This window comes from Megascapheus bottae, chromosome 11, assembly GCF_031878675.1.
Source record: "Megascapheus bottae isolate mThoBot1 chromosome 11, mThoBot2.hap1, whole genome shotgun sequence".
In the NCBI taxonomy this organism is placed as follows: domain Eukaryota; kingdom Metazoa; phylum Chordata; class Mammalia; order Rodentia; family Geomyidae; genus Megascapheus; species Megascapheus bottae.
In genome coordinates, this window is record NC_143519.1 from 48424743 (window position 1) to 48568921 (window position 144179).

General features: G+C 40.6%; 1 protein-coding gene across 1 annotated transcript; it reads left to right on the forward strand.

Annotated features, from left to right (window-relative positions):
* Window positions 1-3253: 3253 nt before the first annotated feature.
* Window positions 3254-118625, forward strand: B3glct (beta 3-glucosyltransferase). Its single transcript, XM_090341799.1, has 15 exons — window positions 3254-3713; window positions 23970-24019; window positions 31948-31993; window positions 39137-39246; window positions 56205-56281; window positions 57202-57313; window positions 63074-63210; window positions 71643-71706; window positions 76283-76402; window positions 78380-78449; window positions 88310-88423; window positions 90735-90834; window positions 95704-95823; window positions 107671-107815; window positions 117587-118625. Exons 1-15 carry the CDS (start codon window positions 3254-3256, stop codon window positions 117752-117754), a joined length of 1893 nt encoding a protein of 630 aa, XP_090197925.1. The 3' UTR covers window positions 117755-118625.
* Window positions 118626-144179: the final 25554 nt, after the last annotated feature.

Genomic DNA, 144179 nt, shown 5'->3' on the forward strand with positions numbered 1-144179 from the left:
GGGACAGGCCTTTTGATAGTCTGCCCTGGGGTTGAAACTAATCAAGAGGTCCCAGAGAGGGCAGGACCTTTTCTGCAACAGGAACAGGAGTCCCAGTAGGTCCTTTTGGAGTCAAGGGGAGAGAGGTGGCAGCAAGGAATCTGTGCTACCTTACTGGGACTTTGTGTGAACCTGTTATGTGTGCACTGGCTTCACATGAAATTGCATCCCCCCATCTTTTCAGCTCAGAAACCCACCTCACCCAAGTCACTTCTTCCTTCTCTCTGTCTTTCTTTGCTTTTGTCTGTGTTTTATGCTGGAACGCAGGACCTGGGTACTATCTCTTAGCTTTCTCATTCGTGGCTGGACCTCTACCACTTGAGCCACAGATCCACTTCCATATTTTTGGTGGTTAATTGGAGGTAAGAATCTCAAGGCTTTCCCATTCAGGCTGGCTGTGCACCACAATTCTCAGATCTCAGGTTTTTGAGTAGCTATGATTACATATATGAGCCACTGCACCTGGCTACCTTTACTTTTCTAATCAATCTAAAGACTTCATACATTTATTTCTGGGAGTTCCAAAGTGTTTCCATCTACCTGTCTTTAGCATCTACTACATAGTAGTAAAAGCAGCTATGACCACTTTTTTTTTTTGGTGTTCAAGGCTAGCACTCTACGACTTAAGGCACAGCGCTAATTCTGTTTTTTTTTTTTTCTTTCTTTCTTCCTTCTCTTTTTGTTTTGGTAGTTTATTGGCAAGAAGAGTGTCACAGACTTTTCTGCCTGGGCTGGTTTCAAACCCTGATCCTCCGATCTAAGCCTCCTGAGTTGCTAGTATCATAGGCGAGAGCCCCCTGTGCCTGGCAGCTATGAGCATTTTCTCTGCCCCAAACAGACTGTGAGTTCCTGAGCTCAGTGCCATCTTATATGCATCTTTGCATTTACTTCCTCAGTCAGAAGTTTGCTATCAGATGCATAGTTAATTGGGATTCGTGTCATTTAGGCCTAGAGTCAACTAATACGGTTCTTGTCAATTAGATTATTGGATTACCAATGTTCTCATGAATGCTTTTAGGTTCTCCTTTTGTATTCTGTTCAAATCACATTGGGGTGGGGGGGTCCCCTAGAAGATGTAGACCCTTCCTTCTCATTCTTATCCTGCAACCAAGCAAGTGTCATACCCCCAAGATCCAGAATGTTGGTGGCAGCTGGAATTGCTGTGGCCTGCCCTTCTTTATGTACCAGTGTTAGGTTTATTTTTCCCTGTTGGTTGATGTCACAGGTCAAACACACCTTGTCATGCATAGGCTAATGTCTTCAGGAGCACATCTGCTTCAGGAAACTCTCCCAACTTGTGAGTGGGAGAGAACTCCCAGTAAGTCCATCTAAGACTCTTAAGTCACTGAAGGCTAATCCTTTTTCTCATACATAAGCACTGGCGCTCTGTCACAGACTGTTTATCAATGTCTGCTGTGGAAGAGCACCAGGATAAGTTTAAAGAGTGGGTTGTGTTATCCCAACGTCCTGGAAGTGGTAATCCTCTATCGTGATGAATTAGGGTGAACAGCTATTACCTACCAAACATGAAGCAGGCACTTGAGGTTACTTAACTATTAGAATCCCCTGTTGATTTAAACACACCTTACTTAAAAATTCAATGTCTGACATATAAAAGGAAGAAAACTAAAGTTTATTTTTGTGCTAGTACTCAGGCTTGAACTCAGGGCCTAGGTGCCATCCCTTAGCTTTCTGCTCAAGCCTGGAGCTTTACCACTTGAGCCAAAGCTCCATTTATAGTTTTTTTGGTGGTTAATGTAAGAGTCTTATGGACTTTGCTTGCTGGGCTGGCTTTGAATCATGAATCTCAGTCTCAAGTAACAAGGATTATAGATATGAGTCACTAGTACCCAGCAAAAACTTTGAAAATTAAAAGCAATCTAGTATTCTTAAGTAGATAGATAACTTTCAGAATTTTCCTAAGATAAAAGGAACCCAAACAGTCCATTCCACACTAGAAAAGCTTTAGTAACACATGTAATATGAGGAACATTTGTTTTCTCTCCCATCAAAAGATATTCATGGTTGGTTGGGTGGACCAAAAAGTAACTATTTCTCAGTTTTCATTGGTTAAACTTTTTAAAGGTTAAGAAAACCTGTTGTTTCCAGACTTCCTTTTTATAAAGTTAGGCATAATACATGCCTGCAGACCTAGCACTTCAGAAACTCATAGATGGAGTACTTAAATCCAGGAATTTAAGACCAGCTGGGGGTCACATTCGGAGACTCAGAGAAACAAAACAAAAATGACAGCATCTGTTGAGTAGACAAATGACAATACTGTCCAGATGTATTCCAGGCTAATCTCCCCAATACCACTCCAATTTGTGGGATCCAGTTAACATTTGTTCAGAACCTGCTTCTCTCTCCCTGGAGCCTAGCAGTGGGCCTCATTAAATGTGTATGGTGAGGATGTTAAGTGCAGAGAAAAGGACATCAGGCAAATAGAATTAGAAGCTCAGAGCAGGCATCCAAAAACACACCCAGGCACAAATGAAAACGTGGATATGCCAACCTCAGGCTTGGAATGCACACTTGGCTCTGTCTGCTATTTCGGGTATACACTGGACAAGGCTTGGGAGAAGGCACAAGTGTGTGCGGGACTTCGAGCATTAACCTTGTAATTGCCACTTCCTGTCTAGCACATAACTAGGTCAGTTCCCTATTAGAGCTACCCCTCTTATCAACCGGGCAGAATCTTTTTGCCAGCTCTGGGGACAAAAGGGACTCTTCAAATAAGGCTTTCCCACATGTCTCCTACTGCTCTGCTTCCCAACTGAATTAATTTTCATCAGATGTTTTGAATAAATTATACCCTCCCTCCTACATTAAGAACACCTACAATTACATTTACAGATAATTGCATATACAGAAATATCTATTTAAAGCGGAATTCCAGGTCCTACGTTGTTGGTCTAGTTCCATTAAAAACAAAATATTGCCGGGTACTGATGCCTCTTGCCTGAAAACCTGGCAGGAGGTTGAGATGGGAGAATCAAGGTCTGAAGCCAGCCCGGGCAAGGTAGACGAGATTCTTATCTCCAAGGGTTCAAGCACCAGGACAAGCACCAAAAAAGACAAACACATTAAGTAAATTGGTTGAGCCGATCTTTAAAGAAGTCTTCATGGAAGTGGAACACGGGTGCCAACGATGTCAGGAGTTGAATGACTGACCTTTTAAGAGCAAGTGTTGTCTTAAGGAGGGGAGTGAGGCATGACCTCTCCTTCGCCGAGGGCGGCGGAGGACTGGGGACCGGGAAAGGCAGGGGGACAGGGCGCGGGTGGGGTGTCTGTGGGGAGGAAGGACCAGGGGGACAAGGGGGCGGGCCTCGGCCCCGCTCCATCTCGCAACCCCAACCCGAGTCCGCCCGCCAGCGCTGTCAGCGCGCTCCGGGGCGCTCCCGCTCCCGGCCGCCAGAGGGCGCGGCGGTGGCGGGCGTGGAGGAGCCGGCGACTGGGAGGAGGAGGAGGAGGGGAGCCGGCGGAGAGGGGTCAGCCGCGGCGGAGGGCGGCGGCGGCGGCAGCGCCAGCCGCGCAGCTCGGCTCCCGCGAAGTCTCCGCTCCCCGAGTCCGGCCGGGGCGCGTGGCGTCCTCCGCCGGGATGCAGCTTCCCGCCCGGCGCGGCCGCAGCCCGGCGCTCCCGGCTCTGCTGGCGCTCCTCACCTGCTCCGCGGGTAAGTGGTGGGGCGGCCCCGGGAGCTCGCGGGGCTGGGATCGGGGTGTCACCGTCCGGCGCTCGAGTCGCCGCGGGGAGGGAGGTGGCGGGCGGCCCGGGTCCTGCCCCGCCGGCGGGCGCCCGCCACTCGCCCGTCCAGTCCCCACCGCACCGCGCTGCCGCCGGCGCCCTCTCGCGGCGTCCAGGTGGGAACCCGGGACGCGCCCGCCCGGCTCCGCGGCCCCTCGGGGTCCCCCATTCCCCGGTCCCCACGGCCGTCCGGGGCCCCGGCCCAGACTTGGCGCGCGTCCCCGCCTCCTTCCGCCCGGAGCGGGGCTGGCGGGCCGGCGGGTGCGCGGGGCGCCGCGCCCACCCCCACAGGAAGCGGAGGAACTGCAACTGCGAGAAACTTTGCAGGAGGACGCGCGGCGCCGCCCCCCGCCTTCCGCCCGGCCCGCGCCCCGCGCCCGCGCGTGCCCCGTGGGGGGAGCGGCGGCCCGGGGCCCCCGAGGCTGCGCGCCCCGCGTCCGGGCGCCCGGCCGCACTCGCCCCGGCTCGCGATGACGACCCACGGCCCGTCCGCTCTTTGGGCCATCGCGACCGGGAGTTGTGTGTGTGTGTGTGGGGGGGGTACGGGGTACCCGGGCACGCCTGGGCGAGCGGGGTTCGTGGCGCGGGACTGCGTGGGGAGCTTCTGTCAGATCTTTGCAGGGAAACCCGGAGAAGTGTCTGCAAACGGCGCCGGCGGGGTCTCCGGCAGCGGCGATGCCTGCTTCCCCCCCCCCCCCCACCTCCTCTTCTTCCTCCTCCCCCAAGGGCATTTACTCACTTCTTATAAAAAAAATGTGATGAAAGTTCTTTTCCTTTTAAAAAGTCATTGCAATAGCCTTTTAGGATGAAATGTGAGCTTGAAAGCTTGTGCAAAATAATATATATATATATATATATATATATATATATATATATATATATATTAACTCCTTTTGCAGACTGGTAGAATGCTAATGTCCTTTCACCTAGACTTGCCTGTGTGTCCAGTACATGAAAGGTTGAGATTTGTAGGAATGGCAGAATTGTTCTGGGTAGGGCTTTATTTCTATGCTGCCTTTGTTAGCCAACTGGAGACTTGACAGCCTGCTTTTATTTTACACACACACACACACACACACACACACACACACACACACATGCACAAAACCCCAAAACAAAACAAAACAAACAAAAAACCCGTAGTAATGCTGGTGCCTGGGCCTTGTCCCTTTGCTTTAACCACTTAGAGGAAAGTCCTCCACCACTTGAACCACAGATCCACTGCGGGCTGTTTTGATGGTTAATTGGAGATAAGAATCTGTCTGGGTTGGCTTTGAACCACGATCCTCAAATCTCAGTCCCCTGAGTAGTGAGGATTACAGGTGTGGGCCAAGGGCACCCAGCTCTCATTTTTATTTTGATGGAAGCTTTTCCAATTGACATCTCTTTTGCTTTGTGTTCCCCGGGGCCTTTGTATAGGGTGTTTGGTAAGTGTGGGAAAATTGAGGGAGATTAGTGGGTAATTAATTGTTCACATGCATGATTAATCTGGCAACAATATAATTAAAAATGTTAGGGCACCTTGGATGCTGAAGCTGTAATTGATCATGTAGAGTCTGAATTTGGCTGGAGGTCCATGGTTGAAGAAAGCTTTGCTGGGTGGAAGCCCTTAGAGCAGTGGTGGTTTGGGGAATTGTCTAGGTGAGATGACTGTTGGCTTCATCTGTTGGCGCAGTGCCTAGACCTTTTTGTTTGCAACTTACCAAATGGGTGGGTGGTAGCTGAATTTAGCAGTGTATTTATAACATTGCACTTAATAATGCTGCATTGGGGATATTTATATTTAGGTTTAATATATGCAGCATATAGACATTTGTATCTCTGTGTACTTTTTTTATTGCCCATGAGGGACTATTTGCACTGTCCATGTTTGATAATTCACTGAAGGACACTGAGAATGAACTATAATGTCAACATATTTTTAGAGATGTCTATTAGCCTTGTGAAGTTGTCAGCAAAGCACAATAAATAAGACATAAAACCCATTGAAGGGTCCCTGTGAGACACTGGGCTTTGTAAACTGGCTGTCATGGGTAGTATGGACGGGAGGGGGTATTCTCCTAGGCATGGGTTTATACAGATGTGTTCCTATTCAGAGAGAGAACACGTGACAGGAATCCTTACATGCATATACAATCTCATAAACAGCTTACATGTTCCTTTATAAGATGAATCTTTTCCCCACACACTATAACATAGTTATTTTTTAATTAAGATTTTAAAATTTTATTTGCCTTTTGCCAGTACTGGAGCTTGTACTAAGGGCTTATCCCTTAGCTTTTCCCCTCAAGGCAAATGCTCTACCACTTGAGCCAAAGCTCCATCCCCAGCTTTTTAGTGACAAATTGGATGTTAGAGACTCATGGACTTTTCGTCCCCAGGCTGGCTTCAAACCTCAGTCCTCAGATTTTAGCCTCCTAGGTAGCTAGGATTACAGGCAAGCACCATCAGTGCCTGGCTTAATTTCATTTATATTATTTGAGAAGACCCAATATAGGAAGTTTAGCTGGGTACTGGTGTCTTACCACTGTTATCTTAGCTATGTAGGAGGCTGAGATTCTGAAGATCGAGGTTTGAAGCTAGTCCTACAAGACAAATCTGAGAATCTCTCATCTCCACTTACCCACCATAAAACTGGAAGTAGAGGTGTGGCTCATGTGGCAGAGCTCCAGCCTTGAGGAATAAAAGCTAAGGAAGAACACAAGGCCCTGAGTTCCAACCCCAGGATTGGCACAAGGGAAAAGGAGAAATTTTATTTTTAAACTCTTGTTCATCTACAGACAGAATTCACAGCAACTGCAGTTCTAAAGTCTGGCATCAGTTCCAGAATCAAATAGAAGGCTTTTGGGGCTTCATTTATTACTGTGTTAGTGGCATTTAGTGGTTTTGAGCCTCAGTCTTCTCCTATAAAACTGGAGACAGACTAGACAGAGCCCTGGAACCTTGTTCTGTACCCTACAATTTCAACCTAAGAATTCAATTGTAGCAGAGACTCCTCTGCTCCCCCACAGACCTTTGTCTCTTCTTTTTTGAATTCATTGGGGTTAATATGGGGGTTGAAGTCTTAGGTGAGGAATGGTGGTAATATGAAGCATTTTTCTCAGTGGTCCTGGCAAATTGAGGGTGGCAGAGAGACCTCTGAAGAGATCCTGGCTCCTGAGAAGACTCATTACAAATTGCAGATGCTGCTGGAATTATAGGCCTTTTGTCTTAGTTCAGCCTCTTTCTCATTGTGTACTATGTGAATGTGGTAACTGGCAGAATGGAGGCTCTAACTGTGGCCACGAGGTGACCTTGAGGATGGAAGTCAGGAGTAGTAAGAACAATAGTAAGAATAATAGAGAAGGAAGATAGAAGGAGCCAGGTGTGCGAGGAGCCATCCTGCCTGCCCTGTCTATCATGTGTTTCCAGCCCTGCATCCCATGAGATGATAGGAAGCCCTGCCTCATCCTAATTGATGTCTCTAGGAAGAAGCTGATTTGAGTCAGTGATAAAATGATAGGTCTTAGCATTTATCTTTCACATCCCTGTCTGCTCTCTGTATGAGCCAAGATTGTATTTCTAAACACCTGCCAAAATTAGGGATGAGTTTTGTTCTGAGCCAAATCTTGCTCAGATCCTTCACGTTTCAGTGAGTCAAAAGATGTAAGACAGCAAGAATCAGACCTGATTCTAGGCTGATTTTGATGTTTAAACACCCTGTGGGCCGGGAGCATATCCCAGTGGTAAGAGTGCTTGGCTATCATGCAGAAGTAGAACTGTGGCTCAAGTGGTAGAGTGCCACGCAAGAGCCTAAGACCCTGAGTTCAAGCTCCAATATTGGTACACACACACACACACACACACACACACACACACACAATCAGAATAAGTGAAATATGTTTAAGTTCCCATAGCAAATCTCTCTTTCCTGTGATTAAGGTACCTAATAGTAAACCTAATTAAGGTACCTAATCTAGTAGTGATTTTGAATCTCCCCCTTACTTATTATGGTTTCAGTGTTCTATTCACTAAGCCATTCAGTGTACAGACATGTGTGCATTGCCAGACATGTTGGTTAAAAAAAGAGTATTGAAAAGAGCACCTGCCTAGCAAATGTCAGATTCTGAGTGCTCTAGTACTCCAGTACCATAGAGGGAAAAGAAAGAAAAAAATTACCCAAAGTTTCTTTCATTCAGAACTAATTATTGAGGACCTACTATGTGTTGAGCATTAGAATATGGCAAGAACAAGAGCTGTCTGGCTCCACTCCCGTGGAGGAGATGACACCAGAAACTATTTACTATTTGTGTGAATATGTGTGCCAGTTCTGGGATCTAAACTGGGCAGTGTTCCTTAGCTTTTTCTCTCAAGACTGGTGCACTACCAGTTGAGCCACACTTTTACTGCTGACTTTTTTTTTTCCAGTTCTGGCTTTGAACTCAGGGCTTGAGCACTGTCCTTAGGTTTTCTCAAGGCCAGGGCTCTGCCACTTGAGCCACAGTACCACTTACGGCCTTTTCTGTGTATGCGATACTAAAAAATCGAACCCAGGTCTCCGGCATGCTAGGCAAGCACTCTACCATTAGGCCAAATTCTCAGACCCTACTTCTGACTTTTTGGTGGCAAGTAAGAGTCTCTCAGAGTCTTGCCTGCTTCAACTGGCTTTGAACTGCGATCCTCAGATCTCAGCCTCCTGAGTAGCTAGGACCACCCAGCTTAATTATAGTTCAATGAAAGAAGAGTTAAGGATGCTTTAAGAAAATACTACAGGAAGGTACTTGGCTTTTGTCTCACCTGTGCCATGGCTCTCAGTGGAATGGCTGTGCACCCCAGGAAAACAGCTGTCCATCAATGTCTGCAGATACTTTGTTACTGGGTGTTGTGGTCAGGGTCCTGCTGGCATCTATGGCTTGACACTGGAGCCTCCAGGAAGTGCTCTAAGAGGCTTCCTGGAGGAAGTGGTGTTGTGGCTTAGAGATAAAGCAGAGGCAGCCGCCAAGTAAGTGGAGGGAGAAAGAGAGCATTGCTGTAAGGGACAGAACCTGGAGGCCTTGCAAGTCAAGAGGAAGAAGGAGAGAGGACTAGTGAGTTGCAGGGAGGAGCTAGTGAGATAGGTTAGGGGCCAGAGGTGAGGCAGGACCATGCAGGCCATAGAGAAGAATTGGGTCATTTCTTTTAAAAAATGTATTTTTTAATTGTTATTCTAAAGGTGATGTAGAGGGGTTATAGTTAGGTTAGTCAGATGACATTTTGGACCATGTCACTCTTCCCTCAGTCTCTCCCAGGGATTTGGGCTATTTTGAGGGCTGTCTTGGGGCCATACATGCCTTGACTTCTGGGTTTTGAAGCTCATTCTGGCTGTTCTCTGCAACGGGGATTGGGGGGCGCTGGGGTTGTGGGGAACCATGAGGCAAAGCTTTCAGCCTCTAAGACTTTTGATTGATGGGCTCAGTGGGCTGAGCCCAGGGTGGGTGGGGCAAGGATGAGTCACCATTCTTCAGGAGCTGATGGGTAGAGTAAGCTGTTTCTCCCTTACGGAGAGAACCAGATTAAAAAAATTACTATGGTTAAGTTTGTATAACTTAACTACTCTGGAGGCTTGAAGATCATGGTTTGAAGGTAGTCCCAGCAGGAAAGTCTGTGAGATTCTTATCTCAAATGAACCACTAAAAAGCCAGAAGTAGAAGTGTTTCTCAAGAGGTAGAAGCTAAGGACAGTGCCCAGGCCTTTAGTTCAAGCCTCAGTACTGGCATGCATGTATGTGTATGTATGTATGTACACACACACATACACAACTAAAATTTATGATGCATAATAGTTGTTAGGTGTACAGTTCCATAACACTAAAATATCCAGTCATTTCTTGTTTTCTTTTCTTTTTTTTCTATTGTCGGGGTAATGTATAGGAGGGTTACAGTGAGGGAGTGGGTGCATTACTTCTTGAGAGAGCTTGTGTGGTGGTTCTAGCAGGGGAGAGCAGCTGTTCGTATACCCTTGGCCGAGGACTGGTCCTCTTCTGTTGGAGATGGTTGTCCTCTTCCATCAAGCGTGCAGCTTTGGGGGGGATGCACATGGAGAGGTAAGAGAGGAAGGGGACACCTGCCTAACCAGCCAGATCAGCCGAATCAACCCTTGGCGATCAATGGGGTGATGGATGTTGCAGCCAGATGGCCCTCACATCCAATAGGGTATTACTTCTCACACATTGATGCCCCTTCTCATGTTTTTGTCACCTTTTCTCTTCCTCCACCCTCTCCCAATCCTCTTGTTTCCCCCCTTCCTTTTCCTATTTCAAATAAACAAATAAGGGTATATACAATATACCAAGTAATAAAGTTAGATATAGTAACCACCTGAGATTAACCATTAGGGGAAAAAAAGAGAAAAGAAATTATATAACATTAAGAACAACAATCACACAAGATAAACCTCTTGTTTCCATATCCTAGAGTTCATTTCATTTAGTCCCATCCTATATGATGTTATGTACCTAGATTTTGAGCTATTGTAATCCTCCGGTAGAAGAGTCCTAGATGTGTACTAATTATTACAAATGAGGGAAACTATTGAGCCTATGTTGTTTTGGGTCTGGCTTATTTCACTTAATATGATTTTTTTCCAAGTCTTTCCATGTAGTTACGAATGGGGTGATGTCATTCTTTCTGATGGTAGCATAGTTCTGTTGTGTATACGTACCACATCTTCTGGATCCAATCATCTACTGAGGGGCATCTGGGTTGGTTCCATATCTTAGCTATAATGCTGCAGTGATCATCATTGTGCTAATAAACTTGTATGCCCCTGTTTCTGGACATTTGGGTAAATTCCAAGAAGTGGGATCGCTGGGTCATAGTCTTGTTTTCTTCTTGTCCTTTTCCTCTTCCTTCTCCTTTTCCTTCTCCTTCTCTTTCCTCCTCTTCCTCCTCTTCCTCTTCCTCCTCCTCCTCCTCCTCCTCCTCCTCCTCCTCCTCCTCCTTCTCCTCTTCTTCCTCTCCTCCTCCTCTTCTTCCTCCTCCTCTTCCTCCTCCTGCTTTTCCTCCTCCTCCTGTTGTTGTTGTCCTTCTTTTTCTTCCTCCTCCTTCTCCTCCTCCTCCTTCTTCTTCTCCTCCTCCTCCTCCTCTTCTTCTTGCCATTAGTAGGGCTTAAAATCAGAACCTTGTGCTCTAGCTTAGCTCTTTTTGCTTAAGGCTGGTACTCTACTACATGAGCCTTACCTATTTCTGTTTTTTTTTTTTTGCTGGTTAACTGAATATAAGAGTTTCTCAGCTTTCTCTGCCTGTCTTGATTTTGTGCTAGGAACTTCAGATCTCAATAGTTAGGATTATGGGTGTGAGCCATTGCTCCTGGTCCTTTAGTCATTTTTTCTGAATTCTTCTTTAATTTTAGGAGAAAGTGAAGCTGATAAGCTCTAGACAAGTTGGATTGGTCATGTGTGAGATGTTAGGTGCCTGCAAGTTCTGCAGCTTGGGGGAGAGGTCCAGAGAGGAAGGAATCTGGGGAATCCTTGCAATCAGTGGGAATTTGACTAGTTTATTTTTTTTTTAAAGGAATAGAGCCTTACATGACAATAACTTTCTTTCAACTTCTATTGAAAATTATGTGTCATAGCGATTTGTTAAGAGTTGGAGAAAGTGGTCTTTATCTGTATGACATGAAAGCTGCAGGTTTCGTTTTTTTTCTTTTTAGAAAAAGTAAATTCTCATGAAATAATATTTGCACATATCTCAAGTATGGCAGTGCTATTTTCTCCTAGTGATATGACTTATCATCACTCCTAATAAAGTATGTTATGAAACTGAAAAGGTGATGTATTTTATCCTATGTTTATTGCTTCCTGTAAGAAGCTCAAGGCTTTTTATGCATTGTGTTGAATTTATCTTCTCCAAATCCTTGAGGGTGGTGGTATACATTTTTTTGTGAGATGAAGTGAAAGAAGTAAAATTAACAGAGCTTGTGATACCAGCCTCATCCATTCCCCCTCCAGTTCCTGTGTAGCTCTCAATTTCATGTGTGTCAGATGGTAGCAGGCTTGTTAAAAGGTAGATTGCTGGTGTGTTTATTGGTATGTGTACTATAGTAAAATATCTGAGGCTGGGTTGAAGAAAAGCGGGTTTGGAGGCTAAGAAAGTTCAAGTAATCCAGAATTGTCTTTTGCTGTTGTTCTAGGTGGACAGAGACCACTTGTGTCCTATTTTTCTGGCTCTGCAGTTGCCAGTGACCTTTAGGGTTGTAGCCCTCTGTAGCAGGTAACCAGTGTTACAGCTCAGCAGCAGACAACACCTGCCAGTGTTGGAACTCTACTGCTAGATGCTGCCTCTGTAGTCTTCTTGAGTTCTTGTCTCAGGAGTTCAATGAATGAAGCCCAGGACAATAGAGGATGCATGCAAAGAACTTTATTTTTTTAAATATTTTTTTATTGTATTTAATAAAAGGGTTACATGATATTTGCCAGATAGAAGGTGCATTAATTCATATACATTGATACCCTTTCACATGTCTTAGTCCCCATTACCCTCCTCCCCACCCACCTCTTGGTTTTCCCCCCTTCCCTGTCCAATTTCAAGTAACCAAATACAAATGTATCCAATATATCAGATAACAAAGTGAGATATTGTGACAATATGAGATAACAAAGGAACAGCAAAAGAGATGAGAGATAACATAGCACCTTAAGGACAGCATTCATTCATTGTATGGCTTTTGTTTCAATAACCTAGAGGTCCATTCAATTAGCTTCATACTATATGGCCTTATGTATCAAGTTTTTGCTCTATTGCAAATCTTTGCTATTAGAGCCCAAGGTTTCTACTGGTTATGATAAATGAGGGAAACCATTGAGCCTAAGTTCCTTTGAGTCTGGCTTACTTCGCCTAATATGATTTTTTCTAAGTCTTTCCATTTCCTAACAAATGGGGCGATGTCATTTTTTCTGACAGCAGCATAGAATTCCATTGTGTACAAATACCACATCTTGTGGATCCATTCATCAACTGAGGGACATCTAGGCTGGTTCCATATCTTTGCTATAGTGAATAATGCTGCAATGAGCATTGATGTGCTAGTGGATTTAGTATGCCCTAGTTTCTGGATGGTTGGGTAAATGCCAAATAGTGGAATTGCTGGGTCATAGGGGAGTTCTATGTTTAGCCTTTTGAGGCACTACCACACTGCTTTCCATAGTGGTTGAATGAGTTTGCACTCCCACCAACAGTGTAGTAGTGATCCCTCCTGGTCACATCCCCTCCAGCATCTGTTACTATTCGTTTTCCTGATCCTGGCCATTCTAACTGGAGTGAGGTGGAATCTTAGAGTTGTTTTGATTTGCATTTCTTTTATGACCAGAGATGTTGAGCATTTCTTCATGTGTCTATAGGCCATTTTTGTTTCTTCAGAGAAGACTCTCTTTAGGTCTTTGGCCCATTTTTTAATGGGATGGTTGTTACTTTGGAGATTAGTTTTGGAGTGATTTAATTTTTTGAGCTGTTGCTATATTTTAGATATTAGGCCTTTGTCCGTTGTATGGTTGGTGAAGATCTTCTCCCACTGTGTAGGCTTCCTAACTAATTTACTAGCTATGTCCTTTGCCATACAAAAGCTCTGCCGTTTAATGCAGTCCAACTTATCCAGCCTTTCTCTGATTTGTTGTGATTCTTGGTCCTTATTAAGAAAGTTTCGACCTGTGCCAAGGAGGCCTAGTGTATCTCCTACTCCTTCTTGTAAAGTTTTCAGTGTGTCAGCTTTTACCTCCAGGTCTTTGATCCATTTGGAATTAATTCTAGTGCAGGGTGACCAAGAAGGATCCAACTTTAGTTTTCTGCAGATGCTTAACCAGTTCTGCCAGCACAACTTGTTGAAGAGGCTGTCTTTCTTCCGTTCTATTTTTTTGGCTCCCTTGTTAAAGATTAGGTGGCCATAGGTCTGTGGTTTAATATCTGGGTCCTCGGTTCTATTCCATTGGTCTTCAGGCCTGTTCTTGTGCCAGTACCAAGCTGTTTTGATAATTATTGTTCTGTAATAGAGTCTAAAGTTTGGAATTGAAATTCCTCCAGCGCTGTTCTTTCTGCTAAGAAGTGTTTTTGCTATATGGGGTCTTTTATTATTCCATATGAAATTTTGGATTGCCTCTTCTATTTCTTTAAAGAATGCCATTGGGATATTGATGGGTATTGCGTTGAATTTGTAGATATCCCACAGCTAGTATTATACTTAATGGTGAAAAGCTAAAGCCATTCCCTCTAAAATCAGGAACGAGACAAAGATGCCCACTCTCTCCACTATTCTTTAACATAGTATTAGAATTCCTAGCCAGTGCAATAAGGCAAGAAGCAAGCATAAAGGGGATCCAAATAGGGAAAGAGGAAGTAAAACTATCCCTCTTTGCAGATGACATGATTCTGTATTTAAAGAATCCTATAGACTCTACTCCTAAGCTCCTTGAGCTGATTCAAAACTTTGGAAGGGTAGCAGGCTATAAAATTAACCCTCAAAAATCAACTGCCTTCCTCTACGCCAACAGTGAGAGGACCGAGACAACAATCAGGAAAGCAACTCCTTTTGCAATAGCCTCAAAGAAAATAAAGTACCTAGGAATTAGCTTAACTAAGAATGTAAAGGACCTTTTTGATGAAAACTTTAAAACCCTGAAAAAGGAAATTAAAGCAGAACTAAAGAAATGGAAAAACTTCTCATACTCCTGGATTGGAAGAATCAACATTGTGAAAATGACAATCTTGCCAAGGGCAAAGAACTTTATTTAGAGTAGTATTACAGTCAAGGCCTTTGCTGCTCAGCTCCTCTCCCAGTCCATTGTATGATCTTTCTCTGGTTGGCTTTCCCACTGGCCCTAGGGACTTTTATACGCTAGACTTTGCTCCGATTTGGTTGCCCCTATTGCACATGAAGTAAGGGACAGCTGGCCAATCAGTCAACACCTGCTAGGTCACTTGGAGGCTGCAGATCTGAAACTATAGTTCCCAATTATTTCTGTCACTTGGACTGGCTACTGGCTACTGTTTCCTGCCACTGTTGCCCCTTACCTGCCTCTATCTCCTGCAATCCCCGCGGCCCCCCCCCCCCAACATCAAGAAACTATAAGGATGACTTGTGGTTGCATGAAGTAAGGACTTGTTTTGGAGAGAGCAAAACATGAGAATGTACCCCATGCTCACCTGTCAGATGTGTTGTCTACTCAGGGAAGGAACTGGCGTTCCAAAATTCAGACTAAAGTCTTTCTCTGGTTCTAACATCATTTGCAGATTTCCATATCCTACTAAACTGTCCCTATTTCTGAGCATGAGTTTAAGTAATTAAAGCAGCAGATAGCTTCAAACAGTTGTTTGACCACGTATCAGGACATTGATAAAGGCTGTGAATGTCTTAGATTGTGACTGTGTATGTTGACACACCTGTTATCCGAGCCCTCAGGAGGCAGAGGCAGGACTGGAAGTCTGATGCCATTTTATACTAAATAGTTCCTGGCTAGCCTGGGCTATAAGACCCTGTCTTAATAAGCCTAGTCCCAAACACCTAAACACGACCAAACAGCACCAACAAACAAATGTGATATATTGTGTTTAGTGATTCTATAGTATGATGGTGGTGGACTTTTAAAAAGAGCCACGTTTGGCCAATAGTCTGTGCACGTTGTAATTTTTTGTGTGTGTGTGTGTGTGAACTCTGGGCCTGGGCTCTTGAGCTGGGTCCCTGAGCTCTTCAGCTTAAGGTTACTGCCCCACCCCTGGGCCTGGGCATTGTCCCTGAGCTTTTCAGCTCAAGGCTACAGCCCTACTCCTTGAGCCACAGTCCCATTCCCCCTTTTCTAGTGATTAATTGGAGATAAGACTCTCTTGGACTTTAGTGGCCAGACTGGCTTTGAACCGTGATCCTCACATCTGAGTAAGCTTATAGGCATGAGCCACTGTGCCCAGCTTGCACATTGCATTTCTAAGAAGCAAGCCTGGCAGTTAACATTTAGTAGTCTGATTGCAGTTTAAAGGAATTGAACCCAGAGCTAATTTCCTTGTGTTTGAATGTTTGCTCAGTTCTCTTGTTAAGTGTTTTGAGTAGTAGACTACAACTGAGATTTTTCTCACTGTAAAATCAGGCATGGGATATATTGAACATAGGATATATTGAACAAAGAACAAAGTTCTTTGTCTCCTCTCTCTCCACCCTGATTGAGTTGGAATTTTCTGATTTATATATCCTGAGTAATTTGTTTCAATGTGGTATGACTCAAAAAAGCAAATAATCTTTTTCTTTCTAGATATGTATGGTTAATTTGCATTTTATGTCTCAATTACTTTTCTTATATGTACCCATTGTCCCATAGAATGTACTGACCATGACCAATATAGGCTCTGTGCTTTAATCTTTTATGATGATTGTCATAGTCAAGTATGCTGTGGCTTAGTTCATATCCATCTTTCTCCTGTACTGTGCAGCATTAAGGATAAAAGCTCCTTGAGAAAACTCCTTAAACAAGTACATTCTTTCCCTCCCAGGCCTTTCCATTTTGTTTCCTATTCCTTAGCCCCATGTGACCTGGATATAGAGGTCAAGTCTTTCTTTTATATTTATTTTTTATTGTTATTGTAAGGTGATGTACAGAGCGGAACAGCTACATAAGTCAGGTAATGAGTCCATTTCTTTTTTTTTTGTTGTTTCACTTTTTAAAAAATTGTGATTAATAGAAGGGTTACATTATATTCACCAGATAGAAGGTGCATAACTTCACAAACATTGATAACCTTTCTCATGACATGGTCCCATTTCCCTCCCCCACCCCCTGCTTATCTTGATTTCTCCCCTTCCCTCTCCTATTTCAAATAACCAATTAAGAACATATAAAATATGTCAGATAACAAGGTGAAATATTGTAACAATATGAGATAACCAAGGGACAGCAAAAGAGATGAGAGATAACATAGTACATTAAGGACAACAATCATGAGTCCATTTCTTTTAGAACAGTGTCACCCCTTCCCTCGCTTTCTCTTAGTTTTTCCCTCCTGAGCCCCTACCTCCAACAAGTGGTATAGTTTATTTTCAACCTAGTATCTAGTGAGTATCACTGCTGCATTTGTTCACCTTTTGTTCTACCATTTCTGTGCTCCCCCCTTGCTCTCCCCCAAACAGATAAGCTTACATACAAGATAAAAGGTATGGAAAACAAAATCAGCGACAAAAGAGAAAAACAAAACAACAAGCTAAAGTCTTTTTTTTTTTGGCCCCCTTCTCTTTCTGGCCCTGCTCGCTCCGGCCCTGCTCGTTCCGGCCCGGCTAGGCTCCCCCTCCAGCTCAGGCCCTGCTCGCTCCGGGCCCGCTCGCTCCGGCCACCACTCGGTTGGGCTCTGTTCACTTCAGCTCAGCTCGCTTCTTTCGCTCTCTGTTGCCGTCGCAGTCTTGTCTCTGCCACTTTTCCGGTTTGGTTGTGTCTCGTCTCTGCCACTTCCGGCTTGGTTGTGTATGTGGGATACCGAGGAATCGAACCCGGGTCTTTGTGCATGCTAGTCAAGCACTTTAACCGCTAGGCCAAACTCCCGGGCCCAAGCTAAAGTCTTATAATATTAGTCTTCTTGCTCTGAGATATCAGCATTGGGATCTCATTTATTAAAATACATTTTTATTATCTTTCAGTAATTGTACAAAGGAATTGCCATTTAACAAAGCAGGATATGAATATAATACATCTTGATCTTTAAACATTTTCTCCATCTCATTTTGTGTGTGTGTGTGTGTGTGTGTGTGTGTGTGTGTGTGTGTGTGTATGTGTGTGTGTTGTTACTGGGCTTGAACTCAGGGCCTTATATTCTTTTTTTTTTCATATATTTTTTATTGTAATTAATAGAAGGGTTACATTATATTCACCAGATAGAAGGTGCATTATTTCACGAACATTGATACCCTTTCTCATATCAGGGTCCCCACTTCCCTCCCCCCACCCCCGCTCATCTTGATTTCCCCCTTCCCTATACAATTTCAAATAACCAATTAAGCATATATTAAATATATCATACAAGGTGAAATATTATAACAATATGAGATAACCAAGGGACAGCAAAAGAGATGAGAGATAACATAGTACCTTAAGGAAAACACTCATTATATAGCTTTTGTTTCTATATCCTGGAGGTCCTTACATTTAGCGTCATACTACATGGCCTTATGTATCTAGGTTTTGTTCTATTGTAAATCTCTGCTAGGAGAGCCCAAGGTTTCTACTGATTTTGACAAATGAGGGAAACCATTGAGCCTAAGTTCCTTTGAGTCTGGCTTAATTCACTTATTATGATTTTTTTTCTAAGTCTTTCCATTTCCTAACAAATGGGGCGATGTCATTCTTTCTGACAGCAGCATAGAATTCCATTGTGTACAAATACCACATCTTGTTGATCCACTCATCAACTGAGGGACTTCTGGGTTGGTTCCATATCTGCTATAGTAAATAATGCTGCAATGAACATGGTTGTGCTAGTGGATTTAGTGTGTCCTTGTTTCTGGAAGATTGGGTAAATGCCAAGTAGTGGAATTGCTGGGTCATAAGGCAGCTCCATGTTTAGTCTTTTGAGGAACTAGGGCCTTATATTCTTGCTTGTGCTTTTCCCCCTCCCCTCAAGGCTGGCATAGTTATCACTTGAGCCACACCTCCACATCCTGGTTTTTCCTGACCTCGCTGACTTTTTCTTCTCAGGCTAGCTTGAAGCCGTGCTCTTCAGATCCGAGCCTCCTGAGTGGCTACGATTACAGGTGTGAGCCACTGGATTTAGCATTTGAAGCCTCTTTATACTCTGTTATTTGCTCTATTCCTCCATCTTTGGAATGCAGCTATTATAGGAGGTTTCCATGTGAAGTTCCTGGCCCTTACTTTGTAGCCTATCCATGGCTGCCTAGCCAAGCAAACTCTGTGAAAGCTGGAATCACCTCCAGCCTTCTCCCTCACCGCTCCTCTAATCCCTTTCCTCCTACCCACCTGTACCCTCTGCCTGCAAGTCTGTACCTTCTAACCCCTCATCCTCTTAGCCTACTGCTCTGGCTGCTATTACACCTCAGCTCAGACCCAGGTCTACTTTTGCCTCTTGCCAGCATCCTCCTAGCTGCCATGTTTGTGTCATTTTGTCTGCTTCTCCCTCTTCCTACACATTCCTCATCTTCTCCAGAAATCTATCAGTATGGCAATCTCTCCCTCCATGGAATTGTACTCACCTATTAGGAAGACGGATATTGTCATTTGCAGGGAAATGGATGGACTCCAGAAAATTTATGTTAAGTGAAGTAACTCAGGCTTAGAGAGGCACGCAGTACATTTCTGTCATTGGTGAAGTTAGATCTAAATTATAAACATATATGAAAATATATAAACATATATGAAAATATATGCCTATATACACAAACAACTTGGCTAAAGTATGGGCTATTCAGGGGAAGATTTCAATGGTAACTCCTAACAAAATGAATACCAGAAAGCTGAAGCATATTTTGTCAGGGAAAGCTTAAGAGGAGGAGAGGGCAGATGAATGGAGAGATAAAGGGCAGGTAAATACAGTCATTATATATTTAATGTACAGAGGTTAAAATTGAACTCAGTAACAGGGATATAGATGGGGGTGGGAAAGATGGAGGAGAACCATTGAAAGGGTGACATTTATAATTCATTGTCCTTATAAACCACCTTGACTTGTTGAATTGAAACCTAGTAATACACCTATTCTTTTTTTTTGTTGTTGTTTTTGTTTTTTTTTTGGTGCCAGTCCTGTAGCTTGAACTTAGGGTGTGGGCACTGTTCCTGAGCTTTTTTGCTCAAAGCTAGCACTTTACCTCCCGAGCCACTGCTTCATTTCAGGGTTTTTTGGTGCTCAATTGGAATTTCACAGACTTTCTTACCCAGGGTTGGCTTTGAACTAGGATCCTTAGATCTCAGCCTCTTGAGTAGCAAGGATTATAGGCAGGAGTGATTAGCATCTGGCACAAGAGTCAGCGTAACGTTAACCTGTGGTTCACAGCAGAGTGACTCCTGTATGTTGAACAAATAAAAATAGGATGTATAATGACTAACTGTTGATACACACAGCACTTAGCACACACTACTACACCCTGTCTAAACATGATGCTTGCTAGTTAGCCATTGTGGGCTGCTTCTGTGTTGGTCCTAGTGTGAGTGACAGGACCTTCCATCTTTTGCCTTGGCAGTAATGCCCCATGATGGTGGGTAGAGTTGCTCCTCAGCAAGTGTGCAGCTTCAGGGACCGGTAGACTTGTCCTCAGAGCAGGAAGGAAAGGCAGCTGTGTCTCCATCTCCTGCTGCTCGGCTGCATGTGTTACATCCACAGCCGCTGTGGATTACCGTCAAAGTCTGTAATCAGAAGCAAACAAACTAGCCTTGGGCTGTGCATCCTGGAGCTTAAGGCCCCCATCCTGAGGACCTGGAATGAAACCTGGAAAGCTCCAGGGAGGGGCAGCCTTTGGAGGCCACAGCTGTGCTGGGAAAGTGAAGCATGTTTTGTAAGTAGGTCATAGGAAAGAAAATGAGGCCCCAAGATTTTTTTCCTACCTAGTGTGAGAACAAAAGGTCTTCCAAGCATCCTGGTGAGCCGGAGCTCTAAAATGTGGTCATGGGAACTTTGACCTGATTAGCAGAGCCACTGTGCCAGGTTTGATCTCACCCTCCTGACTTTTATGCTGGTATTGACAGATACAGTCATCATTGTCACTGATGAGCGTGGCCAGCTGAGCTAGGGGCCCAAGGTTTGGGCACCATTTCATTCCTTTCCATAGTGTCCCTGTGAATAGGGGTCTTGGTGATCTTTTAGATTTTGTTTGGTGTCTGTAATAGGAGTTACACAGATTTTGGGAGGACAAGTCAGGAGAACAGGAATGAAAATTGAGTCACAAATCCCAAAGCACACTTGTTCCCTGCATGGTGACCAGGGTCCTTTGCCACCTCCCAGGAACCAGAAAAGGCAGTTGATTAGTGTTGCTTAAATGCAGTGCAATTAACTCTTCAAGTTTTCATGTGCCCTGGGGTCTAAGCTAGCCCATAAATCCCAGTCCCAGGTTAGTTGTAAAATCTTGCTTTATCTTTCCATCTAGATATGTTAACACATTCGCTGGCTTGAATTATTTAAAGTTATGGAACAGGTCTGATTTCTGTTGCCTGTTCTGATTTGCACTTTAAATAGCACTCTCTGTCCCAAGTCACCAGAGTTCATGTTGGAAAAAAAGAAAAGAGAGACTTACTTTCAAATAAAAGTTTGGCACACAAAAATCATGATTTACCTTGCACATTTTCTCCAACTGTACATGAAGATTCAAAGTCCAGATTTTCAAGAATATCTTTTCCTGCTGAATCTGGAGATTAGCATGAAACCAAACAGTAAACCTTGAGCCCTGGAGTGTTCTCTTCTTTTTTGCAAGCTTTGCCATCTCTTCCTCTCCCTCATTTGCTAGCCTATTACTGTCATTTTGTACACAATCCAGAGCTATGCACAAAAGCAAGCTTGTATGCTTGCCTTTCTTTTAATATCCTAGAAAAATTAAGCCTGTCATTTATGTGCATAAAAATATAGGCCATTTCATGCAGACATGGAATTACCAATTTTGTAGGAACTTTGAGAATGAAAATCACATCTGAGTACATATATATATATATATACATATATATTCCTTAAGTTTGTTCTGCTTAAGCAATTTAAAAAAGAGCAATGACACATCTCCTTTCATTGTATGAAAATCAAAACCAAAGTAAGAAGAAATAAAAAATATGAAGGCTTACATCACTTTGGTAGTGATGATCAAACGGAAGCACTACAAAATGCATCTGCTTATGGAACTGTTGAAGGTGGCCTCCATTTCTTACTTGCTTGCTCATTTTTTTTTCCACTTTGCTCATCTATTCATACTCCTTTAATTCCATGAAGCTGAGAGTTTGTTGGTAGGAATCCTGAAAATGATGCGCTAGTTTAAGATTATGAGTGATACAACACTCTTTGTCTTCAGAATACTTTTGGGGAACTGGAGGAATGGCTCAAGTGATAGAGCACCAGCCATGAGCAAAAAAGCTGAGGAAAATGAGTATGAGGTTTTGAGTTCAAACGCCAGTACTGGTACAACCACAACAAACCAAAAGAACAATTAAAACTAAAACAAACAAGAACTGCCACAACAACTAAAAACAAAACAAACCACCCCCCCCTCAAAAAAATGGAAATGCAAAGCTCAAACCAGCAGGAATTTAAGAAAAATTCTTGCATTGAGGGCAGTCTTACTATATGATTTGCCCTTGTGATAGAAAACAGTTGCTTCACTCTTCAAATGATAATTTCTCACATAGAAAGCTAGGCACTAGTGGTAGCTCATATCAGCCTGTCAGGAGACTGAGATTTAGAAGATCACAATTTGAAGCCAGCTGAAACAGAAAAGTCTGTGTGAGAGATTCCATCTCCAAAATAACCAGCAAAAAGCTGAACTAGAGGCATGGTTCAAGTAGTAGAGCACCAGCTGTGAACAAGCCACCTGACTTTAATCCCCAGAACCAGGAACAGCAAAATAAAATGCCTCACTAGTAAAATGGCAAGGAGTAATGGCAACCTTGAAAAAACTTGTAAAACTCAAAATCTGTGTATTTTTGGATGGAGCGTGAATACGGTAGTGTGTCTTGATTTCAACAAGCAGAATTTGTGGGCTTTACTTGTAATTCCTACTTTAAATAGTCATACTGGAAAATAGCATTGACTGCTTACTTATGACAAGCAATAATGCCTTGGTACCTTTCAGGACCAGCTGAGGGGAGACACCTTTTCTGAACTTGACCTTCAGTATTATTAAACTCATTCTGTGTACTTTGTTCTTGGGGCCAGCAGTCAGTAAAGCTATATTTCTTCTCTTGTGTAGCTTACAGTTACTAATGTGTAAGTAATAGACAAATAACCATAGTATGTCAGGTGGTGATGGAGGCTCTGAGGGAAAGCAAAGCATCTTGAGAGGGATAAGCCACACTGTAGAGTTGGGAATTGGTTTTTTTAGATGAGATGGTCTCTCAGATGGCTCATCTACCATCTAAATTCCACCCAGACTTCCTATGACTTGCATTTCAATTTTGTCCTGCCATTTGAAATGTCATTTTGGAAATGGAAACAATTAAACCATGTTAGTCATTTGCTTTTCAGTGTGAATATGTTTTAGATTACTTCCTTTGAGCAGATGTTAATGGAGAATTTGAGGCAATGGGTAAATGGAGGTATCTGGGGTGGGCTGGGGAGGGGGTTAGGAAGAAAGAATCTAAACGGGCGGAATTGTTTCTGTCTCTGAGGACCCCTGCTAAGATCCTCCTTGTGGTCCAGTATCTCCTCTCTAGCCCTCTGTGTATTTGTGCTGCAGGGCTTAGCCCTTTCCTCCCAGGCATGCTAATTGGAGGAGGCCAATCCTTTGCAATGCTTTCCTCTGTAAGCATTTCTTTAGGGGAAGTGTGCTTAACATATTGTTTTGTTTGTTAACCTTCCTGACTGTTTGGCTTATCATTTTGCTTTATGTTTTCCAAGTGTTGTTATTCTCATACTGCTACTGTTATTATTTTTTAATGGCTAGGCTAAATGTATCTCCAGGGAGATCCTTATTTGAGGTTCTGACTCAAAACCTTAAATCACTGGAAATGGGGAATGATTTTTTTTGACTTCTCCTGGCTCTCTTGCCTAGACTGTTTAGTAGGGTTCTGTAAATTCTCTCCTCGGGATCCACGGCATTGGCATCACATGTTAGACTCCACAGTTCCTAAGAGCAAGCTGCCTCCAAATGTAGTTCTGTTGGCCTCTAGGCTTTGGTAGTGATGGCAATGGTGGGAATTTGTGCTTTCTTCTGGATTCTCAGGAATTCAAATCAAGGATTCAGTGAAATACTTTGCATTTGTCTTTGCTTTGTGGATTATTTCTGCTCCAGGCACAAATGGTATACACAGATTTTTTTTCTCCCTTGGTGTAGTATTGTTTTTGGTTGGGAGCCCAGGCTTGGTGGCTTTGCATTACTGAATAATCTGAATAAGTCTTAGATGAAGAAAAGCAGCAATACTAGTTTGTAGCAATGCAGTTATTTTAAAGGGAACAAATGTGTTCTGTACATTTTTTTCTCATTATAAGCAAAATTATCAAATGTGAGAATGGGCCTAAATTGTTAATGTTAAAATGTTCTTTTTTTTCCCCCTCCCCCTTTCCAGCTTTTGCTTTGGTATCGGAAGATATAAAGAAAGAAATCCAGCGGTCTCAGGTACTAATTCTAATGTTCTATCCTCCCTTTGAATTCCTTTATTTTTTTATTTTTGAATTCCTTCCTTTGTTTTTTCTTTCCTTTTCTTTTCTTTCTTTCTTTCTTTCTTTCTTTCTTTCTTTCTTTCTTTCTTTCTTTCTTTCTTTCTTTCTTTTTTTTTTTGCCAGTCCTAGGCTTGAGCTCAGGGCCTGAGCACTGTCCTTGGACTTTCTCAAGGCTAGAGCTCTACCACTTGAGCCTTAGCAACACTTCTGGCTTTTTTCTATGTATGTGGTACGGAGGAATCGAACCTGGGTCTTCGTGCATGCTAGGCAAGTACTCTACCACTAGGCCAAACTCCTGGCCCCGAATTCCTTTATTTATTTATTTAATTAATTTATTTTTTGCCAGTCCTGGGCTTGAGCTCAGAGCCTGAGTTTGTCCTTGGACTTTCTCAAGGCTAGTACTCTACCACTTGAGCCTCAGCACCACTTCTGGCTTTTTGCTATGTATGCGGGGTACGGAGGAATCGAACCCGGGTCTTCTTGCATGCTAGGCAAGCACTCTACCACTAGGCCAAACTCCCGGCCCCGAATTCCTTTATTTTTGAGAGACTCTTGAGGGTTTCATATTTCAGTAGTTAATGTGGGGGTGGGTAGGTGCTAGTGGTTGATGATTATAATCTTAGCTGCGATTGAGAATGATGTCTGAGGATTGTGGCTCAAAGCCAGCCCAAGCAGGAGAATCTGTGAGAGTCTTATCTCCACTTAATCACCAAAAAGACAGAAGTAGGTTGTGGTTCAAGTCCTAGAGCACCAGACTTGAGCATATAAGCTCAGGGACAGCACCCAGGCCCTGAGTTCAAGCCCTAGTACCTGAACAGCAACAAAACAATAGTTAATGTGGATATGGTTGTTTATATAAGTTAACATCATATTGTTCAACTCCGATTTTGAAGTTCTCTCAGAAACCTATATAGCTATGCTTAAAAATTTCTTTACTAGTTAAAGTAGATCCATGGGGGATATCAGTCATTTTTAGATAAAAAGTATTTTGATATGGAGGTAGACATTTAAAAAATATTTCTTGATGTGCTAGTCAGTTTTTTTTTTTTGTCACTGTTACAAAGTATTTGACCTAAACAACTTAAGGGAGAAAAATTTATTTTGAGTTACAGTTTCTGATGTTTCAGTCCATCATATGACTGGGAATGTGTTGGCCCAGCAGAGCTGTTCATATCAGGGTGGTCAGGAAACAGTGGGAGAGAAAGGGGGAGAGAGAGAGAGGGAGGGAGGGAGGGAGGGAGGGAGGGAGGGAGAGAGAGAGAGAGAGAGAGAGAAAGAGGAGAGGAGAGGAAAAAAGGGAGGGAGAGGAAGTGGAACAGAGAGTAAGGAAACAGAGAGAGAGGGAGAGGGGAAGAGGGAGGGGAAGAAGAGAAAGAGAAGATGAAGCAGAGAGAAGAGGGAAAGGGAGAGAGAGAAAAGGAGATGAGAGCAGAAGGGGGTGGGGACAGGGACAGCGGGGGGGGGGGGGGGGGGGGGGGAAGGGGAGGAAAGAAAGAAATAGAAATAGGGACAGAGCCAGGTGCTTGTGGCTCACGCCTGTAATCTTAGCTACACAGTAGGCTGAGATCTGAGAATCACAGTTCAAAGCCAGCCCAAAACTCTGTGTTTTTTTTTTTTTTTTTTTTTGGCCCCCTTCTCTCTCTCTTTCTGGCCCCGCTTGCTCCGGCCCGCTCTCTCCGGCCGCTGGCTCCGGCCACCACTCGGTTGGGCTCCGCTTGCTCGCCTCCGCTCTCTGTCGCTTGTTGCAGTCTCGTCTCAGTCACTTCCGGCTTGGTTGTGTCTCGTCTCTGCCACTTCCGGCTTGGTTGTGCATGTGGGATACCGAGGAATCGAACCCGGGTCCTTGTGCTTGCTAGGCAAGCACTTTAACCGCTAGGCCAAACTCCCGGGCCCTCTGTGAGACTCTTATCTCCAGTAACCACCAGAAAACCAGAAGTGGCACAGTGGCTCAAGGGGTAGAGTGCTAGCCTTGAGCTGCGGAGCTCAGGGACAATTCCCAGGCCCAGAGTTCAAGCCCTGTGACCGACACACCAAGAAAAAAAAAAGAAAGAAAGAAAGAAAGAAAAGAAAAAAAGAAATAGGGACAGAGAGAGAGGATTGTGGGAGAAGGAAGAGAGAGGATCATGGAAGAGGGAGAAAAAGAAAGAGAGAAGGACAAGGACAGGCAGAGGAACAGAGAGGGAAATAAAAAGAGAGACGGAATGGGAAAGAGAGAGAGGCCTGCACTCTCAGGCTTTCCCCTTGTCTCCTCCCCCTGGCCTGGCCTCGCCTGGCCTGGCCTGTGGGGGACAGTCCACATGGATGGCAGGTCTTCCTCTAGTCAGTTGTCTGTGTGGAAGCACCCTTCTCCCCAGTTGGGCTGTACCATTCTCCTTGGTACTTCTCAGTCCAAACAAGTTGACAAGCAAGACTAGCCACCACAGGCAGGGGCCACAGTTTTCTCTAGTCTTACCCGATGTAGCTCTCAGTTTGGATTTCCTAACCTGTGAAAGGATTTTCTAGGTCAGAGAAGTCTCAAGAGCCTTGTTCTTGTGACCTTGTAGGTGGCGCCATGTGAAGGGCATGCCGGGCACCGGGTGGGACACTCTAGCATTGGCCAATCTGCCAGATTCCTTGTTGGCTCAAGCCAGAAGCCAGGCCTGGGAGGCAGCTTTGTTTCCACCTCTCAGAGTTTATCATTATTACGTCCATGAACTAAACGTGCCTTTTTAAAAAAAAATTTATTTGGACTTTGCAAGGGACCAGTATAACATGGGAGGAAGAGAAAAAGTGTTTCAAAATATGACTTGCTCTTGTCATATTCACTGACTCCATTGAGTTCTCTAATTAGTTCCGCACTGTTCCCTTTAAAAAAAAAATTTTTTTTTCCCCAGGCCGGGGGCGTAGCCTAGTGGTAGAGTGCTCGCCTAGCATGCTCAAAGCCCTGGTTTGATTCCTCAGTACCACATACTCGAAAAAGGAAGAAGTGGCACTGTGGCTCAAAAGGCAAAAGTGTCCAAAGACAGTGCCCAGGCTTTGAGTTCAAGCCCAGGACTGGCAAAGGATATTCCATTAGCATCAATTAATTGTGTTAAGGGGGGTTTCATTTTGACGCGTCTGTACATGCATACATAGAATCTTGATCAGGACCCACCCACTCTGTCACTCTTCCTCTCCTCCCTTCCCAAATCAGTCTCAGTAGGTGCCGTGGTTCCATTTCCACACATGGACATAAAAGGATTTTGATGACATTCTCTCCCTTTTATATGCTCCATTTGACCTATCCCTTCTCAGTTGTACCTCTCATTCCACAGAAGGCCATTATTTTCTTTTTCTTTTTTTTTTCAGTACTGGATTCGAACTCAGGGCATAATGCTTGCTTGGCAGGTACTCTACCACTAGAATCATATCTCTATCCCCTTTTTGTTCCTTTCTTTTCAAGAGAGGGTTATGTAAACTTTTCTGTCCATGTTGACCTCAAACCTCAGTCCTTCAACTCTCACCCTTGAGTAGCTAGGAATATGGGTATGGAAACTGATGCTGGCAAGACTCATTTATTAATAGAAAGTTTCTTCTACAGTGTGATCTGCTCTGACTCTGTTATGGAATCTCTCCACAGAGGAAATGATAATAATAATTTCTTGTGATTCTAATACTCTTTATGGTTAATAAAGCATTTTCATGGACCTCATTTAATTTCATCTTCTCAGTGTTGCTAAGCAAAGTGGATATTCCCAGTTATGACAGAGAAAACTTAGCCTTGGAAATGTTAAGTGATTTTTACCAAATTCACAGGATTACTGAAAGATACATTTTCTGATTTCTTACACATTCACCTTGAACTGTTTTATTATTGCATCATTGGATGTGTTTGGCAAGGCTGAGGATTACTGATGATGAATTTAAGATGCTGCTTATGGATTAGGAACAGAATGAAAATTTTGCTTAATGAATTTAGAAATTACAGTGCTCAGCTTTGTTCTCTCTCTATTCTATTTATTTATTTATTTATTTATTTATTTATTTATTTATTTGTTTATTTTTTGTTCATGGGGCTCGAACTCAGACCCTGGGCTCTGTCCCCAAGCTTCTTTTTGCTCAAGGCACTAGCCTTTTTTGAGTAGTTTATTGGAGATCAGAGTCTTATAGACTTTTCCCAGGCTGGCTTCAGATCTCAGCCTCCTGAGTAGCTAGGATTATAGGCACATGAGCAACCAGTCCCTGGTTCTATACTCTCATTGTATGGAAGAGAAATGGAGGCCTGAGCTAATAAGTACCAGGGACGGAATAAGAATATAGCACTAGGTTACAGCTGAGTGTACAGATGAAAATACACCTGGATTAGTGTATTTTGAATTCAGAAGGTGGTAGTAGTAACAGGGATAGAAGATGGAATTTTGCTTCTTTCCTTGTCTGAGATTTCACGTCAAATTTTTCTGAGGAGGCTGAGACCTGAAGACTGAGGTTCGAAGCCAGCCTGGGAGCCAGTGTGTAAGACTCATCTCCAAATACCAGCCAAAAACTGAGAGTAGAAGTGTGGCTTGAGCAGAGAACTCCAGCCTTGAGTTTAAAAGCCAACTGAGAGTGATTGGCCTTGAGTTCAAGCCCCAGTACTGGCACAAAAACAAACTAACAAGAACCATGTGCTGAGTGACTTGGCTGTGTCTTTTCCTGTGGGAAAAACTGTCTGTGAGGTGGCTGTGTTCACAGCAGATCTCTTTTCCTACCTGCATAGAAATTCAGTTGATTTAAACAACCTTACCAGCAAGCATTTTGATAAACATTGATAGTCCCATGGCTGCAGAGACAATAGAACAGACCATGTGTTTCTCTGTTATTAGAAAGAGCCAAGCCTAGTCACTGGGGAAGACATGCTTTGAAATGTTCTGTCCATTCCTTCATTTAGTCTTATTTTCTTTCTCAAAGATGAAATTACTCAAGACGTTTTGGTTCCATATCAATTCACCTAATTCATCTGCTCCTTGGATGTTTTATTCATTTATTTTATTTTTACAAACGGAGTCGTTTTAAATAGCCAGTGTTTTCTTTTCCTGGCTGCTGTGTTAGCCAGTCTGAGCTTTAGTGGTTGGTTGGTTTGCTTTGATTTCCATGGAGTCATGGGGAGTTCCTGGAAGTTTTTCACCTCTTAGCTTGTTGAGGGATATGTTCTTGCTGCATCAGATGTTACTTTCACTGGATTGTAAGTTCACCTGTGAGAAATGCCCCTGGGAAAGCTAGGTGGACATGAGTCTATATTATCAGGAAGGAACAAAACCCGTGGAGGATCTGAGTGTTTTATGGCTAGTGACTGATGGGTTGTGGGAAATCATTTTAATTTCAGGAGATTACTTTTTTGTGAAAGGAAGTGTTGGGTTTAGTGCAGTTTATTTTTTCCTCTTCTGAAAAAAAAAACAAAACTTGGCTGTATTAGGATTTGAAGTCAGAGCTTTGTACTTTGTCACTTGAGCCATATCCTTCCTCTTTTTTTTTTTTTTTTTTTTTTTTTTGCTTAGCTATTTTTTGAATGAGGTCTCACATTCATGCCCCAAACCAGGCTAACTCATGCTTCTACTAGCTTTGCTTCCCACATAGCTGGGATGACAGGCATGTACCCTTGTGCTCAGCTTTTATTGGTGGAGGTGGTATCTTATGTGTGTGCACTGGCCTTGACTTGAGGTTCTCCTGATCTCTGTCTCCAGAATAGCGAGGATTACAGGTGTGAGCCACTTCTCCTGGCCCCTAGTGTAGTTTTTTTGTTGTTGTTGGTTGTTTGTTGGTTGTGGGGCTTGTACTCTGGGCCTGGGTGTTATCCCTGAGCTCTTTAGCTCAAGGATACTGCCCTACCCCTTGAGCCACAGCACCACTTTCAGTTTGATTAATTGGAGATAAGAGTCTCTTGGACTTTTTAGTGCCTGGGCTGGCTTTGAACCGAGATCCTCAGATCTAAGCCTCCTGAGTAGGTAGGATTACAGGTGTGAGCCACCTCGCCCAGTTCCTAGTGTAGTTTTTCTTTGATACATGTTCTGTTTTTCTTTGGACCTTGATTGACAGCTGAATCTGTGGCCTCCTGTGAAGAAGAAAGCAGTTTGGCTAAGAGGCAGGAAGTAGGTAAATGTGCCAGTCAGGTCCTGAGACCAGGACAAGAGCATCAGGTAATGCATAGATGATTTAGTCCACTCATGCCATCTTATGGTGATAACTTATTTGGGCTCAGTACATTCAGAGAAGTATCTAGTCATTTTTAGTGCTTGTTTTTTTTTTTTTTTTAAATGAACTGTCATTTGGCCCTTAGCTGTAATAAGTCAGCATCTGTCTATGGGTTCTCCACTACTAAGTGGCATGTCTTTTCCTTTATTTATTTATTTTTTTATTTTCTGTTGCCAGTATTGGGGCTTGAACTGGGGCTTCAACCCCAGCACCTTTTTTTGTTTTTTGTTTTTTTGCTTGAGTAGTGCTCTACTACTTGAGTCATATGTCAACTTCTGGTTAATTGGAGGTAAGAGTCTTACTGACTTTGCTGCGTGGGCTGTCTTTGAACCATAATCCTCAGTACTGCTGGTATGAGTCTAGCTCAGTGGCACTTCTAACAATGAGACAAAGTCATTTTATAACATGCTACCCAAGGTAGCCACTTTCATGTGTTTAGCTCTTTTCTCCCTGTTTGTTGTCATGTTCCTGTCCCTTTTGTCATTCCGACAGGGCACATCTCTTTGTGGCTATGTCTTGACTTTCAAGCTGCTCCCAATTTTGTTGGTAAAGCCTTTCAACTGCATTTCTGTTATAGTCTGTGAAGGAATTTGAAGTATATTTGACTCCATCCAATTGACATAATTGTAGCATGTGGCTGTTGAAATGGAAGAAGGAAATTAGACAACTCTGTCCTAATGGGGGATGATCTTGAACATGGTAGGGTTAGTTGCTGAGGTCTTGAACTTTGCCAGATCATCTTTTAGAGTTCATACTAGAGTTATGCAGGACCAGAACCAGATATTTCTGTATCCACGTCCAGATTTCTATGACTAGAGCTAGGCAGCTGTCAGGAGCTCTTCTTTGCTTATGAGTTCTAGTGACCAAGTGTGTTACTATAATAGAATTACGGAGACTGAATGATTTATAAGGAACTGAAAGTTCTTCATTTTCCTTCCAAATTTCCTTCCCTCCATCAATCCCTCCTTCCCTCCCTTCCTTTCTTCCTCTCTCTCTCTCTCTGTGCCATTCTCATGCCTTGCTGAACTTCATTTTAGAGCAAATTCATTCTCTTGATTATGAACCTACTCCCTCTATAACAACACGAGTACAAGTCATGACAGCAGAGCACTCATATCTAAGGTTTTACCTTGCCATACTGTAGCATTGGGGTAAAGTTTTCAACACACACGCTGTTCAGGGCATGCATTCAGACCATAGTAGCCACCGTCAGCTGGACTCCATGTCCCTGTGCAGGCCCCCAGGGATGCCTCCTAGGAAGGGGAGATCATGGTGCTAAATTCTAGGTGATGAAAGATAACTTGAGTTACTGAGACTGAATGATTTATACTTAGTTGCTGCAGCACACAATAACTCAGGGAGCACCTCCGTATGAGTAAAACCTTCCATTGCAATGTTTTGCAGTTGGCAGGGTTTTCAGAACCCGAGAGCATCATTTTACATAGGAGGAATGAGCTTCAGCTCTGTAAAAATCTGGTAAGAAAGATGCAGCCCCACCTTTGAGTTTCTGGTACAATGTACAAGTATATCATTGCTTTCTCACCCCTTCCATTTAGAGTCTCATTCCTTTAGGGAAGTATTTCCAAGTTTCCATTTTCAAATCTCTTCAACTGCGAATACATAGCATATATACTTAGCGGTATTGCTGACTCTGTTATGTGATGAGACTTACCTTTATCTTTTTCATTTCAAATATAGGATTTGGAGAAAAGTAGTAATGAAATGAAAAGGAAAAATGACATAGGTAAGTATTGGTTTCTTCTTATTTATGTTCAATCTGGGGATTGAATTTAGAACCGTACACTTGTCTAGCTGGTGCTCTACTACTGAATCATGTCTCCATTTTTTTTTGTTGCAGGCATGGAGCTTGAACTCAGAGCCTGGACTCTGTTTTTTAGTTGTTTATGAAGGCTAACGCTATGTCACTTGAGCCACAGCTCCACTTGTGGCTTTTTGGTAATTAATTGGAAATAAATCTCACAGACTTTCTCGCCTGGCTTGAAGTGCGATTCTTAGATCTTAGCCTCCTGATTAGCTAAGGATTGATTACAGGCGTGAGCTACCAGTGCTCGGATTTATGTTTTCTTTTTTGAGCTGGAGACTTACAGTCTTTTTCTCCTGGTCTGGCTTCAAATTGTGATCCTCTGGATCTTGCCTTCCTGAATAATTAGGATTATAGATATAAGCCAAAGTGCCTGGCTCATTTATTTATTCATTTTTAAACCTAAATGTATATATTCTTGTATATATACTGTAAATTATATTTAGTGAGGTGGAATTTTCTTTCTGATTTCATTTCCCAGGTCAGGTTTGTTGTCTAAATAGTCTGCCCTTAGGCCAACCCCATATTTGCCATTATCAAGTTCTGGAAAGAGCCCTTTTTGGATTGGAATGTTAGAATGTGAAATGTATTAGAAGTAGCAGTTGATTTGTTGAGTTTAATTCCTATAGTGATCATCTATTGAGCTTTCAGTAAGGGTAATGCACCATGCCAGGCAGATACTTGGCATGCAGAGATGGTTATGATACCATCCTTGTTATTGGGGCTCTGTAAGTCAACTTTTCTGTTACTGTGACAAAAATACTTGAGGCTGGGTATTTATAAAGAAAACTTTATTTAGATCACAGTTCTTGGGGGCTGAAAGTTAAAGAACAAGAGGCCTTATCTGTTTGATGACTCTGGTGAAGCCCTTCTTGACTGTGTCATATCATGGCAGATAGTGCCGTGATGGGAAAATGTGTGTGTGTGTGTGTGTGTGTGTGTGTGTGTGTGTGTGTGTGTGTGTGTGTGTGTGTGTATGTGTGAAAGAGAGAGAGAGGGACAGACAGAGACAATATATGAGAGAGAGAGAATCACAAGGTAAGACAAGAAGTCAGAGAGCTTGAGCATGGAGAACTCACTGTTGCAGGAATGCACTGTGTTCTCATGAGAACTACATTAATCTCTTTTGAGGACAATGACCCCCCTCAGTAACCTAACTTACTAGACTCCACTCTTACAATTCCACCATGACTCATCATTGCCATACTGGGGACCTAGCGTCTAATGCAAGAGTCTTTGGGGGAACTCACTTTAACCACAGACCCACATTTAGTTGGATAGAAGTATAACATGGTTGTGTTTGCTCAAGCCATGTTGTGCCTGAAACTGGGTTCCATGCTATTTGCCTTCCTCTCAGGAGTGAGCTCAACAGTCCTTGCGATCCTATTAATCTGGAAACCCTGGCATGGATGCCACACTTCTGAGTAAGGGTGTGTCTCTCCCCCACAGATGTGAGCTTTGCCAGCATGGGCTTTGGATGAGAGTGAGAGGCTGACATTCAAGAGAGACCCCTTAACCCACCCTGGGAATGGGAGATGGCCTGTGCTGGGCGGTGGGTCCCCCGGGGGCTTGTTGGCTCTCAAAGCAGCTACATGCCGGCACCACATCTGTTCATTTCTTCTTCCTATTTCAACATCCCATATAGTTCTGCTTCTTCTTGTGCTTTGTGGTTTGGGGAATTTGTTTGTGTGTTAATTTTATGGGCTCAGATGGGTCTTCTTGTAGCACATGGTTATTAACTGAACTAATGATTAGAGTCTGGATTGTGAGCTTGAATCTACCCAGAGGAAAAGGAAATTCATGTTCTTAGAATCACACATATAAGTCTTGGTGCTACCTAATTTAGTATCAGTTCATTTGGAAAAGAAGCCAGGTGATTTCTTTGTCCCAGATCTTCATATGGCCCTGCAAGGACCAGGAGGCTACTAAAGAGCTGTGACAAAGTCACAGTCATCATGTCACTAGCAGAATTACTGGATCTGTGAGCTCACAGGGCTCAGGATTTGGTCACAGCCTCCATGGGACAGTCTCTTTTTTTTTCTCCTTGAGCTCATTGCTTAATTGTTGGACTCACTAATGTACAATTACTCTTGGCAAGGTAGACAAAGTGGGAGCGCTCTTCCTGTATGTGTCTGTACATCAGGATGCTTTAGCTTCAGTTCAGAGGGCAGCTTAACCTTACCCTTTATCAGAAGGGTAAGCTGATTTCTTCTCAGCTGCACACACTGGAATCCCTTCTAGGGTATTTATGGTCAGGATTAGCATTACAGGAGGGGGTGGCCTATAGCTACTCAGCTACCAAAGAGACAGGGGATTGTTTTGTTTTGATTTTTTGGTTCGTTTCTTTGTCCTTTTTAAAATTTGTGGTACTCAGGGCCTAGGCATTGTCTCTTTTTCACTCAAGGCTCATGCTATATTACTTGTGTTACATCTCTACTTTTGGAGTTACACTGGATATTTAGTGATAAGAGTCTTATGGACTTTCCTACCTGGGATGCCTCTGAGGCTTGGATCTCAGCTTCCTGAGTAGCTCAGGTTAGAGGCATGAGTTACTGGTATGCCTGGCTGGCTTTGTTTCTTATCATTAAGGATGAATAGTTTCTCTTTCTGGGCATCCTTTTCTAACTTTCTCCTCAATTCTGTTGCCTTCCACTGATGACTGTAGGCCCACACGAGTGCTTTCTGTCTTTCCCTCTTGGGTTGTCTCAGTGAGTGTTTGGTGTCAGGTACTTAGTGTGTGACTCATTCCCAGAGTAGAAATCACTACTGTCCTGAGTTGTGACAGAATTTGGTGAAGGCAAATTGCAGTGAATTTAGACTAATGTAGAGGGACAGACTGGCGTTGTGTTACTTCTCTCTGTCCACTGCAGGCTGTAGGAAGGAGCATGGGGGTCAGGTGGCTGGGTGGCATTCTTTAGAGACCATGACAGCTGAGAGATCTGGATATGGACTCAGCTGGAATATGATTCATCTGAAGGATGCCTTTGACTATGGTGCCAGAAAGTTTTCTTGGTGCTAAAATATAGAAAGCAGGAGTTGAAACATGCAGGCTGCTTCCAGCACCAAACTATAGTAACCTGGTTCTTTTCAAGGCCGGATTGGCTTGAAGAACATATAAGTAATCTATGATTTTTTAAAACAATTTTTTAATTTTAATTTTTTTATTTGTCGGTCGTGGGGCTTGAACTCTGGCTCTGGGCACTATACCTGAGCTCGTCAGCTCAAGACTACCTCCATACCCCTTGAGCCGCAGTATCACTTGCCACTTCCAGTTTTCTAGTAGTTAATTGGAGATTAGAGTCTCAGACTGGTGCCCAGGCTGGCTTTGAACCTCAGTCCTCAGGTCTCAGCCTCCTGAGTAGCTAGGATTATAGGCATGAGCCACCATACCAGTCTTATTTTATGTATGTATGTATGTATGTATGTATGTATGTATGTATGTTTGTATGTTTGTATGTATGTATTTTTACCAGTCCTTGGGCTTGAACTCAGAGCCTGGACACTGTCCTGGGACACTGTTTGCTCAAGATTAGTACTCTGCCACTTGAACTGTACCTTCACTTCTGGATTAGTGGAGATAAGAGACCTCCTAAGTCTCCTAAGAGTTTCAGGTAAATCTCAGTTAACATTTATTGCAAACCTCCTAAGTCTCCTAAGAGTTTCAGGTAAATCTCAATTAACATTTATTGCAAACAATAAACACACACACACACACACACACACACACACACACACACACACACACACACACACACACACACACACACACACGCGCGCGCGCGCATGTATATGCCAGTCCGGGGGCTTGAACTCAGGGCCTGAGCACTGTCCTTGGGTTGGGCTTTCTCTAGGCTAGCACTCTACCACTTGAGCCACAGCATCACTTACGGATTTTTCTGTGTGTGTGGTACTGAGGAATCAGATCCAGGTCTTGGTGCATGCCAGGCAGGTACTCTACCACTAGACCACACTCCTAGCCCTCTGTAGTTATTTTTTGCAACTCGGTTCTGGCTTAGTGTTATATCTATGGGATTTGTCAAGCGCATCTGGGTCTGTTCATGTAGTTCTAGTTAATTTTTTACCTGTAGTGGTTAATTGGCACGTGCTGGTCAATTATCATTGCTGTAGAGTGTTCTGATTCATGTTTCTGGTTAATTAATAGGAATTTAGTTTATATGTTGCTGGGAATGTGCATATTCAGTTTTGTGAAATTTCAAAAATAGAGCCCTCGAAGGTTATTTACTCTCTTCTTATAATTCCTCTTTTGATATGCCCACTTATATTAATGTTTTAGATGTTAGATGAAAGATAGCATTTCAGCTGAACCACAAGACACCTTTTTAAGATTTATCTATGGCCAATAAGCCAATTTAAAATACAGGTGGTTATACAGAGTGTTCTTATTTACATAGAGCCCTAAAAGAGAGGAATTGGGTCATATTCAGTAGATTGCTCAGCGTTTCCGTATAAATTTTTTATCATATTTTAACCAAAGAGCATTTCTGGCTATTTTTAGGCTGGAGGTGGCTCACTGTGGTACTATCTGTTGTATATGCATATTTGAATGAGTCAGTAAATGAGTAGAATTATAGAACCAAGCATAAAAACAACCAAGTATAATGAAATACAATTAAGATCGAGTGGGTATCCCTGAGCTGAAGTATTAGAAAGGCCTGTGGTAGGAGAATGATTCCTGCATCGGTTTGTAGTAAACTGGACAGGAGCGTACACTCAATGTGACACGTGCTTTCTGCACTGCTCATACTGATGTCTGGTGGATGAGGGCTATAGTCTTAGCACTTCATGTTTCTTTATTAACAGTTCAGAGCTTGGGAGGGCCTAGTGTGTTTTGCTGTTTCACCTGAAAAATTAACTAGTACTGTAGGAATGGATCCAGACAGTGTACGTGATCATATAGATATAATGCTAAGATAAAACCAGGTTGCCTCTGATGACAAGACCTCTGTTTGTTTTCCGGTAGGCAGAGGAAGAAAAATTAGGATTTCTTTCTTGCTGGCCAGTGTAAGAAGCTGGCTGTCTTAAAGTGCATTTGTGGCCTGGCAGATATTGCTAGCGTTTGTTACTGATGGCTTTTGTGAAGTGCTTCTGGCCAGTGTCTTGCTGCTATGGAATTGTTGCTCCTAGTTACCTGGAGATAATATTTAATCCTGGCTAAGTACCTCTTGAAGTAGGTAGGGCTGATTGAGTCATTTATTTGCACATTTTTATAAATTCTTGGGCCAAATGCAGTCACAGGTGTTACTATAAAGAACCATCCAGCAAGACCTAGCTGGTACAGGAGGCTGAGATCTGAGGATCGTAGTTTAAAGCAAATGTGAGCAGAAAAGTCTTATGAGACTGTTACTGCCATTTGACCAGCAAAATGCCCACAGTGGAGCAGTGGCTCAAGTGGTAGAACACTAGCCCTGAGAGAAAAAGCTAAGCAAGAGCGAGAGACCTTGAATTCAAATCCCATTACATACACATACACACATACGCATGCACATACACACACACACACACACACACACACACGCACGACTATCCCGAAGAGTTTTGAAAATCTATTTGTCTGCAAGAGCTGTTACAGTTTGGATCTGAAGTCTCCAAAAGTCCATGCTGGTGTTAAATGCTTGATTTTGTGGTACAGTTGGGAGGTAAAGGAACCTTTAAAAGATGGGGCTTAGGGGTAGGAAATTGGGTCACTGGGGACATGCCCTGGGGCTATTTGAACTCCTAGCACTTCTCTCTCTCTCTCTCTCTCTCTCTCTCTCTCTCTCTCTCTCTCTCTCTCTCTCTCTCCCTCCCTCCCTCCCTCCCTCCCTCCCTCCCTCCCTCCCTCCCTCCCTCCCTCCCTCCCTCCCTCCCTCTCTCTCTCTCTCTCTCTCTCTCTCTCTCTCTCTCTCTCTCTCTCTCTCTCTTCTGAGCCTTCATGATGTGTTGCCTTACCAGGCCTAGGGTCGAAATCTCCCAAAACTGTGAGCCAACATAGACGTTTTCTCCTTGGAAGTTGATTATTTCAGATACTTCATCACTGTAAAAGAAAACTGTCTAACACTAGTTAGCATAACAAGAGTTCCACAGATTATGCCTTGATCAACAGAAATTTATTTTCTCACTAGCTTTTACTTGATCTGATCATAGCCAAAAAACCGAGATGTTTCATAGTTCTGGAAGAGCTGTAAGTTCAAGATCAAAGTATCTTCAGGGTTCACTCTTCTGACAGCTCTGAGGGAGACCCTTCATCATCTTCCCTTGGCATGTCTTTCTGTCTCCAGTTCTTCCTTTGCTGTCTCCCCCCCCCCCCCCATGTCATGGCACTTGAACTCTGGGCCTGGGCGCTGTCCCTGAGCTCTTTAGCTCAAGGCTACCACCCTACCTTGAGCCACAGCACCACTTCTGATTTTCTAGAAGTTAATTGGAGATAAGCGTCTCACTGACTTTAGTGCCCAGGTTGGTTTTGAACCTTGATCTTCAGATCTCAGTCTCCTGGGTCTCTAGGATTACAGGAGTGAGCCACTGTGCTTGGCCAGTTCTTCCTTTTTTAAATGCACACTGGTCATCTCATTTTGTAATGGCCCAATTGCAAAGTAATATTATATCCCCCAGTACCAAGGATTCTCTAGAGCTTTAATATGTGAGTTTCTTGTGTGAGGGGTGTGGGAGACTAGAAAGGAGGCACAGTCTACTCCATAACATCACACTGTACGAGAAGTTGTAAGAGTTGTGAGAAGACAGCTGACAAGACAAGCTGGAGATTTTCCTGATACTTGGGGAGCTCAGTATTCTAGACCTTTCCCTGCTTTGGCGTGTGGCTTGCAGGATCACAGTCACTGTGTGATGCTGTGGACATGCTCTAGCATGGTGCACTTACTTCCTGCCTGACATCTTGGAAGAAGTTCCACAAATCAGAGGAGAGAGATAGATGACTATATCTCTAGCATTATGGATACGTAGATTTCTCCCCTAGAGCTCCCTTTTAATTGTTGACCGCTCCCCCACATTATGTCCAACTTTAATTCAATTGTCATTAAAAATAAGAACTTGTTTTTTTTTTGCTTTTAGATTTAAATGAGATTGTATTTGTCATCCAGAGTCAAAGTAATTCATTTCATGCAAAGAGAGCAGAGAAATTGAGAAAAAGCATCTTAAGGCAGGCTGCAAAGCTCACACAGGTATGTAGAAATGGCTTGGGGTATCTGCTCATTATGTATTTTGTGAGGCATTTCAGTTTTCTAGACCAAGTTTGTAGAAAATCAATTTTATTTAGCTGAGAATAACTTAGCAGATTGATTTTGCTCGTTTAATGTTGACTATTTATGGTTGAAAATGCTCTGGTTAATTTCTGATATTCAAAGCCTCCCTTTCTAAATTATTGTATGCATATGTATGTGCTTATATAAGAAGATTACGTACTTGTGTAGAATGGTGGTAGCTTTGTTATAATATCTGATTAAAAGAAGCAGAATAATCAAATATGTGGTGCAGGCCTGTAATCATAGCACTTGGGAGACTTAAGAGGATTTTTGATTCTGAGGTCATCTTAAGCTTCAAAAATATGTAAGTGAAAAAGTGCAGGAAGTAACTTTTTAAAGGAAAAGCTTAGAATAACAAAGGTAATTAATATTCAGAATTTTGTTAGCAAGCTCTAAGGCAATTTTTATGTTGAAATAACATTTTCATTAATCTTACTGTGCCATGCTTCCTCTATGAGGTTCTTAATCTGTTTTTTAATTGGATGTCATTAATTTAATTTAGGATTTGATTTATAAAGTAGTATCCCAGAAGGATTGTATAGAGAAAAGTCTAAGCATCCAGGTACATTTTAATGACACTTAAAATAGGGCGTGAGCTACATCTGAAGTTGGTCTGAATAATGCTTAGGCTTGAGGTGAAGGAGATTCACTTCCTTATCTCTCCTCCTCTCCCCTCACCCCTCTTCCCCAGTTCCCCTCTTTTCCTTCTCCTCTTATCCCCTACTCTTTTCTCTCCCCTCTCCCCTCATCCTTTCCTTCCCTTCTCCCTACCCCTCTTTCCTCTCTCTTCTTTTTCCTTTATTTGAGTCAGCATCTCATCGTGTAGTCTAGGCTGGCCTTAAACTCAAGATGCCCTTGCCTCAGTCTTCTGAGTTGGGAGTTAGGTGTGAACTCCCATGCCCAGGCAAGATCTACATTGTTGTTAAGCATCTTCTTTATTTTCAGGGATATGTTTTGAGATCCCCTCAGTAGATGCCAGAAACTACACAGAACACTGAATTTTATACACTGTGTTTTATCTATGCATACATACCTACGATAATGTTTAAGTTATAAACTATGAACAAAAGACTCATAACAGTGACTAGTTAGAGTCATGTTTCGCAGTAAAATTAGCTTCCCTGCCTACCACTTGTGGTGTTTTGGGGCCATTATTAGTAAGGTCAGGGTTACTTGAACACAAGCCCTGTAGGCCCCCGACGCTTGCCCCATGAAGGATGTTGGATATTGATTCAGGTTATATGATGTGACTTCGTGGTTGAGTAGCGGTGTACTGCAAGTGAAGGCTTGTTTGAGTGGTCACTCATGTCTTTGACAGGACTTGACAGGACCTAGTGAGACAGCATAGGATTTCATCATGCCATTCATGATAGTGCACATCTTGAATAAACTATTTATTTATGAAGTTTTCCATTATGTACTTTAAAATCACAGTCAGTTTTGGGTAACTGGAGACCACGGGTACCAAAGTTCTACCGCTGGGCACTTTGTTTGGCCAATGTAACAAACTTCACAAACTTCCTTCTTGAACTCTTTACTACACTGAATTCTATAGCCTTTAGGACAGACTACTTGCTTTAGGCAAATTCTTGTCTCTCAGTAATTTTAGGAGATAACTTTGTGTGTGTGTGTGTGTGTGTGTGTGTGTGTGTGTGTGTGTGTGTGTGTGTGTGCGTGTGCCCGCACGCGCGCATGTGTGCATCTGTCTGTCTGTCTGTGTCTTGGTGCTTGAACTGAGGCCCTTGGTACTGTTGCTGAGCTTTTGTGCTCAAGGCTAGAGCTCACTGCTTTGAGCCACAACTCCATGTTAGGCTTTTCTCTCTCTCTCTCTTTTTTTTTAGTAGTTAATTGCAGATAGGTGTCTCACAGGATCTCCTATGCAGACTGGCTTTGAACTGTGATTCTCATATCTCAGCCTCCATAGTAGTAGGATTACAGGTGTGAGCCACTGATACTTGGCTAGGAGAGAAGTGTGTATTTGGCAGATTTTTTTCTTTTTGCTGGGGACTGAAAAATAAAGTGTCAGCAATGTCAATGGAAATAAGCATCATTAGTGATTTTTGAGGTTAGACATTATTTATTAATTTATTTATTGATGCATGCTAGTAGTCAGGACCAGGGCTCTCTCCTTTAGCATTGTTTCTGCTCAAGACTGGTGTTATACCACTTAAGCCATAGCTCCATTTCTAGCTTTCTTGGAAATAAGAGTCTTGAGTACTTTCCTGCCCAGGCTGTCTTTGAACCATGATCTTTAGATTCCAGCCACTTGAGTAGCTAAGATTATAGGTATGACTCACTAACACCCAGCATGAGTCTTTTTTATTTCTCTTATAACACACACACACACACACCAATACCAATGTACATAGTGGATTTTTATCCTAAATTCTCTGAAGGCAGGTGCTTCTTTCTGTTTTTCCATTGTACCTTAATCATTGTGGATATTCATCATAGCACATTAGGATCCAAGACATTTAACAAAGTGAAAATTGAAGTAACTTATTTTACCAGCTTTATTTTTGTTGATCTTAAATTGCTAATAGCCAGTTCTTACCCTATTAAAGATAACAGTTATTTCCTTCTCTCAGTGAAACCACAGATTAGGGAAAAAATAGAAAAGTAATGTATGAGGATCAACACTAGGGAAATATGATCTTATGATTAAATGAATCTTTGAGAGACGGTGTGGCTTTTTTAACACAGATAACAGTAGTTCAAAGATGGTGTTGTTTTATTTCCCTTTGTTTGACATCCAATTGGTAGGTGGGCAAGGGCTAGGCAGCTCTGCTCCAGCTTCTTGTCTCTTTATATAGATGGGGTGTCTCGTCTGTGCAGTGGGAAATGACGGTACACTTTTGAATTTTAGAGTACAGAGCGCAAGAAGCTTGATTATAAGGTTGTGACCGTGAAGTTGTGTATGTCATGTCCTTTAAGTGCCTTTATCCAGAACAGAAGCATGTGGGCACATGTTATGTAATGTGTAATGGAAATATAATGTCTGCTAGGGTCGCCTCATCTAGCCAGAACTTAATAGGCTCTGATCACTAGAAGGAAAATCCAGGTTTGACCTAGGGGGAACAAACTGATGTCTCTGCTGATGTCAGAATTTTGTTTCCACACAAAGGACTGTAGAAGAATGTTTCTGGGTCTCTCATTCATTCACTCATCCATCCGTCCGTCCGTCCGTCCATCCATCCATCCATCCATCCATCCTGGACTATTTTACATACATACTATTGGTGACATTGGACATGCAAATATCAGCAAGACATAGCTCAGGGAAGGTGAGGCAATATGAAAAGGGAAAGGAGGCAGACCTGTCCAAACGCAGTTTGAAAGACAGGTGAGAATACAGTGGTGGAATGGAGCCCAAGGCTGAGCAGGGAAGAGGTGCTCCAGGAGGGGTTTCTGCATACCAGGTGCTCATTAGGTAGCTTGAGAACTGGTAGAAGGGAGATATCCGAGGAGAAGGATAGCAGGTTGTGACAGCTAGGTGTGAGAGGCAGGGGCTTGTAGGATGGCAGCCATCATGGAAAGGTAAGTGAACTCAGGTTCCAGAGGAAGTATGTCCTCTGGGGAGCCAGGGCTTTCTTGGGGCTTCTCAGAAGGCATGCCGACAATTATTGACAGCTATCTCATTGATATACCAGCTGTTTGGCATCTCTAGACTCTGGAGGTACATGCAGGTATGACCAGTCACTGTTGACAGGTAGCAGTGGCCCCTGCTTGGGATCCAGCGTTAGAGAGAGAGCTGTTGGAACTGATATTTTAGAATTAGCCCCCATTGGCTGTGGGAGGACAGCATTAAGGCCGGTGCTAGGGCCCAAGTTCTGGATAAGGCCAGGGGAGGGATGGAGGGGGTGTGGGATTAGAGTGCCATGAGACTTAGGTGAGGTGACGTGGCCCAGTAAGGCTGAGGACAGTTCACAGTATAGCTGAATTCAGGTTCTTCCAAGTCATACCTGGGTGGCCATGCTGTTCCTGAGATTGTGGGACTGTGGGATGACTGGGGCCAGGAGCCAAGGAAGCCCTCCAGGGAGCCTGGAAACTAGATGGAGAAGTGTAAAGAAAGGAGGGTGGCTTGGGATGCTCGAAACACCAGGAATAGCTTTATCCATTGTGGTCCAGTTCTGGGCGCTGTTCAGAATCCCGCGAGAGTCCCTGATGGGACTGTCATTTCTGCCCTGTACCCATCTCAACAAGCTTTCCACTGGGGATTTGGGGTAGCTGGTTTCTGTTTTCTGGGTTTTTAAAATTTGTTTATGTATTTATTTTTTAGCCAGCCCTGGGGCTTGAACCTAGAGCCTGAGTGCTGTCCTTGAGCCTTTTTTTGCTCAAGACCACTGTCATTTATTTTTTAAGTTTGAATTTTCTCATGGTTAACATGGAACTTACCATCTTAAGTCAAGGGCTAATGGCTCATGCCTATGATCCTAGCTACTCAGGAGACTGAAATCTGAGGATTGAAGTTCAAAGCCAGCCAAGGGAGGAAAGTCCATGAGACTCTTATCTCCAGTTAACCATCAAAAAACCAGAAATGGAGCTGTGACTCAAATGGTAGAGCAGTCTCATGGGAGAGCAAAAGCTAAGGGAGCGCACCCAGGCCCTAAGTTCAAGCCTCAGTACCGGCACCAAAAGAAAAATGAATTTATCTTAAGTGCACAGCTCATTAGCATTAAGCATGTCATATTGACAGCATACCTCCAGCACTTTGTCATCCTGTAAAAGAGGAAGTCTTAAACCAGTAGACGCCAGCTTTTCAGCCCCCATCCCCTGCAGCAACTGCCATTGTACATTCAGTCTTGTTAGTTTAGGGCTCCTTTTGTGACTACTTCATGTGGCTTGGTCATATCTTCAAGGCTTTCCCTTGCTGTAGCGTATGTCATAATATTCAAAATACCTTTTAAAAAAGGTTAAATATGAATCACTGCTATATGGTGAGCTTTGTCCCGTTAAGTGTATGTTCTTCCCTTCGATGCCAGAGCGAGGCAGAAATGCCTACTTCCCTTTAAATACTTCCCGCTCCCTTGCTCCTTCATGAAGGATGGCATCCACTATAAGAAACTGTATTTCCATCGATATGTTCTTCATAGCTCTTAAAGCTTAGAGAATAGTTCTATTCTTGTAAGTATTTAACTTTATTTTATATCTCTATTTAGTTTTAGTATGCCTCTACTTAATTTTTATTGTCTTTATCTTTAAATTTGCAGATTGCAGTTTAGATTTGCAGATTGCAGTTTAGATTTACAGTTTACAACTTAGACAACCTATTGAATTAAAGGACTTGAACTGCCACTAGGTGGCAGTATTGTTTTTACATTAAAAGACATAATTAGGCAGTGTCATTAAGGAGGACCCTTCCCCTTCTCCACCTCCCCCACCACAGCATTTAATTTCTGTGATGGTAAATAAAATCTAGGCTAACATGATAAGAAGCCCCCCTCCTAATTGTATGACACTATTCTTGTTATTCGTCAGCTGTGAGAACTGTAGTAGCATGGAAAACGATAGCTCTTGGAGTTAGTGTCCCGAGAAGACTCAGTTGTCTGCATGCCTTAGGTAGTCTTCAGTTAGATAAACAAGTCTCTTGCCCGTTGAAATGGTCATCAAGACTTTAATCATTTGTAACTGGCTCATTTTTCTCTTTATGTAGCTTTTTATTCCATAGATGTGATTACAATTTAGGTTATTCCATGAATATAACACTTTAGAGATCTACCAGTTGTTAGACATTGGGTCTGTAGACAGTTATTGAGGGTTGGGGCAATGATGAGACACTTTGCCTTGGAACCACATAAGTTTTGAGAATGAAGATCAGTTCTGTGAATTAAATGCTGAAATGCCCCAAGCAGTGTAGTGAGCAGTAGAGGCAGTGGTGGAGAGTGGGGAAAAGGGGAAGAAAAGGGAAGAAGGAGAGGGGAAGGAGAGGCATGGTGACCCCTTAGTTGAAATCTAATTGGAACTTGTTTCAAAAAATCGAGCTGTTCTTGGGCTCATTCCACCGTGGAAGCTTAGATGGGGAGAAGAGGCAGAAGCTGTTAGGGTTCCCCAACATGGTAGAGGACAGGTGGGTTCACCAAGGAGCAGCTCAGAGCCAGGGAGGAGCAGTGTGCACTTTTACCTCAGTGGTTGCCGTGTCTTTTGGACCCTCTCGTCACCTGAGACCTGAAGTAGGAAACCTTCAGGTTGAATTTTGGTTAGATTTTTTTCCCCATTCTGAGAATTCACAGAAGTTGCTGAGTGAGGGAGGAAACAGCAGTGACTTGTTATCATTAGAATATCTATCTAATAGCTCAAAATATCCATATCTCCCACAGTACCAGATGTCGAGAGCTGCTGTTTACTTCTTCCCCTGTCAGGTCGCACTTGACTGCAGGCACTGCCAAAAACATGAAGGTGCGAACACTGAATGGGTTCTGGGATTATGCATCTGTTTCTAGTTATTCTCCTCTTTGGCAAGTCATTATCAGAGCCTGGTTTACTTCTAGGTGCTTAAATGTGATGTTATTAAGGACACAAACATTTTTCATCATTACAATTGAAGAAAACACAGGAGCATAAACTAACTCTCTAGGTGAGATTTATTTTATTTTATATTTATTGTATTTTATTGTTGGGCTGACTTGTAGAGGGATAACAGTTATATTTGTCAGTCAGTGGGTACATTATTTCTTGCATATTGATACCCCTTTTTCCAGGTGAGATTTAATACTTGGAGTTGTTTCAGGGTAGTGGAACCGGCTTCCTTGTTTCTAGAACAATCTGGGACATTGTGAGTTGTCATTTCCAGTTTTGAGGCTTATAATGTAGTTTGTCCTCACTTGGTTGCCTCTTGATTTTTTGGTCATTCAATTAGACATTACCAAGTATTCTTCTGTATTCACAGTACGTGTCTAAGTTGCTCTGGTACAAATAGGTTAGAAAGAAATTAAGAAAGAATATCAGTTTGCTGACTTACTTATAAGGTAGATGATAACAATATTGTGTTACAAATAACTGTGTTTAGGTAGGTTTAGGTAAGTACAAGTATAGAATAAATATAGTAAAGTATCTATGGAATAAATATTAGTTGGGCATGTGTAGTTATATTAAGCACTATTTTTGATGCCAGGATTAGAGCTTGAACTCAGGGCCTTCTGCTCTTGCTTAACCATTTTTCCACTCAAGGCTTGTACTCTTACCATTTAAGCTATACCTCAACTTATGGTGTTTTGCTGGTTAATTGGACATAGGTGTCTTATGGTCTTTTTTTGCTGAGGCTGGCCTTGAACTATGATCCTCAGATCTCAGCCTCCTTAGTAGCTAGGATAAAAGCCATGAGCCCCTACCATATGGCTTATATTAGGCACTGTTGTATATATATGGGAAGCTTGAGAATTGGGATGCCCATTTCAAAAGCTATCTACTTTGTAAAAAATATGAATGTATATCTTTCTGATAGTGCCTATGACAGCAGCGCAGTGAAGGGAAGAGTATGAAGTCTGTTAGGGCAGAGAGGGAACAGTTTAGCTGGAGGATATGTTTAGAGCCTGCATATGCTGGAATGAAAAGTCATGGGTTGCAAGAAGGTCTACTTTGGGGATGCCTAGCAGAGGCAAGTCCCTAGAGGCTGCACCATGCCAGAAAGTGTGAGTTGGTAGTAAACTAGCAATCCTGTCAGATTAGAATAGAGGAAAAGAAGGGCTTTCTACATGCAAGTCTGTCAATGGAGGAATACAGAATTATTGGAAGGAGTGCCATTTTGTTTGTCTGAGGATTTTAATTTTCTTTCCTTGGGTACAGATGGAAAGGTAATGTGGAATTATAAAGAGTAACTGTTTAAAGAGGACAAAAACAAAAAGTAAAACCCAGAAAGTGACTTTGTGCTCTGTGAATACACCAGGTACTTGCATTTATTTTGTTTTTAAATGCCTGTGATGTACACAGCATCTGTCTGCCTATTATAATTTGACTTTAGATTTATTTAACTCAACTAAATTCTTTCTTGAGAAGATATTTGTGAAAGTTTGTTGTTGTTATTTATTACATGAACCGAGAGCAAACAGCTCTGCCTCTAGGGGAGTGAGTTTTGGGGGTTATCTTGAATGCATATTAGGCTAGGAAAAAATATTGTCATATCAGAATTTTTTTCTTTTCCTTCTGGACCTGGGGTCTGGGTGCCAAGGACATGTACTGCAGCTTGTGATGTATATGAACATGGGCCTAAAATTATGGTAACTTTACTGTTGGCCAAAGGAATTTCCCAATACTATAAAACTGGAAACAATGAAGGAGCGAAGATAAAATAGCATAGTTCATTTTTTAAGTAGTTTTTAGTAAGCAAGGGTCCAGGCCACTATTGGAAGACTATTAATCTGTGACATTTAACTCTAGTATGAGGCAGGGGTCTTGCTTGGCCTGGAAATCATTTTAAGTGGGGAAGGGGAGATAAGCCACTGTAGAAGGAGTGGCAGAGTAAAACTAGGACTGAGAAATGAGTAGAACCATAGCTAAGTTAGAGGATTTTTTTTTTTTTTTTGGTGCTGATGACTTGATTTTGAGTTCAGGGCCCTGCACTCTTGCTTGACTTTTTCCACTCAAGGCTGGTATTCTTGAGTCACAACTCCACTTCCAGCTATTTGGTATTTGATTGGAGAGAATTTACTGGATAATTGGAATCTCCCAGGCTGTTTTTCCCAGGTTTTGAATTGAGTCCCTCAGATCTCAGCCTCTTGATTAGCGGGGATTACTGGTGTGAGCCACTGGTACCTGGTTTAGTGTTCTGTTTATTTTAAGACAGTCAATCAATGCAGAAAAACAAACCAAAACAAAAATGGAGGGTGCTTATTTTTCAGAGGAAACAGATATTAGATGATTTCTTATACTGTAGGCAAAATGGAGCAGACCTGGATGCTCAGAATCCTCCCATCCCCCAACCTCTGAGTCTATACCCACAAAAAGAACAGACACTTCTAATTTTGTTGTCTTCTATTGTAGGGAGACTTCAAGCCTTATTTAAAACCTGGCAGGCCTTCAACCTTACAAGTAAATTACTCTTCTTGCTTATTTGCAGCAAGTTCTGGAAACCACTATTTTCAGGAGACAAGTTAGTCAGGTCTTTGCTCATTAGATTAAAACAACTCCTCATCTTCATTAAATAAGCTGGGAGAATTGGCAAAGCTGGTTGTAGATTAATGTGAAGAAGGCGCAGGACAACGTTGTGCTGTCTATTTTTAGAAATTTGTTCTGTCGGGGCTGGGAGTTTGGCCTAGTGGTAAGAGTGTTTGCCTAGCATGCATGAAGACCAGAGTTCGATTCCTCAGCACTCCACATACATAGAAAAAGCCAGAAGTGGTGCTGTGGCTCAAGTGGCAGAGTGCTAGCCTTGAGAAAGTCCAAGGACAATGCTCAGGCCCTGAGCTCAAGCCACAGGACTGGCAAAAAAAAAAAAAGAAATTTGTTCTGTTGACCAGGAGATGGTATGGGGGCACTTCATTAAAAGTTAGCTTTGAGACTTACCCGTGTGATTCATTCCCTTAGCTTTTTGATGTTATCACTAAAGGTCCCTTTTGAAATGAATGCAAATAAGATGCTTAATTATTTACTAATGGTCTTGTCTTTTGGGTAGAAATTATTAGGCATGAACTCTGTGTGTGTGTGTGTGTGTGTGTGTGTGTGTGTGTGTGTGTGTTAATTAAGCTGGAGACTTTACTACATTGATGCTGAAAAAGAAGATATTTGTACATTCATCTAAGGAATATCTATCAGATATTTACTTTGTCCAAGATCTTGAGCAAGATACCCCAGGAAAAAGTGGAATTATTGTACATATTCTTTCACTTAAATAACATGGTCTCATCTCTACATAGCTTCCTCCCCGCCCATCTCCTCCCTTCCCTTCCTTTTCCACCCCTCTCATTGTGCTAGTTCTAGCACTTGAACTCAGGACCTTATGCTCTTCCTAGGCTTTTTTGCTCAAAGCTGGTACTCTACTACTTGAGTCACATCTCTACTTCCTACAACTAGCTTCTTTAGAAAAGTCTTTCGACTTGCATCTTCGTGGATTCCACGTGAGACAGGAAATAGAACCCTGACACTAGGGTGGTGGGTAACCAGCAATAATAAATATTCATTTGTTTTTGAGACCGGCATTTGCCCCTTCCCTATGCTAGGGATACCTGCCTTGTTAGGAGTGTGGGAGGAGCTAGAGCTCTGTCACTAGGGGCAGGCCAGGTTCATTTTTTTCTGAAAGGGCATCAGAGGTTTGTGATGTTTGAGCTGGGCCTTGAAACGTTTGTAGTTGCTTCACTCTTAGGCATACAAGCTGTACATTGTGGGTTTCAGTGAACATTATGTACTGATGAAGGAAAGCAGGATTAGCCACTCCAAGCTTAGCTTGTGTTTGGAAGGATGGAGTAAGGGACTACTGGGATATCTTGAATGAGGCCAGGGCCTTGAATGAGTCAAGACAGTATTGAAAATTGGAATCATCATAGCGGGCATTTAATCAGTATAAATCATCCACATTATTTTATTCTGTACTCTTGTACACTATGTTCTGTTGTTTTCTAGCATGAGCTTATTTAACTCAAAGCTGGTTACTTCTAGTACTCTTCATTTTTGCTGAGAAGAAACTAGAGAGATGAAGTGACTTGCCCATGCTCACACCATGATGAATGGTGGAGCTGAGGTTATGTTTCAGCTCTGATGGACTCCAACACCCTTTGTCTCTGCTGAGCAGTAGAGACTGAAATCTCCTGAGCAGCAGATGAGCTGGGACAGGTGTGTGAGAGGAACTCCAGGCCCCCTAGCAAACAGTGACCGCTTCATGGCATCCTTTACCTAGCTTGATGTTGTACCAGAACTTATCCCTGAAATTCTCTTGTGTACTTATTTACTTATTACTTCCTTCATTAGAATGTGAAACACAAGAAGACAGGATCATTGCCTCGTGTGTGTGTGTGTGTGTGTGTGTGTGTGTGTGTGTGTGTGTGTGTGTGTGTGTGCGCGCGCGCGCGCGCGCGCGCGCGTGTCTGTGTGTGTGTTTGCGTGTTTGCACCACACACTTATACTGGGACTTGAACTCAGGGCTCTACACTCTTTCTTGGCTTTTGCTCAAGAGTGGTGCTTTGCCTCTTAAGCTATACCCCTACTTGCACCTTTTGATGGTTAATTGGAGATATGATTCTTAAGGACTTTTCTGTCCTAGGCTGGTTTCAAATCATGGTCTGCAGTTCTTAGCCTCCTAAGTATTAGCTAGAATTATAGGTTTGAGTTCTCAGAACCCAGCTCCATAGTTTTTATTGTGCTTCTAGATTAATGTCTGGCTCATAGTGCTGCCTCAAAAATGTTGTAGAAACACTAACAATGTGAATAGCTGTCATATGTCTGCCATATGTCTAGTTTTTGGTATATATTGTCTCCCTTGATCATTAGCGAACAAGGTAACAGGACTGCTAGGTTAGAGAACGTGTTCAAGGTCACATGTTGCAAAAGAAAATAGAGCTGGAGTTCAAGTGGCAGTGTTTTGTCTCCAGAAGTGAATCCTTAAACACAGTTCTTTACTGCTTTTGTGACTGAGTGAATGACGAACTAAAGTAGATTTATATGTACTACAAAGTGTACTTTGCAATCCATATCAAATTAAATAGTTTGTAAAGTAATATTTTTTCCTTTTTGGGAAAAGGAGAAGTAAGACAAGTAAGTATCTGGAAAAGCATACATAAAAGCATATCTACAAAAGCATATATAAAAATACACAGGCATACACATATTTAAATATTGACTCAGATTCCTGGAAAGTATATTATAATAACATCACTTATAATCTGCTGGTCTATAAATGAATAGTGGATCGTAAAGGCTAGTAAATCTGTCTCCTATATGTTCCAAACAGTATATCACACATCTCTTTTATCTTCATAAGATGTACATTCCTGTTATGGAAGAAATTATAGCAATAAACATGTTAATTTTTCCTTGTGATTTATTTATTGGTTTAAAATAAGGTCAATGCCTAAGAGCTAAGGAATAGTTGAGATTTGGAATTGCAGTTGAGTTGGAATCAGTCTTGAAGCGGAAACCAGTTATTTAGAATCTTTGCCCAGTCTTACTGGCTGTTGCTTTCTCATTTAGCACTTGATCTGAGTCACAAGACCACACACTCAGTGTGATTTTCTAGGCTTACATTTAGGTAATAGCAGGTGACAAGTACTGGGAAAGTCTACCAACAAAAGGAGAGACCAGCTAGGTGGACTTAAGCCATTAAATTCTCTTCTAACAGAGGTAAGAAAAATGGTTCAGAACGAATCTGCCGAATACTTTTTTACAATATTTTAAACATTCACTTATCTTATGTGATATTTAAATGCTAACTTTTTGCTCATGCTATTAATATTCTTAGTTTTTCCTGTATAGCAACAATCATGGAAGGGGTGACATTCATCAAGCCACATTTTACTCACAAAACAAACATGGTGGGTTGAAACTCCTTTGTAATAAAGACTCATGGGCTTTTTCTATTTGCAAAAGTTTTGAGATTATTCAGCTGCGACATTAGAATTGAACCCCCTTTTTCCAAATTGAGAATTATCAATATTGTAAGAACCTATTAATGAATTAGATTGTTGCTTTTTATATTTGTTTGCCTTCAGTAATTACTAGCTACTTTCAGTGTGCAACATGTACCTTGGAAACAAATGCATTCCATGGAATAACTGACGCTGTCTGTGGGAATTTGGGCTTTCTGTTTTCCAGCAGTAAGATACCAGTAAATGCTGATGGTGTAAATAAAAGTAGGTTGATTCAAAGAAATGAAGGATGGACATTCCTCTGCCTTTTCTGTTTTCTGTCACTCATATTTCAGCATTTGTGTTTTTAGTTTCTTTACACTTGCCTGTGTTGTGGCATTATCCCTTTGTGGACAGCCTTTCACATTGCCTTTTAGATCTGAAATAGTGCCATGGCCTGGGGATTAGGTGTCCTTTGGGTGGCAGCTGCATGAAGAAGTGCCTTTACAGGCTTTCCTTACCAGTAATTAGGTAGTGTTGTTTCATCTTTTTACTTTCCCCTTCAGTATTAATTTGAAAACTTTTTCTTTTTTGATTTTTTTATTTGAATGTATAGAGGGATTAAAGTTATATTCGCCAGATAGAGGGTGCACTACTTCTCACACATTGGTATCCCTTCTTATGTTGTTGTTCCCATTTCCCTCCCCCCACCCCCTTCCCTCATTCTTCCTCTCCTATTTCAAATGAACAGGTAAACATCTATGTAATATACCAGGTAACAAAGTGGGATACTGTAACAATATGAGATTAACCAAAGGCAACACAAGAGAAGGGAGAAAAAAACAAGAGCTTAATTATAAGTGAAAACTTTTTCTTTATGGTCTACCCAGTGACTTTTTTTTTTTTGCTATTAAGACTGATATTCAACTACTTGAGCCACAGTTCTGCTTCCAGCTTTTTGCTGAGATATGAGTCTCAAGGACTTTTCTGTCCTGGCTGGTTTTGAACCATGATTCTCAGCTCTCAGCCTCCTAAATAACTAAGATTATAGGCATGAGCCGCAGACATGAACCACAGAAGCCTAGTAGTTTTATTGTTTTTAAGCCTATCTTCTAGTCTCTGTCCAGAAAGCCCTCATAGCCATGAAAGGCATCCAGTTAACATTTGAGTTAGTATCTTAGTCTTTTTTGTTGTTGTTGTTAGTCATGGGACTTGAACTCTGAGCCTGAGCTCTGTCCTTGAGCTCTTCAGCTCAAGTCTAGTGCTCTACTACTTTAAGCCATAGCATCATTTCCAGTTTTCTTATGATTAAATGGAGATAATAAGAGTCTCAAGGACTTTCCTTCCTGGGCTGGCTTTGAACCACAATCCTCAGATCTCAGCCTCCTAAGTAGTTAAGATTACAGGCATGAGCTACACGTGCTGGGCTATCTGTTAAACTTGTTGTACATATCAGATAGCTAGGCCTGCAGTACTTGTTCACAATTACATTTTAGAGATATCTTTATTTTCCTTCAATTCTTAAAAAGTTTAAATGCATTTTAATGATGCTAGAGAATTTTAAAATCATTCAGCCATCATTCTGTCATGTGGACACCAGTATTTCCATTTTCTAGCTCCCTCAGTCCCTCTAAACTTATGAATTTGTTCTATTGTTGGTATCTTTCTGTTTTCTCACTTAACATAGAGACATTTTTATTGTTATAAGGTTTTCATTGTAATTTCAATTGCTACTTTGTGACTCATTAGTACTTATGTTTATGTAAAACTTTTAGAAGTATTTGCTATATATTTTTTGTCTAGTTCACATTAGCATTTACCCATAATTATTTCAGTTTTATATGCAGATAGTAATATCATTAGTTTCTTTACAAGTGACTGTTTGCTCTTACATAATCCTTCATGAATATATATGTGAGTATAGCTGTATATTGTAAATTTTCGTTTCTTTTTTATATATTGCAATTTTTTTTGGCCTAGTGGTTAAAGTGCTTGCCTAGCATGCACGAAGACCTGGGTTCGATTCCTTGGTACCACATACATAGACAAAAGCCAAAAATGGTGCTGAGGCTCAAGTGGTAGAGTGCTAGCCTTGAGAAAGTCCAAGGACAGGGCTCAGGCCCTGAGCTCAAGCCCAGGACTGGCAAAAAAAAAAAAAAGACAATAAAAATTACTGCACAGTTCAGAAACAACCGTAGGAAGGCCTGAATCATTTATATCCTTCAATCTTGGCTAATCGCTAATTCAGCCTTTAGGCTTGTTTTCTTTTCTAACATATCCCACTGTCTGATTTAACTTTTGGCTTCTGTGTTTACGTTTTATAATTGTACATGGAAGTTGAAATAAATACTACAAAAGAAAACATGGGGTTTGATAGTCAATACAAAGGTTTATATTAAAAACCATTCTCTTCTTAAATTATAAATATATATGAACTTAAAGACCAGTGTGGAATCCATATCAATGTCTTGACATGTCAGATCTTTAGACATTTATTTTTAAATTCTTTTGTCTGTAATGACAGTAACCTGGAATATAGTTTTATAGCTAGCATAAAAATACAGAAAATAATAAAAATTTGTTGTGGGAGTAGGTTCACATACATCAGACTTGAAACTCTTAAGTTTTGGCTTTTGTAATCAGTTGAAATATAGCAAGAAGTGCTTTACTTCAAAGCTAATCCTTTTAACTTCAAAACATTAATCTCCCTGTGCATATTTATAGAGCAATGGTTGTACCATTTATATTTAAAAACACTTAAATTTCATTATGACTCACATTATATAATCATTAAGGATTATATTTCTAGTATTTGGACTTCAATGTTATTTTTATGGTAAAGCACTATTTTTTTTTTGTCTATTGTGGGACTTGAACTCTGGGCCTGGGTATTGTCCCTGAACTCTTCAGGCCAAGGCTACCACCCTACTCTTGAGCCAAGCCCCACTTCCCATTTTCTGGAGGTTAATTGGAGATAAGAGACTTAGGTCCTTTTGTGCTGGGCTGGCTTTGAACCTTGATTCTCAGATCTCAGCCTCTTGAGTAGCTAGGATTACAGGCATGTGCCACCTTGCCCAGCTTGGTAAAGTACTTTAAAAGATATACTTAGAGCTTGGCACTGGTGTAGTTAATCAAGAAATTGAGATCACAGTTGAAGCCAGTCCAGGCAAAAGTCCATAGGACTTTTTTGTTATTGTTGTTGACCCTGGGGCTTGAACTAGGGTGAGGGTGCTGTCCCTGAGCTTTTTGTGCTCAAGGCTAGTATTCTACCACTTTGAGCCACAGCGCCACTTCCAGCTTTCTTGTGACTAATTGGAGATAAGATTCTCATGAACTTTCAAAACCCAGGTTGGCTCTGAACTATGATGCTCAAATCTCAGCTTCCTCTGAATAGCTAGGATTGTAGGTGTGAGACACCAGGTCCCAGCTTCATGTGGCTTTTATCTCTAATTAACCAATGAAAATCTAAAAGTGGAGGTATGGCTCAGATAGTAGAGCACCAGCCTTTTTTTCTTTTTCTTTTTTTTTTTTTGTGACAAAGATTGACTGAGTAGTCAGGATGGCCTCTTACTCATGACTCACCTGCCTCTGCCTTACTTCCTTAGTGCTGGGACTACAGAGCTGTGTACCATACAATTTTAGAGAATTTTCAACAAGTATTTTTTTTTGCATGAGATAGATTGAATAGTCTATCTTCTTGATTAGCCTAAGTGATTTATTTAACATGCTTTTATATACATTATATGTAGGACTGTATCTGGTTTTGAGCTTATGAGTTATTCTTTTTTTTTTTTCTTTTTGTGGGTCATGGGGCTTGTATTCTGGGCCTGGGCATTGTCCCTGAGCTCTTCAGCTCAAGGCTACTGTTCTACCCTTTAAGCCACAGTCCCACTTCCCATTTTCTTGTGGTTAATTGGAGATAAGAGTCCTCAGGTTCTTTAGTGCTCGGGCTGACCTTGAATTTTGATCCTTAGATCTCAGCCTTCTGAGTAGCTAGGAGTACAGGCATGAGCCACTATACCTGGCTGTTTATGAGTTAATCTTGACAATCTGTCTATGGCCTCTTCCCTTCCAGTTACCTTTTTAAAAAACTCTGCAATTTTCCTGTTAGCTTCTGGTATCACTGAAGACCCTTCTTGTGGATCCTGGGTTTGTAGGAGAATGTCTATATATATCTAGCTGAGATACCTCACTTTCAGTAGTTTCTGAAGCAGACAAGAGAGAGAAAGAGAGAGAGAGAGAGGAGGAAAAAATGGCATGTAGAGTAATATGGCAGGTCTCTACCTGGAGTTGGGGCTTTTATTTTATGTGTGGCTTTTTATTGTTATTCTCTTATTTTTTGGAGAGGGCAGTTGTATTCTTAATATCTCTTTGACCTTGTGTTTTCAGGAACTCCCCAGAGTCCTCCTTCTCCACCAGCTGACAGAGCAGGAGGGTGCTTGGACTATCCTTCCTTTGTTACCACAGTACGTACATTTTACTCAACATGTGCATAGAACTCACATAATCCATCTCAACACTTTTTCCTGTTAAGATAGCATATTTTCCCTCAGAAAGCAAATTTTAATTTTACTTTTTATGATTATTACATTAATCAGATTTTTTGAGATTGTTTCTTAATCATGTATTACATTTATTTTCAGTTATGTTTCTTTGTTTGTTTTTGTTTTTTGTTGGTCATGGAGCTTCTGGGCTGTCCCTGAGCTTTTTCTGCTCAAGGCTAATACTCTACCATTTGAGCCACAATACTGCCACTTCCAGTTTTCAGGTAGATCATTGGTGATAAGAGTCTCAGAACCCAGAGCAGTGGCTCACACCTATAATACTAGCTATTCAGAAGGCAGAGATCTGAGATTGTGGTTCAAAGCCAGGGAGGCACCAAAGAACCTGAGACTCTTATCTCCAATTAATCACTAGAAAATGGGAAATGGGTCTGTGGCTTGAGGGTAAGGTAGTAGCCTTGACCTAAAGAGCTAAGGGACAGCGCCCAAGCCCAGAGTGCAAGCCTCATGACCACCACCACCCCCGAAAAAAAAGAAAAGACTGGACCTGCTTTGAACTGCATTTCTCAGATCTCATCCTCCTAAGTAGCTAGGTTACAGGCATGAGCCACCAGTGCCTGGATATGTTTCTTTCTTAAAAGCTGAAAAGCTTCAAGTCGATATTTGAAATGATGACTTCCAAATAGGTGGTATTGTGAAAGGAATGATGTGAAGATCTCTAGTTGTTTAGTGGCCCACTAATACATGGCTTTCCTATAAGTGAAAATGCAATACATGGGGAAAAAAATAGAACAATCTAGCTGTCTTGTCCTTGTATTTGCATTTCATGTTTCCTGTTTGTCAGTGCTTTTCCACAGATGGTTATTGTAACTTCTGTTTTTCAGTTTTTCTGTAACATACAGCAGAAATTCATCATGGATTTTCTTCTGTGAAGAAGAGACAAGGATCCAAATTCCAAAGCTCTTAGAAATACTCAGAAAATATGACTCATCGAAGGTGAGTACATCTTCAACACCAGTATTTATACTTTGGAGACAGTACTTCAAAGGAAATTTAATTTTGATTAAGAGGTGTTTGAGTCTAATAAGAGTACTTAATTTAAAATTAAAATGAAGGGCTAGGTGAGATCTGAAGATAGCAGCTTGAAGCTGGCCTAGATAGGAAAGTCCATGGGATTCTTATTTCCATTTCCACAAAATAAGGTTGAAGTGGGGTTGTGGCTCAAGGGGTAGAGCACAAACCTTGAGAAAAAAAAGCTCAAGGACAGTACCTAGGCCCTGAGTTCAAGTCCTAGGACCAGCACACACACATATACACAAACACAGAAATTAAAATGATTGAAATAATAGTTGGGTATCAGGAAGCTAGGTTGTAAAATTCTCTTTGGGGTTTATAGCTTCCAGAGGAATGTTCCATATAAGCCATTTTACGTGAAAAAAATTTTCTCATATGTGTTATGGAGTTCAGAGAGCTAATATACTATAGTTCAGAAATTGTTTTCTCTAGAAATAAACTTAGATTAATTATTTCCATTATAAGTAAGTACTCACATTATTTAGTATAGAATTTTTGTTTGAGTACGGATGGCTTGTTGAACATTGTAGATGCCAAAGGCTAGAATGGAACAGTCAGGATCCTGACCACGTGGCTGGCATTGATGAGTGGGGGACAGCGGACTATAGAGAATCAATTATAGTTATCACCAAGACTACTTCTATAATAAGGAATGAAGTGTTCTTAGATGCCTGTAACAGGTCTATGGGTTCTACTAGAAGGAAAGGTGATGGTATTTAATCAGAGTCCTACCAGGTGAGCAGCAATTAGCCTTGCAGGAGGAGAGGAGGATGGTTAGAGGGAACACTGCGAGGAGGAATGGATGGGAGAAGGGAGGAGCTTTGCTCTAGAGGGACTTGTGAAATTCACCACCTCTTTCATTATCTTCAAGTCTTACTTTATTCCGGATCTTTGTTGGTTTCTGTATCTCTAATCTTGAGCAGAGCATGTAATGCTTAGGAGGTAGTCAATGAATAGGTGACTAACTGAAAAGCCTAAAATATGTCAGCTTTTTGCTTAGGCTGTGTTCAAAGAAAGGCTCCATAGGTGCTCAGGGCTGCGTAGGAGATTTAACTCAGAAGGAAATCAGCCCATTTCAGTCTCTTAATGAAGCCCTGGCTGTAAGCTGATCATTCATACATTTCAGATTACTTATGTGATTCATGGTCATTTATGTGATTCCTGATCACTTATGAGATCCTTTCAACTTGAGATAATCAGAGCTGGGCCCTATCTGAAACCACTAGAAACCTGCCTCATCCAGACACCCATTCCAGATATACAGGCTCCAGGAATTGCAAGGCAAGCTCCAGGCACTTGCTTTTGGTTTGTTGATGTAGCTGCAGTTGAGCAACAGTGGTTATAAGATTGGTTGCTTCAATCTTCACCAACCAAACAACGGACAAAGGCCTTATATCGAATATATATCAACAACTCAAAAAATTGAATCACTCCAAAACTAATCTCCAAAGTAACAACCATCCCATTAAAAAATGGGCCAAAGACTTAAAGAGAGTCTTCTCTGAAGAAGAAACAAAAATGGCCTATAGACACATGAAGAAATGCTCAACATCTCTGGTCATAAAAGAAATGCAAATCAAAACAACTCTAAGATTCCACCTCACTCCAGTTAGAATGGCCAGGATCAGGAAAATGAATAATAACAGATGCTGGAGGGGATGTGGCCAGGAGGGATCACTACTACACTGTTGGTGGGAGTGCAAACTCGTTCAACCACTATGGAAAGCAGTGTGGCAGTGCCTCAAAAGGCTAAACATAGAACTCCCCTATGACCCAGCAATTCCACTACTTGGCATTTACCCAACCATCCAGAAACAAGGGCATACTAAATCCACTAGCACAACAATGTTCATTGCAGCACTATTCACCATAGCAAAGATATGGAACCAACCTAGATGTCCCTCAGTTGATGAGTGGATCAACAAGTTGTGGTATTTGTACACAATGGAATTCTATGCTGCTGTCAGAAAGAATGACATCGCCGCATTTGTTAGGTAATGGAAAGACTGAGAAAAAATCATATTAAGTGAAGTAAGCCAGACTCAAAGGAACTTAGGCTCAATGGTTTCCCTCATTTGTCATAATCAGTAGAAACCTTGGGCTCTACTAGCAGAGATCTGCAATAGAGCAAAATCTTGATACATAAGGCCATATAGTATGAAGCTAATTGAAAGGACCTCCAGGATATTGAAACAAAAGCCATATAACGAATGATTGTTGTCCTTAATATACTATGTTGTCTCTCATCTCCTTTGCTGTCCCTTGGTTATCTCATATTGGCATAGTATCTCACTTTGTTATCTGATATATTGAATTTATTTGTATTTGGTTATTTGAAATTTGATAGGGAAGGGGGGAAAACCAAGACGGTTTTGATTATTTTTAAGTGCTGGAAAGACCGATTGAAATTTCTCTTTATGCTTTTGATTTCTGAGAAGCTGAAAATATAATTGGACGGGAGGTCATTAGGTGAAGAAAAATAATGTCTTCAAAAAAGAGAATTATGAGTCTGTTTCATCTTGCCTTTTCAGATGATGTCAACCAGTATCTGTGTACTTCCTTGCTATATTTTATGTAAACCATTCGTTAGGCTTTTATGTTTGCTTTTGACTTGACAAAAACTCCCAGATCTTTTGTAGGATGTAGGAGTTTCAACCTTCCTCTAGTGTTCATTTCACCTGGCTCTACTTCTATACAGGGGATTGGTGACTCACTGTGCTTTTTAATGAAAATTGGAATGATAAATGTAAAGGTTCAAAGTAAGTTCATGAAAAACAAGTTCAAAACGGAGATAAAGTGAGACATTTCCACATTTGTCTGAACTCTCTCATCAGGAAAAGGATGCTTCATGTTCTTTTGAAACTAGTAGGAAGGAATAAAGATTCTATAATGTTGAAGTAAGCTTGGACCACTGTATATTTTGTCCCTGCACTATTTGAAATTTAAGGAAGAACGCATAAAGTAAACCTGGTTTTAGTATTGACACAAATAAGCCACATTAAAACAATAATTATATAATGTGCTAGAGTATCCAGCATTTTGTTTGGATTTGATATTTTTCCTTAAGGTTAAGTTTAACTAGTTAACATATTTTAAATGTATTAATTTCATCTTTATTAAAGATATTGATGTTAAATTTAAGAAATTTTAAGTTTTTGGCTCACAGTTTTTATGGATTTTGTTAGTTTATGTTTTTGGTTCCAGGGCTTGAATTCAGTGCCTTGTGGTCTCCTCCAGGTTTGCTTTTTTTGCTGATTGCTTTGAAGGCAAAGTTTCTCAGACTTTGATAGCAGGGCTGAACTACTCTCAGCCTCTTGAATAGCTAGGATTACAGGCATGAGCTACAGGTACCCAGCTCTCTAGTATGTTTTTTATATGTGTTGACTGATTTTATGGTGTTTTTTTTTATAATATTGAGATTTGAGCTCAGTTTCTTGCTTTCTTAGGAAGGACACTGTCACACAAGTCACACTGTTAGGCCCTCCCTCCCCATTTTTTTTTGCATTAGTTATTTTTCAGGTAGAGTTTCATACTTTTGTCTGAGACTTGTCTTTGACTCAGATCCTGCTACCAGCATCTCCTGCCTAGCTAGGATTACAGCATACACTGCTGCACCCAGGTTCTTTTTTTCCTTTTACAGTGTTGGGATTGAGTGGCTCTTTCCATAGATTCTACATTAATTTCTTTCTTACAACAATTTATAATCTCCCACAAAACACTGAAAAGCAATTTTAGGTGCTACAATAGCTGGACACTGCAATTAGGAGATAAAATATAACATGTTGCTCATAACAGAATTTTTCATAGTAAGAAGATACAAACGTACACTGAGGTCTTTATTCCCTTTATATAAGTTCTTTTGGCTAGGCCAAGTGCCTTCCTACTGGTATGGTAAGTTGAGTGTTTTTCATGGTGGTTAAGGTTTACTAACTTGATAAAGTGCTATAGGATAGATTTTTTTTAAAGCAGTTGAAATTTCCATCTCAAGCTAAGGTCCTTCACTTTGGTCATTACTGGTATATTCTTCTGTCTGGTAATGACTATCTGTAGGCAGAGTATCAAGAATAGATCATCATGTGCAATTTCAATCTGCACATAAAGTCATGTCCATAGCTGTCACACATGTCCATTGTGCCCTGTTGCTGAGTTGATCAAAATTAGGACCTTGGGAAGTATTTGAGATACAATCACTAGTCCATCAAGGATCTTAAAAAATGCTTAGCTTGATTTCAGTTCTGTGCCTTTCTTGATTTTATATCTGGAAGAAGAAGAAAGATGGCATTGTTTATATAAGAAAGAAAGTATACAAAACCTGTAGAACTTAGGGTACTTGACTATTTTATGTATATTGTGAGTATATATGTGTACATGGGTCTATACTGGGGCTTACATAGGACATGAATGCTGTTCTTTAGTTTTTTGACTAAAGACTGGCACTCAGCGTTTGAGCCATTTCTCTGGCTATTTAGATATATGACTCTTATGGATTTTCTTTTCCAGGATGGCTTTGAACTGCAGTCCTCAAATCTCAGTCTCCTAAGAAGTTAGGTTTATAGACATGAGTACCGGCACCTAGCTCAGGGTACTTGATTTAAATTGCATGCTTTAGTTATTTTGGTTTTAGGGACTTGCTCCACATATTTAACAAAAAGCTATCAAGGAATGAAGGTTTGAATCAAGTGATGGAGTGCTAGTATAATCAAGCAGAAAACTGTGGTGCACCTAGCACATGATAATCCTACGGGGACACCTAATGTGAACAGAAGGTTATATCTGTGCCCTTGAGATTCTTCAGAACTGGGTGTTCCAGTTCTGGAATCCTAGCCTTGTATATCCTGTCTGCCTTCGTGGTTTTCTGATGTCTTTGCTCATTTGCTCTATGTATTTTTTTCAGCATTTGTGTTTGGAGTTTTTTGTGTAGATCTGATCCGGAGTATCCTGCTGTGGCCAGAAATAGAGTTCTAATAGGGACATAGAATCAAGTCTCTATTCTTGTTCTCTAGCACAGGAAGGCTGCCCTGGTCTGCCTCTTCCCTGTCTCTTCATAGTGTATGTGCTGACTACTCCATACTTCTTTGGTGAATGTAAGGAGTTTTGTTCCATCTCAGAGACTGTGTGTTAACTATCTCTACTTCTCCAGATTTTTGGTTCAGTTGGCTCTTTGCTGTTATAACATTCCCATGCCTTTGTCATATCACAAGAGTTTTCCCTCTCTCAGTCATTTCACACAGTCAGTTGTTGCACTGACTTACTCAATCTCTACTCCACCAGCCCACTCTAGAGCAAGCTGCCTGCAGAAGTAGATTATGAAGGAACTGGGTAGATTGAGTGAATGCATGCATAAATAAATGAACAAGAGGGAATCTTTTGTTTCTTTTAAAGCCACACTTCTACTTCCTAGTGGAAGTAGAATATTTCCATATGGAATATTATACAAAATATCAGTCTTATATACTTATGGTAAAGCCATGATTTACATCTTATTAATCCTGGTGATTTGATCCTGAGTTTCATACATATGAAAACTAACATGTTCATTTCCATTACAATATAATTATATTTTTGTTCAAACTTTGTAGAAATGTACAATCTGTGCTAATTATCACTCAAGATGATGCAGCTTTGTTTTTGATCTTAACATGAAATGGATTTTTAATGACATTTTATATTTTTAATCAACAGGAATGGTTTTTGGGGAAAGCATTATATGATGAAGAATCAACCATAATTCACCATTATGCCTTTTCTGAAAATCCTACAGTTTTTAAATATCCAGACTTTGCTGCTGGCTGGGCCCTTAGTCTTCCACTTGTAAACAAGTAAGTCTTTGTTGTTAGGCTCCCCCCGCCCCCGAGTGGAATTGGAGGATGTGGATAAACTCATTTCACTGAGTTTGGTTACTACAAATCTCAGCATCACAAATGAGTTTTTGCAGCCAGAGGGAATGTGTGGCAGAGAGGGATGAAAGAACAAGGAGTCATACTCCCCTGCCTCAGCTTTGACTCTTAGGAGTCTCCTGAATCAGGTCAACTCACTTCTCTCTGTGTCTTCTTAGTGACTTGCAAAACTAGGCAGGTAATAAGTTGTGTGACTAAAGGGCCCCAAGACCTGGGTACTTGGAAGCTGGACTGCTGCTGGGTTGGTTTTTGATTGCCAGTGAGATGAACCTGTAACATAGAGTCGATAGTTACCTGCATACCTGATGTGCGTGAATGAACATAGGCTAGGCAGCAGAGTGACTAGTAAAAGGTACTATGTGGGTTGCCACGCCCTGCTGTTTGTGGGTCTAGTTTCAAGGATGTTTCATGAACTGTGGAAAGTGAAGAGGATTATGTTTTAGTTCAGGAGAAATCAGGTTGTTGACAGCCCCTTTTTAACATGAGTATTTCAGATTGATTTTTTTTTTTTTTGCTCTTGGAGAAAACATTTGTAGACAAAGCATTTGTGACTTGTATATATTCAGTGATGCAAGTGTTTACATCATTTCTCATTAAATTTCCTGCTTGTAGGATTTGGGGTCTTGAAAAACTTCTGTAGTCCAATGAAGATCTACAGGGTAATAGATAGCTTCTCGTTCCTGACTGTTTTTGACATCTTCGCAGCTCCTGCCACATTCAGCAGTTTCATAGAGAATCATTTCCTTCCTAGTGCAGAATCTGCAACCATTATCAACACAGGTACTCCTCTGTAAAGCTGGTGGTGTAGCTTTGTGGCTGAGAGATTGCCTAACATGCTTGAAAATCTAGGTTGAACCTCCAGTAGCATATACTAAAAAGTAAAACAAATCACCAACAACAAAAAAACAGAAGCAGAAGTCCTACAACAGAAACCCATATTTAAAAATACTGACAACAATATGGACAGAGGAACCCTCATACAGTATTGACAGGAATATAAAAGTAGTACAACTACTATGATAAACCCAGTATGGACAGTCCTCAATAAACTGAATCGAGAGCTATTTAATGGTTCTTCTATGCCATTCTTGGGCAAATATCTAAAGCAATTCAAGTCAATATACAATGTAGATACCTCCACCCCCATTGTTTATTACACCACTTTTCATAACATTCAAGTTGTGGAATTATCTTAGGCACAGAGCAACTATGAATGGATAAATAAAATGTGGTATGCAGAAAAAAACCCCTATGTTTAAGAAGTTTATTTATTGTTATTTCGGTGTCATCACTAAAACTTGAACTTGGGGTCTTGCTCTTTTCTATAGCGTTTTTCACTCTACCCACTTGAGCTACACCTCTATGTCTGGCTTTTTGCTGATTAATTAAAGATAAAGGTTCTCATGGACTTTCCTGTTCAGGCTGGCTTTGAATTCTGATCTTTATATCTTGGCCTCCTGAGTAGCTCAGACTTGGGGCATGAGCTACCAAGCTGCTCAGCTTGGATTACACATATCTAGCAGTTATTTGTCATTTATGGTAGAAAATATTCAAAACCCTTCCTTCTGGCTTTTTGAAATATAGTACACAGTTTTTATCTGTAGTTACTCTAGCATGTGACAGCATAGCATAGCATAGTTGTTCCTCCCTTGCTGAAACTCAATATCCATTCTTTAACCTCAACCCATCTATATCCCTTCTCTTTCCCCTCTGCTCTGCTAACCAGCATCTGCTCTCAACTTCCATGAGATCAGCTTTGTGTGTGTGTGTGTGTGTGTGTCCTAGGGCTTTAACTCTGGGCCTGGACACTGTCCCTGAGCTCTTCAGCTCAAGGCTACCGCCCTATCCACTTCCAATTTTCTAGTGGTTATTGGAGATAAGAATCTCACGGACTTCAGTGCCCAGGCTGGCTTTGAACCATGATCCTCAGATCTCAGCCTCCTGAGTAGCTAGGATTACAGGTGTGAGCCATCGTGCCTGGCTTCCTAAAGTTTTTTTTTTTTTTTTTTGCTTAAGGTTAATACTTGAGCCGTAGCTCAAGTATTTGGCAGTTAATTGGAGGTAAGAGTCTGATGGATTTTCCTGTCCATGAGACATGTGGCTTTGAAGCCGTTTCTTCTGACCTCAGTTTCCTGAGTCACATTGTTGCAGGCATGCAGGCAATGCAGGCATGCTGAGTAGGATTGCAGGCATGAGCCATGGGTGCCTAGTGAAATCAACTGTTTTATAATCTACACATGAGTAAGACTGCATGGTGTTTTTCTTTCTCTGCCTACCTTATTTCACTTACCTTATTTCACTTCATCTGTGTTGTCCCAAATGACAGAATTTAATTCATTTTTATAGCTAAACACTATCCCACGGTGTAAATGTACCATGTTTCCTTGATCTACTCATCAAATGAAGGTTGTTTTCCCTCCATTTCTGGGCTGTTGTAAATCACTAGTGAGTTTTTAGCTTTTGTCCATTCCATATTGTTAACTGCTGGCTTATTACATATTGACTTTTATTGTGATGAGGTATGTGTTTTCTTTCTTTTTTTTTCCTGAGGTATGTTTTTTCTGTGTCTACATTTTTCAGCATTTTTATCCTTCGTAGAAATGTTGGATTTTATCAAATGCTTCCTCCACATCTCTTCAGATGGTTTTCCTCCTGCATGCTGTTGTTACATTGTGTTTCATTTATTGATAGATTTTGTGAACTCTGAGGTATTCTGGTATCCTAACAGGAGTCCAGCTGCATCACAGCGAATAATATTGCTATTGTGCTGTTACATTCAGTTTGCTAATGTTTTGTTGAGGATTTTTTTGTACCTGGATTCATCATGGATATTGAAGTATTATTTCCTTGTTTTGTTTTCATGGCTTGGTCTAGTTTTGTATTAGAGTGACATCAGGATGAATTGAGAATAATTCCCTCCCTTTCCATTTTTTAGATTAATTTTAAGAATCATGGGTATGAGTTCTCGCTTGGTAGAACTTAGTGAAGTCATCTGATTTTTCTTTGATGAGAGATCTTTTACTGCTGACTCAAATTTATTTTGTTGGTTTGTTCAGATTTCCAATTTTTTTCTGGTCCAATTTTGGTAAGATATATATCCAAAAATTTGTTTTTTGTCCTTCTAGGTTATCTTCCTTGTGTTTTATAGCATTGCTTGTTACTTGGCAACAGTTATGTGAAGTAGATTCCATGAAGTGATTGTGCTGCCACATCGAAATTCTTTTTGGCAAGGGAGTCATGTGGGAAGAGACACAGCATGAGGACAGTTGGTTTGAGAGTGGGTGGCAGAAGCCAAGGTGGTAGATTTGTGTTATAGCAGTTCTCAAAGGGTTGCTGAGTCTCAAAGGGTTGCTCCTTAGCTGTCTAAATTTGGGGGGTGTTCTTGGATTCCAAACTAGACTCTTTTCCTTCAGGATTTTTCAGTAATACTGTAAGCCATCTTTTCCCTGAACAAATGTATAAACTAGCCAGAGTGGATTGCTTCTTCTCCAGCTAAGGCCATGAACCCAGTTCCAGGACTGTTGTGTGAGAATGCCTACATCACCCCAAACTGCCAAGAGAGTCTGCATGGTTCCCCCTTGTTCTTAGAAGGCCTACAGAGAAAGGGGAAAGGACACAAGCAAAGACAGTCACCATTCTCTGTCATCCTTTACTATTTGGTTTGGTTTTTCTCTCGATATGAAGAGGAGACAGGTGTTCTCTTTGGTCAAGTTTATTTATGCTCAAATTAAACTAGTTTAGTTTGGTGCAGTATAAAGGTAGGAGCCTGCAGGACAAACTTTTCTGGCTGAGTCTAGCAGCCTTAAGTAGAGGTCTAATTCAGTTATGTTTGTTGAAAGGTCTGGGCTTTTAGAAATAAGCATTAGCCAGTCATGGTGGCTCATGTCTGTAGTTCTAGTTACACAGTATCACAATTCAAAACTAGCCTGGAGTAAAAATTCCTGAGAGGGAAATGGATGGACCTGGAATAATTATGTTAAGTCTGTGAGGTTCAGAGAGACAAAAGTATATGTGTTTTCTTTCATGTGGAAATTATCTGAAAATTATAATCATATGAAAACATATGTAGGGTCATATGCTTATATATACAATATATAACATGTTAACTGAACAGATGTCAGTCATATAACATATTAACTATGGTATGATTTACTCAAGGGAGGATTGTAATGGTATAATTCCATTGAACAACTAACTTACAGTATAATTCCTTTGAACAACTAACTTACAGTTTTGACAAAATGACTACCAGGAAACTGCTTTTTCTTCATAGCACAGCCCAGACGGAACCTTTCTCTGGAGCCAGTGGGCCTCTTTACCCTCCATCCAGAGACCTCTTGTCTTGAGAGCAAATCTTCCTCATCGAGAAAGTTGCACCTTTTTTCTTCACAACACAGCTTGCCCATCTGTTTCCATCAGACTTCTTTCAAGACATCTTGGTGCTGAATTAAATTCAGGTTTTTGACTTAGGTATTAGAAGTAACTTTTATTTTTTTGCTTACCCTTTGACTTAGACTTCTTTGTTGTTAGTGTGGATGGATATAATCTCTGGATGGATATAATCTCAGGCATACATCTTTGACTCCTGGTATCTTATTTATTTATCTATTTATTTATTATTTTTATTGTATTTTATTGTCAAGGTAATATATAGAGGGGTTACAGTTACATTTGTCAGGTAGTGGGTGCATTATTTCTGGAACTATGATACCCCTTCTCATGTTTTTGTCCCCTTTCCCTGCCCTCATCTCCTCCTAATCATCTTGTTTTCCCCCTTCCCTTCTCTATTTCAAATAAACAAATCAACAGGAAACTTAAGTCAGATACATTAATCACATGAGATTAGCCATAAGGGGAAAAAGAAATTAACTGCACCTAGTACATTAACAACAATAATCATAAAGATAAACCTCTTGTTTCCATATCTTAGAGTTCCTGATATCCTCTTAAATAACTGTTCAGCTTAACTCTTATTGCTTGACTTGCTGGCATGAGAGTATGACCTGCCCTGTGCCCTGAGGCTTCACTGCTTCTAACATATGAAGGTGCCTAAAACCTTGTTTGCTTCCCTTGGCTCTGGCTAACAGCCTTTCTGATTATCTCATGCTCCAGTAGGACTAGCTGTCTGGGCCTATGCCATCTGGGGCTGCAAGTTGCATAGCAGGCCAGATATGAGCCTTGTTCAGGGGATTCTTTGTGTTGTGCCTTCTCTGACATTCCCAGAGGAAAGTGGGAGCAAGTCCTTCTAGAGACCAGGGGTTTCCTGCATCCCTTCTCCCATCAAGTCCAGGAGGTCCTTGAACACATCTGTTCCCCAGGGAAACAGCCAAGGGGGCTGCTTTGGTAAGGATCTCAGGTCTCTTTTACTAGTCAGGCTTAATAATATTTTCTACTGAGGCAGAAGGAAGAACTAAGGCCCTACCACTGTCTCATGGTGTGTAGTTTGTTTGGCCAGCTAGAACAAAACCTAATAAAGTAGGTGGCTTATAAATGATAGAAATATGTTTTTCAGACTTCTGGAGGCGTTGAAGGCCTAAGATGAAGGCACTTGGCCTCTCAGTGTTTAGATAACACCTTCTCTGTGTGCCCTCATATGGTAGAAATGGCCTCTTTTGTAAGGACACTGATCCCTTGGGCTCCACCCAGTCATCTTCAAAATCCAGAGTCCCACCTTCTCCTAATGTTACTTTGGAAGTTAATTTCAACATATGAATTTCAGATGATGCAAACATTTATCCATCCAGAGAGGTAGGGAAGTATGGCGGAGGGAGTTTGGGCCAAGAGACTGATCTTTTGCAAAAGTTGAGAATTCCCATCACTTCCCCCATAACTAACACCAACAGGGAGGGAAGTACTGGATAACCTTCTGCATCCATGTCTCTTGCTCTTCATAGTGCTGAACAGAGACCAAAAAGCTGTAGTTGGCTTGTGGTTAATTAGTATTCATGGTCTTCTCTCTACCTCCCTTTGTTCTTGCTTGCCAGTAAAAGCAAAGTAAAAATATAGACTTTACCCTAGTAAATGATACAACCCATCTGGATAGTACTGTTTTGTGGCCAAAATATATTTAGAAATGATATGCTATTAGGAGATTCTTATTTATTCTAGAAGAAATTAGTGTCATACTTAGAGCTAAAAGGAGACAGAAATATAATATCCATTTTGGATCTTCTTAGTTGTTTTTTTCCCTCACTGCTAAAGCTAATATGCTGATTGCATTTCCACTTGGTATTAGGAATTATGTCAATTAGAACCCTTTGAATGCAAATGAGAAGAAATGAACTGGATGATGGAAATATCAATGCTGTAATTAAAGATGAGGTCTGTGGTCGTTTGAAAGATGCAGGAGTTCAGCTATTCAGGAGGCTAAGGAGCATAGTTTAAAGCCAGCCTGTTCAGGAAAGTCTGTGAGAGTCTGGTTGTTTTGTTTTGTTTTGTACCAGCACAAACAAATTTATTTGCTAATAACGAAAGGGATGAGAATAGTTAACTCCCCAGGTAGACAAAGCTGCATGTCAGAAGTTAGTAATAAAGATAATTGATCGTGGTGATAATTAGCAATAGAAGAACAATGAGATTTACTCCTTGAGCTGAGCCATCTCATTCTCAGATGCAGGATAATAATGCCTGTCCAAAGTGACCTTAGAGGATTTTTTTGTTTATTTGTTTGTTTTTTAATCATTGTTCATGATACATTCCACCACTAATTTTCCATAAAAAGGGAATTTATTTTAAAAAAAGAAATCTTTCATGGCTCAATCAGTTACAAAAATTTTGAAATGTGTTACTCTTTCTTTAAAAAGTCACTATTATTTCTAGCCTTGTACTGGTGGTTCATGCCTGTAATCCTACTTACTCAGGAAGGTGAGATCTGAGGATGTGTTTCAAACTCAGCCCAGGCAGGAAAGTCCATGAAACTCATATCTCCAATAAACTGCTCAAAAAAAGGCTGGAAGTGGCATTGTGGTCAAAAAGTAGAAAGCTAGTTTTGAGCCAAGGAAGCTCAGGAATAGCGCCTAGACCCTGAGTTCAAGCCTCAGATCTGGCGCGCGCGCGCACACACACACACACACACACACACACACACACACACACACACACACACACACAACTATTACTTCTTTCTAGTTAAAAGATGTATTACATTTTAATTAAATCTTCTAGTCTGTAAACAAGCATGGGGCTGTATGGTGTTTAAGTCATCTACATATGTATGGAATCCTTTGTCAATCAGCTTGGAGTCAAAGTACCTGTTGCTAAGGTTCATTGCAGAAACTTGTTAGTGCCCATTCTGTTCAGATGGTTATATCAGGCAGTGCTATCAATGCAAAGGAAATGTGGCATGGAGAGATGTGTCTATGTGGCAGACATTAATATCAGTGACAGGATAAGGCTGGGCTGTTCACTCCACATGCAAACAAAGCTGCTATACAGGTGGGCGGATCTGGAAAGGTGTCCTGGAAATACTGCCCTTGGATTTGGTCTTGAAGAAGAAAATTTTACTGAGTACATGCTGGGTACAAAGTCCGTTGACAGCTGTATACCTGGAGAGAAGAGAGGGAGGAGTGTGCTTTGTGTAGGAAGTAGAGGCCCCAGATGGTGAGGTGACATGTGTAGGCCTCAAGGCTGGTCAGGAGTGTAGAGCCTAATTCTGTGGGAAAGGAACCGCGGGAGATGGATTTTAAGCAGAGAAAGAAAACCTAAAACAACTTGAAAGAAATTTTTTTAGTCTTTTTGAAAACATGTCCTTTTCACCTTAAACATTCTACAAGCTAATAACTCATTGGGATTATTAGAAGTTTTTTTTTTTTTTAAATAGTACAACTGGAGCTTGAACTGAAGACCTGAGTGCTGTCCCTTAGCTTTTTCTCTCAATGGCAGTGTTCTATCATTTGAGCCATGCCTCCATTTCTGGAATTTTTGGTTAATTGGAGATGGCTATGAACCACAGTCCTCAAATCTTAACTTCATGAGTAGCTAGGATTTACAGGAGTGAGCCATCAGTAACAACTTTTATTTCTGTATCATACATACATTATTTTTCTTTTCTGTTTCCCCTCCCCCATTATCTAATGGAAAGGTTATCACAGTCATGGCCTCTCCCTCCCCTCCAAAGGCATTTTATTTGTTATGTTATATTTTCTGTTATTGGACAAATGTTGAAAATAATGAATGATATATCAGCGACATGTGTTGGATTACATTTTTCAATCCTTTTTTGAAGGAAATTACATTTCTTTTAAAAATCTTAAACTTTATATTTTAACTTGTTTTCAGATATTAGAAACTTTCAGCAATGCATTATTTTTTTTTGCTTTTGGTTAAAAAAATATCATATTGTCTCTGTGTTTTAGGCTCACCAAGAGGTTAAGAAGTGAATCTCTGAAATCTGACTTTACAATAGATTTAAAACATGAGGTACGTCATGGTTTGTTTGCTTAAAAATCTTAGTACTCAGGAGTTTATGCTTTTTGTTGCAAATATGGCTCAGAGGTGGAGCATTTAACTAGCATGGCCCTGGGTTTGAGCCCCTGGGTTCAGCACCTTGGGTTAATGCATGTGTTTTGATATGAGTCATTTTGTATTCCATAATAGTGAATTTTTCCACCCACACTCATCTTCTCTTCACTTAGATAATTTCGCAACACTCCAGTGAATTAGAGCTTTCTATTTTAAGCTTTGTTACATGGGTGGAAATAGTGAGAAAGATTCAATTATGTTTCATAGTTCTTTGTTTTTAAAGATGGGTAAATTACCAAAAAGAAACATGATAAAAATGTCATTAAAAACTATCTCAAGTTTTATTTGGTACTTTGGTTGTATAGAATGCTGCTACATATGGAGAGTTTGTATGCCCCCCACAAAAAAAGTCATATTTGAAATCCTGTCTTTGGGAGGTGATGAAATCATGAGATAAGGACCAAAGAAATAAGATTTGTACCAGTTTAAAAGGAACCCATAAAGCCCCCTTGCTCCTTTTACCATCTGAGACCCTAGGAGAAGCAGCCATCTATAAACCAAGAAGTAAGGCTCCTACTGGACAGGGAATCTGTGGTACGCTGATCTTGAACTCACTAGCCCTCAGAGCCCTAAGAAACAAACTGTTGACTTATAATCAACCCAGCCTGTGGTATTTGGTTATATCAGTCCTAACAGACGAAGATATATGTCTTTGTTTCAGAGTCATTTGGGCAAAAGCTGAAAACTCTTAACTTGCCATGTTGGGCTCCTACTTCCATTTATGTAATGGATACCTGCTATAAGTAACCTTGGAGACAGGTGGCATATAATTGTATCTGAATAACACTTGAGAAGTCCTTCTTTTGTATTTTATTGGTAAGCTATGCGTGATTGTCCTAAAAAAAGGACACTCTCTGCAGAAATCTGACCTTCAGCCATTGTGGCAAATCTTGACATGTTATTCAGTCCAGCAGTATTGACAGATTTCCAGGAGCAAAAAGAACACACACACACAGACGCACACGCACGCACACACAACTCATTTCCTGGGTATCTTTAAATGCTGAAACAGCATGTTTGAGGGGAAATATACTTATTGTTCTACAAAAAGAATGAAGTTGGGGCCAGGAGTTTGGCCTAGTGGTAAAAGTGCTTGCCTAGCATGCATGAAGACCCAGGTTCGATTCCTCAGTACCATATACATAGAAAAAAAAAAAAAGCCAGCAGTGGTGCTGAGGCTCAAGTGGTAGAGCTCTAGCCTTGAGAAAGTCCAAGGACAGTGCCCAGGCCCTGAGCTCAAGCCCAGGACTGGCAATAAATAAATAAATGAATAAATAAAATAAATAAGTAAATAAAAAGTTTGCTTGTCCTGCTTTTATTAAAAAAAAAAAAGAATGAAGTTGGGTCCTGGGGCTCGCACCTGTAATCCTAGCTACTCAGGAGGCTGAGATCTGAGGACTGAGGTTTGATTTCAGCCTGAGTAGAAGTTTTTTAGATTTGTAGCTGCAATTAACCAACAAAAAGCCTGAAGTGGAGGTGTAGCTCAAGTGTTAGAGTGCCAGCCTTAAGTGAAAAAGCCCAGTGAGAGTATTAGACCTGGCAAAGAATGACTTATTGAAAACAAGCCAGTTTAGATATGTTTGGAAGAAATATCTAGACTCAGAACCTAAACACACACTAAAAGATATCTCTGACTTGTCAAAGGTAAAAAGACTGATTAACAATCCACTATGTAGCCCATCCAGGTTAAAAGAGAAAATATGATGGGTTGTATTGGCATATGCCTATAATTCTACTTGGAAGGCATACGTTTTGAGGATAGTGATCCCAGGCCAGCTTGAATACAAGATTTTTGAGACTTTATATCATCAGTAAAATTCTGTGCACAATAGTGTGTATTTATCATCCTAGTTATATAGGAAACCAAATAGGAGGATTATGGTCCAGGCTGGCTTAGGCAAAAAAACAAAATTTTATTAAAACATTCATGAAAGAAAAATAGAATAGAGTATGGCTGAAGTGATACAGTATCTGCCTAGCAAGTGGGAACCTTGAGTTTAGATCCTAGTGCTATGAAAACAATGAAAAAAATGACAGAGAAATATTACCAGTGATATTGGTAATTGGTGATTGGTGGTATTGCCATTATAAATACTTTATCCCAGTCCTGTGTGGTAATAGCTATAAAAAGAATATATTCCCAACTTAGAGAATAATGCTCTTTTCCCTACCTATGAAAACTGGCCCTGATAAAGACCACAAGGAACGCTGATCTTAAAAATACTTCTGATACGACTGAGAGAGATTACAGTAACATCAAGGTTAACCACAAGACCAAAAACTTAAGAATAACACCTACAGGTATATTTGGTTACAACAAAAATCTTACTTTTTAAAAAAGTGGTTCACATAAAAAAAATCCCTCAAGAGTAAACACTCTCAAATTCTCTTTCTCTGTCTTACGTTTTTCCTATTTTGTGACATACAAATGCATTTTTGAATATCTTAAGTAGTTTTGCATCCTATTGGACTTTTGAAACAATCTCACCATGAACGTTATTCTGATTTGAGATGATCTATCGGTGGTGATGCATGCAGTTCTAATTAACTTGTTTTCATTTACTGTAATAGTCTCCTGAATGACCCTCCCACGATTCATTTATTCTGTCAGTGGGTTTCCTTCTGTTTTGCTCTTATGCTCATTGTTTCTATAAATATTTTTCAAATGATAATTAGCTGCCACAGGGTTTTTTAAAAAATCACAGAGGCTCTTAACCATTTTTGGCTGTTACTTTCAAAATATTTATTTTTCCTTGTGACTCTGTGTATTGGGTGAGTTGTTTTTATTACTGATTTCTAACTTTGAATTACTGTTATCTACACCATAATCATTGGAAGATTTTTGAGACCCACTTTACGAGCTTGTTCATGTTGTTTTTATAAATGGAGAAAAGTATATAATATATATATATATATATGTGTATAATGTTCTCTAAATTTGGAGCTTCGGTTTTCTCAGATCAAAGAAGCCATTAATTGTGCCTGCCTGCCTGCCTGCCTGCCTGCCTTCCTTCCTTCCTTCCTTCCTCCCTCCCTCCCTCCCTCCCTCCCTCCCTCCCTCCCTCCCTTCCTTCCTTCCTTCCTTCCTTCCTTCCCTCCCTCCCTCCCTCCCTCCCTCCCTCCCTCTCTCCCTCTCTCCCTTCCTCCCTTCCTCCTTCCTTCTCCCTCCCTCCCTCCCTCCCTCCCTCCTTTCCCTCCTTCTCTCCTGTTCATTACATTTTTTCTATTTCTATTTTACTTCATTTGCTCAGGGAGCCAAGTGGATATCTTGTTTAGAAATAGTGGTTATGAGCTGTGAGCTCTTGGCGTTTATACTGAGGCTATGCTATCTTAAAATGGCTATCACTTCTTAATGGATTTTTTGCTTCTAGTAATCCTCTTCATATTTATTTTGTTGACATGATTATTTTTACACTAGCTTTCTTTTGCCTCAATAATTCTTTCTTCAGTCTTTTTGTGTTCTCTTTTTCTGGCTTTCTTGCTCAGCATTCTACCACTTGAGCCGTTCTTCTAGTCTGACATTTTGCTGGTTAATTGGAAATGGAAGCTTGAGGACATTCCCCTCCTCCAATGGCTCAAACTGTGATCTGTGATCTTCCAGGTTGAGCCACCAGTGGCCCAGCTATTGGGATGCCTTTACCTTACACCATGTAACACGTTTTTAGACCTCTCAGGTAACACAAATCACAGGTAGATTTTTAGATACAGTATATCAGAATAAGATTTGGAGGTTATTTTCCTTTTCACTTAGCTCCCAGGCCCTGGTTCTGTGTGACCAGGGGTTGTTAGCTGTGCTTACCTTGGCATGGCCTCGGGCTTAGGCAGAGCCACACAGCTGCTGTCCCCCCACAGTTTCTCACCCTCACATTTTTGTGGTCACAGCTTCCATACTTTGGGGTCAATGTAGCAGTATATTTTAAATTTTTGGAAAGGCATTGTATCCAATGTTTTTAGATATTTTCATCAAAGTGGCTGTGGGAATCCAGAGCCATCTTTGGGATGTTTTAGAATATATTCTTATCTAAAATTGCATTTTGTTAAATTTGGAAAGTTTTGGAGGTCACAATATTGAGTCAGTGTTGACCATTTGCTTATTCTTGGTAAACTAATCTCATTAGCTGTTGACAAACTGACATGGTTCAGTGTAACACTTTCTAGAAAATGTATTCTGCTACCTGTGAGATGTTTTTTTCCTTTCTGAGCCTATTCTGGGGCTTGAACTCCAGGTCAAGGTGCTTTTTACCACTTGAGCCATGGTTCTACTTTTGTCTATTTGCTAGTTAATTGGAAATGAGTCACATGTGCTTGACTGCTCAGGCTGGCTTCAGACCACCCAGTTCTCAGATCTTAGCTTCCTGAGAAGCTTGGATCATAGGGGTGAGTTACCAGCCCCAGGCCCTTGGATATTTTCCGCTTTCTTACACTTGTGCTGGCTGTGTTCCTTCCTCATTTCTGGTCTCCTGTATTGCCACAGATTGCTCTCTACATCTGGGACAAAGGCAGAGGGCCCCCCCTCACTCCCATGGCAGAGTTTTGTACAGAAGATGTGGACTCCAGCTGTGCCACCACATTTCATTCTCTTCTACCACTGTGTGTAAGTAATAGAAGAAAATTCACATGCTGTGAGTAACATTGCCCTTGTACTTTATATCCTTAAAAAAATCAGCCTTTGCTCCAGTCCTGGGCCTGAACCATGTAGCATATGTCTAGTCATAACAACCCTGTGGGTAAGCTCTATTGTTTACGCCCCCCCCCTTCCAGAGAGGGTGGGAGAGGGGATGGAGCCAGTGTTATTGGCCAAAAGTTGAAAGCAGGGAGATGAAATTCATGAAGCAATGAACTGAGGTTTGTGAAAAGGAAGGAGTGGGCAGGAAGGCTGCATGCTGAGCAGGGTCTTGGTTGTCTAGGGCACTGTAGCTCTCTTTCTTTTCCCCTCTCTGGTTGTAACATTCCAGTCAACCTTGATGTCTGGGGTTGGTTGCAAATAGGATTTTTCTGCAAGTTACACGTATGTGTCTCATGTTAACTGCTACACAGAATTAAGGAGGGGAGTTACACGTTTTTGAAAAAGAGTTTATTTAACAATGTAAAAGTAAAATCTGAGCAGTGGGAATTGAAAACCAGTTGTGCAGGGATTTCACATTTTAAGGTTCTCTGAATGTCAGCAGATGTTTTATGTTTTGGATTATGTAAATCTAAAGAAAGTTTTCTTTTTGTCAGTCATGGGGCTTGAACTCAGGGTCTGGGCACTGTCTCTGAGGTTTTTGCTCAAGTCTAGTACTCCGCCACTTGGAAGCACAGCACCACTTCTGGTTTCCTGGTAGTGAATTGTAGATAAGAATCTCATGGACTTTTCCTTTGATCCTCAGATCTCAGCCTCCTGATTACAGGTGTGAGCCACCAGTGCCCAGCATCAATTAAAAATCCTAATGGGTCAGATGAGGTTTCAGAATTCAGAATGCAGAAGGAGCAGAAGTGAAGTCATTGCACTGTTAGATTAGGCACTTGCACCCACACTCTCTTACTCCAGGGCCTTGTGCACCTCCGTGCTCAGTCTTAGGTCATTTCCTGTGTTAATGATACAACTGTGTTGATTGGCATTTTTTATCCTACTTCCTGGATACAAGATTTCAAACAAGTACTAGGACACGTAAGCTTTATCCACAAGCTCAACCCTCTGCCCTTAGCTTTTGGCCCTCAACTAAACTGTTCAGAACTTTCAGAGGAGACTCCTCTGTTAGAATAAACCTGTTGTCCAGTTTTCAGGATGAACCTGAAGACCCCCAAACTCACTAGATGGTTAACAGTTTTTCTTCTGAAAGAAGATATGTTCAGATATCTCAGTCACGCAGAAGGTTGTGTGTGTGATCTTAAAAGATACCCCCCATACCACACACATCTAGTGTGACAGTGGAGGAATTGGCTTGTTCTACTGTGTTCTTCATAGTACCTTGAGAGTTCTGCAGCTGGAGTTAGATATTGCTACAAACTGCTCCCACCATGGAGAAGTCATGGAAAACTTCTCCAGGAAGCACTGGATGAGCTCAGGTTCACATTGTCCACCAGTCCCTCCGGGTCCCTTTCATCTGTCTTTGTGAAAGTCATCCACATGGGGTTTTGAAGCAATCACCTTGGGCAGAGGACAGAATACCTTTAGCCTAGACTTGAATAGGCAATATAGGGACATAAAGAGAATATCAAAGCTAGGACCAGGAACGTGAGTGATTTATTGTTGCATTAAATACCTGCCCCTCTTTTTCCCCTCTTTTAAAAATCATGAGGTCAGAAAAGGAAAGACCTTCCCTGTGCTTATTATTACAGTTATATTAGCAGCCTTCTAATGACTATCATTCCATTTCTCTTACTGAGCAGAGCAGGAGAGAACTTGTCTGTGCAGGGTCTTCTGGAAAGTACAGTTCCTTTCTCCCCCAGAAACTTCACCCTGAAGTAGCTTTGATATCCCCGACGTTGGTTAATTTGGACTCTAGAGCATGTCAGATTTAACATGAGCACTAAGTTAGATAACTCTTACTCATAAATGTATTTTTTCCCTTCTTGTTTTTTTTTTTAGGGAAAACCTGTGAAGAAAGAGGATATTTTTGTTGCAGTAAAAACATGCAAGAAATTTCATGGTGATAGAAGTATGTGTTCGGGTTATTTGTTTCTTTGTTGAACTTTTCAAATCTAAACTACCATTTGGTATAAAGTACAAACCAGAGGTGGGCAACAGTAGCCCACACCTGTAATTGTAGCTACTCAGGAGGATGTGATCTGAAGATCATGATTTGAAGCCAGACTAGGCAGAAAAGTCTCACGACACTAGTTAACCAGCAAAATATTAAATTGGTAAAGCACTAGCTATGAACAAAAATGCTAAGCTAGAATGTAGTCCCTAAGTTAAAGCCCTAGTAGCATCACACACATGCTCACAAAAATATACACTCGGGCTAGGATCGTGGCTTAGTGTTATAGTGCTTGCCTAGCGTGCCCAAGGCCCTGGGTTTGATTCCTCAGTAGCACCTACACAAAAAGAGCTGGAAGTGATTCTATAGTTCTAGTGGTGGAGCACTAGCCTTGAGAAAGCCCAAGGACAGTGTTCAGGGCACTGAAGTTGAGCTCCAGGACTGGCAAAAAACTCCCCCAAAACCAAAAATACACCCTCCAGAAAGGAGATAATGACAAGTAAGATACTAAACTGAGTTAAACATTTCTCATTTGATCCATTCAATCACTAATTGACCAGTTTAGAAGGACAGTTTTGTATTAAAACAACAGTGGCCAAAGCCCTTCTATGTATCACAAAGAGCAGCATTTTTAAAGGGAAATGGAAAAGTTCAACTGTACAATTTTTGAGCTGCTATATAGCTACTCATTCTGTACAGCCCTGTGTTTAGCCAGTTGGGTCTGGACTTAGTGTCTGAAATTGGAATTTCAAGTTAACAATACCAACAAAGGAAATTTATTCAAAGTCTTTCTTCTTTTTATATTGATTTCTAATATCACATTGGTTGGTTCCTATGTGTGTGTGTATGTGCGTGTACTAGTACTGGGACTTTGAGTCTGGAGACTGTGCCTTAGCTTTTGTGATCAGTGCTAATACTACTGCTACTATGTCAACTATAGCTCCCCCTCTAACTTCTTGCTGGTTAATTGGAGATAAGAGTTTCATGGACTTTCCTACCTGAGCTGGCTTCAAACCAGCAATCTTCATGTCTCAGCTTTCTGAGTAGCCAGGATTATAGGCTTGAGCCATAGGTGCCTGACCATATTGATTCTTCTTCTTTTTTTTTTTTTTTTTGCCAGTCCTGGGCTTGAGCTCAGGGCCTGAGCACTATCCTTGGTCTTTCTCAAAGCTAGAGCTCTACCACTTGAGCCTCAGTACCACTTCCGGCTTTTTTCTATGTATGTGGTACCGAGGAATCAAACCCGGGTCTTCGTGCATGGTAGGCAAGCACTCTACCACTAGGCCAAACTCCCGGCCCCATATTGATTCTTTTAAATAAAAGTATTTGTGAGTTAGATGTATTGGAGAAAAGGAAAAAGTCTCTTTTGAAGCAGGAACCCTTCTTCAGCAGACCCTGGCCTACAGATAAATGCTGTTTCCATTCATTTTTGGTGTCATTATAGAATTCAGTTAGGATAATGTTTTTTAAAACCCCAAATAGCCTAAATAAAAATAGACATAATTTCTCCCATTTTACATCTCATTTCAAGCAGCACTTTTCTGATATTGAAAATAAGGCAGTCTTTCACATTTTCTAATTTGGCATCTACTTTAATTTTTTTCCCATGAAAAGACTGTCAATTGTACCAAGGGTGTGATATTTATGTAGGAGAGATTTCTAAGCCAGCTGTCATCTTTATGTATTTGGAATGATGGGGGAAATTCATTTATATATTTTAGGAGGTAATATGATGCATACAGATTATATTTTTAAGAGAGAGGAGACTTTCCAAATAAGCAATATTATGATTTGGGTCCAGTGTTGCCTAAGACAGCAACTAAAAGTAAAATCCACTTATAATCATCAGTCTTTTTCTTTCCATTTAACCTCCCCCTCCCTCCCTCCCTCCCTCCCTCCCTTTTTCCCCCTCCTTTTCTCTCCCTCTCCCTAGCCCTCTACCTTTCCCTCTCCTCCTCTCTCCCCCTCCTCCTCCCCCTCTCCCTCTCCCTTTTCTTCTTCCACTGTGTTTGAAGTCAGGGCTTTATGCTCCCTCTCAGCCTTTCTACTCTTGGCTGGCATTCTCCCATTGGAGCCACACCTTCACTTCCAGCTTTTTGCTAGTTGTTTGGACCGAAGAGTCTGCTAGATTTGTCTGTCTGGGATGGAATCCTTAAATCTCAGCCTCCTGAGTAGCTAGGATACAGGTGTGAGCCTCTGGAGTCTGGCTTATTGGAAGACATTTTCAGATGAATACTAAAGCAGTAAGATTAGGAACTCTGTTACTAGTGGAATTTTTTTTTTTTGGTCTGAAAAAATAAAAGTTTGATCATCTTAATTTAGTATGTTTAAACATTGAGATAATCTTTTCAGATATGTATAAACTGCTTTTATTTCTGGATTTTCAGTCAAAGGTCTTTAAAAATTACAAAATCTTAAAAGCTGGTTAGAAACATGACAAAAGAAACTTCCCAAAGCTGGATACATTAATCATTTGTTGTTAATTTCAAGGTAGGGTGATTGAATTGTGAGACTTAATAGATACCTTAATTGGTTTTCAGTGGCCAGCCATCTTTAAACTTAGAGGTGTCTGAAAAAGGTAACTTTAAGTTGGCAGCATTTTAAGAACTTTGCTGGGCATAAGTGAAACCTTGAATAGGCCTCTGGTCCCCACCCCTCTTTTAGAAGTCTTATCTAACCAGTTGTCCCAAAGAATGATCTGGTGATTTTATTAGGAACAAGAACAGTGCCACAGTAGTGACTCTTTACTGCTAGTGTTTTTGTTGTGTCTGATGTATTTCTCACCTATAATTTACCACCTATTTTCATGTTGGCACTTCACCCTGATATGATCATCATGGTTATTTTCTTGATAGTGTAGGAAAAAGTTGACTGTAGCATGATTCACAGTTGGCCTGGCCTAGATCTGTAAAACCTCCTGAAGAGGAGGAACAGGGTTGACTTGGGTTTCTATCTCTGGAATCCTCATTTTCTTTCTGCATGTCACAGCTCTGCTCACAGCTCCTTACGTATATTACAATCTCACCATTTGACAACTTGTCTTTTATATTTATGTTGATGCCCCCCTATGCGCAAGGTCAGTTTTGACTTTGCCACTAGCTGTAAGAGCAGGCTTTCCATTTTCAATAGCAGTGAAGATAGCAAAAATATTAGAACTATGAAAGACATACTCATCTATTCCTAAATGATGGACTTGAAGATAAGAAATGTAAGCCTTGAACTCAGGGCATGAGCACTATCCTTGGGTTCTCAAGGCTACAGCTCTACCACTTAAGCCACAGCACCACTTCTGGCTTTTTTTTTTTCTATGTATATGGTACCAAGGAATCGAACCCAGGTCTTTGTCCATGCTAGGCAAGCTCTCTACCACTAGGCCAAACTCCCAACCATGACATAGACTCTTTTCTCCAATTAACCACCAAAAAGTTGGAAGTGGAGCTGTGGCTCAAGTGGTAGAGTGCCAGCCTTGAGCAAAAAAGCTCAGAATCAGTGCCAAGGCCCTGAGTTCAAGTCTCAGAACCAGCACACACACACACACACACAGAAATGGAGGGCAAGAGAGATGTTAGTTGTGGTCTTGCAAAATATAGTGTCTGATGGGCAGACATATCCTAGGCTGTTAAAACAAGCAACTGATCTCCAGTATCTGAGGTTCCTCCCTTGATTCCACATTGGTTGAATATTCTCCTAGATGTGGCTTAAGTTTGCATACATTCTGTTGGGTGCTTTGAATACATTCACCTCCTGAGACTGATTGAATTTTAGAAATGGGCTTTTGGACTTTTGGCGCTCTCTACCCCCCTTTAATCTTTTTTGTCAGAAAAGATTTTCTGGGTATGTGCTATTTTGGTATGTACACTGCTTCTATCCATTTTCTTATTTTATTATGGTTCATTCTTTTTTTCTTTTTTGGTAAGTTGTGGGATTTGAACTCTGGTCCTGGGCATTGTCCCTGAGCTCTTCAGCTCAAGGCTAGTGCTGCACTCCTCGAGCCACAGGGCCAATTCCAGTTAGTTCATTCTCCTTACTGTTTACCTTTTCTAACCTGTCTGCAGACTTTCAAATGCATAAGTTGTCACATCCTCAAGTCACTATAAAAGTAAGCTACTAGTAATTTTACTCTCAGAGTCAAATGTTTTGTATTGAAAGTGGACCATGAATGATTTTATTTCTAACAGAACATGTGATCTACAGTATGCTTAGGGTGGAAAACCGAACTACCACCTCTGTCCAGATGTATCATTGCCATAGCCAAGAGGATATACATGGATAGGTTATATTTTTGTTTTCATTTTTCCTATTTTGTGCTCTTTGGGACAGAAATACTTCAGAAACAAAGGCTCTATATGGCAACGAAAGAAAAACATGCTACATAAGAAATTGTCTTTGAAAAAGTAAGAGTTGGTTGTACCCTTGTTTGTGGGCATACAGTCCTACTTCATTAGTGTTGATCTCCCAAGATGGGGATGAAGGACTGAGTGAGTGGCAAGGGAAAAATATATTTAGGGTTTTCTTCCCTCCCTCCCTCCCTCCCTCCCTCCCTCCCTCCCTCCCTCCCTGTCTTCCCCCTCTTTTTCTCTCTCTCTCAATTTCTTCCTTCCTTCCTTCCTTCCTTCCTTCCTTCCTTCCTTCCTTCCTTCCTTCCTTCCTTCCTTCCTTCCTTCCTTCCTTCCCCTCTCTCTCTCTCTCTCTCTCTCTCTCTCTCTCTCTCTCTCTCTCTCTCTCTCTTTCTTTCTTTCTTTCTTTTCCTTCCTTTTACCCTCTCTCCCTCCTTCCCTCCTTCTCTCTGTTTATCTATCTGTCTCTGTCTCCATCTCTCTTTCTTTAATCTGACAGTCCTGGGGTTTAGATTCAGGGCTTCATACTTGCTCAGCTTGCTTGCTGAATTGGTGTTCTACCATTTGAACCATACTTCCAGCTCAGCTTTTTTAAATTGTTGGGATAATGTATAGAGGGGTACAGTTACATTTGTCAGATAGTAGGTGCATTGCTTCTCACACAGTGATACCCCTTCTCATGTTTTTGTCCCCATTTCTCTCCCCTGATCCCCTCCTAGTCATCTTCCCCCTTCCCTTTCCTATTTCAGATAAACAAGTGTGCGTATAAACAATATGCCAGGTAACAAAGTTAGATACAGTAACTATGAGATTAATCATAAGCAGCCCAGCATTTTGCTGTTTATTTTTATTTTTTATTTTTATTTTATTTATTTTTATTTTTTGTGGATCATGGGGCTTGAACTCGGCCGGGTGCTGTCTCTGAGCTCTTCAGCCCAAGGCTACCTCCCTACCCTTGAGCCAAGCCCCACTTCCCATTTTCTAGAGGTTAATTGGAAATAAGAGTCTTGGGTTCTTTTGTGCCTGGGTTGGCTTTGAACTTTGATCCTCAGATCTCAGCCTCTTGAGTAGCTAGGATTACAGGTATGAACCGATGGCTTGCTTGCTGTTACTTTGGAGATTGTCTAGCAGACTGTTCTACATGGACTGGCTTTGAACCTCAATCTCTGGATCTCAGCTTCCTGAGTAGCTAGAATTGCAGGTGTAAACTGTTGATCTCTGACTTGAATTAATTTTATTATTCTTCTTGATAAAAGATCAAGTTCCAGATTAAAAAAATATTTTAAATATTGTCTTCCCCCTTTAATTATGAATCATTTGAGTAATAGAGTTTGTCTGGATTTTGATAGAAAAGCAGTAGAATATTCTGAGAACACATAGAAAATACATTTTTGTTTTTGACTGTAGCAAGCAGTTGTATTGACACCAGCAAAATAGCAATACGTTCTGAGATATAAGTAGTTAGTGGGGTTTGAAATGATTATATATAGTATGAAATTGGGCCTATCATTTGAGATTACATGTCATCAAAGTGATCTCTAGAGTTTTATTAGGCAATTTGAGTAGTTGCTTTTGATTTGTGTGTGTGTGTGTGTGTGTGCGTGTCTGTGTAAGTGCAAACTTCTGTCTCTGCTGATTAATTGGAGATAATAATCTCCAATATTTGTGTGCCTGGGCTGGATTTGAACTATATCTTCCTATCTACTCCTCCTGAGTAGCTAGGGTTACAGACATATGCTTTGGGTGTCCAGTCAGTAGTCATTTTGTTTTACACCTTTTTTTTTTATGATGTTAGATGTCAAGAAACCTTAAGCATTTTCTAAGTTGACATATCATGTGGTACCTACCTACAGTTCAGGTTGCATGCAAATCTCATGTTATCACCTAGCAGCTACAATTTCTGTGCCTCTCATCATGTGAGTCTGTCTTCCCCCAGCCTTCCTTCAGTTAAAGAGGTTAATTTGAGATAGGCTCAGCCTTAGCTTTCTACGCTCTTCAAAACAAACACCTTATTCCTTCGGGATATATATATAAAAAAAGAAAACCCATTTGGTATCTTTACTGCTGTGATTTTGTCTAGAAGAGGCATCTCAGAACAAATTTATTATAATGAATGTATAGTAGCTGTTGTTCTTTTTTATTTTTTTTGATAAAAAGAGGCTGCAATCTGCTTGTTTAAAAGGTGGGGCATGCATAAAATATAGCCAAATAGAATCAGAGGTGATTATATTAAGCACTAACGAGCCCAGAGGAGTCAGGTATTCCCTTGTTCTTTCTCTAGCTATTGAATGGCTGGTGACATTTCAATCTGTCCCAAAATGTTGCTGTTTTACATAGACGGGCGAGGAGGGGTGCTTTTCAGTCTTAGGCTATATCTGAGCCTTCCACATGAGAAAATGGCACATTCCAGTGTCTGTCATGCTCTACTGAGATGAAATTCATAATCAGGGTTTCTCTTTTGTGATCAGTGACTTTCATAAAAAGACAAAAGGTCCATTTGCTAATCAAAACTGCCAACTCCTGAAAAAAATCAAAGCAATCATTTACCTTTCTAATGTAGCAGGTACACATCTGTTTGATTGAACACTTACAAAAATGTTCTGATGTTAAGTTCATTTTCATTCCTAATGGGAGACACTTGCAAGTAAACTCACAGATGGTTAAAAAAAAATGGCCATTCTGTACCTTGCAACAAGACATCCCTCTTTCTTACTCCAGAATGTTCTAAGGAAGACTCACACTCTGTGAAACTGGAATTTCTTTATAGTAAAGTTTGTACTTTGCTTTAATGTTAAGATACGCTACAACAAACTTTCTTGAAAGAGGCTTTTACCATTATTTTGTGTGGAAGAAAGCATCCTTCTATTGATTCTGGAAAATATATAAATTATCTTGGAGTATATTTTTAAGGTTTCGTACCTTTAAGAATTCAATGCTTCAGTACATTACAAAAAAAAAAGTGGATTGCCAAATGCTGGTAGCTCACCCTTAATTTTAGTTACTCATAAGGTTGTGATCTATAGATACTGGTTTGAGGTCAGCCCAGGCAGGCAAGTCTTATCTAAAATTAACTACTAAAAAACCAGAAGTGGAACTGGGGTTCAAATAGTAGAATGTCAGCCTGGAGCAAAAAAGCCAGCAGAGAATGCAACCCTTAGTTCAAGCTCTAGTACTGGCACCAAAAACAAAACAAAATAAAACAAAACAAAAAACCTTTTCAGCCAAGAGATATGGTAAAATCACAAGAGGCAGAGATATACATCTTGTACACACCATATTGAATAGTCCATCCTGAGAAATATATATATATATATACATATACATATATGGGTTTTTTTTGGTCGGTCGTGGGACTTGAACTCTGGGCCTGGGCATTGTCACTGAGCTCTTCAGCTCAAGGCTACCGCCCTACCCCTTGAGCTATTGCATGACTTCCAGTTTTGTAGTGGTTGATTGGGAGATAAAAGTCTCACAGATTTTAGTACCTGGGCTGGCTTTGGACCCTAATCCTCAGATCTCAGCCTTCTGAGTAGCTAGGATTACAGGAGTGAGCAACCACACCTGGCTGGTACTTATATTTTTAAAAGTGAGTGCCAGTGGTGCATACCTATAAATCTTAGCTACGTAACAGTACTGGTATTTGTGAATATTAAGTATTGTGGTTCGAAGCCAGCCCAGGGGGGGAAATCGTGCGTGTGTGTGTGTGTGTGTGTGTGTGTGTGTGTGTGTGTGTGTGTGATGGGGCCTGAACTCTGGGCCTGGGCGTTGTCCCTGAGCTCCTCAATTCAAGGCTACTGTCCTACCCCTGGGCTTGGCACTGTCTAAGTTCTATGCTTAGTCTTCAGCTCAAGGCTACGGCCCTACCCTTGAGCCAATCCCCACTTCCCATTTTCTTTTTCTTATTTTTTTATTGTTGGCATAATATATAGAGGGGTTACAGTTACATTTGTTAGGTAGAAGGTGCATTACTTGTCACACATGGATACCCCTCTCATGTTGTTGTCCCTCCCCGACCCTCTCTCAATCGTCTTTTTCCACCTTCCTTTTCTTATTTCAAATAAACAAATAAACGTATATACAATATACCAAATAACAAAGTCAGATATAGTAACAATATGAGATTAACCAGAAAGGCAGAAAAAAAGAGAAATAACATAGTACATTAAGAACAACAAACACACAAGATAAAAAGCTCTTGTTTCCATATCTTAGAGATCTTTTCATTTAGTCTCATCCTATATGACTTTATGTACCTAGGCTTTGAGCTGTTTTAATCCTTTACTAGGAGAATCCTAGATGTGTACTAATTATTACAAATGAGGGAAACCATGGAGCTGGAGCCTGTGTTCCTTTGGGTCTGGCTTACTTCACTTAATACGATTTTTTCCAAGTCTTTCCATTCCCTTATGAATGGGGTGCTGTCATTCTGTCTGATGGCAGCATAGAATTCCATTGTGTATACGTACCACATCTTCTTGATCCAATCATCTACTGAGGGGCATCTGGGTTGGTTCCATATCTTTGCTATGGTAAATAGTGCTGCAATAAACATCGTTGTGCTAGTGGCTTTAGTATGTCCTTGTTTCTGGACGTTTGGGTAAATGCTGGGTCATAGAGGAGCTCTATGCTTAGTCTTTTGCAGAATGGTCATACTGCTGGATGAGTTTATATTCCCACTAACAGGGTAGTAGCGATCCCTTCTGGCCACATCCCCACCAGCATCTATTGTTATTAGATTTCTTGATACTGGCCATTCTAACTGGAGTGAAGTAGAATCTCAAAACTTGTTTTGATTTACATTTCTTTTAAGGCCTGAGATGTGGAGCATTTCTTCATATGTCTATAAGGCCATTCTTATTTCCTCTTCAGAGAAGTTTCTCTTTAAGTCTTTAGCTGACCTTTTAATGGGATGGTTGTTTCTTTGAAGATTTGTTTTGGAAAGATCAGGCAGGAAAATCTTATCTCCAAATATCCACACAAAACATTGAAATGGAGGCTGCCTTAAGTGGTAGAATGCTAGCTTTGAGCCAAAAACTTAGGGACAGCACCAGGCCCTGAGTTAAATCACACACACACACACACACACACACACACACACACACACACACACTCACTCTTACTCTTTTAAAGTGTTTCTATTTCTGCATCTGCCCAGAATGTATTTTAAGACTTTATATATGATAGGTTAAGTGAAATAAATAATTGGAAAAAGAGAAAAATCCCTAAAACTTAACTCAGACACAACAGTATAGGCAGACTAGAAAAACTGCAGTGTGGAAGTAGGCATATTTATGATCAGAAATGAGAAATGCTAGCCTCTGAGGGATGTTGAAAATGCTGTTGGGAGAGAGCTTGCATCCTTTGCTGTGTCAGCAAGCATTCTCGGTGGAAAGCAAGCCTGCCTTATGATACTTGAGGGGAACAGGTGGTCATGCTTCTGTTTATTACTGTGCTTGTGACTGTCACCTCATCATCATCCAGTACCCATCGTAAAGCGGACTTGGGAGGAAGAGGCTCATCTCATTGAGTACTACAGTGACCACACAGAAAGCGCCATCCCTACTGTGGATCTGGGAGTTCCGAATGCAGACAGAGGTGAGTCTGTAATTTGCATTCTTCTCCTTCTGTGGATACAATCAGCTAGGACACAAATGCAGTAGTACCCAAGTACTATCATATCTTCCTCAAGTCTGCTTTTTTTCTTTTCTTCTTCCTCTGTCCATTTTTTTTTTGACAGTACTTGGGCTTGAACTCAGGGCCTGGGCATTGTACTTGGGCTTGCTTAAGGCTAGTGCTCTTCTACTTGAGCTATAGCACCAGTGCTAGCTTTTACTGTGTATTTAGTTCCAAGGAATCATACCCAGGGCTTTGTGCATGCTAGGCAAGCACACTACCACTACACCACACTCCTGGCCCCTCTACTCAACTTCTTTCTGCACAGAGACAGACTGCTTAGGAACTTTGTAAACAAAGTTTAGCAGGTTGTATGGCCGATTGAGCCATGACTGAGCACATGACATTTGCCATAGGTTTATTATACCTTCTTAGTTCCTTGTGGCTGTTAATGAGATATGCCAGGTTGATTGGTCATCTTGCCACACAGAACTTTCCTCCTAAGTCTGAAGATCAGTTCATACTTCATACCTCTGAGTGGCATACACACTATGGAAGGGTAAAGTAATATTGCATAGGATAATACTTTGATGAGTACATTGTTGGGAGCACACTGGCTTTTCAAATGGGAGGTGTGTGTGTGTGTGTATGTGTGTGTGTGTGTGTGTGTGTGTGTGTGTGTGTGTGTGTGTTTGTGTACACGTTACTGGTGTTTGAACACGGATCACACACTTCCTATGGAGGCATTCTATCATTTGAACCACTCCACCAGACCCTTTATGTATTGGTTATTTTCAAGATAAAGTTTTAATTTATGCCTAGACATGCCTGAACAGTGATCCTCCTATTTGTGCTTATCTTTGTCATTAGATGACAGGCAAACCCTATGTCTAGCCATTGGTTCAGGTGGAGTTTCATGTACTTCTGTTTCTGATCTCTAACATTCAAGTATATGAGATTACAGGATTCTGTCACTTCCTCTTAAAACATTTTAAATTAAAAAGAGAGGAAGTAGAAACTTGACTGGCCTTGTTATCAGATGTTCTTTCTTTGTCTTAATGTTTACCCCACACATTCTCATCACACATTTTTTTTTGTTTTCTCTTTTTAATTTTTATGCACTTTTCTGATTTGAAATGGAGTAAACTATTTTGTTTTGTACATCAGTTTATCTTGATTTCTTTTTTGCTAGCATCATTCATAATGCCTTAACTAACAGATTGTAAGGTAAAGCATAAAATAGCATTCCTGCAGTTAAAGTTCTTTTGACAAGGTTTTGTCTGTTCCGGTTTGTTTTCAAGAATTCATTTTAGATTGAGTTTTCTTTTTTTGTTAACCTTATTTTATAAAGTATCACTTTAGGTTGACATTTATAATCATTTATCCATTAATGTATTCCTTAATGGCTTCATTTATTTCTAGTTTGGCCTTTTTACTATACTTGTTTTATTTTTATACCAAAAGAAATGTAAAATAATGAAGTAGGTGAGTAATTATAAATGTCATAAAATTACTCAATAAGGTTTCAAAATACATATTTTAACAGTTGTGTTAATAATATACTAACATGCATATATAAACACAACATGAAATGTGTAATATAAATCCCATAGTATTAATAATAATTAATACAAGGAATTATGAGTGTGGACTCCTCTGGCTCACCAAACACTTACGAGAAATGGGGCGTATTCCCTCTGTCAGCATGAATGTCTTTCCCCAGTGCTTTCATTCTATTTTGACCTCAGCTTTTACTATTAAAGAATTGGAACTTGCCTCTTGGCATTGGAAAGATTTGCTCTGTTTTATGCAGCACTGTATCTGTATGATCTGTATGTATTTGTAGGATTTGTAAGTACTTACAAGAGAGCAAGTCTGTCACCTTCCAATTTTACCCTGTTGCTTTCCCAAGTTCTAATAGTTCTTTCAGAATAATGTCTAAAGAAAGAGGCCCAGCTCTGTGAATTGCTGTGACATCTAACAATTTGTTTCTTTCTTCATGGAAGATAATTCTGTGTCTACCTCAAATTCAGATGGTTGGTGAGACCCTGTAATCTTTCCCACACACTTGAGTGGGAAATGCATAGACCTCAAGACCTCTAAAGTGCTTCACAATGCCTATGGTCATCATAGATGACTGGAAACCAGAAATGACTTTTCTACCTTGTAGGGAAAGTTGCTAAGGTGCTCAAGCTCTTTCTTCTATCACTTTTAAATAAAAACAGTTTATAATGAATCATTATCTTTTAAAGCAGAAAATACATTTTTTAAGTCTTCGTCTTACCTTTCTTAGGTCATTGTGGAAAAACATTTGCCATTTTGGAGAGATTTTTTAATAGTAGCAATGACAAAGTGGCATGGCTAGTCATTGTGGACGATGATACACTAATAAGGTAAGGAATCATTCTTATCCTTTGTGCTTTTAAGTTCTGCATGTATTTATATTCAAAAGCTAGGGTAAGGTAAGTACTTGTGCTTCTGGCCAAGATGAAGTAACAGTGACAAGGGTTATCATTTCCTCTGAAACACCGCTGTAAAAAGACATGACATAGGAGATTAATGGTTTTATGGCACCAACACCTGGCCACATGAAGTGAATGGTTTTCCTGGCTGACTGCCTTAAAAGAGGTGTGCCAGTGCTTAAGGGGAGGCACTATGTGGAACCTTGAGAGGATGAAGTTTCCAGATGAGTCTCCAGATGCCAAGGTTGATAGTTTGCAAGACAAGATAGAGTTTCAGAAAGGAGACAGCTGCCCAGAAAGTATTCCCTCGAGATCTCTGGAGGAGTCTCCCTAAGTTTGGTAGAGCATACATCTGCAACTCTGTGCAAGGAAGGTACTCAAGGATGGGAAAGAAATTGGCTAGAGGGAAGGGTGGTGAATCCTGAACTGGGGCTGGACGTAGACCCTGTCCTCATCATTCAGAGTAGAAAACCTGACATCTTGCCTCAATGGTAAGAAATAGCTCTAGACTAAACATTGGCTCTAGATTCACCAACTAATCTGAAAAGCAAGAATTCCCAAACTTCAAACTATTTTCAAGCAACTAGCTTCCATCTGTGAACAAATAGTAAGGTTTATAGAAATTAAAAAAAATACAGCAGCCAATAAAGTTCACAGTGTCATATATCCAGTTCAAAGTCAGCAACATGCATAGCAGCAGGAAAATAATGTTGAGGGAAAAAAATCAATTGACTGAAATTGTTCCAGAATTCATATAGTGTTAGAATTCATAGTTATTAAGCTGTTAGTGTTAGTTTTTGTAAGTCTGTTCCATATGTTAAAGACCTGGGGGAGGTATAAATAAGTCTGAAATAATCTAGACTTTCATCTTCTAGGGATGAAAACCACATTGTGTGAATCAAAGCACCAATGGCTCATGTCTATAATCTTAGCTACTTAGGAGGCTGAGATTTGAAGATAATCAGTGTGACCAGTGTTCAAAGCCAGTTAGGGCAGGAAAGTCCATGAGACTCGTCTCCAGTTAACCAACAAAAAGCGCCAGAAGTGTAACTGAGAAACAAGTGATAGAGGGCAAGTCTTGAACCAAAAAAGCTAAGGCACATCACCCAGGCCCTGAGTTCAAGTCTTAGGACTGGAACACATAAAAAAGAGAATCAAATAATTTTGAATACCAATCTAAATCAGATGAATAAGGGCAAATCCATTATCAAGGATGATAAGAACCAGAAGAATGAGCTGAAAGTATATTTCAAGTGAAAATATAATCACACTGAAAGGAAAAAAATAGAATGAAAGTGACTTTTGAAAATAGTACTTAAATATACATTGTCAGTCAGTGCTGAGGAGAAGGGAGTAACTTTCAACAAATCCTGGTTTTTGAAGTAGCGTGCGTGGGTGAAGCAGTTCTGAATTATTTTAGGTACATCGTAGGATTGAGTAAATGTTAATTCTTTGTGCAACAAAACTTAATGCCTTGGAAGGGAAACGAGTAAGAATGAGGGATGGCTGAGTTCCTGCATAGAAAGTAAGATAAATAAATGGAGAGAAAGCTAGGCTCGTGTGTAGAGAATAATGAATTATTAGTCATTAATAAATGAGCAGGGAGTGATGGAATTAGGAAAACCAGTACTTAGTATCCATCAAGGATTGATTGAGGCAAGGATCATTACTGTGTGCTAAAGTAGAGGTCTATTGGGAAAAGGGCTGGTGGATTTGCATATGTTAAATTATCTGCTCAAAGACTCTAAAGCAATAGCAGCATGGAAATCAGACTGATATTTGTGTATATGTGTATATGAATGCTCATGCATGCAGTTAGGGCTTGAATTGAGGGCATGGGTTCTGTCCCTTCATTTTTCCCTTAAGGATAGTCCTCTACCCCTTGAGCCACCGCTTCACTCCCAGCTTTTTGTTGGAGATCAGAGTCTCTTGGATTAGTTTGTCTAGGCTGATTTCAAATCTAGATAGGAGTTTTTTTAAGTTTGATAAGTTTTCTGTAATCTTGAAATTATTTCCAAATAACAAGTGAAGACATAAATCCGATGGTAGGTTAGAATGGGATGCGTGGATTCTGATACCGTTGTGAACTCCTGCCAGCACTGCCCAGCTTCACCAGCGTGGCTTAGCACTCACTCGTAGCAGAGCTCCATGCCTATGTCTCAAAATTGCCTGAAATAGGAACAGATTGTTAAATGAAATTCTTTTCGGGGATCAGTATCCAGTTCCCCATAGACAGAAATGGAGATCTGTCTGCTTTAGGCATATTTGTAGCAAAAATGAAACATGTGATAATGATCAGACTCCATTTGTGGTCCTTTGAAATGATACGACGAATAAGGAAAAGAAATCCAGATGCCGTGGTAAAATCCCAGTTATCTGAGCTTTAAAAATGAAAGGCTCCAGGTTGAAGTGGCAGTTTTACAATATGCCAAGGGACAGACATGCTGTGAATTCTCCTTCTTTTTATCAGGTGCAGAAGTAGGCATGTTTGCCCTAGAAAGTTGCAGATTTGTGCAGAGCCTTTAATAAACCAAAGGCTGCAATTTCCTTTCAGCAAAATAGTACTAGCATACTCACCTGTCGGTCCCCTGATATCATTTTTTTTTAATGTGCTGATACTGGGGCTTGAACTCAGAGGCTCTTGCTCTCACTTGGCTTTTTTGTTGTTGTTGGTCATCGTGAGACTTGAACTCAACGCCTGGGTGCTGCCCCTGAGCTCTTTCACTTAAGGCTAGGTGCTGTACCACTTTGAACCACAGTGCCGCTTCTGGTTTTCTGGTGGCTACTTGGAGATAAAAATCTCACAGATTTTCCTGCCCAGGCTGTTTAAAAAATTCATTTTTGGGGGCCAGGAGTTTGGTTTAGTGGTAGAGTGCTTGCCTAGCATGCATAAAGACCTGGATTCAATTCCTTGGTACCACATAGACAGAAAAAAGCTGAAAGTGGTGCTGAGGCTCAAGTGGTAGAGCTCTAGCCTTGAGAAAATCCAAGGACAGTGCTCAGGCCCTCAGCTTAAGCCCAGGACTGGCTAAAATAATAATAATAATTTATTTTGGTCAGGCACCAGTGGCTCACACCTGTAATCCTAGCTACTGAGGAGGCCATGATCTGAGGATCGCAGTTCAAAGCCAGCCTAGGCATGAAAGTCCATGAGACGCTTATCTCCAGAAAACCAGAAGTGGCGCTTGGCTCAAGTGGCATAGCACTAGACTTGAACTGAAGAGCTCTAGGACAGTGCCGAGGCCCTGAGTTCAAACCCTATGACCAAAAAAAAAATATTTTTGAATACATTTCCAGGAATTCTTTTTCTCTTGTTGGTACTAAGGTTTGAACTCAGGGCCTCCTGTTTACTAACCTAGTACTGTACCACTTGATACATGCCTCCAGTCTATTTTTTGCCAGTCCTGGTGTTTGAACTCAAGGCCTAGACACTGTCCTTGAGCTTTCTCAAGGTTAACACTCCCCTGCTTGAGTCACAGAACCACTTCCAGGTTTTTCTGTGTATGTGGTACTAAGGATTGAACTAGGGCTTTGTGCATGCTAGGCAAGCATTCTTCCACTAGGCCATCCTCCTGGCCTTGCTTGTTATTTTGTAAGTAGAGTCTAATGAGTTTTTCTGAGTGTAGTCTAGCCTGGAACCTCAGTCCTCTAAATCTCAGCCTTCTAAGTGGCTAGGATTATAGGTGTGAGTTATCAGTACCCAGCTCCAGCGAAGTTTTCTTTTCTTTCTCAAAGCAGCTGTATTTACAAGCATTGCTCTGATCAGTCCCTTAGTATTCCCATTGCCCTTTGCAAACATATTGTTGACATATTACAAAAATGTGTAAGGCCCAGAACATACTCAGAATAATACACAAGAAGGCTAAAAGCTCATTTGTTGAGTGTAGTAATAACTCTTGTACTCTTGTAACTTAGCCCTCTGGAGACAGGTCAGGTGGATCATGAATTTGAGACTAGCCTTGGACTTCAAAGTGTGATGTCTTAAAAGCCAAAAATTTAAAACTAAAAACCAAAAGACATTCTTGCCCAGGGATAGCCTTAAAATGTCAACAGAAGTGTGCATCCTAATCAGAAAATTTTTCAGAAGTGCCTCACTTCCTGAAACATGGACCTCTGAACTCATTTGTATCCTAGAAGACACTGATGGCTCAATCTGCAATCCTAGGTACTCAGGAGGCTGAGGTCTGAGGATCATGATTGGAATCCAGCCCAAATCTGTGACACTGTTATCTCTAATTAACCAGCAAAAAGGCAGAATCAAAGGTGTAGCTCAGGTGGTAGAGCTTCAGCTTTGAGCAGAAAAATCAAAAGCGAAACATCAAGGCCCTGAGCTCAAGCCTCTACAGTGCTGGCACAAAAACAACAACAAATACCTGCTTTTGTGACCATCATGAGTTAAAAACAACTACAAAACCCATCTGAAAAGATGTGTGCAGTGTTCCTCGCTGGCTTAGAAACAGGACTGGTACCATGAGCTTGATGGCTTTCTGGCTACCTTCATCAGTCATCAGCCACCTTTCTCCCAAAGTTCAACAGCCACTTCTGGCCAGGCTAGGTTCCAATGGGAAGTAAGCCTGTAGTTTCTCCATTTCTGTCCTGCTGCTAGTAATGAACGGTGCTCCTACATGTTTTTGGTCTCCTGAAATCCGTTTTGTCTATAAGCCACTTGAATCTCACTGGTAAGTGATTTCAGTGTAGTGCTATGCCATGTACCCAGTGGGTTGTAACACCAGGAGATATTTATACTGAAATCACACTTGAATGCAGTAATTGTTTGTTATATTTTCCTTGGCATTGCAGCATCTCTAGGCTCCGGCACCTGCTTAGCTGCTATGACTCCAGTGAGCCTGTGTTCCTGGGAGAGCGGTATGGTTATGGTCTGGGCACTGGCGGCTACAGCTATGTCACTGGAGGAGGAGGGTAAGCATCATCCTTTGGCGGTGTCACGGGGGGATGGCTTCACGACCCCCCCGGCAGGCTCAAGCCTCTTTAGAAGATACAGCATACAATCCGTGCGCACCCTCCCATAGATTTAGATCATCTCTGGGTTACTTACAATGATGTCAATATCATGGAAATGATTTTTCTATTGTGTCATTTGGGCATAATGATAAGAAAGAGTATCAATGGGGCCGGGAGTTTGGCCTAGTGGGAGAATGCTTGCCTAGCATGCACAAAGGCCCAGGTTTGATTCCTCGGTACCAAATACATAGAAAAAGTCGTTAATGGTGCTATGGCTCAAGTGGCAGAGCTCTAGCTTTGAGGAAGCCCAGGCACAACTCTCAGGCCCTGTGTTCAAGATCCAGAACCGTCGAAAACAAAAAACAACACACACACACAACAACAACAACAACAACAACAACAACAACAACAACAACAAAGATGAGTAATAACAGGAAACTAGCAGGCAATTGGTCAGTGAAACTAAAATGTCTACCTGGCATCATGTGAATTTATCAGGTAGATAGATACATGAGTTCAAAATTGAGGGGAAAGGCTGAAGCTGGAGAAATTAATTTGGGAGTTTTAATATCTATGTAATATTTAGAATTATAGGGTAGGATGAGATTATTTAGAGATTATATGGAAACTGAGAAAACAAGTGGCAGACCACTAACCCTGAGGAAAGCCTGCTCAGGCCCTGAGTTCAGTCCTCAGGACTAGCAAAAAAAAAGAAAAAGTGTCAGTGGCAAGTTCAGTTCATGTTTTGGTCTGTAGTTGGATCCCTGCTATAGAACCACAGAACCACAGACTGTTTTGTGAATGCTAAGCTTTCCTTTCTCCAAGGCAAGGCCTAAGTAGGATCTATTCCTACTTAGGAGTGAGAGCTTTTCCAGTGGTAGCCACTTTCTGTAATAGGAAAGTGGACCTTACATTTGAAAGGCAGGGAAAGAACCCATATGTTATATTTCACTCTTAGAAGAGATAATTCATGAACATGAGAAGGGGTATCAATATTCAAGAAGTAATGCACCCACTACCTGACGAATGTAACTGTAACCCCTCTATACATTACCCTGACACTAAAAATTTAAAAAAAAAAAGGAGCGATAATATAAAATGTAAAAAATGGATGTGAAAGTACTGGTAGAAATTTCCCTGTAATAATCTGTGTCTAGGCAGCCAACTATCTTTGTCATCTATGTATCTATGTATCTATGTATCTATCTATCTCTGTCTAGTTTTTGTGATGATACTAGGAGTTGAACTCAGAGCTTCTTTTCTCAACTGGCTGGAAGTCTATCACTTTAGCTAGGCATTAGTCCAGCTTTTTGCTAGTTCATTGGAAATGGAATTTTACTGACTTGCTGTCTGGACTGGCTTCAAATTGTAATCTTTTAGATCTCAGCCTTCTGAATAGCTAGGTTTACAGATGTGATGTGTGAGCCCTCAGTGCCAGGCTTTTGATTGTGCATTTTCAAAAATTATAGCTTAGGACTTTTATTAAAACAATCACTTAAAACAGGATGCCAGAGGCTCACATTACATTCCTAGCTATTAAAGAGGCTGAGATCTGGGGATCATAGTTCAGAGCCATCCCAGGCAGAAAAAGGTCCCTAAGATGCTTCTATCCAATTAAATAATAAGAAATCAGAAGTAGAGCTGTGGCTCAAATGCTAGAATATCAGCCTTGAGCACAAAATCTGCGGGATAACACCCAATCCTTCAATTCAAGCCCCACTGTCCATGTGCAAAACAACAACAACAACAGCAAGAGCAAGCAGTCACTTAAATGACAGCAATCCATAAAAAGAAAACAGCCTTCACTAGTACCACTTGACATCTCTGTGACTAAACTGATGTCCCTGGAAACCCACAAAGCTGGCTTGGCCCCAGAGCAGCGTGAGAGCCTAATTTCCACCAAGGCTTGGTGGCTCTCAGCACTGCCAGGGAGGGACAGAAGAGAGAAACAAGGAGACAGAGAAGGAGAGAGGAGAGAGTGGAGAGAAAGGGGGGGGGATGATATAAAAAGGGAAGGAAGAGGAGAGGAGAGAGATCCTGAATATGAGAAAGTGTCATATAATGTACAGCCAAGGTGTGCTATCCTCTGGGCCTAGGAATCTGTGAATAACTGAACAGTATAGCTTCAGTTTTGATTGTCTTTTAGGTAAAAACAAAACAAAGAAGTATTGCTTATAGAATTTACTTCAGTAAACAAGCCATTGGACATTTTAAATTGTCCAGTCAATAACTCTCTTTTGGAAAAAGAATAGTATGGAAGCTTAGACATAGTCAATTAAATAATTATTGGGTAGGATTTATAGGCTTTAAATAACAGTTAAAAATCAATCTTTTTGAATGAAACACCTGCCTCCTCCCTTATGGGAAATTATTTTAATTTTCATGGGTAAATCATTTGAGCAGCTAGGCTTTTCCATTATTGCTATAGTCTTTGATGCTGGGTTATTTAGAAAAATGATAACTTAAAAAATAACATTATAAAGATAATGTACATATGTAAAGTAATGAGTACATTTCTTTTTGAACAGTGTTATCCTTCCCTCATTTTCTCCCACATTGCCCTCAACTCCCCCACCCCAAGTTGTAAAATTCATCCAACGTAGTCACAGTATCTCTTGAGTGTCACTGTTGGATTGGCTCATCCTTTGTGCCACCATTTCTGTGACTCCCCTTCTCCAAATTAGATCAACTTATATACAAGACAAAGAGTATAGATATAAAATAGTCACAACAGAGAACAAATCAAAGGGGGAAAATAAAAGAAAGAAAAAAGAAAGAACTACAAACAGTACAATAAGAAAACCTTTTGTTTCTATTTCCTGGAGTTCATCTTGATAAGCATCATTTTATATGGTCATATCCATATTGCTATTGAGCCATTGTGATCATCTGCTAAGAATATCCTAGATAGGGGCTGGGAGTGTGGTCTAGTGGTAGAGTACTTGTCTAGTATGCATGAAGCCCTGGGTTCGATTCCTCAGTACCACACCTACAGAAATAGCCGAAAGTGGTGCTATTGCTCAAGTGGCAGAGCACTAGCCTTGAGCAGAAAGTGTCCAAGGACAGTGCCCAGGTCCTGAGTTCAAGTCCCAGGATTGGAAAAAAAAGAAAAAAAGGAATGAGTGACTGTTGTTCTTAATGTACTATGTTATCTCTCATCTCTTTTGCCATCCCTTGGTTATCTCATATTGTTACAATATTTCACCTTGTTATCTGATATATTTTATATGTGCTGAATTGGTTATTTGAAATTGGATAGGGAAGGGGGGAAATCAAGATAAGCGGGGGGAGGGTGGGAGGGAAATGGGGACCATGTCATAAGAAAGGGTATCAATGTTTGTGAAGTAATGCACCTTCTGACTGGTGAATATAATGTATCCCTTCTATTAACCACAATAAAAAATTTAAAAAAAGAAAAGAAGAATAGAATATCCTAGACATACTCTGATTTTTACAAATGAGGGAAACCAGGCAACCTATGTTTCTTTCAGTTTGGATTCTAAATGGATCAAAGACCTCAATGTAAGACCAGATACACTGAAAATATTACAGGAAATATTAGGGGAAATACTAAGTGCTCCTGGTACAGGTTGAAATTTCCTAAGATCTAGAAATACAATAAATGAAACTCTGCATTAAATTGCAGAGTTTCTGCATGGCAAAGGACATAGCAAGATAAATAGCCCACATCAGGCAAGGGCCTCATATGTAAAATATATTTGGAGCTCAAAAATTAAAGCCCCCCCCTGAAAAAATCCTCAAACTAACAACAACCCCCTTAATAAATGTGCTAAAAACTTAAAGAGAAACTTCTATGAAAAAGAAATAAGAATGTCCAATAGATACATGAAGAAATGTTCAACATCTCTGGTCATAATAGAAATGCAATCAAAACATTGAAATTCCACTTCTTCCCAGTTAGAATGGCCATTATCAAGAAAACTAATAATAAACAGATGCTGGTGGGGATGTTATGTTACTATACTGCTGGTGGGAAAGTAAACTTGTTAAACCCCTCAGGAAAGCAGTATAGAGGTTCCTCAAAAGAGTAAACATAGAGCTCCCCTGTGACCCAGCAATTACACTTTTGGACATTTACCCAAATGGCCACAAACAAGACCACACTAAAGCTACCAACACAACTGTGTTCATTACAGCATTATTTACCACAGTTAAGATATGGAATCAACCCAGATGCCCCTCAGATGAATGGATCAAGAAAATGTGGTATATATGTACACAACTGAATTCTATATTTCCATTAGAAAGAATGACATCACACTATTTGTTAGGAAATAGACTTGAAAACAATTATATTAGGTGATAACTTGTTATCATCTACTATACTCATTTGGATTCGTTTAACAGATTTTTTTTCCATGTGTGCTACATATCAGACAGAACTATATCCAGTGATTATTGACTTCTGAAGGCTACATCCATTTGGTCCTACTTTATAATCACCTAGATTAGAAGGGTTCTATCGTGGGCAACTTTTTCCCATTGCCATAACAAAGTACCTATCAGAGAGGTTTATTTAGCTCATAGTTCAAAAGCATGGCACTGGCATCTGCTCATCCCTGGTTGCAGCCTTCTGGCTATGTCACAAACTGGCAGATGGCATCATGGAAGGACGGTGTGCAAGAGAGAAATCACACATTGAGACAGGAAACATAAGAAATTCAAGTGCCAGGCACTTAAGTTTTTAAAATTTCATTTCATTTTATTTTTATTCATGGGTACTAACCATAATCCCTTAAGAACTACATTGATCCGTTTGCAGGTGATAATTCCAATGACCTACTCACCTTCTTAAAAGTCACACAATCTCTTTGCAACACCATTGCTGGCAGCCAACTTTTGGAGGACTAAACTCACACAAACTTGTTCCAAAAGTTCCTTCTCACAAGACCTGAGGGGTCACATTACAGGTCTTTCTGTTTGGTTCAGATGATTTAGGAGAGAACTTAAAATGGTTCTGCAGGCAGCCTATAGTAATAATCAAGCTGAGTCAGCATAGCTGTGTATCTGAGGTCATTAGCAGCAGGAAAGGAAGGCAGAGGGAGGATTCTCTGAAGGCCTAGAGTGTTGACCTCTTCATTTCAGAAAGGATTCAAGCTATTTGTGTCCTTCTACAGAACTAGCTTTTTTTTGGGTGAGGTATTGAGTTTGACATCCAGTGAGTCAAGACTTTCTTTTGTTAGATGGGCCCTCATTGTCTGTGGATAGCCTTGTATAATTAAAGCACTACGGTGCACATGTGTATATGTGTGTGTGTGTGTGTGTGCGTGTGTGTGTATGAATATATACTTATGCTGGTAGTGTTCCTTGGCTTTTTGGCCCAAGACTGGTGCTCTACCACTTGAGCCACTTCCAATTCTGTCTTTCTGGCAGTTGATAAAGAAATGAGTCTCACAAACTTTCTTATCTAGAAGGAATTTGAATCAGTATCCTCAGGTCTCAGACTTCTGTAAATAGGATTACAGGCATCTGAGAACTGAGGATCCTGGTTCAAATACTTGGCCCCATACACTTTCAGCAAAGTTATTCATGTACTTTAGTGTGATTTCTGCAAGAAAACTATTTTTAGCATCTTGCTTGCTTGTGGCATTTTGCTGATTGTGAGACAGAAACATGAGACCCGAAATGTTGCTTTCTTTTTCCTGGCTAGGATTGCCTTTCCAGGCTCCATGTGTGCCAGCCTCATATGTGCCAGACAGAGTGTCCCCTTAGAAGCCACAGCCCCTCTCCATGCCACACATCTCTAGAGCATAGCATCTTAGGTGTTCTTACTTACCGTCTCCTTTTTCTCAACTCCATGCCTGGGATTCTTCCTGGCCATCGGCTCCTTTGCTGAAACTTACTGTTAACTTGAAGTCGTTCTTTTTCTTGGCTTCCAGAACACTGTCCTACCCTGTGTGTCTTATGTCTGTCTTCCTGCTCACACCTGCTACTTCTTCCTATGGCTTAAATGCCTGCGCTTGTCCTTGCTAGATAAGCTCTTCCTTCCCACTTGAACCATACCCTACCTCTGTCTGGTGATTTCCTTTGTTTCCCTATGGCTCCATGCAAAATGCCCATAGCCTGGAGATCTTTCCTGATCTCCTGATTCACCTGCCATATGGTTCACAGACATATCATCTCTCAAACCAAGCCAGTGATTTCTGACTTTAGTCTTCCTGCATCTTCCTCCCAGCAAAGCGTTTGGCATATGACTTTCTGTCCAAGGAGTCTGTGAGTCAGTTCCCCCCCTTCTCTCTGTGTCATCAAGTGTTTCTCTTCTTGGCATCAGCTAAGTTGCTGTGTTCTATCTCCTGACCATCTCCTCCAATCGGATCTTCTCTCCACTATCATGAATCATGTCTAGGCCGCTATAATCTCTCATGGGTTACCTGTTCAGCTTCCTGGTTGTCCCTGCCTCTCCAATCTCATCACTACTGTCTGTTAGCCATGGGTGATCAGGGAGCCTTTTTCTACATAGGTGATCAGGGAGCCTTTTCCTTATCCATACGCCCCCCTACGAGGCCATCTGTGGTTTTCCATTACCTTCATGTTCTCTAGTGTCAGCTCTTTCTTACAAGAGGTGACAATCTGCTGTCCATGGCTCAGGAAGGTGAGATCCTGGCATCTCAATGGAAAGCCACCCAGGAAGGAAAGTCCATGAGACTTGTAGCTTCAGTTAACTACCCACAAGCCAGAAATGAAACTGTGGCTCAAGTAGTAGAGTGCTAGCATTAACAAAGAAAAGCTAAGGTATAGTACCCAGGCTCTGAGTTCAAGCCCCAGTATTTGCAAAAAAAAAATAAAAATAAAAATAAATTATAAATAGGTTATCCTTCAGGTTTCATAGGAGTCACTTGGTCATGTACTTGGCCTCAGGTATCATCCCTTGTAATTCAGTTACATCACAGTCTACCTAGTGAATAAAAGGCTAGATCTGACTTGTCTTCTTTTCCATCCACTGCCTAGGCTGTAGTATGGTAGTATGTCCCTGAGAGCTGCATGGCTGGCTGCCCACCTAGTAGAGATTCTTGTCTAGAAATATCTAACTCTCTCAGAAGCTCTCTGTGTAAATTTATCTTCATACAGTACATCATGCCATTTCATTACCATGGTGTTGAAAATATGCAGTGTTCTTTGAAATCTCAACTAGACCTACAGTTTCCCCCTTACCTTTAAGACAAAAGTGCACACACCTGATCAAGGCTCACGAGGCCCCTGATTACCTTCCCAGCTGATGTTTGCCCTTCCAGCCTCATCTGTCTATATCTTTATTCTAAAGAAGTCATGTGGAGCACAGCTTCAGTGGCCCAAGCCTGTAATCTTAGCTCTTCAAGAAGCTCAGATGTGAGGAATGAGGTTTGAAGTCAGTCTGGGCAGGAAAGTTCATGAGACTTTTTATCTCAAATCAGTCATCAAAAAGCCAGAAGAAGAGCTGTGGGGGGCCGGGAGTTTGGCCTAGTGGTCAAGTGCTTGGTTAGCATGCATGAAGACTTGGGTTCGATTCCTCGGTACCACATACATAGAAAAAGCCAGAAGTGGTGCTGTGGTTCAAGTAGTAGAGTTCTAGCCTTGAGAAAATCCAAGGATGGTGCTCAGGCCCTAGTACAAGGCCCAGGACTGGCACAAGAAAGAAATGTTGGCACGGAATTTTGGCCAGGAGTTTATTTAGCCTAGTGGTAGAATGCTTACCTAGCATGCATGAAGACCTGGGTTGGATTCCTTGGTACCACATACGTAGAAAAGCCAGAAGTGGTGCTATGGTTCAAGTGGTAGAGCTCTAGCCTTGAGAAAAAAGCCTGAGTTCAAACCCCAAGACTGGAAACAAAAATGAGCTGTGGCCCTGAGTTCAGGTCTTAGTACCAACACACACATGCATTTGTACGTTTATGCCCGCATACACACATGTACACACACACATACACATGCACAAAAATTTACGTGGAACTTGTTGCAGTTTCTTGGTAGCACTTTCCCCTTTCTTCTTATTGACAATGTCATTTGTTAGTGTCTTCAGACCACTGATTCCCCCATCCCAGCCTTCTGTCTGTCTCATTTCTCCTCCTTCTTTTGGGGGGAGTCCATGTAACTATGGTTTATTTATTCCTGGAAGCCCACAGCCACCGTTTCTTCCCCCAGAATAGATTGAGTATTTTCCTAATGTGTACTTTCATAGCAGGTTATGGAAATCATTATCATTTAATTGCCTATTTACTTTCCTATTTTCCATTTCAATTATGAATTATGTGCAGGCAACACCTGTGTGTTTTCTCATTGTACATCATTTTCTAAAATGGGGGACTGTTTGTTTTTCAAGGTACTATGAATATGTGACTAACCAAGCATCCTGGACATTTCAGTTTTACATTATGAATGTGGCGTCTGTGGTATTAAATTCTTAAAAGTAAAAGCACTTGGCTAGAGATGAAGCACTCAGTTCTATGGAGAAACTTGCAATTTTCTTTCCACAATTGACAGGAACTTTTTCCCTTTTTTTCACAATTACATTTCCTTATGTTATTTTTTGTTTGAACAGTCTTGGAGCTTGAACTCACGGCCTGGGCACTGTCCTTGAAAATTCTACCACTAGAGCCTAATGCCATTTCTGGCTTTTTCTGTGTATATGGTACTGTGGAATCCAGGGCTTCATGCATGCTAGCAAGGATTCTACAACTAAGCCACATTCCCAGCCCCTTCCTTATGTTACCTTTATTTTATTTTATTGTTGGGGTAGTGTATAGAGGGGTTACAGTTACATTCACCAGATAGTAGGTGCAGTACTTCTCACACATTGATACCCCTTCTCATGTTTTTGGCCCCATTTCCCTTCCCCCTGCCCTCTCCTGATCATCTTGTTTTCCCCCCTTTCCTTTCTTATTTCAAATAAAGAAATAAATGTATATATAATATATCAGTTAACGAAGTCAGATACAGTGACCATATGAGATTAACCAAAGGGCAAAAAAATAGAAGAGAAATAACATATAGTACATTAAGAACAACAATCACACAAGATAAAGCTCTTGTGAAGAGTTCTTTTTCTCTTTACCTTATGTCTTATCAAGGGCAGAGTGATTCCTGTACAATCTTGAATTTCCAAGTATGGAACCAAGCAAGCCATCGCCATGTTGAATTGGGGGATTGTATTCTTGCATTGATAATGTTCATCTTTATTACTTTTTCTTCTGGAGTCATCCCTAGAGTTTCCTCCCTCAGTAAAATCTGTGTCAGCAGCTCTGCGCTCTCACATATTTGATATAAAGAACTTTTTTTCTTTTTCTTTTTCTTTTTTTTTTTTTTGCACCAAACCATACAAGGCTTTGGGGATATATTCATAGTATTAGATCGATTTTTTTTTCCTTAGAGAAGATCTCTGGTGCTTGAGAATAAACTTGTGAGCTATATTAGTCCCTTCAGCCGTCGATGTCAGCTTTGGGGCTATGTATGATTTGAAAAGATGTATCAAGGGACTAGAATGGAAACCAGAAACCAACCTCTATTTTAAAAAGAAGATAATTTAATGTGAGAACTTGGTCTCCAAGTATAAGGGCAAGAGAACTAAAGCAGAACAAGTGCTTCTTCTTGGAAATCAGTGACTATGGAAAAGCTATTGCCCTAGAACTAGAAGGGCAAAAAACCCCATTTGGGGAGTCCTATTAGTGCTTCATTGCTGTGGCTGTCTGTCATCACAAGGCAGAAGGCTGGGAACTGGCACCTGCCATGCTTTGCCTGAGGGTGTGACTGCCCTCAGTGATCTCTGCAGCAGAGACCACCAGGAACTGCAGCTGACAGTCTCTTCCAGTTCCAGGCCCTTCGTTGTCAAATGCAACTGGGACTCAGCTGACAAAGGAAACAGTCTTAAAGATTTTCTCTTTTATCTGCAGCCCTGAGGAGAGCATGGAAAGACTAGAATGGGCTGGAGTTCTACTAGAAATTACTAATGTACCAGGTCATAATAAAAATATCTGTCCTCTCTATGTCTATCTTCTTCTCCCTTCTGTCTCTCTCTTCTCTCTTATCTCTCAGGGTCACTTAGCTTCTATAGATTATAGTCACTAAGACAGTGGATGTTTTCTTCAAATAAATTTAGACTGTTGGTCCATCGTGACATATATGAATGACATAGCATTTCTTAGCTCATCTATTTGATCGGTATGTTCGCAGGAATCAGTGTTCCCAGTGTCTTACTAGAGCAAGAATATTGCATGGTAATAGTTTGTAGGAGATATGTATGGTTTTATAGTGCACAATCATTTTCTCCAAAGTAACGACTAACTAAATATCTATTGATGTCACTGCTAGCTGTTTGATTTTTAACTGAGAATAAGAATCTCATAATTAACAGCAGTATTTACAAGACAATATGTTGGAAATGAACTTTACAATTTGGGAGGGGGTGGGGGGAGAGAAAGTAAGAGAAAAACATGGGAAAGGGTAACAATGTTCAAGAAGTAATGTACTCACTACTTTATGAATGTAACTGTAACCCCTCTATACAGCACCCTGACAATAAAATAAAATAGTAAAAAAAGAAAAAAGAATCTCATAATTTCCTGCCCAGCCTGGCTTTGAACCATGATCCTCAGATCTCAATAGCAACCTCCTGAGTATCTTTGATTATAAGTATGAGCATCTAGCATCTGGCTTTGTGGCTGTTTTAATAAAAATCCTAACCTGTAATAATAAGAAAAAGACAATCCAGCACTGGTAGCTCATGCATATAATCCAGGAAAATGAGATCTGAGAATCACTGTTTAAAGCCAACCTGGAGAAGGAAAATCTGTGAATTTCTTATTTCCAATTAACCATCTAAAAACCTCAAACGCAACTGTGGCTCAAAGTGATAGAGTGCTTGCTTAAACAAACTGCCTCAAGGAGATTGCCCATACCCTAAGTCATATGTCCACCAAAAAAAAAAAGCCATGCCGGGCACAGTGGCTGATGCCTGCAATCCTGTCAATTCAGGAGGCTGAGGCCTGAGGACTGTGGTTCAAATCTAGCACGGGCACTAAAGTCTGTGAGACTCTTATCTCCAGTTTAGCACTAGAAAACTGAAAATGTTGCTGTGGCTCAAGGGGTAGGGTGGTAGCCTTAGTAGCTGAAGAGCTTAGGGACTGTGCCCAGGCCTAGAGTTCAAACCCCACTACTGACCCCCCCCCCCAAAAAAGACAGTCAAAAGCCCAGTGTTGATGGCTCACACCAAAAATCCTAGCGTCTTCCTTTGTTTTTGTCCCCCCCCGCCACCTGTGCCAGTGCTGAGGTTTAAACTCAGGGTGTCTACTCTTTCTTCCTTTTTTATTTTTTGATTTAATTGTATTTCCAGGTGATGTATAGAGGGCTATAGTTACATATGTATGATAGTGAAAAGATTTCTACTCTTTCTTAGCTTCCTCCTTCCCCACTCAAGGCCGGTGCGCTACTTTTTTTAGTTCTTAATTTCTTCATTTTTATTTTTTTATTATCAGGGTAATGTATAGAGGGGTTACAGTTACATTCGTCAGGTAGTAGGTGCAGTACTTCTCACACATTGATACCCCTTCTCATGTTTTTGGCCCTATTTCCTTCTCCCCACCCCCTCCCAATCATCTTGTTTCCCCCCCTTCCCTTTCCTATTTCAAATAAACGTATATACAGTCTACCAGGTAACAGAGTCAGATACAGTAACTACTTCTTGAGCCGCATTTCCTCTTCCAGGGGTTTCCACTTTTCCCAGCGTGGTGACCTTGGAGCCACTGATCTGTCATGTCGGCGAGCCCAATGGGTCTGTGCTCATGAGCCCTCTGTCTCTCTGTTCTGGCTCCCTAGCATGGTCTTCAGCAGAGCAGCCATTGGGAGACTGCTCGCCAGCAAGTGTCGGTGCTACAGCAATGACGCTCCCGACGACATGGTCCTGGGCATGTGCTTCAGTGGGCTGGGCATCCCCGTGACTCACAGCCCACTCTTCCACCAGGTGAGCCAGTGCCTCCTGTCCTGCCTGAGGGCCCTGGGATTCTCTCTCACTCAGGGGTCTGCTTCCTTCTCACACTGTGGAGATGATCCTAAGAACTATGGTGGCAGGCCTCAGGGGAACGTTCCTGACAGTCCTTGGAGCCTCTGTGTCTACCACGAAGGTTTAGAAAACAGGGGTGTCAGGCCAGCATCCTTGCTGGTAGGACCAGGAAATATGTTCTTTTCAATTAAAAATGGATGTCATTTGCTGAGTGCTGGTAGCTCACACCTGTAGTTCTAGCTACTCAGAAAGCTGAGATCTGAGGATCGCAGTTCAAAGCCAGCCCAGGCAGGAAAATCTGTGAGACTCTTATCTCCAATTAGCCAGTAGAAAACTGGAAATGGTGCTGTGGCTTAAAGTGGTAGAGTGCTAGCCTTGAGCAAAAGAGCTCAGGGGCAGCACCAAGCCCTGAGTACAACCCCCTGGCAAACCAAATAAAATGAAGAAAAAAGTTAATGACATCTAAAAATTATTGTATGTTACCTATAACTATATGGCTGTTCTAACATCCTGACAAGTATGTGGAACTCTATACTGTCCTCAGTTTTTAGACTATCCATCTGGCTATGGATTTTTGTTGTTGTTCTTTTATTTTGTTTTTGTTTATGTTCTTTGGGCTTTCTCCCTAAACTCATTGGCAAAAATCTATTTACATTTCAATATATCTCAGTATATTTTACAGGAGACAGAAGAAATATGATGTTTTTCAGATTTGGTTACTGCCCATAGCTTCACTATATGCATTTTGGAGTAGGGGGAAAGAATTCTTCTGAAATATTTCTGGTAGTGTCTTAAGAATCTGTCAACCAGGCATTGGTAGCTCCTGTCCTCCTAGCTACTCCAGAGGCTAGGATCTGGAAGATCAAGTTCAAAGCCAGCTCAGGCAGAAAAGTCCATGAATCTCTATCTTCAAAGTAAGAAGCAAAAATCTTCTGGAGATATGGTTGAAGTGTTAGAATGGCAAGCAAGCAAGCCTACCAAGCACAAGGCCTTGAGTTCAAACCCAAGTACTGCTGAGAGGGAGGGAAAGAAGGAGGGAGAGAGAGGAAGTGAGAGGGGGAGGAAAAGAAGGAGAGAGGATCCTGTCTAATGGATGCTTTTTTCTAAGGATGATTGCATATGATACAGAAACTAAAATTATCTGTAGATCTACCTCCATCTAATGTAGAAATTCAGAGTATTTTTGAAATTTGAATATAAATGCATATCTATTTAAATTACCCACCTCATATTGAAAAAAATAGTTTCATGCTTTACTTAGTAACTTATTGTTAGCATGGCAATAGAGAGAATTGAGCATGACAGAAATAGCACCATAGAAAGCATTCTGAACAAAGTAAACAAGCATGTGTATTGTCCAGAAAGATACTGTCCAAATTTTGGTCCTTTAAACCTAGAGGTAAGGAAGGATAAAAATAGACCTTCTATAAAGAAAAAGAAAGTGGTGCCACATTCTTGTGGCTCATATCTGTAATCCTAGCTCCTCAGGAGGCTGAAATCTGTCAGTCCTGTTATGGGAGCCATTCCTGGCAGGAAAGTCCATGAGACTCTCATCTACAGTTAGCCACCCATGATTTTTTTTTTTTTTTGCCAGTGCTGGGCTTGAGCTCAGGGCCTGAGCACTGTCCTTGGACTTTCTCAAGGCTAGAGCTCTACCACTTGAGCCTCAGCACCACTGCTGGCTTTTTTCTATGTATGTGGTACCGAGGAATCGAACCTGGGTCTTCATGCATGCTAGGCAAGCTCTTTAACCACTAGGCCAAACTCCCGGCCCCGCCACCCATAATTTAACAAGAGAAATATGGCTCAAACCTTGTGCAGAAAAGCCATATGAGAGCTTGAGGACCTGCTCTAGTATTGCCACAAAAAATGGAGGGAAGAAGGAAGGAAAGAAAGAAGGAAGGGAGGGAGGAAGCGCGGGGGAGGAGAAAGGGGGGAGAAGGAAAGAGGGGAGGAGAGAGAGAAAGAGAGAGAGGGAGGTGTGTCAGCAGGCACTTTGCCGTCTTTTAAGATCTTCAGAGATCTTCATTTTAAACTAATGTGTCCTATTATAGTAACCTAAAACAAGCAGGTTATTTTCTGTTGCCCCTTCTTATGCTCTATCTCATGATGTCTTACTCATGGAAAAGGAAAGGTAATTCAAACTGTTTATGTCTAAAGGAAGTAATTTGTTAAGATTAGTGTGACATGTCTTGGATTTTTTTATGGCAACTCTCTCCTCATAAGGAAAAACACATTAGCAAATAAAACGATAAGAAGAGAAGAAAGATGGAAAGTAAACTAATCCCTAAGCAAAAACCCTCTGATGATAATTCAAAAATGTTTTAAATAATTGTGTGTTGCTTCTAGTACTTTAAAACTCCATATTCTTTAATTCACTTAATAAATTAAAAGCCTTTCCAAAATTCAAAATATGTTTAAAACCTGTCCTCCCCAACTGACTCTGCCATGTCTTCCAATTCTTAAACATTTTTTAGAAAGTCTGTTATCATTTGGACAGTACTTTTCATTTATAATGTCTCAACATGGATCCAAAAGTGTATTTGTTCATATTAAGGAAGAAATATGAGGTAAAGAGGTAAAGATCTAGGAATCCTAATGAGTTAGAGTTAGATTGTTAGGAAACAGTCATAATTTCTGTGTGTGTGTGTGTGTGTGTGTGTGTGTGTGTGTGTGTGTGTGTGTGTTGTACACGCTCATGCATATGTATGTATGTACACATGTGCCCCCACGCACAAGCTGGTCCTGGGTCTTGAACTCAGGGTCTGGATGTTTTCCCGAGCTTTTGTGCTAAAGGCTAGTGTTCTACCACTTAAGCCACAGCTCCATTTCTATACTTTCGGTGTTAAGAGTATCATGGACTTGGCTGTCTGGGCTAGCTTTGAACCATGATCCCCAGATCTCAGTCTCTTAAAGGGCTAGGATTACAGGCCTGAGCCAACATAGCCTAGTAAGCATTATTCTAAAGTCAGAGGTTTGGGAGGAGATTCCCCAATATATCTTTTCACTGGAAGCTAAGTATCTGGAGCATGTGGTTCTCGTTCTTCTAAGATTATAAACCACAAATAGTATAGCAGTGTGTACAAATTGTCTGCATTTAATGCAAGCACCAGATTGGGCAAGAATGATCACTTTGGGACTCTGGAAATTAAAGTCTAAAGATTGGGAACTCAGGATCTCTTGCTCTCTGCCATCTAGCTCATGGCTGGGGCTCTCCCACTTGAGCCATGTCTCTAGTACCAAGACATTTCAGATAAAGAAAACTTGACTAACGGACCTTCCCTACAAGAAAAACTGGGGAAAAGTCTTTCAGGATAAGAGGGAGATGGCTTCTTTTAACTAGAATAGATAAGGAGTGAAGAAGACTGAAAGGGTTTTGTGCTGAATAGGAAAGACTGCTAGCATACTGTGTATGCATATGTAAATGTAAGGGAAGGAGTTTGACCTGTGGTGTAGCACAGCTGGTCTTATTGGCATTAAATCTACGTTAAAAAGTTCAAGATGCCTGTTCTTATCCCTTGAGCAGCCTCCTAGGAAATAACTTGTGAACAATAGCCCCTGAAATTCCAACAAAAGGACTTACATGTTCCCTGAAGAGATTTTGCTTAATAAAAATAAGGCAGTAACAGAGGAACAAAGGGACCAAAAAAATGTGAGATATACAGAAAACACAGCAGAATGGCTTGTGAAATCCAGCTAGGTCAGCCTTTGCATTAAATGATCACAGAAATTGTCAGACTGGATAGTAAGCAAAATCTGATTGGTTGTTTACGAGTCACACTCTAGACTCATAAATACACTGGGCTGAATTCCATGGATAGAAAAGATATGTCATATAAACAACCGTAAGAGAACTTGAGCAGTTGTACTGACATTAAAGAAATTTGTAAAGAGAAATGAGGGTAATTCACATTAACAGAAGGACAGCCCAGGAAGAAGGGTATAACTGTTATAAGAATATAAATGTAACTAATAATGGATCTTCAAAGTACATGAAGAGTAAGTTGATAGAAGTGGAAATTGAAATAAACAATAACTAGTTGACCTTCTTGAAATATATAGAATGTTTTCCTTGACAACAGAATACATATTTTTCTCAACTGTACACAGAACATTTTCCAGGGCAGTCCATATGCTAATTCATAAAACAATTTTCAGTATACTTGAAATGAATTTCACAGATTTTTTTTTTGTAATGGTACTTATGGTTGAACTCAGGACCTTGAGATTGCCAGGCAAGTTCTGTATCACCTGAACTTTAAAAAACAGCAATTAATCAAAGCATTATTTTAATCACAATTGAATTAAATTAGAAATGAAGAACAGAAAAAAATGGCAGACTTCCAAATGTTTGGATAACACATTTCTAATACTTGAAAGGTCTAACGGGAAATTATGAGGGAACTAGAAAATATCTTGAGTACAGTAAAAATGAAACAAAATGTATCAGAATTCTGGGTTTAGCGACACAGTAACTAGAGAGAAATCTGTGGTTTTAAACACATTAGAATTATACACAAATAGGTCTGGATACAGTGGCTCACACCTGTAATCCTAGTTACTCAGGTGTCAGGAGGATCTCAGTTCAAGGCCTGCCAAGGCAAAAAGTTAGCATGGCCCCCAAGAAAGCATCTCAACCAAGAAAGCAGTGTGATATTGGCACATGCAATTCCAGCTAAGCATAAATAAGAGGATAATAGCCTTAGGCCAGCTGGAGCAAAAATGTGAAACTATTCAAAAGAATAAAGCATATAAAGGACCAATAAAAAATACAATCACTGTAGGAACATTTTTGATGTTTTTTAAATTGTTAATATACACGGGTTATGATGTCATATTTATAATACTAACTACTTAGGAGGACTGAGCCAGGCCCAGGCAGAAACACTCGATCCTATTGGAAAAATAAACCACAATAAAAATTAAAATGAAAGAAGGACCATGAATGTGCCTCAAGTAGAGTGTGCCCCGAGCTCAACCCTCAGTACCTTAAAAATAAAAGTAAGCATGTCTCTGGTATGTCGTTTCTGCCAGGGTCTCTGTGAACTCCCACTGGTGTACTTAAACATGGGTAGAACCTAAAATTTGTTTCTGAGCAGTAAAACATGGCAAAGGTGAGGGATGTTCCTTCCATAATTAGGTTATAAAGGGTTGTCATTATCCTCTGCTAGCAAGGAGGTGAGGCCCTTGGTCCAGGTGCCTTTGAGGCCCTGAACAACACCCACAAGTCATCAAGCGAGTTTAGAAGTAGATCTTTCCCCCGGCTGAGCTTCCAGATGAAACCATAGGTCTGTGCTAATGCCTTGATTGCAGCCTGTGAGGGTGCCAAAGCAGAGGAGCCAGCCCGACTTGGAACTTAGCAGTTGATCTGTTCACTGTGGCAGTAGTACAACGTATCTGTTTGCAGCCTTTACACTCCTAGGGATCTACCCAAAAGGAATTAGTCATCAGAAGTATCAGTGTTGACTGATACTTCGTACAATGTCACGTTCCTCAGCAGTCCACAGGAATGAACTACCAATACAGGCTGTGAGGCTAAGTGAAAAGAGCTATGTGTGAAATAGTCATATTCTAGGATTCCATTCTGTAGATAGTTCTAAAAAAGCCACCACTAAAGATGAAGCAAATAGTGATTAGACTGGACTACCAAGAAAAATAGGATTTGACTGCTCTTATAAAATTTTAGAAATTCCCTGAAAATTTTTAGGCTACCAACAGTATCATATGCAAACCATTTCAATATAGCTTTAAGTAAGTAGCTTGCATTTTTTTTATTTTTAAATTGTTATTGTCAAGGTGATGTACAGAGGCGTTATGGTTACATAAGCCAGGTAGTAAGTACATTTCTTTTTAACTCTTTCCCTCACTCCTTCCCATTTTTCTCCTCCCCTCCCCATCCACAAGTAATATAATTTTAATCTCCACTTACTCCATTCAGTCTGGACTAATGTTTGAAGATTTTAATTTTGTGCAATGTATGCATCCTTGTACAGTCCTTCCCCACCCCTGGTTCTGCCTATTGGGGATTCCCTTTCAGCTGGTTAGAAATGTAGTTGCTACAGGCTATTTAGAGTTCACAATGTTGCAAATATACCTTGGCAGATGGATTTTCTTTTCTAGTTTTGTCTTATTCTATTCCGTGCCCTCTTGTGTTGAAAATGACCAGCACTTTGTAATGTTTAACAATCAACAAGCTAGCTCTGCATATGCCTTCACCAAATGCCAACATGCAGTTAATTGCTTCTGAGATCTGAGTTAACAGATTCATCCCCACTCTCCATTCCTCTAAAACCATTTCTGTAAAATACACTCTATCACTCTCTCTTCTTTCCCCTTCCTAAAATGTTTTCAATAGATCTTATAGTTCTATTTTCATAAACGCAAACCATCTGCCTGTATCCATTCTAACCTCCTTATTAGCCCAACCCCGTCCTGCTCATATCCACCCCACCCATCACAGAACCTATTTCTCTTTCCCAGCCCCCTGCCAGCCAGGGATTTTCTTTTTGTGTTAAGTGCCTTTATATCTCCAGCAGTTCTTTTTCACTGGTAAAAACCAAACAAGGGTTTGTTTCCATTGCTTTTACTTCACTCTTCTGGGACCATTGTGGAATTATCTGAAAATGAACTCATCTGAGGATGTTTCTCCTTAGTTTTCTTTTCTGCCAGTAAATTCTCCCTGGGCTTTGTGAATGCACAGTGTACCGCCAGTGAATTCCCTAATAGGCACAACTTTGTCAGTTCAGTTAGATTCTATACCAGTGTATGTTTTTGTTCTGTCTCACCCTTTCCTTTTAAAATTCGCTTCTTAGATCTTAACCTCCATGAACACATAGAATTTTTATTTTTTTGAAATTCTATCACATGAAATATTTTTTTCTTCATATATTTTTTATTGTAATTAATAGAAGGGTTACATTATATTTGCCAGATAGAAGGTCCATTAGTTCACATACATTGAAAAAAATTTGTTTGGGGCCGAGAGTTTGGCCTAGTGGTTGAGTGCTTTCATAGCATGAACCAAGACCTCAGTACCACATCTACAAGAAAAAGCCAGACGTGGTGCTGTAGCTCAAGTGGTAGAGTTCTACCCTTGAGAAAGCCCAAGAACAGTGCTCCAGCCCTGAGTTCATGCCCCAGGACTGACAAAAAGTTTTGTTTGTTTGCTTATTTTTATCTTTTGCCATCCCGGGGCATGAACTCAGGACCTGAGCATTATCCTTGGGCTTTCTCAAGGCTAGTACCCTACTCTTGAACCACAGCTCCATTTCCAGCTTTTTCTATGTATGTTGCACCAAAGAATCAAACTCAATGCTTCCTGCATGCTAGGGGAGCACTCTACCACTAGGCCATGCTCCTGGTCCTATTTCTTTACTTTTTTAACTGGTGTGTGGGTTTAACGCCAGGCCTTATGCACTTGTTTTGCTCTTTTTGCTATTCTAGGCTGATGCAAGGAAGTGGAGCCACACCTCCACTTCTGGCATTTTGGTGGTTAATTGGAAATAATCACATGAGTTTTCTGTCTGATCCTCAGATCTCAGCCTCCTGAGTCCCTACGATTAGAGACATTGAGCCACTGGCATCTGACCTTAGAATTTTTATTTTTTGTTTTCATCCTGGGGCTTGAACCCAGGGCCTGAGCACTGACCCTGAGATTCACACCGTGCCACTTTCAGCTTTTTCCAAATCATTTATTGGAGATAAGAATCTCACGAATTTTCCTGCCCAGGCTGGCTTCGAACAAAGTCCTCAGATATCCTAAGTAGTTAGGATAACAGGTGTGAGCCACAAGCTCCCAGCTGACCTTAGAGTTTTTAAAAGGCAATAAGATAATGTTTGTGAGAGTTATCTACTTACATTATTTTGAGCAATGATTTCATAGATATTAGTGTTGGAACAATCTCCTGAGTGTCTTTGTCCCCCCCGACGAGGCTTGGGGAGATGAGACACTATTGGGACTGCTGAGCCAGATAGAGGGCTGGCAGACAGGAAGCCTGCAGTAGCCTGGTGGAACACAGCCAGAAGCCAGGTGCCTGTTCAAGTCATGGCACTTCTGTGAATTCCACTTTCCTCATTCCAACTATCTTTGGTCATTTTGGCAGTTGTGTCAAGGATTAAACAAGATAAGATTTGTCAATGTTTTTCTCTACACCATTTAACAGTGTTTAAGTATTGCTATAAAAATACTACTTTTAATAGTCAATATATTCTGTTGATAACCTCAGGAGTTTCTCGTAAATGGACTACACACACATCCAGAAGACCATTATACTGTTAAAGGAGAATGATACTGAAATCCAGTAGATTGGTGAATGAAGATGGCAAATTGAAACTTATTGAATGCTATTGGATAATAATAGGGGATAATAGTGAAGAGAGAGAGTAAACAAAGGGGAAAATCTGGTTAAGATACTATATATGCTAAATGTACATAAACATATTAACTAAAAGGAAGGATTCCAATTATGTAACAGCTTTGATCAACTAACTTACAGTTTAACAAAATGAATACTAGGAATCTAGATCATGGGCTGTCAAGATTGGGGAGGGGGTGGTAGGTAGGTGGGTGGAAAGGAAGGGTGGGCCAATGGAATCATATTATTCAGTGTATCTGTGTGAAAATGAAGCTAGGTAGGTTGAGATCATGGATGGAGCTGGGCTAGATGAGGGAAGATGATGAACTGACTGACATTAATCAAGATAACATTGTGCTCATAAACTGACATGTTGAATGGAAACCCCTTTAGGATAACAAGAAAAAAAATAAATATTTTAAAAAGGTACTATGTATACATATGTAAAGTGTGGTGAAATATTTTTGAATAATTAGCATATAGTAAAAAATGACAGGAATATGAAATAAGTCCTATCTGATGGGGTATGGGTACTGGTGGCAGGGGGTGAGGAGGTTGGGGGTAACAGAAAGGCCAAGTCTGATTAAGGTACATTGTGTGCATGGATGGACATTCAAAATGAAATCCCCTTATCCAGAAGATGGATGCTAATAAAAAATATAAAAAGAAAAAAGAACATTGAGAGAAGATGAATGTTTTTCTCTCAAAGCAAACAAAAGTAAGCCGGGTTTCATTTGTCTTTCAAACTCTACCTTCTGTCTTCAGTATCACCATCCTAGACTAATTCTGCTTCATTTTCTAAGAAATGGAGGAATTTGAAGTGTTGCTACTACACAGCATTTTAGGTCTTCTTGCAGATGGTTTTGGTTACTCCGAATCTTTCATTGTCATAGCTGTAACTAGCATTGCATTCCCTTTCTCCCCAGTGAATCCGGTGCTTTCTTGGAAGCAGTGGCATGACTGCAGCAGCACCGTAGCTAGGCTGCTGGGACTCAGAGAACTCCTCCCGCCCCCGTAACCCATGTGCAGCGGTTCTTTGGGTCAGACATGGAGAATAACTTTTCTTGTTATTTTTCAGAAGTCACACACTTACTTGAATGTCTCACCAAGCACTTTTGTGTTTACAGCTATGCTCAGAGCATGGTTTCCTCAAAAGACGTAGAACATAGAAACCCAGAGCAAACCATTTGAGACGGGAACGTAATCAGAGATACAGAAAAGGCAAGGCACCTGGACTTAGAAGGAAGAGAAAGAGAAAAGGTTTTCCTTCTTGATTGTAGAGTCCTAGAACTAGTATCAGATACTGAGTGAAGCAGTTAGGCTTACAAATTCAACTGTTACTCTCGAACAATTATTTTTCAATCTGTTCTTTGTGTAGGCTCGGCCAGTAGATTATCCAAAAGATTACCTTTCTCATCAGATTCCTATATCATTCCACAAACACTGGAATATCGATCCGGTGAAGGTATATCTCACGTGGCTGGCACCCAGTGTGGAGGACAAAACCAGGCAGGAGACACAGAAAGCATCTAAGGAAGAGTTATAAGGCCTGGTGGCCCTGGTGTAGAGCCCGGAGAAGAGCAGCCATGGAGACGTGAACTGCCCCACTGTGCACAGTACTCTTCCTACTGCTTGTGTAGGCCACCGGACACTGGACACTAAGTGACATGAGATGGAAAAAGTGAAGATGGTATTGATGGGTCAATAAAAGTAATCTTGAGGGAAATTGATTTTACTTTATTTTTTTCTGGGAAAAAAATTCACTTGCTTTTTGATGGATGCGGTTACTGTAACTCAATGACTACTGTGCATTTGTCGAGCTGTGATACAACAGCTTTATTGCTGTCTTGGGGAAACAAATGGTACCCAAAGTCCCTCCCCACTTCCCTCTCTTCATGGAGTTTCAGTTGGGCATGAGTGGAGAAATATGATTGGCTATCATTTCCTACAAAGAATGATAACCTTTCCATTTGGATATTGCCCACGGTAATGAACTTTTATGCCATATTATTGGTGATGAAACTTTGTTTCTGGAAATTCAGTCAGAAGGATGCTGTATTAAGGATGATTCATTAAACATCATAAAAGCCTAAATATAAAACTCCCCATTGTCTCCATAATCATGGTTGTTCTATTTTTTATCTATTTTGTTGTTGTTGTTTGTGGCCCATCAAAAGGAACTAAGAGGCTGAAAAGCTTGACTTTTCTTGTTTCTTTAGAAATTAATCTCTTTGCCATTTCTGTCCAAGTCCCTATCTTTATGGCCACAAGTATACAGGGCACAGCCAGAAAAAAGATCCTCAGTATTTCAAAGCAAGCCTATGTGTCTCCTTCAAGTCAGCAAGCTCTTCAAGACTCAGGAGGTGAATTCCACATATGCCTGGGATTTGAGCGTGTTTCTCTGTGAGAGTTTCTATTCTGGCCAGCGCCCACGACACCGTCCCAGCAAGGATGGTGCAGGGATCTGGCAACCTGTCTGAGTTCTTAAACAGTGACATTTGAACATAGTGTTTAAAAATAGCTTTGGTTTGTGAACCCTATATTTAATATGTAGTAATTTAACACATTCAATATTACTGTATTAAAAGTACTCTATTTTAATGCTTTTAATTCTGTTCAGTTTTGTAAAGATATTTGCATAAGATTTCATTTTAATATGTCATACTAATTTTGGTACAGTATAATACTTTCTTCTTTTTTAAAAAAGAAACAACTTGTTCTTCATTAACTTTGCTTACAATACTTTTTATAGCCAGGCACAGGGTTTTAAAGCCATACCACTAAAAGCACCTGTGTGTGCAAGTGTGTATGTACGTTTTTTAAAATAAAAAACAATATACATATACCTTTGATGTAACTTAGATTTAACTAATTTCCAAAGTGATACAATAGTGTTGGGATTTTGCAGCTCTCCAATTGCAGGGTTGGCAGGTGACAGTGCAGGTTAGCACTGGCACTGCAGTGGCCACCCAAGGCTTCAGTGGATACCCAGGGCTCCAGTGCACAACTGTCACAACAGTGCAATCCAATACTGGGAGGTAGGCACCCAGTTCGTCAGTGTCCACCTATAAATCCAGTGCAGACACACTATAGTGTACATCTTTCACTTCCACTCAGTGCTACAGTGGACACCAGGGCTCCGGTAGATACACATACCGCGCTGCAGTGCCCACCTGGCTCTGCAGTGTGCAGCGGACAGTGGACACGCAGTGACCACACGTAGTGTTCTGCTTTGGCAGAATACTCTAAATACAGTTTGCAAAATGGCTTTGTGACTCTCCTAAGAAGGAGACTGGGGAGAACACAGGGCTGAGGGGCTCTCCAGGGACTTGTAGACCCTCTGAGTCTTCTCTGGTGGTGTCAGCATTGCTGTCATGGTCATCACCTTGTCCTCTGCAGGAATACTCCAGGAGGACCTGGCTGCTAACAGTAGTAGAGGAGAACCCCTAGTTTCTTCTGCCTCAGTCTCTTGTTACCCTCAGAGAAGTGTGGCACTCGGTGTGTGTACATGGAAATCTTCATTGGGCTTGCTATTGTGTGTGACCAATGCCTTCTAATGAGCCCAGTACACTGCCTCTGGCTCTTCTAGGTGTTTGGTTTAGTTAATGTTTCCTTTTTCGGGACTATGTAAGTCTAAGTATGAATAAAACATCACTGTCTAAGCTTCTGATTTCTCAAATGTATTTGTTAGTCAAGAGCAGACCAGGGTATGGGGGAGAAGGAATTCATGAAATCATGGGGAAATGCTGACCACTCAGTAAACAGAGTGCTAAGAGAGAAAAAAATAATAAAAACTAAGCTGAACATGCAGTCTGTAAAGTCATTCTACTTTGATATCTGACAAGCCAAGATGCTATTGAGAACTGAGATTTGAAGAAGTCAATATTGAACTCAATAGAATAGCTGTTGTCCTTTTTTTTTTTTTGCCCTTTATGGAGGGCTTTCTTTCCCTGTAGCTATTTTTTTTTTAATCCAGAGATTTAACACCAGGATTTATATGTGGAATTATCAGAAGGCCATTTTTACTTTTAAGCCATTTCAGGTGATTTAGCCAAAGCAAATTGACTGAATGTTGCAGTTTACTCACAAGTCCAGACACAAAAATCGTGTGTAGAGTGCTTGGAAACCTAAAACTATAGCAGTCTAGGTTATGAGCAGTACTGTCTCTGGACATAAACATCAGTACTTTCCGCATCTTATTATTCATTGAAAACCTTTCGGGTTTCCACATCCTTGGCCACTTTACAAGTAGTTATATATGTATACTTCCTCAAAAACTAACACCAGAGTATAGATACTTATGAAAATATTCGGATTATGTTTGAATTGTAGAAATATAATTTCTTTAGTGTTTAATTTTTTTTTGCCAGTCCTGGGCTTGAGCTCAGTGTCCTTGGACTTTCTCAAGGCTAGAGCTCTACCACTTGAGCCTCAGCACCACTTCTGGCTTTTTTTTTTATGTATTTGGTACCGAGGAATCGAACCCAGGTCTTCGTGCATGCTAGGCAAAGCACTCTACCACTAGGCCAAACTTCCATCCCCTAGTGTTTAATTTTTACATTAGCTCTAAGTAGTTGTACAAAGAGGCTTCAGTCCAACATGTCAGTTTATGAGTGGAAGACGTCTTGATTGATGTCATCCCTTCCCTCATTCTCCCCTGTCTCTCCCAGCCTTACTCATCCTCTCCAGTTCCATTTTCACTTAGGTACCTTGAATATTCTGACTGTGTTTGCCACTCCATCCTCTCTCTGCTCATCTCCCCATCCCTTCTTGACTTTACTCTTCCCTTTTGTGTTTCAGTTTCCTGGTATTCATTTTGTTAAACTAAGTTCATTGTTCAAAGGAGTTACACCATGGAATCCTTTCATGCGTGCACCATACTTCAGTGAATTTGTATATATTTGCCTGTGACCCTGTATATGTTTTCATGTGTTTATAAGTTAGATCTAAATTCTACATATGAGAGAAAACATGTGTCCTTGATAGAGATGTCATTTTTCTATGGAATAAAGTGAGTCAGTAGATTAATTCAGCAACTGTTTATTAAACACGTTGTGCCAGTCATTCACAGAGGCTCCATTCATTCTCTCCTGTTCACCACTCTCACTCATCCTCACCATACTTGAATACCTGACACATAGTAGGTGCTGCTTTTCTATTCCCAAGCATTTTGTAATTATGTCACTTGCAAAATGTCTTTCCACCATGTGTAGAATAAAGTGAAGACTTTGTTTCTGATGTTGAGTGAGCTGATGTTTTTACTTCAAAGGCTTCAGCAGTGAATCAGCACCTCACCTCTTGCAGCTTTTAGGGGTGTCAGCATTTCTTGGTTCTTGGGCACATCACTCCAGTTTCTATCTTTAGGGTCATGTTAATGTCTCTTCTTTGGGTGTTTCCATCCTGGAACCATGCTTATGATTGCATTTAGAGGTAAGCCTCCATCTTTACATCATACCTTAATCACTTCCACCAAGTCCTTTTCTGTCATATAGAGAAATGGTTACAGACTCCAGGAATTAAATATAGATTTCTAATTAAAGGGATGCATGGGCCTTGGAGAGACGGAAGGAGAACCACTGAGCAATATGCTGCATTGCACTCATAAGCTGATAAGTTGAATGATAAACATTTCATACAGCTACTTAAATAAAAAATACAACTAAAAATAAAATTTTAGGAGATGCATTGTACTCACAAATGGACATGTAGAATTGAAACCCTTTTGCACGCCTACTTAAGTATAATAAAAACAATAAACATGAATTTCTTTGGCAGAGGAAGCAGTATTCAGCCTAACACAGGATGCTATTGATGTGTTCTTTTCAAACATTGGCTAGCAGTTGGTACCAGGGGAGTCTAAGGATGGCATGGTCACTTGCTCATTCCACAGATATACTTTACACCACTCTGTTATATCAAGTAGTAGTGTCACCTAGAGCTCCCACATTGAAAAAGTCCCTCACCCAAGATTCCATAAAGAAACAAAAATAAAACTCACTTGTTAGAATACATGTTAAGAACAAAACCCAGAACAAAACCTATCTGGTATTCTGGGCTTTTCCTTTTGTTCTGGAATTTGTACTCAGAGCTTTGAGCTTGCTCAGCTAACATGCTACCACTTGAGCCACACCTCTATCCTGGCTCTTTGCAGACTGTTTTGGAGTTGTAGTCTTGCATACTTTTTATCCTCCTTTGGCCTTAAGCAATGATGCTCAGATCTCATTCTCTTGGGTCCCTAGGTTTACAAATGTGAGCCACACTTACCTGTTTGTTTGTTAATTTTGCATACCAATCTTTTAGAAATTTGCTGAAATTTCTAAATCTGGAATTTTTCTCACTCACACATTCCTGGCTTATTCTCCTATGGGTTTCTCTTAAACTTGCACCCATGGCAGTTATTCTGATGAGGGGCTCACATAGTCCTTATGCTAGCTAATGCTTCCCAGAGTCATCTCCAGCTATTCACTTTGTATCTCTGCTCATAAGTTTTGCCATCAAAGGAAGTGGCTGGGATTCCACTGTTTAAGACTAGGATCCTCTGTCCATTGTGGCATATTTCCTGTGGATGCTGTTTGCATGTTTGTCCTCCATTATGAAAAGACCTTAATTTCAAGACTTTAAGGTTCTCTAATTAGAATAAATTATCTGCTCTGTTCACTTGAAGAATTTTGTCATATTGAGTTTAATCGATCTGAAATATATTTGACTTTTATTCATAGACTCAGAAACCAGAAAATTGTAATAAAATAGTTTAAGACAGCAACTTCTTATGGTTGCAAAATGAACTTTGGTTCTTTTGATGAATATTAATCTCTAGAGAGAAAACAGCAAAAGCACCCGTGTTCTAATTTTATTGAATTTATGATCTTGAGCACAAATAATAGTCAAAACTACTACTACTATTGATAAAATGTGTAATTATAATCTTTGCTAGGTGCTAGGAGGAGTTTCAATTTGAGACAAAGTTAACCACTACAGTGAGAGCATCTCAGGAAGAAATAGCATATGCAAAGACATTGGGGTGAAAGAGGAAAGTAAAAACAGCCAGTTTGACTAGATGGCAAAATGAAATACCCATTTAATGTATTATAGACATTTTATATGCTTTTAAATATTCTGCAATAGAATCTACATATAGTCTTTGCATGTTTATTCCAAAACTTATAAAAAAGTTCTCTTAGGGGGAAGGAAGATGGCACCTAGACAATAGGGACACTGCCTAGCTCTCTCACAAAAAGAGAGAACCAGGGAGTCCCACGAGCCAACTACCTCCACAACAACAAACTCAAAAGGCAACGGAGAAGGACTCAAACTGGAAAAGAAATCCAGATAAAGTTCACATCGAACTTTCTCAAAGAATTCGGAACGCGAGGACCCCTCCCCCACAGCTCACCGCTCCACGAAAAGTGGCAGTGGAGGGCGCCAGGCTGGGCAGCCTAATCGCTGCAGAAACCAGCACAGGACCGGGGCAGCGAAAGCAGCGCAACCAGAACAGCAAGCAGTGGAACCCAGACGCCGAACCAGAACAGCAAGCAGCGGAACCCAGACGCGGACCACAGGCAGTGGAGGAGACCCGAGGGGAGTGAAAGACTCCCCACCACCATGGATCACCCACAGACGGAATGCAGAGGCGTGAGTAGCACAGCGCGTCCCCAAACACATAGGGAAAGCAGAGCGGTGCCAAGCAATAGAACTTAACTCAGACCCCAACACCCCGCCTGAGGAAGACTGGCAGGAGCAGGGGGGCAAGGAATTTAGAATCCTGTCCCTTCCCTCAACAGCCCCCTCCCTCAGGCCATTGACTGGAGATTGACAGGCTGGCTACCTAAGACCCAGCACCCCACCAAGGGAGGCGGAGCTGTCCCTGCTCCCACCTGCCCAACAGGCTCAACTCCCAGCCCTCTGACTGGAGACTGACAGGCGGGCGGACCCTAAGACTCATCACCCCACCAGGGGAGGTGGAGCTGTCCCAGCTCCCACCCGCCCACCAGGCTCCTCTCCCAGGCCACTGGATCTGGAGAGTGGAGGGCGCTGGGACCCTGTCTTACAACAGCGGGTGGGGTATGCGGGGAAAATAGGAGCCAGCATCTGCCCCCCCTCAATTCTTGAGAGGGGCATCCTTCAGCTGGGAATACTGAGCAAGACAGCACCGAGGGGCCCCCCACAGTCACAGACTCTCTGACAAAGCAGTGGAAACACACCAGGGATCTGAAGGGCCGACCAGCAGCCAAGCTTGCCTTCTGAGAATCAGAAAGGCAAGGCTCCGCCCCTGGGAACAGAGGGGTGTCCTGCTGGTCTTGCTGAGAGCCCCTGGAAACTCTCAAACCCCAGACCCTTGGCTGGGGGCCGCCCCTGGAAGCAGCACAGGAAAACGTCTGCCCAGCGCGCTCAGACTGAAGTTCGCAGATCCATCCCATGGTCCACTGTGAGGCCACTGGTTGGGCTAAGAGCTAGTCGTGCAGCAACACATAAGTTTTATTCTAATACTTTCCAAACTTTGTACTCAAATACGTGACCTACTTACCAACTTAGGTCAGTTATCCTTACGCTATACCTTTTCTTCATTACTACAATATTCTTACACTCCTACGTTAATCCTCTTGTACCTCCCCTGACCTCTCTCATTCTATTTTTCTATCTCTGGTCCTCTGTTCATCTTTCAACCCTTATAATTCATGGATCTACACTTGATGTCTGTTGAGCAATACTGTATATCAAGGTGTTTAATTATTCTCTAGGCTCAGAGGGACTTAAAGACAATTGAGATTGGATTGAGAGGCTTATTGTTTTGGGTATAAATCGCTTATCAGTGGTTGTATGAGACTGGTCTGTAAGTGCACAAAAAGAAAGAGTGATAACACCAATCAAAGATTGTGAACATCTAGTGTCTGCCAGCTACAGAGGTCTAGGTTGGTTATATCTGAAAAACTATAATCGTCTTTAGTATTAACCTTGCTCCCATTTTCAAATGGGCAGAACAAGAAACTCAAGAAAAATGTCAAATCAAGAAACAACATTCCCCACCCAATGTAAACAGACAATGAAACAGTCTTCCAAGTGCTATACAAATGCAATTGATAAACATCATTAATGAAAAACGTGAAAATATAAAGAAAGAGATAAGGGAGGAAGGCATAGCTAAACAAGAGGAAACCATAAACAAGGTGATAAGTGAAAAAGAAGGAGCCATAAAGGAGGCCATAATAAAGGTTTTTCAAAGAAAGATGGATGAATTCATAGAATCCACAAATAAAAAGGTGACCAAACTACAGCAAATGTCCAAAGAAAATAAAGCTACTGAGCTAACCACTCAAATGGAAATCAAGGAGCTAAACAAATCCATACATGATCTAAAAGAAGAGATGCAAGGCATCAAAAAATGAGCAATTAGAAGCAAGGGAGATGAAAAACAAAGTAGATATCTTTGATAGCAGGTTAGACAATGCAGAGGAGAGAATTTCCAGGGCTGAAGATAATGTAGTTATTATAGAGAAAGAACAGAAAATGAGTCAATCCAAATCTAGGAAAAATGAGAGAGCGCTTCAGGAGGTCCAGGATACAATTAGGAAGCCTAATTTAAGGCTAATTGGTATTGAGGAGGGTGTGGAGAAAGAGGTCAAAGGTAATGGAAATATACTTCAGGGACCATCTCAGAGAATTTCCCAAATATCCAGAAGGGCAGGCTCATCCAGATACAAGAAGATTTTAGAACCCCAAACAGACCTGACCAGAAAAGGACATCCCACCACCACATTGTAATCCGAACTGGATCAATAGAAACCAAAGAAAAGATCCTAAAGGCAGCCAGGGAAAAGGGATCAATAACCTATAAAGGCAAACCAATGAGAATAACCCGAGATTTCTCAGCAGAGACCATGCAAGGAAGAAGTGACTGGAAGCATATATGTCATGTCCTTAAGTCAAATAACTACCAACCAAGAATACTGTACCCAGCTAAGCTCTCATTCATAACTGAGGGAACAATAAAAACATTCCACTCCAGGGGAAAGCTGCACCAATATGTAGCAACAAAACCAACACTACAGAGAATTCTCAAAGATGTTCTATACATAGAAAACCAAAATAAATGCAATATAGGGAAAGAAATGGCACCTAAACAGCATACCATCTAAGGACCCCAAGAATTGTCAAGACACAGGCCCTAATAAAAGTTTTTAAAAATGGTAGGAACTAATAAATATCTCTCAATCCTAACTCTCAATATCAATGGACTTAACTCTCCAATTAAATGGCATAGACTGTCTAGTTGGATCAAAAAGCAAGAGCCATCGTTCTGCTATCTTCAAGAGACACAACTTACCCAAAAAAACAATCATCTTTTGAAAGTGAGAGGTTAGAATAAACTCTATCAAGCTAACGGCCCCCATAAACAGGCTGGAGTTGCCATCCTCATATCAGATAAAATAGACTTCAAACTAAAATTAGTAAGAAAAAACAAAGAAGGTTACCACATACTACTAAAGGGATCTTTCCTCCAGGAAGACATAACGATCCTAAATATTTACACACCCAATCCCGGAGCTCCGAACTTCATCAAGGAAACTTTACTTACATGGAAACCATACATAGACTGAAACACAGTGATTTTTGGTGACTTTAACACACCACTCTCACCTATGGACAGATCAACAAGGCAAAAACTCAACAAAGAAACCTTAGAATTGAACAACTATATAGACCAACTAGATCTAACAGACATCTGCAGAATATTCCACCCAGCAACAACACAATATACGTTTTTCTCAGCAGCACATGGAACATTTTCCAAAATAGATCACATCTTAGGCCATAAAACAAACCTGGACAGATTCAGAAAAAATGAAATTATTCCCTGCACGCTCTCAGACCACAAAGGCATCAAATTGGAACTGAACACATATATCCACCAACGAAAACCCTGTAACTCATGGAGACTGAACAACACATTGTTGAATCACCAATGGGTCATCGAAGAGATCAGAACAGAAATCCAAGAGTTTATGAAATTTAACAATAAGGAGCACACAAAATACCAACTCCTTTGGGACACAGCAAAGGCAGTACTCAGAGGAAAATTTATAGCGCTGAGTGCCTACAACAACAAGTTGGAAAAATCGCAAACCAACAAGTTAATGTCTCACCTTAAGCTCCTGAAAAAAGAGCAACAAACCAACCCTAATCCCAGTAGAAGAAAGAAAATTATTAAAATCAGAGCAGAATTAAATGATTTGGAATGCAAAAAAACTATAGAAAGAATCAACAAAACAAGGAGTTGGTTCTTTGAAAGAATTAACAAAATTGACAAACCCTTAGCAAATCTTACCAAAAAAAGAAGAGAGCATATCGAAATAAACAAAATCACAGACAAAAATGGTAATATCATGACAGAAATTACCAAGATCCAGAATATCATGAGGCAATACTTCTCAAACCTTTACGCCAACAAATTTGAGAATCTAGAAGAAATGGCTGAATTCCTAGCCAATATTAACATACCCACACTGAACCAAGAAGAACTAACCCAACTCAACAGGCCTATTTCAAGCTCTGAAATAGAAATGGCAATTAGAGAACTTCCACCTAAGAAAAGCCCAGGGCCAGATGGATTCGCAGCTGAATTCTATAAGGTCTTCAAAGCAGAGCTCACACCAATACTCCTCAAGCTCTTCAACGAAATTGAAAATGAAGGTTCTTTACCAAACTCATTCTATGAAGGCAGTATAACCATCATCCCCAAACCAGACAAAGATTCATCAAAGAAAGAGAAGTATAGACCTATATCTTTGATGAACATCGATGCAAAACTTCTCAACAAAATACTGGCCATCCGTCTACAACAACTCATGAAAAAAATTATACACTATGATCAAACTGGATTCATCACAGGGAGGCAAACCTGGTTCAACATACACAAATCAATTAATATAATTGAACACATCAACAGGAGCAAGGACAAAAATCACATGATTGTCTCAATAGACGCGGAAAAGGCATTTGACAAGATCCAACACCCCTTTATGTTAAAAGCTCTGGAGAAACTAGGAATCCAAGGAATATTCTTCAATATAATAAAGGGTGTGTATGACAAACCCACAGCTAGTATTATACTTAATGGCAAAAATCTAAAGCCATTCCCTCTAAAATCAGCAATGAGACAAGGATGCCCACTCTCTCCACTCCTCTTTAACATAGTACTAGAATTCCTAGCCAGTGCAATAAGGCAAGAAGCAAGCATAAAGGTGATCCAAGTAGGGAAAGAGGAAATAAAACTATCCCTCTTTGCAGATGACAGGATTCTGTATTTAAAGAATCCTATAGACTCTACTCCCAAGCTCCTTAAGCTGATTCAAAACTTTGGAAGGGTAGCAGGCTATAAAATTAATCCTCAAAAATCAACTGCCTTCCTCTATGCCAACAGTGAGAGGAACGAGGCAATAATCTGGAAAGCAACTCCTTTCACAATAGCCTCAAAGAAAATAAAGTACCTAGGAATTAGCTTAACTAAGAATGTAAAGGACCTTTTTGATGAAAACTTTAAAACCCTGAAAAAGGAAATTAAAGCAGAACTAAGGAAATGGGAAAACCTCCCATGCTCCTGGATTGGAAGAATCAACATTGTGAAAATGACAATCTTGCCAAGGGCTATCTACAAATTCAACGCAATACCCATCAGTATCCCAATGGCATTCTTTAAAGAAATAGAAGAGGCAATTCAAAACTTCATATGGAATAATAAAAGACCCTGTATAACAAAAACACTTCTTAGCAGAAAGAACAGCACTGGAGGAATTTCAATTCCAAACTTTAGGCCCTATTACAGAGGTATAATTATCAAAACAGCTTGGTACTGGCTCAAGAACAGGCCTGAAGACCAATGGAATAGAACTGAGGAGCCAGATATTATACCACAGACCTATGGCCACCTAATCTTTGACAAGGGAGCCAAAAAAATAGAATGGAAGAAAGACAGCCTCTTCAACAAGTTGTGCTGGCAGAACTGGTTAAGCATCTGCAGAAAACTAAAGTTGGATTCTTCTTGGTCACCCTGCACTAGAATTAACTCCAAATGGATCAAAGACCTGGAGGTAAAAGCTGACACACTGAAAACTTTACAAGAAAGAATAGGAAATACACTAGGCCTCCTTGGCACAGGTCGAAACTTTCTTAATGATGACCAAGAATCACAACAAATCAGAGAAAGGCTGGATAAGCGGGACTGCGTTAAACCGCGGAGCTTTTGTATGGCAAAGGACATAGCTAGTAAATTAATTAGAAAGCCTACAGAATGGGAGAAGATCTTCACCAACCAAACAACGGACAAAGGCCTCATATCTAAAATATATCAACAGCTCAAAAAATTGAATCACTCCAAAACTAATCTCCAAAGTAACAACCATCCCATTAAAAAATGGGCCAAAGACTTAAAGGGAGTCTTCTCTGAAGAAGAAACAAAAATGGCCTATAGACATATGAAGAAATGCTCAACATCTCTGGTCATAAATGAAATGCAAATCAAAACAACTCTAAGATTCCACCTCACTCCAGTTAGAATGGCCAGGATCAAGAAAATGAATAACAGATGCTGGAGGGGATGTGGCCAGGAGGGATCACTACTACACTGTTGGTGGGAGTGCAAACTCATTCAACCACTATGGAAAGCAGTGTGGCAGTGCCTCAAAAGGCTAAACATAGAGCTCCCCTATGACCCAGCAATTCCACTACTTGGCATTTACCCAACCGTCCAGAATCTAGGGCATACTAAATCCACTAGCACAACAATGTTCATTGCAGCACTATTCACCATAGCAAAGATATGGAACCAACCTAGATGTCCCTCAGTTGATGAGTGGATCAACAAGTTGTGGTATTTGTACACAATGGAATTCTATGCTGCTGTCAGAAAGAATGACATCGCCACATTTGTTAGGAAATGGAAAGACTTAGAAAAAATCATATTAAGTGAAGTAAGCCAGACTCAAAGGAACTTAGGCTCAATAGTTTCCTTCATTTGTCATAATCAGTAGAAACCTTGGGCTCTACTAGCAGAGATCTGCAATAGAGCAAAACCTTGATACATAAGGCCATATAGTATGAAGCTAATTGAAAGGACCTCCAGGATATTGAAACAAAAGCCATATAACGAATGATTGTTGTCCTTAATGTAGTATGTTATCTCTCATCTCCTTTGCTGTCCCTTGGGTATCTCATATTGTTACAGTATCTCACTTTGTTATCTGATATATTGAATTTATTTGTATTTGGTTATTTGAAATTTGATAGGGAAGGGTGGGAAACCAAGATGGTGACGGGGGGAGGGTAATGGGAACCAAGACATGTGAAAGGGTATCAATGTATGTGAATTAATGCACCTTCTATCTGGCAAATATCATGTAACCCTTTTATTAATTACAATAAAAATATTTAAAAAGTTCTCTTCTTTTAATTCTATGTTCTTTTCACAATTTAAGTTGTTTACAAGATTAAGTTGAGGCAAGAAGAATAAAATGACTTAGCTAGGATTCCATGTTACGACTACAATTTTGAGTTAGACTGGTTATGTTCATTCTGCCAAATACGTAGAACTACAAAATTGCCCCCACCCCTTTATATTATTGATTTAAAGAAAGTGAAAGCAAAGTAATAAAACCCAGCTGAAATCTAAGGCTTACTGGTAATCCTGTATGCTATCTCTCAACTCTCTCCTCTCTATCTCCTCTGTCTTTCTCTCATTCACTCACATCTATTCACATATACGCACAGAGGGCATATTCTTATAGTTAAATCCTGGTACTTGTTCAAGATTATTTACGCTAAAGTGCTACTTTTGAAATGCTGTAGGCATAACAATATAAAGCATTTACTACAGATACCCAAGGCATACATTAATTTATACCTCCACCAATTTTTATATTTTATATTATTTTTTGAGAACCTTCTATCTTCTAGTATGCTTCATTTCTCACTTGGATTTAACCTGGAGAATTCCCAAATCAAGTTGCTCCAGCTTACTCATTTTCATGCTGTTTACAGAGAACATCTAATAAATTATGTGGAAGAATGGCAATCTACAGGTCAACCAAGAATGATCAACACAGCTCTGAGGGCTCTCACTTCCCTGGGCTTTAACATTTTAGCTAATATAAGGGCTTTCATGTCTGCAGGTATTTCTGCAATGTATGACCTAAATATTTCCCTGATTTCAATTTTCTTAGTTTCACAGGATATACATTGAATGTTATGTTAAATTTCAAAATTTTGGAGATACAGAAGGGGGTTGCCTTCTTTGAAATACAGGAGTATTTGAAAGACACAGAGCTGTACTCTTGTACAATTAATTGATACTAATGAAAAAACAAGTATTGTCTTGGAAAAATACAGAAAGACTGGCTAAATCTGCTTTCTTTGACATGATAAAAACCTGGAAACTTTTTTTTGTTTTTTATTGCATTTTATTGTTGGGATGATATACAGAAGGGTTTCAGTTACATTCATCAGGTAGTGTGATACATTACTTCTTGAACATTGATACCCGTTCCCATGTTGGAAACTCTTTAAGAATGGAGAGAGAGAGAGAGAGAGAGAGAGAAAGAGAGAGAGAGAGAGAGAGAGAGAGAGAGAGAGAGAGAGAGAGAGAGAGAGAGAGAGAGAGAGCGAGAGCGAGAGCCAAAGGCTTGTCTAGGGTGGGCCTTACCATTGTCCTAAGGATGGCAAATTTGCTAGACTACCCCACTTTTTCTATTTTTCCTGCTTTAATCCTGTCATACTAAAATAAACCATTGCTAAAACTTCCACTGTATGAAATGCTTTTCTTGAGTGAATCTCAAAGACCCATGAGTTTTATTTTGGTATGGAAACCAGGAAGCTGACAGAAGCCTTCATCCACCCTCCAGTGACTCCTGAGTCTTTTTGAATTCTCTTTCCAGGATGCAGGAATTCAGGTATAGCTCTGTACATCCTTAATGATATTATAAGATTTAGCTACATAAATTTCTAGCATCTTTGGGTGGGCAACTTAACTGCATTGCCTCAGGTTGCCTCCTGCCTTTAACTTCTGAGTCTGGACCTCTTGGATATTATTTAAAATAATATTTCCCTTTCTCTATCTATTTTGATTCGCAATGAGCCAGAGAATGTTTCTCCCGCTAGTCACATGTGTCCGTAGATGCTAGTCACCGTCTCTGGTTTCCTGCTGGGTTTGGACAATGGTGATTGGACAGTAGGTGGATGGAGGCACCTCCTCTGACTTAGTCCTTGCTGGGCCCCAGTGGGTCTGTGGTGCTGCCTGTCCAAGGCCTCTGCTTCCTGTTGGGAGAGTCCTTCCCATACAGTTCCTCTTTCACAAATCCCAGAACAACTTCTCCTGCCCTTGCAGGTATAAGGGTTGTGGTGTTAAAAAGGTCCCCCACAACTGCTAGTGCTGAAGTCCTGCGGACTTTCTGGTGATTTCCCTAACTCATTCCTTTGCTATATATACCTTTACTTTCTTACAGCTCAGTTATCTGGTAGGGTCCCTGGATAATTATAAATGGCTTTCCTGAAAGAGGGATCAACTGGGCACAGGGTCTCCCCTCCCCTCAGCAGGATGGGCTCTATGTCCACCCCACCAGCAGCTCAAGCCATGCCGTCCCTTGCTCACAGTGCAAGGCAGAAGAGAAAGCAGGAGAGGACTGGGCATCCTTCTCCTGGACTGCTAGCCTCCTGGTGCTAATTCATCCAGCTGTGTTCTATTCAAGTCCACATCTCCAGAAGTGCCCAGATGACAAAAAGAACTGGACACCAACCTCTTACCTGCAATTTCTGGGCAGCACCATGGGACCATTGTCATGTCTGGCTGAACCCTTTGGCTCAAAGTCTTGAGGTTATAAATAACATTTTATACTAGGATTGCATGTGTGCAAAAAATCATAGGAAATCGGGGCCAGGAGTTTGGCCTAGTGGTTGAGTGCTTGCCTAGCATGCACAAAGACCTGGGTTCGATTCCTCGGTACCACATACATAGAAAAAAGCCAGAAGTGATGCTGAGGCTCAAGTGGTAGAGTGCTAGCCTTGAGATAGTCCAAGGACAGTGCTCAAGCCCTGAGCCCAAGCCCAAGACTGGCAAAAAAAAAATCATAGGAAATCACATTATTAGAGTTCAGAAGATCAAACATACGTAGATCTGAAGTTCTATTTTTTTTCTACCACAAAACCTAAAGTTACTTAGCAACTTAGTTTGTAGGACAATAACAAAAGTCAATCATACTAAATGAATGTTATAATTTATTTTATTGGCCTGGCAATGTTGTGTATATTTAGTTTGTAAATCAGTTTCAATTTTATAATTGTATAAGAGCTATAGCATGAGAGAGGTCCAATCAGTCTTAGGTTTGTACATGCCTACATAATGTAATAAGCAGTGTGAGCTGACGGTCAGAATTCACGAGCAGCATTTGTGGGAAAGGGTCTTTTGTTACAATTAGCAAACATGGTGGCAGTTAAAAATATGAGTGTTTTGGAATCAAAATAAGTTGGTTCTAATTCTAGTTCTACAGTTCACCATAGACAAGTTAATTAACCTCTCTGTTCCTTTGTTTTCATTTTTTAAAACGTTTATTTTTTCTTTTTCTGAATTTCAGAAGATTGTACATATTCAGCTAAGTGATCGGTGCTTTTTGATCTCTCTCCCATACCTTCTCTTTCTTTCCCTGTCCTTAGACTCATTTCCTGTTTCCTACTTCCTTTATCATATATGTGCGTGGAGTGTTCTTGGGTATTTGTTCTATTCCCTTTTACATTCATCTACCTCCCTCTCACAACTGCCTCCATTTAAACTTTGTTTCAGCTTCCTGATATTTATTTCACTGTCTGCTGATTGCTCATAAAGTTTATTCTGTGGAGTTTCACTCCTGTGTATACTGAGGTACACTAAGTCAGGTACACTCTGTGTCTCTATGTGAGATGATATGGGAGAATGTATTTTGGGTCTAAGATCTACATATGAGAGAAACCATGCAACTATTGTCTTCTAGGCCTGACTTACTTTACTCAATATGTTTCCCTGAGAAGACATAAATCTCCCGACCCGCGGGTTCAGCTATTCATGAGGTCCGAGGAGGCACCTCCTAAAAGAAGAAAACCAATGGGGGAAAGAGAGGAAGGAGACCAGGCGCATAAAGAAAGACAGAGACAATCTGAGTCGCGTCAAGGTCTCATTTATTAAAAGTAAAGCAGGGTTTATATACCCTGAGTGTAAGAAAGGGAGTATAGAGGGGGAGGATGGAGAGTTTTTGTGATAACAAGAACGGGAAATCTCAAGGTTAGGGGTGGGTCAGGCTGTTCTTTTGGCCGTTGTGCTAACCCAAGCAACAACCTGCGGTTATTCCGAGAAGTATTTTGTGCAGATGACTCAACCAGATGCGATTTGCTCAAGGCTAGAGGGTCTTTGCTTTGTTCCGTTTAACTCCTTGGTCTCTGACACATAAATTTATTCCTCCTGCTGCCTTCAGAAACTTCACGTCTAAAGACACACACATATATGCCTGTATGTTCACATTTTGGATCCATGTATTCATTGTCCAGCATCTAGGCTGTTTCCAGAATTTTTGCTGCAGTGAACATGAGTGTGTAGGTACCTTCGGTGTATCCTAATGGGTATAATAATAATTCCCTTTAGGATTATTTTGAGTAATGAATAAATTCAATCACAGAATAAATCAATACAAAACATGAAAAGCGATATTAAAGCTCTATATCATCTTTAGAAATGACTCCATTCTGCCATCTTGTTCCTTCTCTCCATAGTGTTCATTGATTTTACCTAGTCACACCAAAATATTGTTGATAACACCACATGTCTAATTGCAATGCATGTATGCATGTATGTTTAGCTTCCCTTACTGCCAAATCATTAAGCTAATAAAGGATATGTGTCATTCTAAAATTTTGAAATCCCAAATTATTTATATACATACACACATATGTATATATACATATATATATACATATAGTAGAGAAGAGGTATGCTGGGCATCGCATTCTTTGATAATTTTCCCCCCAATGATTCAATGGATTGACTTTTACATGTTCATTTCCTTCCCATCTTAGTCAATAGAATCATAAAGTTTTCTAAAAACATAGAACGGTAAAAAATACATATTCAAACTTTCTGGGCATTTTTGTGTCTGTGAAGAATAGCAAGTGTGAATTTGCAACTAGGAGAACATGAAATAGAATGTGGGATTGTTTCTCTTTCTGGGAGATTTCAATGAGCCGTGAGTATATGTCTCCTGTGGCTTCTGTAACAAATGATCACAACTCAGTGGTTTAACATAACATGAATTCATTAGCTGACGGTTCTGGAAGCCAGAAGTCTGAAATAATTCTCACTGGGCTATAACAAGTTGTCTGCAAGACTGTGTTCTTCTTAGAGATCCCAGGGGGAAACTGCGAGCTTCTAGAGAGCACCCACATTCCTGGGCTCATGGACAACTTGTTTTGTCCTCAAGCCAGAAATGTAGCATCTGTCACCCTCTCTCTTTACCCCTCCTACCTCTCTTTTATAAGACTTCATTGGGCCATCTTGAATAAGCCAAGATACTGTTCCTCTTCTCAGTATTCCATCTGTAAAGGATTAGGATGTGGACATCTCTAGGGGACATTTCTGTTCTTATTATACTACAGTAGGCTTTATTTTAATCTGGCTGGAAGTCAGATTAATCTGGGTGTACTTCTGTTAAATACTACTTGGGACTCCATGTATGATTATGTTGTGTGACTTATAATTTGTCTTCTAAATAGTTTCATGTGATTTCATACAACTGGCACTTTGACTAAAACCTTAATTTTTCTCCCACATTACCAGTAGAAGGCAAAGACTCTCATCAGAGACATGGGCAACAGTAAAACAGCATCTTTGGATTTATTCTTAAGGAACTCAGCATCTTCTGATGAAATTACACTAGAGCTGCTCAGCATATGCTAATTTAGAAAATTTCCATTGTGTGGATCTTTAGGAACCAAACATAAGAGGGGAATAATTTTATGAATAAAATTGGAGCTTGTTCATATAAAGTTCTACCTGTTTTAGAAACATCAATATGAAAAAATCTATTGCTGTGTTCAAGATAGATTCCATTCCAAGAAATGAAGCGCCCTCGAGAGCAAACTATGGATTGTGACCGAACAACAAAACACAAATCAATCCATTTGGATTTTTATATTATTGTCCGTGAATAACATACCCTCAGTACAAGACCGAGCAGGTGCATTTCTCTGGGAGAGAGCAAGGGAGGTTCTGAAGAGAACAATATGTAATTGCTTTCATGTGGATCCTATGTGCAACTCTATTATATGCACTTTGAGGGAGCAGAGGGCCAAATGCATTAGCATTCATTTTTTCTTGTTATTATAAAAGTGGTATGCAGAGGTGTTACAGTTAAGTCAGGTAAAGAGTACATTTCATGTTGGACAATGTCACTGCTTTCCTTGCTCTTTCCCACTTTTTTCCCCTCCTTTCTCCATCCACAAATTGTATACTTCATTTTCAACATCGTGTCTAGTGAGTACCACTGCTGTCATTTCTTCTCCCATTGTCCTTCCATTTCTGTTCACCAAATGCATTTTGGAAGAAACTGGCCAGCTTCTGGGATCAATGCTATCCAATAGCTGATCAAACTGGCCCACGCAGATATACGAAAGGCTGATCCATCATGTAGTTAAGAGGAGAAAAGTACTGCCTGTGTTAGTTAGCTTTCTGTTTCGATGATAAAAGTATCTAAAGAGAAAATGTTGATTTTGACTCATGGTTTTGGAGTTTCCAGTCCATGGTGGATTGTTGCTTTGGGCCTGTGTCGTGCTTGCACATCATGATAGGAAGGAAACAAAACCTTTTACCTCATGTCCAGGGAGCAAGGAGAACTGGAAGAAGCAATCACTATTATCATGATTTTTTTTCCAGTCCTGGGGCTTGAACTCAGGACCTGGGCACTGTCCCTGAGCTTCTTTTACTCAAGTCTAGTACTCCACTACTTGAGTTACAGTGCCACTCCCGGCTGAGGAATTGAACCCAGGGCTTCATGCATGCTAAGCAAGCACTCTACCACTAGGCCACATTCCCAGCCTCATTATTGTTTTTTTGTTAGTTGTGGGGCTTGAACTCAGCGATGTCGCTGAGGTTTTCATGCTCAAGTCTAGCCTTTACCACGTTGAGCCATAAACACCCTTTCTGGCTTTCTGGTAGTTATCTACAGATAAGAGTCCCATTGCCTTTCTTGCCTAGACTGGATTCAAACCATTATCTTTCTGGTCCACCAAAGGACCTCCCACAAAGTCCTACCTCTTTAGGTTTCTATCAACTCCTGTAATATTGCTCTGGGTCCTAAGATTTCACCTCAAGGGTCTTAAATCAATGTATTCATTTACTTTCATTTATTATTAAAGGTCTTTGAAATATTTATGACAACCAGGATTTTTGTTCTTTTAAGAAAGTATATACCCATTGAATATTTTACCACCCCATAGAACATACTGAAAATGCATTTCATATGGGTACCGTTGTTTACAGAGTCCCTAAAAATATTTAGAAAAGTAATGCTTCTCTGTTTTTGACATTGAAAATGTTTCATCTTAAGTTTCAGTGGGGAGCAGTAGTCAAAACTTGTCAAGAAGATAAAAAAGATGATTATATGACCGGCTATGTCTTTCGCAGAGCATTTTCTACCGTGTGTGTTAGAAGATAAACCTAAGTTTCAAGGGAACGTGATATTGCTAGGTTTAGTTTTGTATTTGGTTACAGTATAGTCATTTTACTGTTCCATAAATTTAGAAGCTAGCTTGAGAAGAAATGATAAGGCATGTTGATTTTTCTTTTCTTTGTGCTGGAACAGATAACCTGAAAGGTTATTATTTTGTTGCCCTGTAGGGTATTAAGTTTGTGCTTAATTTAGCAGTCTTATTTCAGCATTCTTTTGTTTTTGGAACTACATAAGATACCTCCTTCCTCACATCTTTTTAAATTTATTTTTCTCTCTTTTATCCCCTTTTTCTTTTCTTTTTTTGCTTGTTTTGGGACTTGAAATCAGAGCCTAATGCTTAGTTTTTTTTGTTCAAGACTCGAAAACCACTACCTGATCTATAGTTGAACTCCCAGCTTTTTGCTAGTTAACTAGAAATAAAAGTCTCAGAGACTTTTCTGCCTGCGATAGTTTTGAACTAGAATCTCAGCTCTGAGTAGCTACGATTATAGACATGACCTGCTGACATCTGGTTTCTCATATGTTCGTGTGTGTGTGTGTGTGTGTGTGTGTGTGTGTGTGTGTGCGTGTGTGTGTGTGTGTGTGCAGTCTTGGGGATTGAACTGGGGGCTTAAGTATAGATTTCTTCTTCAATGGATTAACTAAAATGTTAGCCCCTTTATTTGTATAATAGTTAACACTTATTTGTATTATGATTATATATTTAGAATTCCTGAGGTATATTTTGGCAGTTCAAATAGTCATGAAACTTGTAACTATGATACATTAAAAATGTTTAAAAATAAAATTGCCAAATCACTCTCTATATGAGCTCCCCTGGTGATGTAATATCCAACATCATTCATTAAAGAAATAGAAGTATGGTTTTCTTAAATAATCTGAAGTTTAAATGCTTTTTTACATTTATATACAGACTTGAAATATAATATTGAATGTGTATATATACACATATATGCATACACATATGTATACAGACAGGCTCACATGATTTTGTCTTTTCCTCTGAATCAGAGGCTTTAAATGTGAAAAATAATTTTAAAAAAGCAAAGGTCTGAGCCAGGTGCCAGTGGCTCATACCTATAATCCTAATTACTCAGGAAAATAAGATCTGAGGATCTGGGCTTGAAGCCAGTCTAGGCAAGAAAGTCAACGAGACCCTTATCTCCAATTAACTCTCAAAAAACCAGAAAGGGTGTTGTGGTTCAGTGTGGTAAAGGCTATCCTTGAGTGTAAAAAGCTCAGAGACACCACTCAAGCCCTAAGTTCAAGTTCCACAACTGACAAAAAACAAGATCTGGATTTATCATTGTAATTACTAAAAGAGTATATACAAGATTTTTGAAATTTATTGGAAACAATTGAGAGAGGTTGCTAGTGTTTCATATAATCTTACATATTGAAGGATGAATGTTGTTTATTGCTCTCTTAATATTGATATGAGCACATTGATAAATAGGAATGAAAAGAATATTAGAAGAGCATGGCCATTTGGACTAGATCTTTTGTTGACAACCAAATGTTTGTCTATCTCAGAACCACACAGTGGTCCTTCAGTATCCATAGGGCTTGGGTTTCAAATCTTCTTCCTCAAACCAATAAGGTGTTGTAGTATTTGCACATAATTTTAGCTCTCCTGCACATCAGTCATCTCTTGATTCCTATAGTTCTCAACACCAGTGTAGGTACTCTATGAAGAGTTGACATACTGGCTCGGTGCTGGTAATGATACCTGTAATGGTAATTATTCAAGAAGCTGAGAACTGGTAATCACAGTACAAAATCAGCCCCGGCAAGAAAATCTGTGAGACTGTTTGATTAACCAGGAATAAAAAAAAAGAAACAGAACCAAAACAAAACTAGAAATGGAGGCGCGATTCAAATGGTAGAGAATCAGCCTTGAGTGACAAAACTAAGGTGTAGCTCCCAGGCCCTGAGTTCAACTCCCAGTATCAGCATAAAAATTGAGTCAATGTACTATGCAGTATAGAGATAATGATGATTAAAATCATACATGTTCAATACTGATGCAACTTTTAAAAATCCTAAGTTTGCAATGTTTACTTAAAAATCTAGGTCCTCAATGGAATAGAACCGAAGACCCAGATATCAACCCACAGACCTATGGCCACCTAATCTTTGATAAGGGAGCCAAAAACATAGAATGGAAGAAAGACAGCCTCTTCAACAAGTGGTGCTGGCAGAACTGGTTAAGCACCTGTGTTGGGAGCTGAGTGCAGGGTTAGGCTGGCCCATGAATCTGCATCACTGAGTAAGATAACCACACAAAGTCACGTATGAATGCCATGCCTAACTTTGAGCTATATTGTCGGTATTGTGAATCACTTTCTGCTGAGACTTGTTTACCATTGGGTACAAAGTTGTTACTGCCTTATCACTCTCTGCTGAGACCTATAGTGAGACTAAACATGTGGACCTCCCCTACCCTGCCCACCTTTGTGCTGATAAGCTCCTGCATCCTATATTAGCTGAATGGACTTCGTTAATAAGCGAGTTCCTGCCTTGACGGGTCTCCCTTCCTCGGACTAGGAAGGGCTGGGTGCCGGCAGTCAGTCGGCCCTCTCCTTTCTCAGCTCATCCTGGTCAGGGCGTGTTCTCCCTATCCCTCCTTCGGGTTGGGAGGGACCGAGGACTAAAAACCCGGACACACTTACAGAAAACTAAAGTTGGATCCTTCTTTGTCAACTTGCACCAGGATTAACTCCAAATGGATCAAAGACCTCGAGGTAAAAGCAGATACACTGAAAACTTTACAAGAAGGAATAGGAGATACACTAGGTCTCCTTGGCACAGGTCGAAACTTTCTTAATAAGGACCCAGAAACACAACAAATCAGAGAAAGGCTAGATAAGTGGGACTGCATTAGACTGCAGAGCTTCTATATGGCAAAGGACATAGCAATTTAACTAGAAAGCCTACAGAGTGGGAGAAGATCTTCACTAACCATACAACAGACAAAGGCCTCATATTTAAAGAAGATCAACAGCTGAAAAAATCGAATCGCTCCAAAACTAATCTCCAAAGAAACAACCATCACATTAAAAGATGGGCCAAAGACTTGAAGAGAGTCTTCTCTGAAGAAGAAATAAGAATGGCCTGTAGACACATGAAGAAACGCTCGACAGCTCTGGCCATAAAAGAAACACAAATCTAAATAACCCTGAGATTCTACCTCACTTCAGCTAGAATGGCCATGATCAAGAAATCCAGTAACAACAGGGTATGTGGCCAGGAGGGATAGCTACTACACTCTTGGTGGGAGTGCAAACTCATTCAACTGCTGTATGGCAGTTCCTTAAATGACTAAACATAGAACTCCCTTATGACTCAGCAATTCCACTACTTGGCATTTACCCAACCAACCAGAAACAAGGACATAATAAAGCCACTAGCACAACGATGTTCATTGCAGCACTATTCACCATAGCAAAGATATGGAATCAACCCAGATGCTCCTCAGTTGATGATTGGATCAACAAAATGTGGTATTTATACACAATGGAGTTCTATGCTGCCATCAGAAAGAACATTGCCCCATTTGTAAGGAAATGGAAAGACTCGGTAAAAAAATCATATTAAGTGAAGTAAGCCAGACTCGAAGGAACATAGGCTCAATGGTTCTCATTTGTCACAATTAGTATAAACCTTGGGCTCTCCTAGCAGAGGTTTACAATAGGGCAAAACCTAGATACAGGAGGCTATATAAGATAGGCTAAATGAAAGGACCTCCAGGATATAGAAACAAGAGCCACATAATGTTTGATTATTATTCTTAATGTACCATGTTATTTCTTATCTTACTTTGTTATCTGATATATTGTATATATGTTTATTTGAAATAGGATAGGGAAGGGGGGAAAACAAAATGAGAGGGGGGTAGGGGAGAGAAATGGGGACAAAACCATGAGAAGGGGTAGCAATGATTGTTAAGAAATGTAACTTCTATCTGGTTAATATAATGTAACCCTTTAATTACAATAAAATTTTAAAAAAATAAAAAAATCTAGGTCCTCAATGTTTATTAAAATAATCTAGATTCAGATGAGGCTAAATGAAAAGACCACCAGTTTATGGTAATAATAGCTATGTAATGTGTGATTGTTGATTGTTATTCTTAATGTACTATGTTATTTCTCATCTCTTTTGTCGTCCATTGGTTATTCTCATATTGTTACAGTATCTTACCTCACAATCTGGTATATTGTGTATACATTTATTTATTTGAAATAGGAAAGGGAAAGGGGAAAAACAAGATGAGGGGAGAGAGTGAGGGGAGGTAAATGGGGACAAAACATGAGAAGAGGTAGCAATGTGTGTAATGCTCCTTCTATCTGGTGAATATACCTGTAACCCCTCTGTTAATTACAATAAAAATATATGAAAAAAAGAACTCATAAATAATTCAGTTGACTTTGCACATGCGGACTTGCAGATACAGGGGAGGTCATCTTTCTAACACTTTGAGATTAGAATCAAAGAGAGGCCTCTCTCTTGTTGAGTAAGAAGGGAGATGAGGAAGGACATAAGATTCCATCAGCACCAAGTTCAGATTCTGTGAACCAGTGCGGACGAGTTCTGTTTAACACCTTAACTCTATGCAGTTTGAAGGGAGAAGCCCTGGAGGATTTTCCTTATGATCTTGTGGGCTGCGAAGCAGAACACCCTTAGTTACCACTACTACTTTCTGATGACTTTTCTAACTTCTCTGCCCAGGTGTTCTGGCTCCACTATATGTACTGTCTACTTAACCCAAACATAGCTCCCAATGCAATACTTTGGTATTTGCAAATGAAGTTTGCAAAATGAAGCAAATACAGTCTAGAAATGCACTCCATATTTGACAAACCAAACCAAACCAAAACTAAAAAAACAAAACAAAAAAAAAAACCCAAAGCTGTTTTTGAGGTTAACCTGCTTTAAGAAAGATAAAGAATACCTTCAGTGATCTGACATTTTCCTCCAAGGAAGCAGTAGAGAAACGTGCGATGACTCACTTGTCTGGAATGAAGCTGAAGCAAAAAAAATCAAGCAGAACTCATGCCTGAAGAATGTAATTGGGAATGGATCACCATTGGTTGGATAGTCGGCTCAAATAAAACGAGGGAATAATATGTTTCCTCTTCCCTCTCCTTTTTCCAAACTGATTTCAAGGAGTTTATCATAAATTCTACTAAGTGGTCCATTTGCAAATTCCCTGTTGAAAAAATGTAGAAGAAATAGGATCTGAGCTTCTCTTGTCAGAATCCGTTTCCAGATCCTTTTATCCTACATCCTCATTTGGAAGTTAGGTCAAATTTAATTACCAGAGAAAAAGCCAATGAATTAAAAACAAAAAAAACAAACAACTTTCAAAGCTACTTCAATTCTTCCATAAGGCATGTCTATTCCTACTCACAGTATCTTGTTTAAAAGATCATACATGTATTCCAATATTTTGGATTATAACATTTACCTGCTCACTTTTCCTCCCTTTACAATGTCCCCTAGCACCTTGGACCTCGTGATGCTAGGTAAATGCTCTTCTACTGGGCTACATCCCCAGTGTTTATCCACTCATTTTAAGAAGGCTAATGAATGAATGAACCAATGAATGAATTTATTTGTACTAGTATGGAGACTTGAACTCAGGGGTTGGACTCTGTTCCTTAGCTTTTTTGCTCAAGCCTGGTGCATTATCACTTGAACCACAATTCCATCTGCCTTTTCTTGGTTTGTTAGTTGGGGCTTAAGAGTCACATGGACTTTCCTGCCAGGGTTGATTTAGGATCCTTGGCTCTCATCCTCCTGAGTAGTTAGGATTACTGACTTGAGCAACTGGATCCTGTCTGAGGTTAATGAAGAGGCTTCCCCAGCGTGGAACTGTCAGTTACAGATGGCAGCCCCCCATTGTGACCACTAGGCAGTGGTCAACAACTCTCATTCACCTCCTTTGCTTACTGTGATCAGCCCAAGAAGGAAAACAAGGCTGACAATTCTCCTGCTGTGAGAGTGATGATGTGGCTCTTCTACGTGCTCATCCATGGCGTTTAATGTCTTTTTTCTTTTTGTATGTTCCATGAGTGAACCTGTGTTGACCCATAATTAATTTTTTTTCAGTGACTCCATCTTTATTTTTTTTTGTGGATGTCTTTTTTTCATATATTTTTATTGTAATTAACAGAAGGGTTACATGATATTTGCCAGATAGATGATGCATTAATTCCCATACATTGATACCCTTTC

What these genes read in the sequence shown, in the direction of transcription:
- B3glct (XM_090341799.1), top strand. Translation starts at nt 3,254, where the DNA reads ATGACCTCTCCTTCGCCGAGGGCGGCGGAGGACTGGGGACCGGGAAAG. An exon ending in ATTCTCTTCTACCACTGTGT is followed by an intron (nt 76,403 to 78,379) that starts GTAAGTAATAGA and finishes TTTTTTTTTTAG; the next exon opens with GGAAAACCTGTGAAGAAAGA. An exon ending in GAAATTTCATGGTGATAGAA is followed by an intron (nt 78,450 to 88,309) that starts GTATGTGTTCGG and finishes ATCATCATCCAG; the next exon opens with TACCCATCGTAAAGCGGACT.